The 142,908-nt window shown below is 40.3% G+C and overlaps 1 protein-coding gene across 6 annotated transcripts; it reads right to left on the minus strand.

Moving 5' to 3' along the window:
• Positions 1–76,583: 76,583 nt before the first annotated feature.
• LOC148821433 (SH2 domain-containing protein 4A-like) lies at positions 76,584–121,386 on the minus strand. 6 transcript variants are annotated; one of them, XM_088932794.1, is made up of 10 exons: positions 121,194–121,386; positions 119,926–120,290; positions 104,596–104,740; positions 102,001–102,121; positions 96,983–97,033; positions 93,118–93,165; positions 92,812–92,844; positions 92,105–92,164; positions 90,346–90,490; positions 76,584–79,485 (listed from the first exon to the last, which is right to left on the minus strand). In XM_088932794.1, the coding sequence occupies exons 2-10, from the start codon at positions 120,110–120,112 to the stop codon at positions 79,259–79,261; spliced, it is 1,017 nt and encodes a 338-aa protein (XP_088788920.1). In that variant the 5' UTR covers positions 120,113–120,290; positions 121,194–121,386; the 3' UTR covers positions 76,584–79,258. The 6 variants fall into 6 exon arrangements, with proteins under 6 accessions (XP_088788920.1, XP_088788921.1, XP_088788922.1 ...); XM_088932795.1 differs by having other exon boundaries at positions 96,983–97,030; positions 121,194–121,385; XM_088932796.1 differs by lacking the exon at positions 96,983–97,033.
• Positions 121,387–142,908: the final 21,522 nt, after the last annotated feature.

Consider the following 142,908-nt stretch of genomic DNA (forward strand, 5'->3'; position numbering starts at 1 on the left):
AAACTAGGGATTAGTCATGTTGCTCTGTCAGTGGATTAGGATTTAGTCTAGTTCCTCTCTTGTTTACTGCCTATAGAGCAGCATCATTACTCTTGCAGCATGATAGCCAAAACTGAAGAGTATTCCAAATTTGACTAGTGCACCTTGTGATTTGAACAGAGCTTCTGGTGATCTCCATTCTGCACTTATATCAATGTAGTCCAACATTTTGTTGTTCCATCACAAAATCAATGTTGTTACTCATGGAAAACAGAGGACTTTGGCTGTTCACCTAGAGGATAAGGCCTACCAGGGCCCTGGGGTTATTCTTGTATTATTCTGGTCCAGAACACTTCACTGCTGGTCCAGAGGTTTGGGAGCACAAGGTAAAAAAAATACCATATGAAGGCCAGATCAGGCAAGCAACACTGTCACGTCACTTGTGAAAGAGCTGGTACGCAGCTGTTCGTTTGAATTCTTAAAAATGAACTCCTGATGGCTTGAAATCTTTTGTAATGTTTGCTTAATTATGTTTACCTGTATATCCATGTAAGTATTTTTAGGGTGTTCAGTTCAGCCACTTTAATCCAGGAGTCCCAAAGAAACGCCTTTCATTCCCATACTCTGCTCTCCCCTTTGTGCAGGGTGACAGCGGATTAGGGAATTCCCCAGCCCCACAGTCCACTGCTGCAGCTGCTCATGTGAAGGTTTTCGTAATCTTCCAGGAGAATGGCTGCTCACAAATTCAGAACGTTAACAAACTATATCTAAATTGTCAAGTTGTATGACTGAACGTGGAAACAAACCAACATACAGTAGATCATAAAAGAAACCAAAGCATTTTGAGGTTTGTATATCAAATGAACAGAATTGTCCCTATTTGATTTTGTTGATCTTCGATAGTTTTACTTTTTATCTCCTTATGCTATGAGCGATTCTTTGCTGCGTAACAGAGATTATTGTGAAGTCATACCTGGAACTTTCCATTGATGGATTCCTGTAATCACCTGGGCTTAGCTGAGGAGTCCTCAGTTACCATCACAAATTGAAATAGTAGTGTATTCTGTACCTAACAAAAACAGATACTCATTTACTTGCTATACAGTCTATGTTTAAAAACATAATCAGGCCAGAATGGATGAATTATTGATTTTTTAACATTCCCATTACATTGCTACATATAAAATGCTTGTTTAAGAGTTAGAATTTACAGACAATGCAGAAATAGGCCTTGACTTTTTTAGGTTTTGTTGCTGGAAATTGCACATTCTCAATTTCTCTTCATTCAGATTGAATCATTTTCGGGATGCAGGTAACTCAGAATAGGATTGGAAGCCCCTACTGGCTGAGACACACAGGAGCCTCCTGCTTATTTTCTTAATACTTAATTAGCAGACCAGAACCAAAAATTTAGAAACAGCAATTTAGAAAGCGATGCACATTCATTACGCCTGAGAGCCCTATAGATATGAATTGGGCTGAAAAACCTTACTGATATGAAACATTTTGTCTGAACAAGCATTTTTACAAATACTTTGTAATTTGGCAGATTTGTTAAAAAATACAAATTGTAACCAGTCTGTTCTTTCAAAGTGCCAGAAACACGTTTTTTTTTTCAATATAAAAAATTAGGTTTACAGTATTTTGAATATGAACTTCAGACATGAACAACCAATTATTGCAAAAAAATAAAAAACTAGTCTGAACCACATTCAATAGGCAAAATGTGTGAATCTATCTTGCATTGTCTCACGCTGATGAACACAAACTGGAAGAACAGTGTATCTTATAGACTCTCAATTAAATGCCAACCATGCAATAAAGATATTTTTTCATAGTATCCAACAGTATCCCAATGTTTCTGCAGAATAAATGCCTTAATCCTGCCTTTCTGGCCTGATATGGATGGAGTCTAAAGATTTGTTCCCTGTACTGTAGATTTTGGACCTCATGGACTCCTGATGTTCAGTTGTTTTACGTTCTTCAGAGTCTTAAAGTCTTTTTTGCTGATGCTCACACGTCGGTCTCCTTAGCTGTCCGCTCATGGATTGTGTGTTGACTTGCAACCCGTGGCATCTGTTTTTAATTTCTTCAGTTTAAATAGTGTGGGTGTTTGGGTGTTTTTAAGAATTGTCTGTTTTTTTTTCACTTTGACTGTCTTTCTGTTGCATATATAATGTTGGTTTGGGGAGGTCAGTGTGCATTGGAGTTTGGAAGTCACAGAGTTAGAACTTTCAAACGTTTTTATGGTATTTTCACTTTACTAATATTTTCAGGGCTTTTTTTCACATTTAATTATATTTTTTGTAAATCGAAATGGTCCTTCACCAAAGTCAGAGACAAGATTGCCAGCTTGTGGCCTGATCCTGCCAGATCTCAGCAGCAGGGCTGGACCTGGCCAGTCCATGTCTGTCCTCTACAGAAAAGCAGGCTGCTGCAGTGGTGTAGGTGGATCAGTAGGTGGATGAGAGTTTCCAATCCAACGCCACTGTATGGTGACTGGAGACACTGTGCTGTAAGAGGTATTTTCTTTTGGATAAGATATTAAATGACTTGACTGCTTGGTCCTTAAAACTCTTGTAGGACTGTTTGTAAGAGAAGAGGTACTAATCTCAGTTCCCTGGCTAAGTTCTACATCTGTTTTATGCAACACGCCCCCCCTTCCCTCAAAGTTCCTCTTCAATTAAAGTGTTGAAGCAGCTTCTCTCTTTCCTGCCTGAACAACTTCCTGTGCAGTGGGGCTTCTGTCACAGAATGGCTGCTCTTCAGCTGTGCATGAGTGAGTCCCCTGCTATTAAAGCACTTCGGGATTGTTTAGGATGAATAGAGCTAAAGTTTTAGGGCAAAAGCTAAGTTTACTGCTGGAATATATTGTCACCCCATTCACTGCTAACATGATATGCAGCTCTGGAAAGACACCCCAAACATTTTTCATTGTGTTAAGGTCTCCACCCCCTTTTTGAAAGTGGATAACCAAAATGCCAATGCTACCAAGTCAAAGGGAAACACTTAAAACAATTTTAGTAATCCTTACAGTAGCATCCAAAAAGATTTTTCTGCCAATTCTTTAGTTTTTATGTTTCTGAGAAAAGAGCTTTTGTTGCCAGCCCAGAGTGGCACTGAATGGTTTAAGGTTGTAATCCTGGAATGGAAAGTCATTACTGAAATGCATCACATGCCCTGAACTATTAACTTTGCCCACATCAATCTCTCCTTCAAAGGAAGTAAACATGCTAAACAAAATTAACATAGCTAAAACATTTTGTTAATAATATTGCTTGTATTAAAGATGTTCTTTTTGTAATATCAACACTAAAAAAAATAATGCTTGCACTTGTATTCTAGAAAGAGCATTCTCATTCAAATAAGAGGATTATTAGTGGATTTTATTTCATTAGTCTTCACTTTGCTCAGCGACAGTGCGGAGGCACAGGTAGGGAGGTTCGGAGACTTGCTGCGGGAAGGATCTGCGTGCCTCACATCTCTGCACTGCTCCGACTCGACAGGCCCGATCAGAATTAATTGCATTTCAGAAACACAGACGCTTGTGTTGAGGCCAAGTTTAGGTCTTGCTGTGGGGAACCATTTAAAATTCTGCCTCCCATGTGGTTGCTGGTTTCAGCTTAATGACCCCCTTTTTCTGTCTGCAGCAGAGCACAGTCATTTCTGTTCAACAGAGAGTATCTTTTCCAACCCCTATTCACAAAGCCTTACCTCATGTGACACTTTTAATGGTGTTATGTTATAGCTTCTAAGAACAAACTTAATATTGCAAGACTTGGAAATGTGGAAGCCTGTGAATATACATTAGGAAATTGAATTTATAATTTGGTATAAAGGGGATTTGAAGGCTCTGGTTTCCAACATTATAAAATAACCCAGAACGCAGCATCAGATCAAGCTTATGTTATTTATGTAATTTATAAGGGAAACCAAAGCACATCATAATTGCATTAAGCTGTTGCAAGAGTTTGATGGGAAATAAAAAAGATTGTAACCACCATGAAAACACCCTGGGAGATGTTTATGAATGAATGGACAGCAATAGCAATCACTGCTAACAGTGTGTGGCAGAATGACCAGAGCATGTGCAGCTGCAATTGCTAACAAGGAGCCAACTGCCTTGAGAATTGTTTGCAGTTAGCAGAAGGTGGCATGGTCCAGCTTATCTTGAGAGACTTAGCCATTTTTATTGTGCTGAATCATCCTTTTTTATTTGCATTTCGGTAACATTGTCCAGGAGGCTCCACAGCAAGTGCTCAGACCTGGTCCTCTAACATTCCTTTGTTTCTTTACCATCTTCTTGCCAGCACACAGGGGCTTCATATCCTGATAAGACGGGAAGCATTTGTTCATCTGATCGCTATTACATTGTCGTCAATAGGCAGCAGGAGAACAAGGACTCCAGTAAAAAAAGTGCATTAGCCAACTAAGCATAAGCATTAGGTGAGTGATAAAGTAATATCGTTAAAATCTAATAAAGCTGGAACAAGTCAACACATAAAAAGGGATGGAATATTACTACTTAATACTTAGTACTCGCCGTCTGAAAAAAGACCAATTCTGGCCGAAGATCAACCCTGTCCTACCTCCCTTCACATACGTGGAATGAACCAGGGAGACAGCTGCCAGGGTGCAGTTGGGGTGGAGACAGGGAGGCTATAAAAGAGCAGTGGGTTGCCAGGGAGTATTTATACATAGGGTAAAGGAAGTGCGAGATTAGAATTTGACATCCTCCCAGACATTTGCTAAATAACACTGTTTAAAGAAGTATGTTCATTTAGCCATGGGATGGCCTGTAAAGTGGCTTGTGATATGAGCTGGGTTAAGCCAAACACACTGGTATCCATTCCTATGCTGTGACTCTGGAAGCTAGTTGGAAACCCTGCACAGAGGCTGTTCTAACCTTCAGTTTCCTGCAGCAGACAGAGGGCTGGAGTCTCAGAGTCAGTGACACAGCCTCGTTTCGCCCAGCTTCTGATCTCGTGCTCGTGCTACTGTCTCATGTGTTTATACATGTTCCCAAACTGAGGAGAATGAAAAAGTACAAAGGAGCACAGACTCATGTGTGCCAATAATACTCATATGACAGAAAATGTTTTTTTCAAGTTTCTTAAAACTTAAAAAGACCTTTAGAGTACAAATCCACATGAGCACATTAGCACAGCTTCCTAGGGCTTTCAGTTCCATGGTGAAACTGTTTTGTGGAACACAGCAATTTAACACTAATGTGACCTCCCTGGAGGAACGGCTGATGCAGCTGTGGCAAACCCTGGAGGAGGATAGAGTTCAGCAGCTGGACGGTTCAGCGCCTAATTGGGTTATTGCAGTTCATGCCTTTTGTAAAGGGAGAGCGGTCAATGGTATAGGTGATCTTGAATAGGAAGTGGGTGGGAGAATTTGGTTTTGCGAGCTTCTTTTGGGTTTATTTATATGGTAAAAATAACTTAATTTCTTGATCGCATGCAGTAGACTTTACCCAATAAGTTATTCTGGACAACAGGTGTTCAAGGTTTCATCCGTTATTCACTGTATTTACTGGTCCTAGTGCACTGCCTAACCTGCCTTGACAGACAAAGACACACCTTGATTAAACAAGTAAGACCTCGACATAAAAAGGCCTTGACACAATGCAGCCCACAGTGGTAAGTCTTTACAGGCGGGATTCAAGAACAGACAACTGACCCCAAATGGTGGCTTATGCTCCATAATGGAGTTGCAGGAAGAACTTCAGGTAAGGAATAAGTGCTTTCCTTTTGCTTCATTAAATGAAAAGATTTTAACCATGCTTTAGCCAACCCCATATCACCCCTTAGAAAAATGCAGTTTTCTGTATTCCTGCAAAAACAATACCTTCACAACATACAGATCAGGAGGATCTCTGTTTAATTCATCAAGTTTGCGCACTGGCTAAAATCTCCACAGTAGGTAAGTCTCATGGACCAGATCCTGTTGTGCCATCTTTTACTTTATGATGCACCACTTTCAATGTTAATTTATTCAATTAATAAATAAAAAACATTGCTAAACAGGCAAGACTTAGTTTAAAATAAAAGTACCTTTTGATCAAACTTTGCATTGCTGTCCTTTCATAATGTGCCTGAGCCTGATCTCAAACGCTGCTCACATAAAGGGCAGCACTGCCAGACCACAGGAAGCCTGCGCCTCCAGGCAGGGTTAGAGGTGGTGGTTCGCATGGAAATCTGGAGCAGAGGGGTGCAATGTCTAGGGCTGAGGTCAAACTACAGAGGTGGAGGTTGTGGCCCGAGTTTCTGTCCAGAGGAGGTGTCACCTGGGTCATTTCATTTAAAAAACACATTGTAGTTCCTGCACACTAGTGCACACATTTCAGTCATCCTGTAATATTGTTTTAGATTCCATAGTTTCTTGCTACATATGAAGATAGGTAGAGGGGCTGCTCCTTCATATCTTACCCCTGCCAACAGATGGAAACTTTCTCGAAGATCTTTTCGTATAGAAAAGAACTGGTTTTGGACAGAGCTGTAGTGTCCTAGTTGTTTGGTTTATGGTCCTAGCACTACACTTGAAGTATATAATCTTCTACACACCTTGACAGATACTTCTTATCAGAAGTACAGGACTGAATGTCAAGGCCAGTGTGAGGTGTGCAGAGTTCTCACAGTACTCCGTGAAACTTTGCCTGACATATGCACTCTTACAGCTTTGGTACATGTTAATAACGATACCCTAGAAGTTTTGAAAGTTTCTCCTGTTTTTCATTTTTATATAATAGTTTATCTGTTCAGATAACTAGGCATAATTGCAACGTGCAAGTATTTATGTGGTTCTGTTGTTTGTAACAGACTTTAATAGTTCTGTTTTACTGTATGTACCTGCTAGTCCCATGTAATTAAAAGATAGAAAGATACCTCGGGGATATTTACTTAATCTACAGAGAGACTGGGATATTAATGAATTTGAAAGTCCACAGATTGGAGACTAGTGTGTGACAGCTTCCTCAGTAAGACGAGGAAACACTGAACAAAGTGTGAGTCTGCTGGGCCTTCAAGAGGTTCTGTTGTCTTCCCCCAGGACATGTCTGTCATTTTAAGAAAATCAGCGTTTTTGGGGTTATTTTAAGTAAAATCATTTTAGCAAAAAAAAAAAACAATCCCAAAGCAACCATTTGCAAGTTACTCTCTCTGAGCTGTTTGCATTGAAGATATACTGTAAATCTGTTATTTGTCATGTTTTAAATCAGTCTTAGACAGCAAAGCTTTGTCATTTTTAAACAATTGAGTAAATATCGTCTCTTTGATATTGTCTCTTCCTTGTAAACTTACTGGGCAGCAGAGGCCCTGAGTAGAGAGGAGGGCAGTTGACTCAGGACAAGGTCAGTGCGAACTGCAGAGGTTTTCACTGGTTGATGTGGTTTGTAACTTTGTTGCTGTGCTACCTAGTCAATAACACATGGGCTAGCTGATCAATAGAGAGTCAATACCTTGCAGACTCTGGTTCTTTGTGCAGTTACTGATTTAGCTTCTTCAATGTGCCTGCATAGTACAGTATGCATTCTCAAGTATGTATCCTAGTCAAATCAGAGTCACAACAGTGAATGTGAGATCTTCAGAAACGTTTTAGACTATGGAACACAAAGACAGAGATTAGTGACTTTTTTTAGTTACTATTTACAATTGTTTCCTTCAAGCCTAGAAACTGGTTATTTCGATATGCGTGTCTTCTTCTCTTTACAGCTGTATTTAAATTCTAAGCTAAGGGGTCCCAAAGGTTCTATCCAGGTTCAGGCCCTGTTATCAAGTTACTGAACAATACTATGACAATCTCTTGCCTGGCTTTCCCTCACAAGCTGTATTCTGTCGAGCACCACGTTTCATTAAGGGTATCAAATTTAAAGTCCTGTAAATCCAAACAGAAATACAATACCAGCTCCTAACTAAAGTTAATAACACGACTCAAAGGTCATCTGCTCAGGATAACAGCTCCTTTATATATTCAGTCTAGACCTCTTTATTAAGAGAGAAACAGGTGATGCTGCAGAAGGGCTGATGGGACTGATGTTGGTCTTGCTGGTGAACTGCTTACCTAAATTACTGGGGATCCCTGGGCTGTGTCTGAACAGTAACTGTGGTCCTTAGACAGCTGTTGGCTAAATACTCTGTTCTCTCTTTATCTCTATTTTTGCTCTCATGTGTTTGGTGTGATCATGATCAAGAGACTGAGGACATTTGCAGTTCTGATTGGTTGAGTCCAGGTGTGCAATTCGGATTATTCGGGCAATTCATTATCCTATTGAAAAACAAACCCTTTCCTGAATCCTGAGAATGCTGTATGACTTTACAAGGTGGAACGATGCTCTTCTTCTGCGTAAGTTACTTCTGCATCTCTTAGTTTCGGCTGCACATTATCAAAACAACAGCCTGTACAAGTGCTTCCTCTTTGCTGTTTTGATCCCCAGTTTTTACACGTGACAGTGGTCGTGGGCAACAGGCCATTCTGGAACATTGTGCTGTTTCTTTGTCTCAGCATCAGCTTTCAGGCTGTAATGACTTTGTTCATGCCTGCCTCTCCAAGTTCTGGAACTGAAGTAAACTGCAAAAGGTATTTGAGTTTTGCTGTTTTTATCCCTCTGTCTCTCCCACTGTTGTCTTTACAAACACCTGCACAATTTCTTTATTTGTTGAATGTGATCGGCGTGAGGCCCTTATGTATCCAGTAGTGTTATGTTTTTCAATTTGAATACAGAACCTCACACTGCCTACAGTAGTGCAGCATCTTGCTTGAATTGTTGGAGTGAGAATAAACGTTTTATCATTTTTAACAAAGCGTTTTGTGGTATTATGTCTGTAACCAAGACGTTCTGTGGTATTATATAATATAAAGTAAGATATTAAGTACATGAAATCCTAAATAAAACTGAGGCCAGAATGCTATTGCATACATATGCAAACTGTGATATCCAGCAGTGGGGACTAGGGGGAGCAGCTCATGAAGCTTCATGGTGGAATATAATAGTGTTACAGTCGTCTGCATTCACACAACGTCCCCAAGATGTCATTCGTGGTGGAGAGGAAAGGGTTCCCCCAGCAGCCGAGGTGCGAGTGAGGGCACGTCCCAGAACAAATTCTAGCTAACATTCTGAAAGGGTGTGTAGCAGAGTAGCATTAACCCTCTTGAAGAGATTAGGAAAAAGAGAAAATACAGACATGTGGCTCTTACAGCGACACGCACAGGTCTTTTTTCAGGCATCGCTGCTTTCCAGACCCTGAACTCCCCCCCAAAAACTCGATTCCTTTCCTGTTTCAGACCTCATTAGAATCCCATAAGCCCTTCGCTCTGAACCGCCGCCCCTCGGGCTCTCTGTCAGCGTTGGCCTGCAAAGTGATTCACACTGCAGTCCTGGCTGCCAAGCGGTCAGTGCGGCTCACGCAGGGGCCTTGCGGCAGCCAGGATTTTGTCATTGCTTGAAAGGTGAAAACAGCTCTTCAGGTAGAGGGGAGCTGATGCTGCTTATGTGTACTTGAAACCTACCTCCTGATTCTTGATGACATAAACAGCAGGATGGCAGCATTAACAAGCTTACCATTTTAACAAAAATTGCATTGTGAATTTCTTTATAGAAAATGCACAATTATTTACTAAAATATCTGTAATTTCCAATTTCTTTTATTTCTAAAAGAGATTATTCTGCGTGCAAAAGCATTTGAGAAAACTCCCCCTAATGCATTGCCTTGGAATTACTGTGCCCTGTTTCTGTATGGTCTCCAGATCTGATCTTTTATGAAGCATGTGTAACAAGTTAGTGACAGACCACTTCTGCAATATGCAGAAGGAGACCAGACACAGTGTCATATAGGTCTTGATTTAGTTAATTGCTGGGAGGAAAAAGGGCAGATCTAGGGTTCTATTTACATTCTTATTACTACTCCTGGCCTTCACTCCCTACTCCAGCTTCTGCTCAGAATGATCCGGGATTGAAGGCTTTCCTTTGAGATGAGCAACACAAACGCAATTGTCATTAAAGAGTGCAAAGAGAAAACGTGACAGGTGTCATTACGGAAAGCGCAATTACAGCATCATTTTTTGACCTTGCTGACTAAAAGAGGTCATGCCTTCTCATTAGAGCGCAGTGGAAAACAGCCCAGCGTCTCCTCTGTGCCAATCAATAAGTAATGCGCCTTCTCAATGCTCTAATCAGTGTTACTCTCCGCACTGTGTGTTACTGCCACTTTGAACAGCTCTCCTCAACCCTCCAAACGAGGCTCAAAAAGGACAACTCGAACTTCTTACTGAAATACAAGATGTGTCTTATTTCAATAAGACAATATTTAGAATCTGCTAAAACAAATCTTTCAGAACAGTCCCCAATAAAGCCTTTTGTGACGTGTCTTCCTCTCTACAATCATGGAGAAAGTTTGCACACACTGGCCGCACTGGTATTTGTTTTCTAGTGAATCATACATTGGTAAAACTGTTTAACTAGCTGAGCACGTCCACATTTTGAACATCCAAGCCAAGCCATTCTGTGCGTGTGTGTGCATCCATGTGTGCACGGAAATCTTCAAAGTGCAGCTCATGAATCTGCGCAGGGGCCAGCGGTCACCCACACGCACAGACGCGCAGGCCCAGATTATGTGGGGCATTTAATGCGCAGAGGCTGTCTGGAGAGGTATTTGAACCTAACCTCAAGGCAGGCAGGGAGGCTGAGTCTGACTCAGCTCTCCGCTGAGACTGGGGGGGAGGGTGAGCAGCAGGGCTCCGGTGGATTCTGCAGTGTTTTCAGTCCAGTAGTTCAGTCACCAACCATGCCTATTAAATCAAGGGCCCCTTTCGAACAAAGACAGCCAATTATGCCAAGCTGTGCCGTGATTTTCCGTCTCTCTTTGTTCTTTCGGGCTGTTGTCCAGCGAGCTAAACCTGATCCCATCTCCGTCAGCTCCCTTCCCGACTGGCTCCGTCTGCGCCGGCAGAAAAAAAGGGGATTTGTTTTGTCCGCTGAGTCGCCTGCTCTTTCTGCTACGCCTATTTCTCTCTCTGCAGCAGGTGCACCAGGTACGGGCAGAAGAGTTTAAAAGGCATAGCAGCCCAAGCCGTGCAGAGCTTGATTGGAACAACGTCTGCAGAAACACTAGTTGAGGTCAACCAAAGCATACTATGAAAATGAAGATGAATCTGATGAAAAAACAGGAATATTAAGTGCTTGGTAAATACAATTCAAAGTTTTGCATTTGATGCTAGGGATTGATAAACACCTTTTCCTGTTGTAGTGAAGAAATATTTTTATACATGTTGTGAAAGTCATAAATGCTGGCCAGAGGTTTATCAGTTAGAAGACCGCTGAAATGGGCTTTACTTTTCTCTAAGCCAACATTCACCCTGAATTTGCAGGGCAAAGAATCCAAACACTCTCACACACACTTGAACCTATCAGACCTTCGCCAGGTGGATACTGGGCACAGAACACCTGAAAAGTTGTGTACAAAGAGGCTGTTCGGGAAAGCTAACTCGTTCAGGTGCTAGTACCTACAGTAATTGATCCAAGAATCTCATCCAGGAATTTTTCAAAAGAATCAAGGCAATCAGCTTTGACATCATGCCTCTTTTGTAACCTTTCTCAAGCTCTTCTGTTCCTCTGTGTCAGGGTTGTCTAAGGTTTGACCATCACCTGAGCAAACACACTAGTTATTGCCCAAGATAAGGTCTTATGAACAGCTCATTAACAGTTCATGAACAGACTCATGCACAGCTTTGCACTTAGATAAGGGACTAGGATATAAGGGAATGTCATTAAAGCACAGCAGGAAAATAAAAGTTTCTACAAAACAGATGTGTGTTCTTCTCCTTGAGCCTTTCTTTGTCATTGAAATTCAAAGCCTTTGTAAAGAGGAAAAAAAAGTGTTAATCAACAACCTCCAGCTGAGGCGCAAGGATACTGCGGTCCTGTATTACAGTTCTGTGGCTTCAACTTATCAGTTTGCCATTTTACGTCAAGCAAAAGTTCATGTAGGAAAAACAAAGTATTTTAAGATGGTATATATTAGAGCTGCAACACATGTGGATAAAGTTTGAATCCAGAATTAAAGAAATAGCAGATGTGTGTGCATGGAATCATGGGAAATAAACAGCTGATGGGTGATGTTCTTTACTATGGAACTGAAATGGTATTCATGCAATCTGCACAACACACACCATCTCTGACAAGCTGAAGACGTGTGGCTATTGTCTACAGTTGAGGACAGTGATTTCAGATATAGGAAAGGTTATCTTTTTTCAGATTTACAATATTACACTTTTTCTGTGCGTAATCTTTTAAACCTAAATTTAATCTATTTTCAATGCATAATGTTTGTCGGAACTAGGTATGTGCTGTTTTCTTTAATGTACCTATAACGCACAAAGATTTTTAATTCATTTGATGTATTTGATTGCTAGTACCTAATTAATATGAGGATCTTATCCAGTCAGTTCTTGAAAGAAGGCAGGGTATTAGATTCAACAATGTAGCTGGGTAGCTTGTTCCAGACTCCCACGTTTAATGTGAAAAAAAAAAAAACTCCTCTTGTTCTCTGTTTTAAATGTTCTTCCATGTAGTTTCCGTTTGTCTCCTCTTGAGTGAGTGTCATTGTTGATTTGGAAGACGTTTATAGCCACTTCTGTTCTTCTTTTAAAATGAAAAAGAACAAGTCGTTAGCCTGTCAGAGTAAGACATGGAAGACCCGGATCAGGCAGCTCTTCTCTGGACTGAATTGAAATAATCTATATACTGTATTTTCTGGAACATGGAAATCAAGATTGTATGTTATATTTTTAAATAATTTCTTACTATTGCATGGGACACTAAGAAAATAAGAAAGGATACTAAAAAGCAGGCTATTTGTGTTAATTGCTAGAAGTTGATCCAAAGATCTCATCCAGTTGGTTCCATATTCCCAAATTTTAACATAACACCCTTCAATTTAAATTCTGCAATTTAACCTGGATATTTTTTCTTTTTTTTTTTAGTATTTCCCCACATTGTCAATAAAATGTGAATAATAACAGTGTCAATAAACACACACTGTAAAGGCCAATTCACACCGAAAGCGTTTCTGCAGCGTTTTTTAGCCGCCCGTCTCACGGAACAGATACGCGTCCATTTTAAGCAATGTTTCAATCCACACCGGCGGAGTCTCATGTCAGTCCTTCAAAACCTGTCCTTTTACGCGCCGAGTCTATTCTTTTCCACTTGCGCGCCTGACAGAAGCGTAAACCCCATAGAGATCCATCCAAATCACACAAAACTCACTTTAAATACCCTGCGAACTATATAAGCGCAATCTACAACAATATTATGATCATGGTGGCCCACTGATACAGTGCAACTTTTCACTGTCTTGTCACGAGCACAATGACCAGCTGATGACACCGACAGGGGTGAAGTATTGTGGGTGCTGAGCCACTATAAACAGAGGTCTGTTGTTTGTTCACCCGCTCGTGTCGGGTTTTAATGAACTACACTGTCTCGTAATTACAGGTAGTCGCACTTCGACCGCTTCTCCCCCTCCCTCTCGAATGCTCCGTTGACTTTCCCGTGTTTGAATACGGAACGCAACTGTCGGAGTCGGTCTGGACTGGACGGATGGTCGCTTACGTTAAGCTTGCGCTGCGCCGACGTGTCGCTTCCGGTGTGAATTTGGGGTAAGACTTTTTCGTGCACAGCTTCTTCAGCTGTGGTGGTTTCAGTGTTTTCTAGAGTTCAGTTGAGAGAGGAGTTGCCTCGTATCAAGTTCAAGAAATGTGCATTTTACCAAGCGCTGCCGGTGTCTCCTGTAAGGGGAGCTGTGTGTGTTCTGAGGAAGGGAGGGGTCTCCAGTTTTGTTGCACTTAAGGGTGCTTTAAAATTCCGCTATATAAATGGATCAGCTGGTCAGTTGTTAAAATAGGTGTAAGGTTACATTTATAGATGCAAAAAGCTACCTACTGTCAACAAGTAGGATTAGGGTTTATTTACTAATGTGCAGTTAATCTATAGCTCTACAGTACAGGCTGGTTATCATCACATTTATATCAGTCTATCAATACTTCATTAATAACTTCCTGGAGAACGTCTGTTATTGCAGGCTGTCATTCCAACTGAGGATTTAATGAGTTCAGTATCGGCTAATTGGACCAGTTTGACATCTCTTCCCAGCTCTTATGTTGCTGGTACTTCAAAGAGACCTAGAAAACCCACAGACATACTGGCCCTCCAGGACCACGATAACCAACCTCAGTCCTAGACCTTTTCCAAGTGAAAAGGCTGACGGACTTGAAATGAATTAAATACATTAATTCTCTTTTAGTTTCAAATTGTGGCCCTTTGTTCTAATATTAAGATCTTTAAGAGATACTTGAGTCTGGTCACTTCTCAAACTAGATTGTTCTAGACTAAAAAGGTTTATTTCTTTTACATTGTCCTTATTCCCCAGAAAAGAAAGAATTATTTAAGTTTTTATCCTTTGAATGATTTCTAAGGTTAAAATATCATTTTTGAGGAGTGTAAACAAAAAAAGAATATTCAAATCAATTTAAATTAAGCATTGTAACACTTAAGCATAACTTACCTGGACTGACATTTTGCACTCTTTCTGTACAGTCTGTTCACATTTTTATTGATTTCCCATCTTGCGTTGACAGGACATAAACCTGTGTTCATGAACACCCAGCTGTATGTAGCTTCCTGCACCTCAGAGTCACCCATGCGATATGCATAGTGTTTTCTTGCTACCAGTGACGATCACTTTGCACTGATGTTCATTTTAATTTGCCATGTATCTTCAGTGTGTCCTTGTGACTCTTTCTGTGTGCCATTCCCCCTGTTTTTCATGTAACCAATTTAACTAGTTTGCTATCTGTGCAGAAGCTCAATCTTTTATATACTCCAGATGAGGAAGTGCGCTGGGTCTAAAGCACAGTCCTGCCCACACCACTGCTTCCATAGGCCTGATTAGAGGTTGTGCCCATTAGGATGATGCTCTGTTTACTGTTCGTTAACTGGTTTTCGTCCCGTCTGTGTACATTTCCTTGGATGCCTATGGCTTTTCATTTGAGAGTCAGCCTCTTATGAAGGACCTTCTCTAAAGGGATATGAGCTATCTAAAGAGATATGTGTTCCTGGGACCCTGCTCTGGAAGTAGCACACGGGCAGCTCCAGCCGACAGCACCCGTCTGGAGCAGTACTGGGCAACCTGAATAGATCAGTTGGCTACTGACCACAAGTTAGAAGTAAGACAAATGGCAAAACCATGTATCCTTGATATACTGAAGTATATCCCATGGTCATACTTAATTACCTGCTTTAAAAAATGGGCACTTAATTTTATTTTGGAAGTGCTTAAGAGACCTTGGGTGGTCTCCAAAAGCTGCATACACTCCAGTAATGTAGACACATCCAGCAGAAATATTGATTAGCTGTGTAGTGAAAAGCTCATGTTTTTAAGCTACACAGACACTAAAATAAAAGCTGTTAACATAAAAAGAGGAAAATAATTTATCAAAGTGATTAAGTTTATTTCTATGGAACTTTGTTTGATCATTATATCTTTGTAGAACCTCATGTTAGGTTAGGAGGGAGCAACCAAAGACAGGGTTTGATTTAAACCTACAGGAATGTGGGAGTCACAAAGCAAAGGGAAGCTCTTAGACCAGAGTGGAGCAGAACTCATTTGCATAGCTGTGCAATTATAACCTGCATGCAAACTAAATTGAGCTATTGGCTAAATATTATCATAATCAATAATGACTACCTTTATGGTTTAAATGGTTTGCTGACAGCCTGGGGCCAGATTCTGCCAATTAGTCAGATTGGATGAGGCCCCAGCCGGGTGAAATCTGCACCCTGGAAAGTGTGTGCGATTGGACTCAGGATTCAATCTGTCATCTCTCAGGCTGCTTCCAGTGCCCAAACTGCACCTCCCACATCAGCAACAGACAAACTCACGGCACCAGAGTCAGATCTCTCAGTGGGCGACTCAAATGCAGCTAAGGACCCTGGGATGGGAAGTGAGGCCACAGTAAGAGGCTCATCTTCTGCTACTTCTGCTACTGCTGTACAGAGCAGCAGAGACCCAGGCCAAGCAGACGGGTGTCCTACAGAAGGATAAAAACCCTTTTTATAGTTTTTTGTGTGTTGCAGAGAAGGTATTATCAATGTGTGTATGTAATTTAAAAATTTCCTCGCAAAGATAAGTGCTGACAAACAGATGATCTGGGGATATGCCCACAATGTTTTTATCCACCACCGGCAGCATGCAGCTGTCATCCTCTGCCTATCCTGAAAGCATAGAGCTCAAGGAGGGATGGTGAGAAAGAGACAGCCAAACCCAGCCTGGACCCCTGTGGGATGAGGGGGAATCTGGAGTACATGGAGAAAACCGATGTAGACATGGGGAGAACCTGCACCCCAACCAGAACTGAACCCGGCACCTGAGAGCCACGAGACACAAGATCCTCAACAAGGGTTGCTTGGGGTCTGTTTTCTCCACGTGTGGAGTTTCCTTTGAGTGGAGTGGAACAGTAAATAAAAATAGAATTAGAGTCAACTAAACGTTCTCCGAAAATGGAGGAATACAAGTGTGCACATATGTGTCCTGGCTGTTGTACGGCTCCACCAACCTTAAAGGCACCTGTGTTCCCCATCGTGTGGCTTTATGTCAGGGATGTTCAGCCCTGGTCCCAGAGAGCTGGGGTGTCTGCAGGTGTCCATTCCAACAGGCTAAATCAGCTCATTGGCGGATTCACTTGGTAAGGTTCTCAGGTTCTAACAGCTCTTCATGTCCTGGAGACACCTAGACAAGCTGCAGACACCCTGGTCTCCTGTACCAGGACAGAACAGGCCTGTCAGTGTAGTGAACGACATGCAGCTGTAGATAGTGTAATAGGGCCCAAGCCTAGCCCACATACAGCGCTGGAACACATGTGAAAGAGACGACAGTTTTGAAGAACAAAGGGGGAAATAAAACTTGTGAAACAAGAACCCTATGCATTGTGACTCACTTCATTGCATTCATTTAGTTTTGGTTTTTGGTTTAGGAATACTGTGGTCATTCTTAACACTTACTGTCATGTTGTAAGTCAAATTCTGACAATATAATTCCGATATGTACCTTAACTGCAGGAAAAGGTTTAAAATGGTTACACAGAATTTTTGTTTCCATGGCCTGGAATTCAAAAAAGAAAAAGAAAATGAAAAGAAAAAAACAACCCTTTCTTTCAATTTTGAAAGTGGTCTTGAAATTGGTCTTAAAAGTCTTACTCACCCACTCACATTGTGGTCATCCTGAACATAGTTTTCACTTAGTCCTGCCTTCCAAATAGAATTTCTGAACAATCTCATGCACTACTGACCTTGGATAAACTGTTACACAACTCATTCCATGTACTAATTCACTTCAGATTTGACATCTAACTCTGTGACGTCTCAAAAGCTGACCGCTTTAGGTATTCTGGCTCCTAGACACGCCTGACAGCAGTAATTATAAGCCCACCTGCAAATCTTACCCAAAGATAGAAAGAAAGTAAAATAAACACAGTAGCCATAAACACTGCTCCTGCTGATATTTCAGTAGTTTGGTCAAGTTCTAGCTAATGGGATGAGATGAATATTAAGGGACAGAGGACTTATATTTAAGTGTTTGGTGACAGCTCGCCTGGCTGAGGAACTGACAGCCCTTGCCCTAAAGTCAGACCTGCTACCTCCATAAAGGATTGAAGAAAACCCCCCAATTACCAACACAGAGGTCTCCAATAACGAAGCTATCAAGCTTTGTTTGATCGCGTGGTTGGACGTGCAGGATTTCAAAGAAGCACCAATCGGAGACTGCACCGTAGCCTGGAGAGAATGAGATGCGCGAATGAAGCAGGTGCTGGAGCGGCAGTAGAGTCAACAAATCCTAGATCAGTAAGACTGGAAGTCTGTGGTGGGCAGTGGAACACGCTGCTCTGACCCGGAGAGAGAAGCTCGAGGTCATTTACACTGAATGTTCGCTTAGGCGGTCGAAGAGGAGGGGGGTGAAGGGGAAAGAAACACATTGTCATAGCAACCAGGACTATGACAGGAGCTCAGGCACCCGGGACGGCGAGGGCCGTGAAGGGGAAGGCCCTGACCCCATGCACAGTGACTCCATGTGCTCGCACCCGAGGGGGGGGGTGAGTGTAGGTGGCCGGGGGGGCTCCTATGAAGACAGTGGAAAGGGGGACTGGAGAGAGGGGAGACCCAAGAAAAACAAAGATCGGCTGGGACCATACGGGCCGTGGGTCGAAGGTCCGAGCAGAAACGGAGAGAAGGGGGCATGAGAGGAAGGGTGGAGTGTGTCAGGAGTCTGTGAAGGAGAGGAAGTGGCCGGGGGCTAATACTAATACTAATGGCTAATACTGGTTCTTAAAAAAAGATTGATGGAAACAGAACTAATTAGACCAGTCCTACTCTAAATCCTCTTGTTGGATGGTTTTACAGAACCTTCTAGTTATAATCATCATCTTGGATCTGTTAGGTACATCCATCTAGAACTACTGTCAGCTGGAGTCAGAAAGACCAAGTGTTTGCTTTGCCTTAGTCCTAACTTTATTTATCCTCTTCAGGTACCTTACTGCAGAGTTCTAATGCTCGTGTGGATGTGGAGTGCAAGAGAAGTCTGACTCTGAGAAGGCTGAATTGATAGAAAAGATGCATGCATAGAAAACTCAGCAGAACAATATAAAAAGATTAGAATATTAGGGAATAGAGTACTTAATATTTTAGTGTTTGGCGTTAACACGCCTAACTCGCTGACAGAGGAAATGACAGCACTGGCTGTAAAGTCCTTTAGCTACTAAACTATCATATGAGCAAGATATGGTAGCTTACCTGTTTGCATCCTCTCATGTTCATGGTAATGTTTCAGTTTCATTATAATAGTATTTATACCCTTTTCCAGAATTGGAAAGATTAATTGTTTGACAGGAATATTATGGTGATAAGATATGGGCACATAATAATAATAATAACGTCTCTGTCTGACAGATTATAGTATTGGTTTCTGCTCAGATATTATTTAAAAAGTACAAGACATTTAACACTACAGAAGCTCACTAAAACATTTCTTATTTGAGGTTCTGCAGTAAAGAAAAGCTTCCTATATTTAAACTGCTTGATCTCAAACTCAGTGAACCCAACAACTGTTTGAGAAGGTGAGAAATTCAACAGAGCCGGCAGCCAGCCACTCTCAGTGCCACTTAATATCTGGGCTGTTTGCACAGAACAGAAGCCATTTCGACTACCTTACTGGCACTATTGTGTGTATTTGGTGTTCATTCCCATGCTGTCAAAGAAAAAAATGCAAAACGTCCATAGACTTCTGCCTCCTTGAGTTTTTAAAAGTGTGGCTCATATTGACCTTTCTATCCATTTTAATGTCTGCTTTGGAGTTACAGAACGCCATTCCTCTTGGAACTCCAGGAATCCCTCACACCCACTTGGTGTTTTCAGGAAAGGGTGCTGTCAGGCAGTCGAATATTTCAGCTCAGCTGCACTGCAAGACTGCCGCAGGGGAGACCCTCACGGACTCCGCCCAGTCTTGCTGGCTCTGCAGCTGTCGCTTTCATGCAGGGATCCCTAGCCTGAAAGCTGGGAACAGCCTCATCCGATTTCATGGGAGAAACGGCTGGATCTGGGCAAAGCTTGGATTGAAAAAAATTAAGGAAAAGATGCTTTTTCATGGACCACAAGTTTGTCTGGGGGACAATGTGCTGTTGGAGACTCCCACATGCAGATTACAATATTGCAGAGGAGAACAGGCTACGTGGCCCATTTTGTGCATTACAAGTAAGATTAATGTACATTGTAACTGAGTAGTAATACTAGTAACGTTCTAGCTAGGAAGTGAAGGATCCAAAAATCCCATCAATGGGTTCCACAGTGTCAGTTTTTCAAACTTCCTCTACTCTTCCTTGACCACAAAATGGGAAGAGCCTTGATCCCTGTGTAAATTTGTCTCAGTTTTCCCAGCCGTGATGAGCTGGATCAGTGTTGATTCATCCCTTTAAGGATAATTAAGGTAATTCTCTGATTAGATCTTTATGGCGAAAGACAATGAAAGGATGCCTTAGCAGACTATACCCCTCTCACCCTTGACTATACTTCACCAGTGATGTTGCCCCTGCAGGAGCAAAGCATTGGCAGTCTGGATACAAACAAGTAACTCTGCTACCTTGTCATCCCAGGTCACGTCAATTGTGATGTATATTACAGTTTTACCCTTGGCTGGCTGCTATCTTTTAAAAATGAATGAACCTGCAATGAGTTAATTTAGGCACAGCCCACGTGTGGACTTAATGGCTGGAGGACTGGAGCTCTTCCCTTGTCTCTTCACTCGCTGAGCCTGAAACCCTGGATTCCCCTACAGGAAACATTTTGTTGAAGTAGGGCATTCATTTCATTCGAGTGAACAAATTTGCTTTGCTCAGACAATGAAGCTGAAAAAAGGATCTTTCTTTGAAAAATGCTAAAATCCAGAAGCCCCTTCAAATCTTATGCAGTATTCAAAAACGTCTTGGCTCAGGCTTTCTGCAGAGGATTTAATATGCTACTGCTCACCTCAGGTGTGTGTTTCAAATCAAACAGGTACTCAAAAAAGCATGTATGTGCAAGTGCACATATACACTGAAAATATAAATCATTAAGGCACTACATACATGTAGTCCATCATACATTGCATTAAACAAACTAATTCATGAGGTTATTTGTACAAGAACCTCAAGCCGAGCTTCAGTCACACCTGTTTTCAAATCTGAGTCTGCTGCTGGTTACAGCCTTTGACTGGAGAAGAAAAGGCAAATCCTGACTACACTGCAGTACCATCAGCACATCATCCTCAACTGTTTCACTTAAAGTCTCCCATGTCTAGAAGAAAAAGAGAAAAATATTTTAAAGATGTTAAATCTAGCAAAATAAAACATATGAATCAATACAATCAACACTTCTGTACAAAGTTATGACAAAGATACAGCCTGTTCCAGAATGGCAAACTTCAGACTTGACACTGGGTCAAGGCTACAGGCCTTCCTTCTAAGATCCTGTGATGAATTAAGGGCAAAAACTGCTGCCGCCTTCTCTCTACAAACACAAGAATGCAGTACAAGCCTGATGTGAATTAAGCAACGGAAATACAGTATGGCCAGCTTCTCCAAATCAAACCAAGATACAGTAGGTTCACAACATCAGTATCTAAGATCTGAATGTGGTGTAAAGCATGCAGCTTGCTTAGAGAAAAATGATGCTCGTTACTTATTGTAATACAATTCTTCAGGTTATTTATGTTCATCCTAAAGGACGTTTGTGCTTTAAGAACTTAATATTGACTGCATATGTAACTGACACATCAGGTCAGAGTCAAACATCAAGAAACACACTGTGCAAGATAACATTCAATCATAGGACTTAGTGCAGGCATGTAAGATTCTGGCAGAATCATACGCTTAATGGAAAACCTGTGTGTGTTGTACGTAAAGGATTAAATATGAGTAAGTTCTGTTTCTTGGACATGTTTTCTGATTTTTAGAGCACGGAAGGTGGAAGTGGGCAAGCCTATGAATATTGATTAGGATAATGGAGGCTGGGCGTCCTGACCCGCGGTGGAGACTGGAGCAACTTTGCCCCAGCAGGGATGTTAGAGCTCGCGAGAGAGAGGTGACCCTGAGCAGCCATTGTGATCTCTTTGCCCACGTGGTTCTGTAAAAGACAGATTTCCCCAGGAGACGTCTGCTGCAATCTGCGTTTTTAAAGGCTTGAGCAGAGACAATACCTCAGAAAAGCAGTGGTTGTTTTTGCTGCATTAATGGAACAGATTTTTTGCGGTGTTCATTGTTAATGGGATGAAAAAATACAGAAACCCACATTGCATTTGATTATAAGTTGTACCATCTGATGACAGTTTAATATCACTATACAGTACAAGATTTTTTGTGATGAGCAAAAATTAACATAAAGGTATGAAAGTCCACCTACTTCTGCTCTGAAGTCTGCATTTGGCCTAGTACAGTATACCCTGATGTACTGATCCCTTTGTGTTCAGGATAAAATTTGGAAAGTGTAGCCATGTTGACAAACAAGTCCATCTGAGATGCTGTACCTGTAAAGGTCTGGTTCTTGCCAGAAATCAAGACAGTTAAATGAAAATATCAATGACAATACCTACAGAAAGAAGTACTGGAAATCAACTTTAATACCAATTTTGCAAGAATGGAGGATTAAATTGTATTATTTAAGAATTGAAAAAAGCTGGGCACTGGAAAGGTGCAGAACTATACTATTTCAAGAATATGGGGAAACATACAGTAATGCCAGCTTTGGATGGAATTTGATTGTATAGATTGCAGTAGGTAGGTAGAGGAAGCCAATAACTGTTCTGTGGATATTGTTGCGAGTTATTGTGCTGTGTAATAAGCTGTCATTGTCATTAAGTCTTACGTGTTTTCCTTTTTTGTGTATTTTGTGATATGTTTAATGTTACTTGACTATTATTTTAAAACAATAAAAACGTTCTTATAAAAAAGATTTACAGGAAGCAATTAAACTACTATTACAAAGTTCTATCAAAGCACCTTTTTTCCTTTTCCTGAGCCAACTGTTTTCATTCCCCCTGAAGTGTGATGGGAAAGTAAACATTTCTGAGTGGTGATAAAATGACTGGTCACATGCTGAACCCCGCAGGAGAAAACACTAGACGTTCTGGCCTCGCTGGGAAAAATCCAAAATGCTCTCGTGCATAAGAGGATGCAGCAGAGCACGGTGTCAGACTTTGGAAGACGTAGATCTATCTTCCCACCTCCCGAGATCTTACTAACGATCCCCTGCTGCTGTGCCCCTGCTTTCTCCTTGGACACCGCTGCAGTGCCCGGTCAGGATGTGGCAGCTCCTGCTCCATCGGGAAAGGGACTGGCCCACGCAGGCCCACCAGAAACACTTCACTGCTGATCGGGGCCTGCGTCAGGAGGAGGCTGGGCCACGTAACCGGGGAAGCGGTTTGTTTGCTGGCCTCATTATGTCAGCCTCGTTCTGGGTGTAGCAGCCGGTCACAGCATGGCCCCCTGTCCTCACAGCGCAGGCCAGAGGCAGCCTGACGTTACTCTGAGATGACATGAGCAACTTGCGGCATGTGGACTGAGAGGATTCATTGTCTGAGGGCACTTTAGCTGAGCTCTGCGTTGCAGGCTGCGTGTAATTTAGCAATATCCAGCAGGTGGGTTGGAGGGAAAAAAAATCCTTCCCAGAGTGTTTTTTGTCCCAGACTGATCTCTGGATGCACATGTGCTTTAAGAGCTGCAGTTGAGTTTTGAAGACATCGACATCTTCAATGAGGAAGATTCTGTAACTGAAGAAACCATCAGTCTGAACAGATTGATTCAATGATTCGCTAACCAGCAACGGCAGTGGCCTGCCAGGAGCTCCTCTGAGAAAACAGAGGGTTTTAATGATTAATAGGTGAATTTTCAAACCAAATTCAGCTTTGATTTCATTGAGAGAACGGGCTGGACAACCTTATCGTGTGGATAATTGGTGGAAAACAATGCCATTATTTCAAATTCTTATATATTATCTTCTTATGCTCATATTCAGGAAAGACTTGAAAATGACACTGGTGGGATGAAGATTTTGTAAACTCTGGTTTCTATCTACCAGTGAATTTCTTGACTACCAAGTATCCAAAATGAGGCTGATGAGCTCATCATTCCAGTTTGCCATTTCACAGCTTAAGTTTCTTATGTTACTGCTGGTTTGGTCTTGTTTCAGATGTCATTGCAAATTTTTGATTCAGTGGAATAGAAACACATTATGAAGTGACTGATAATCACCAATATTTTTCCAATTACTTTGTTTGCAATGTGCAACATCCAATGCACACAAATGCAAACCAGTTTCGGAAGTTAAGAATTTTGTTTTTGAGTTGAATTAACTGCTTAACAGTTAAAACAAACAGCTGAAATTAAACATCATTAACTTGTGAGTCAAAGTGTTATATTTGGTTCTGTTACAAAATATGTTCCATGTACAATACTTCTTGAAACAAATCTATGTATGTTCTTTTATAAAGGAAAAAAACTGAAGTGATTTTACAATAACTGATCATATTTTTTCTACTAAATATTTTACCAATACAATGTCGATTAAATATTTTAAGTATATTTCTGTTCGAAAGCAGCCATGCAGTTTTTAAACACATAATCCCTTTTATCACAATGCTTGTCACCTGCACCATTGAGTGCTCCAAAAATCCCACTGAACTGCAGCAAACATTGGCTCAACGACACACCAACAGTAACAGAGGGAGCAGAAAAAGTGCCAGGAAAGAATGCCAACACAGTCAGTAGGCACTAATTGTCCGTGTGACCCTGAGAAGACCCCTAAATCACATTCACCCAGGAACCCTAACAACAATTCACTCCACAGAATGAATTTTAAAATGAACACCAACAAAATACGGCAGATAAGAGGAGCCCGGTTTTCACACAGGAGAGCACCCAATGAAATATTTCTGCTTCGAGATGCCATGGAGATCTTCCTGTTGCAGCAGATAGCGTTCAGAGAGGATTGAGGAACGAGTGTCAGAGCGATAACCTCACAAGACCTCCATTTTCACTTGGGTTTGCATTTGGTGACAGAACATTCAAGGCGTGGACCATTTTTTACTTACCTGTTTTACCAAGATATGATGGCTAGCCTGGTGGGGGGAAAACAGTTACAGATCCTGAGACTGTGATATTTGTGATATTTCTGGATGTTTAGTGAAATCGGTGTGTCATATCAGGGACACAGGAACAAAGTGATGTGAAGCAGAGCACAGTCAACACTACATAACCAGCAATATTTTAACACTATTTTAGAAATTAGCAGGAAGAAAAAACAGCAAGTGAAAGCAAAACAAATACAAACGTATTGCTTCCAAAAAGCATTCAATCAGTGCCTGATCACAAACTTGCCTATTTGCTGAAGTCCAAATGCACAGATGGTCTTCAAATCATTAACATTAATTGGCAATTAGAAATAATTACCATTTTTTTCACATTTGACAAGATATAAGCAATTCATTTCCACAATAATTATGCCTATCAACAGAAGTCTAGAAAGTTTGAAAATGATGCCATGTGTCCCGCAAGGACAAAGAGTTATTGCATTTACTTATTAGAATGCATTTTAGTTGTTCGATAGACTTTCGAACTGGACTTTCAATTTCATATTCAAAAGAGGTTCTTTGTTGATTTATAAAGGTTGAGAAAAGCGTAAAGTGGACAATCATGACTATTTTGGCCAGCAAATGCAGAAAGAAAAACTGCCCATTTGTCTTGTATAGAGCAGCCTTTGATCAGTGTGTACTGTCAGTACTGAACCCCCAACCTCCAATCAGAAAGATCACCAGCTCCACTGTTAAGTGTGGTATTAAAAGGTTCATGAGCTGGACACACAGTGAAGAGGCGGGACCCGGGTTCGAGAAGTGAGATGTGACCACACTAGAGGCGGAAAGATGAGGACAGAAGGTTTGCTGGATTTGTATCTTCAGGACCTTCATCTCACAGTGGATCCAGAAAGGCTTGGTGCTTATCAGACTGCATATGTGTTTTGCAACAAATGCCTTTCAGCGACTCACAGGTCTTGTGATTCCATCAATTCCATTTTGTGAGCCAAAAAACAGAACGCTGTTTAGGCCCAATAGTCATGTCAACAATAGCAAATGTTTGGCCTTGGAGACCATCTTTCAGGTGTCTGAACAGGTGAAAATTGGATGGGGTAAGTTTTGGACTCCGGAGAGGAGGTGGTAGAGGTTTAAAACACAGTCTGTTTCAGGTGTTGATGGATTCCCAGGGTCCCATTCTCATACAGCACAGAGCCACAGTCATCATTGAAACACCAGGATGTGAGCTAGATAGAGAAGCCCTTGAAGCAACTGCGCAACTGTGCCAGCTGGCACAAGCTGTGGATCTTTTAGAGTAAAACACTGAAACACTGAAATCGTACAGGGGGTGATTCCATTGTCATTGTTGCTACTGTCATAAATAAATGGGGGGTAATGTCATGAATAAATGGGGTTCCCATAGCAAGGTTGGACCTACTGGGATGGGAGACCTCTAGAGAAGACCTACTACTGCTCTGATGGTGATGTTGACAGACCACTAGGTGACGTTCCTCCCTCTGGATTACCATTTACAAACCAACGCTGCAGTATGGTGACCGGAGACACTGTGCTGTAGGAGGTGCTGTCCTTCTGGTAAGATGGTGAACTGGGCTCAGTAAACAGTTCCGTTTACAGGATCAGTAAAGATCTTGTGGTGCTTTTCAAAAGAGTGGTGGATTAGGGGTCATACCCCTAATGTATGGATACAAAAATGGGAGACACTGAGCTTGAAGAGGCTACTTACAGTATGAAAAGGACTGAGGTGCTTATGTTGACACATTATTTACAGACAATGTGATGAAGCTATTAAGAGAAAAACAAAATGCTAGGACATTAGGACAAGTATTAATAAAATGAAGTGTAAAGTTAAAAATGTATAATGCACTAGCAAGACATAGAATATTTTGGTCTATAAAAAAAGTCCTTCCTGTTGCTTTTTAATCAGTCCAGAGAAAACCACCCAATACATTTGTAGGCTTAAAGGAGAATGCTATGCTAAAAGCTAAAAGAAATAAATCTTTTTAGTCTTTAACAGCTAATGTGAGGGTCCAGGCATTTGAAATCGTCACAGGCACTGAAAATGTCGACCTAGTGGGTTTGTTCAGAAGTACCACTGAAGGACTCAAGTGGAAACTATATGAAAGCAGATTGACAGCTGAGAATGGGAGGCACCTTCTTGCACAGAGGCTTCTGGGGTTTGGAACAAGCTGCCCAGCAGCAGCATGTAGCTGAAGCCAATAACCTGGGTTCTTTCAAGACATGACTGGATGAGATAATCTGATCTATTTGGTGGTAACTACATGGGCAAGTTTGACTGAAGGGACCCCTATTATTTGTAACCTTTCTTGTGTCCTTATGTACTGTCTTAATTCCACCCTGAACTTGCACAATCTTGCTTCCATAAATTTGCTCCTTAATTCAATTGCTGAGACAATTTCTCACTTCCCCACTGATCTGCCATGCAGTGGGGCTGCTGGCTGGCGTGTCACCCAGGTGGAACTGCACTGCAGTGGTGCATGAATGGACTCCCTACTATGTGCAAAGTGCTTTGGGATGATAAGTGCTATAAAAAGGCAAGTATTTATATCAGTGTAGCGAGGCAGTGTCTTGACGAAGCTTCTGGTGTGGATCTGTCCTTCATTTCAGCTGGCAGCTCCTGTCATTGTTAAGGACACAGAAGCCCAAATATTTTTAATTGGCCATTAAACATACTGTAGTATAAATACATAACTATTGTTAAATGATGAGAGCGGCCTTAACAGAAGTGAAAACACCTGATATCATGAAAATATTACTTTACAATTCACCAATTGGCTTTTTTAAGTCATAATTACGATCACCAGTTGTACTGCGTTCCAGTCTTTGTTAATCATCTCAGGTGAAAGGATTAGTGAGAGAGGGTGGCATACTGACTGAGGTCCACTTCCCTGTCTGGTTTGACAGAAGCCCGCGTGTCTGTCTTAGACTGTTTGTGTACGGGTGTCAACACACCAGACAGGACTTTCTCAGTAATGGCTCACCTGCTGCCAGTGAGAACCCAGAGAGAAATCCTCTCATTTCCTGTGCTGTTCGTGTCAGTGGCACGGCTCAGCGCTGGTGATTACGCACTCTGGGCAACGCAGGCAGCTAAACTGATTGGTAAATGGGGAGAGGGCTACTGGCGGCCTGTCTCACACTGCGCCTGCAGTCAATCCCATTTGAATTTCAATGACAAGGACTGTGCCAGATGCCTGGGAGCTCTAAGCTCTTCTTTAAAAGAGTTTATTTTTGTGCTTTTGGGCTGTTAAGTATTGGAGTTCCTGGAGATAGTATACGTCTGTGGGATGTCAGGAGCCCTGGCAGGGACTATATTGACGTACTGTAATTTGCTCATTTAATTGTTCCCTTTTAAAATAATTAGCAATGGTTTAATATTAATAGTGATGTGTGCAGTGCTGTCATGATTTGTCTTTGACTTACTCAGCTCTTCATCCCAAACAGAAAGGGAATTTAGTATCTGCAGTATAGTGAAGGTTTCCTCTCTGCCTCCAGGTTTTGAATGTCAGCTTGCAAACAAAGGCAACACGGGATAAATGTGTTTATTTTTAATTGTTGCTTAACTTAACTATCTGAGAAGTCTGACATCAAGCAGAAGGGTAGAAATGAGATAAGTGGGCACTTCACATCAGAAGAGGCCGGTTTTCGAACAAACAGATTGTACTGTATGCCACTGTATTCTTTGGTATGGAGTGCTGAACTCAGCTGTTAGTGTGCTGCATGTTGCCTGCTTACTGGAGTCATTGCGAACAGGAATGATGTTCATGGGTGAAAATGCAAGTTGTGTTGAATAACAACATAATTTGGATAAGGAAAAAACAAAACAGCACTGCTTTGTTGTTTTTTAGGGGGTTAGTAAATTTTGGTCTTGACTGAAAATGACTAGATGACTGAGATTTTGAAGTAAAGCACTTTTTTCCAATGGAAAGCTACACAATACAATATTAAAACAGATCCCTAAATGAATCCTTGAGGTTTTTGTAATTCTTTGCATTGGCACGCAGTCCTCTTCAGCATCCTGATGTGCCCTGCTCTGTCCAGTGAGTACTGTGCTCTGTATCTTTACTGAATTACAGCATCTAACTCAATATTACTGCTATAGATTGTTCATTTGTATAGTGTCTAACTGACAGCAGAACTTCTGGACTTAATTAGCCCTGAGACATCTTCTTTAAAGCTGAATTTACAACAGAACCACAATGTGCTTCAGCAGGGTATTTGTGCCATGTTATCATTTAATACTCATGATAGGAACATTGAAATTGTACCTTTTTCCCATCTCTGCAACATTACTCAGGTACAGTCTGTGCTCTGTCTCTCTGATGCTGAATTATTGATCTGTGCTTTTATTTAATTAACATTAGAAGTACTGTAATGTCTTATTACTGGGATATCTAATAGGGTGCTAAATATGCTTCTGTATAGCCAGAATTCTGTGGCTTCCATGCTTTAAAAAAATGTGAGAAGTAGAGTGGATTTTAAATCTCTTTCTTCACGTTAACTGAAGGACTTGCTGTATAGTATAGTATAGTCCAATTCGTTTTGATCCAGGTCTTATTCTACCTGAGACGGTGCTCCACTCCATGGGTGAGAGAGCTTACTTCAGCGCAACTTCATAATTGTGGAACGCACCTCCTAGATCCATTAAAAACTCTATCGTTTTTAAAATTCACTTAAAGGCCTGTTCTTTTTCCAGCAGCTTTTAATTTATAATTTTGTTTTACACTTGGTTTTCCCCCAGATTCTCTCTAGACGACACTGAGTTTAGGATGGCAACTACTGCTCAGTCTCAGCTCCTGTTGTGTTTAGGGAGGGACGCTATTTCCTTTTCAACTCTGCTCCTTTAGTCATGATTGACTGGCACTTTGCCAAAAGCAATTCTTTGCCCGTCAGATCTTCAGCTGAAGCAAATTTGGGGAATAACACAAGTGCCCCCCAACAATGATTCTGTTACTTTTTTGACTTGAGCGATTGTGCTGGAATAAATTCAAAATGCTCTGTAATGCTGTGGTTTGTCTTGCCTCACTCCTTTATGTTTTGTATGAAGGGTGACCCCACATGCTCCTGTATGGCGCCCCTGGAGAAACAGATTGAACACAATCGTGTCAGAGCAGCCAGACCTCCCTGGTGCATGATCAGAAACAAATACCAACAGGTGCGTTGGAATCTGAAGAGTCCTGCTGTTCTGGTCATGAAGTGTTTGTGTATGATTGCATTTTGAACGCTTCCACATGCGTTCTTGTAAGTGGCATTTGCATTTATAAGGAGATTGTTTAATTATGTGTATATGCTTTTAATTAAGACTGAAGTGCTCTGCATAATTAGTTGTAAAAGAAAGTTGGGGGACAGCTGCCAAGAGAAAGTCTTCAGGAAAGGGGACCTAAAAGATGTGACAATCTGGAAAAGATATGTTTTTCTATCAAAAGGGGAATGTGCAGTAGTGCTCTTGAATGAACCCATTGGGAATGCTCCAGCCTTACCTTATCACCGTGTTAGAAACACTGGGATATAGTGTATACTGACCTGTGGTGGCGTGGTGGCGTAGTGGCGTAGTGGTTAACATTGCTGTCTTGCAGTGCTAAAGGTTTACTTCCAGACCTGGGGTGCTATTGGTGGAGTTCAAAGACATGCTGGTAGGTTCATTGGTTTCTGGGAAAATTGGCCCTGGTGTGAGTGTCTGCCTGTGCCTGGAAATGGACTGGTGTCCCATCCTGGGTGTATCCTGCCTTGCGCCTGTTGCTTGCTGGGATGGGTGGATGCAGCTGTCACGAAGCATTCTTTCAGGACCCTATGCAGACAGCACAATCCAGGGAGGAGTGAGGAAAACATGGGGGAAAAAGCATGCAAAGGGGCTGGAAGGAAAACAGGGGGCGTGTCCAAGGTGTGCTGTTGTTCAGGGGTGTGTGGCCAAGGCAAACAAGTCCAAGGGAGTCTGTAGCAAACAATAATCTAACATCCAAAACCAGGAGATCCATCCAGACACAGACGAACAGAGTTAAAAGCCGGAGCGGGTTCCGGCAAAGGGTGGGGGAATAAAAGGGGGGTAACGGGACCAGATGCTCAAGTCCCGGACCCAGAAGGTCAGGACACTATTGTGAAGCCTGTGCTGTCGAGTCGCTCCTAAACTCGCTGTTAGGCGGGCTTCCGGGCATCCATCTGCCAAAGCTGAGCCCTGATTGGCAGGAACGTCTGGCTTTTATAGGACGGGGGCAGGAACCGGAGGCAGGTGCAGGGGATCAGTACAAAACAAGGAAGGGCTGGAGTGTCCTTAAGAGGAGGGGTTTATGAGCGTGACAGCAGCAGCTTAAAAATGGATGGATATATTTACTAATCTAAAATCCATGGTATTTTGAAGTAAGAAAGGGCTTTATCAAATTTTTAAGACAAGAATTAGGACAGCTATGATGACAAATTTTGTGTGATGTTTTCCAGGTCCTTCAGACAAGCGATAAAACATAGACCATCATCAGGTTTTAATCAGAAATTCAATATTATTATAGCACTTTAGGATCATAGGTAGCTTTACATTTCTGACAAAAACAAATATATAAACACCATGGTCATAGACACCTAGTATTTAAAATACAGCCTTAAGTAAAACAGTACAGGCAGGTAACAATGCCCAGGGAAGTCCATCTAGTGGTCTTCAAGTGATAGGGAGGATAATTCCACTGACAATGAATGGATTTGGGGATTATTATCACACAGAACTGGGACTAAAATCAGAGCCTCCTTGACTAAAATGTGCATTAACGGGTGTTAACCCTGTCTTGTCTTGAATGGATCCCCGGTTTTTGGACTTTTTGGACTTCCCTGGACTAGTTGCCTTTGCCACGCCCTCCGAGCACCGAACCACCGCCGTCGCGCCCCCCTGTCTGTCAACCCCATCCAATCCTGCTGTACCTCCGCTGGATGTCCTTCTCCACTTACTTCCGGATTATACCATCCGCATAGGGTCCTGAACTATGCTTCATGGGAGCCTGGACCAGCTCCCGTTACATTTACAGAGTTTGAGAGGCAGTAAAGCAAGATATTCTCAGTATAACGTATAAATCCTTTTACTATTTTAGCAGATTTTGTACTTCTTTTGATATTGCAATTATTGATTTTATCATGAATAAATGAACTCTCTCTTCCTGAGGTTTTGTGTAATGTTGAATTGCATTAGTCTTTTGTTGTTTAGATCTGTTGTTGGTACTCTATACAGCAGCCCAGTGGATGCTCCCCGCACGGTGACCAGGGTGAGTTTTACAGTGCACGCAGGGGCTGTGCTTGGGCTTGTTTGTGGAGATGACTCAGAGCCCTGCCCACTGTTAAGAGAAAAATATTGACTGTGCATCCGTGGGCTCCCTGCTGCGCCACCCAGCCCCTCTTTTCCTGTGTTCTTTTAAAATGATCTCAGCAGCTCTGAGTGCTATATGGAGCGTAGCAGGGTGGTGACGACAATGTCAGAAGCACTGGGGCAGCCAGATATGACCTTGCAAATATTCCAGGTGTTCCATCTCAGGTGTAGCGAGTTTCTTCACAAGCCATGAGCAGATTTGCTAATGCCTGCCAGATGGGCCTGCAAGGCAGTTTCCGGAGACCACAGATAACACTGCTTCATCTCCGAACCCAGCTCTCTCTGTGTGGGATGGCAAACCTCAGTCACATGCAGCTTTATTGCGGGCACAAGAAAGACACGCTCATATTGCCAGCAATGTCATTTCACATTTCTGTAGATAGAGTAGTGTATAAACAATACAACCATACAATACTGGTAGGGTCCCCTGTTTTCAGGATTTTTGCTGTCTTCTATCCTTTCCTATCACAACAATCAAAATGAGTAGCAAGTGCTTTTGAGCCATAGCTCAGGTAATCTTTTACTCTTTCCCTACACACCTCCCGCTTAGGGAAATCACCTGTAAATGTGAGTAAGTTGTCTTAAAGCAATTCATAAATAAATTAAATAAAATCAGCAAAGCTTTGGGATTTGCAGTAATATGCAGGCCTGGAAACAGTCACCTTGCTCAAACCTGAATCAGCTGCTTCTGCAGTGTAATCAACTACAAAACACGGCAAATGTCAGCTCCAAAACATATGTTTCTGAGGCTGAGTTGTCATTTAATCTCATCTGCAAAAAGAACGGATAGACAAAAGAGAAATGTTAACTAAATCTCCTAAAAATAGAACAGCAAGTGGAACAATTACCAGAGATCTCATGTTTAGAAACTGCCATGCATAAGCATACCAGAATATAAAATAAATGATGGAAGAGACCAGAGCACAGAAAATCCCATTTGATGTGTTACAGTTTTCATACAAATAAAGATGTCCAGGTGACTGGTGCTACTGTTCTTTTCACCTTCTCCTGGGTTTTGGCTGCCCTTTTAACTCCAGTACTGTTAGCACAGCACAGACGTGTCCCAGGAGCCATTCATGTCCGACTGATTTAAGACATACAAATGACCTCTAGCACATTGCAGCCACTGGCCTCGAATTCACTGTCATTAACTCTCAGAATCAAGGAATCATAAATTGATTTTTTATAAAAAATAAAGAACACATATTAATAAAACAATAAAGTACTCTGGTATTGTTTTGTGAAAGAAGCCATCTTTAAAAATGACCATGTGTTACAATTCAGGTGAAGCCATGCATTTGAACTATTACAGCCACACCAATTCTTAAAATCCGGAACAGGAACAAGGAGTTAAAAGAAGGTAGCGAGGCCAGGCGCTCCGAGCCCCGGACTCAGACGGTCAGGACACCGTGAGGGAGCCCATGCCGTCAGGTCTCTCCTGGACCCGCTGGTAGGCAGGCTTCCGGGCGTCCATCTCCCAGTGCTGAGACAGGAATAGGTAGAGCGTCTGGCTTAAATAAGAAGGGGCAAAACAGGGGGCAGGTGCACATAATGAGCTAAAATACGAAAGGGTCGGAGCGCCCTTTAAGAGGAGGGATCCCGATCGTGACAGTAAACACTTTCTATGACAGCACTAAATAACTGTGTACATCTATTTCCTGGATAATAGCAGCAAAAAAAGTGAAAAAATGTAAGCAGCAAAGGTATTTTTTATTGTGTCATCATTTTAGAAAGTGTGACAAGTACAAAGTATATGTACCAATACGATCAGACCATTAATGGAGTTTTTAATGAAAGCACAATAAACGATTCTAATTTCTCCCAAGCTTTCGGCTGCCGTCATTCCTCGTGAAATGGAGTTTTTAATGAAAGTTCGGGAGGAATGAAGGCAGCCGCGCTCATTCGACACAGCTGCCGCAATTCTCACTAATCCTGACGTAAGCAACCGGTCTCCATAAATATCAAATGTCACTCTCTCCTCTTCCTCGTTCGTTTTCTGCATCCCTCCTCCACCCCCTCTCCACCTTTGCAGCTACCCCATTGGTCGCATGGGGGTCCTATCCTCCCCGTCCGACGGCCGGGAGGTTGGCCCTCAGCCAAGCGGGTTATGCCAAATCTCCACATCACAATAAACGATTCTAATTTCTCCCAAGCTTTCGGCTGCCGTCATTCCTCGTGAAAACTGGCTGTAGGGCAGGAAAGGACAATAGGGAAAATCTCTTTTTCTAATCTCTCATAATGTCCTTGCAGTTAACTATTTTTGTCTTACAGTAAACAACAATGATACTATGAGTATTTGTGTGTTTGCTGATACCTTGGGATCTAGGAAAAAAAATATGATTTTGTGTCGGAGTATAATTCATGCTATTTTTTAAAAAATGTTTTCAGACAGTTTTAACTGTCTTAAATCCTGTATATTTTATATAATATTTTACTTTGCTGTTTCTAATCACAATCTAAAAGGCTCACCTACACTCAACCAGTATGAGAATCATCCTGGAATATTTTATGGTAAATGTCAAAGTTTAAAATAACCAACACAAAATGTCAACAAAAAAAATAGAATTGTTGTTGGGACAATCAATGACTTGGGAATGTTGTCCCATTGTGTTACTTTATAATCAAGGATACAAAATCAGCCTTCTAATCAAATCACTATAGTGTTTCCAGGTGACCCGTGTTTATATACAGTATAAGATATACCTGTAACTGTCACATGCCAGACTTTTTTCCAGTTGACCTACAAAACAAGCTGTGGGCTCTTCCCAGCATGGGAAGTACATGAGATGACCTTGTATAATGACAGGTAGCAGATGTAGTAGCATTTTTATCTCAACTGACAGGCTTCACCAAACACAATTCACTATTCTTTATATCCAATATATATCAAATGTGGCGATTATTTTTTCATGAGGTTTACTTCCCCGGAGTGTGTTGAAATGATCCAGAAAGCTGTGTATTGAATGTGGTTCGTGAATGCGTTGCGTTGTCCCTGAGAGAAATCCGTTTCTGAGCTCCCATTCAGGCTTCCTGGGAACCAGGCTCTGTCTCCCAGGATGCGGCACTTTCTCCAGACTGGCTATGCGCAGCCGATTCCCCTGACTGCGGTCTGTTACAACACATCAAAGAGAGAAAAAGCCTTCAGGAAAATCTGTTTTAAGCTTGCATGTTCCTGCTTAAGTGTCTTTTCGCTAATATTTAAGCTGTAAGCAGTTACTGGAAGGTAGAAAAAAGTGTAAACAATGCTATTCAGTGATGCACACCCACGAAACCCTGCTCACCTCCGAGAATTTAAACTGAATTAATCTCCCTAATTGCAGTGAGTGCATTGCAAGTGTTCACATCCCTGACAGCAGCCATGTGCCAGCGTACATTGTCCTTATTCCACACACAACAGCCACGCAGAAGCATGGGGGTGGAACGTTATAACTGCAGGGCTGCATCTCACAGCACGCAAGTCTGTAATCATGCAATATGAAGCCTTTCAAATGTTTAATTTTCACATTTCTGCTGAAATCATAATTCAATTCCTTGCATTTACAGCATGTAGTGCCAGTCATCCCATGGTGCCTTACATGTGGTTCTCCATCCACCACTATGGTGCTGAAGCCACCTGTGGGTGTGCAGGAGCCTTTCTGTTCCAGCAGCACCAGTACACAGTGGATCAGGGGGAGATGTGCAGGGAAAAGAGAGCTTCAAGCTCAGAGTGGACTTTGTCTAGGACGTTGGATTTAAATACCCCTGTGTGGTCATAACATCTCATCTGAAGGATGGCACCTTCTACCACACTGTGCCCCTGGTCTGCAAACTGGGGCATTGATTTGGAAATTCTGGTTTGGAGGACAGAGCACAGCCATTAGGGTGCTCGTCCACCAACATTATTCACAAGAGAAGCCCATTTTTCTTGAGAGATCTGCTATTCCAGTCAAGACCAGACCTCACCTTGCTGACGCTTCATGAGGTACTGATTTTTTATTTTCTTTGATATAAGAGACTTATATATAACTATAATATATATTGTATATAATTAATTATATATAAGGTATAATAGATACTTTGAAATGAGACTTTCACATTGTTGTTAATATTATTTTTGGATTCTAAAGCAGTGATGATTACAGCAATGTCCCTGTACACAACACATACAAAGATATTACCAAGTTACATTTCTAAAACTTGCAAATTAACATTCCATGGTAGGCACCTAACTGTCTTTAAAATCTTAAAACTGGAATACAATATATCCTTTAATAGGTGATAAATTTAATACATGCAGAGATTCTTGAGCACTCTCTCGGATGGCTGATAATTTCTGGCCTGTGTTTGCCATCATAAGTGCACTATCATGGCCCTGACATTTTGTGCAGTATAGTCTGTCATCTGGCTAATACCTTGCAAACTACTGGAAACTCATAAACACTCTGTGTCAGTCTGTGCTCATAATCAGGCATCAAACACTTTAGCACTAACATTAGAACAGAACACAGTGATGTATTCAAAGAAGGGTCCATTATCTTTTAACCTTGAATAGAACTCGGGCAGGGTGAAGCCTAACCAAAGAAGAGCCGGAGAGAGACCAGATTCTCTGCACTCTACCAGCAAGGAGCTCTTTTCTAAAACTAATCAGCTAGTTACCACCTCACAAGCTGTCTTCAGAAATACGGAGAGAGAAGAAAAGCTGCCTAACCTCCTGAACCAGCTTGTGGCTAGGCAGGCTGGAGAAAAATTAAACTTCATAGAGATGGTGACAACAAGCTTGACCAGACATTGTGATTTCCTTTGTGAAATGTTTATGGAACAAGAAAAAAAAATATTTTGTGTGTGATGGTGGTATACAACTATACTTGAAACCTCACCAGCCTGGTTCTATTTCAAATGAAAATACAAAAGAAAAATCAGCTTTCGGACTGACTGACTTTTACCTTTAACACCTTGCATTGAAACTGCAAAATACTTGAAAAGCTATTTAGTGTGAGCCAGTACAGTGTGTGTCTGAATGTGCCTGAGGCTCACTGTCTGGTTATGTTTGGTTTAACTTAGAGCTTAATTCCAACTGCCTTGGTTTTCACAAGTATATTGTTGATCTAGTTATTTAATTTATATTACTAATAAAAATAATGAAGAATAGAATTAAACAAAAACTAACTAATAGTCCTAGAAATGAAGGAAAGAATGCAAACCACAGTACAATGCAAGACAGTACAGATACTTAATTAAGAGATTCTCTTGTATGTGCTTCACTTTGCTTTTAAACTCACGCAAGGAATGAATCCAGGTCTGTGCTGGCATTGACCTGGACGTTTGGATATTCACGCAGCATGCAGGTCTGTCTGTGGTCCAAGTTATGGAGAGTCCTGGAAAGAAAGAAATTGGCAGAATCTATGACTGTATATAAAAGTTCATAACCTTCTCAAAGAGTAACAAAAGAGTATCTATTGCTGGCAAGTTGCTGCAAATGTTTTTTCTTTGAATATCCTCTGTTGTGCCCAATCATGGCTGCACAGGAACAAATGCTTATAAAACATATCTGCTACCATATGTGAATAAGACACTTCTGGATAGGGCATACAGTAATTTTCCTTTTGTAGTATGAAATCTCTGAGATTTACAGGTGTTCCTATTCTCTCCATAGCAAACATATTTTAAAAGTCTGATTTAAAGGCTGTTTCACTCTAGGAGGACCATTAATGAGTTGTTAAGAAGAATTATGTTCCTGAATGCATTCAATTTACTACAGTAAATTTGTTATATCTTCAGGTAATCCAAAACGTACTGCAAACCTTTTCTTGCTTACTGTTGTAAATCTGCCCATGGTAAGGGAGAGAGCAGTCAGTCGTAGTCTGGGTGAGAATGAGAGTGGATCTCTGGGCCGTGCTCATTCTCACACAGCTGAGCCCTGTGTGGCGAGAGACGCCTGTGCAGTGGATCAGTGCTGAGGCGTATTGGGAGCTACACCCTGCACGGCGGTCCACTGGCACCCATTGTGAGGAAGGAGCATATGGAGCTGTCTGGCTACTGTGCGCTGTCTTGCCCTCGGCGTCCCTGCTGACCACAACAAGACATTCAAGGCAGTGCAGATTGTAGGCACACTGGCCCCTACTCAATCGCTCCTCACCATGACAACGCAAACACCACCCGGTGATTCTCGGCGATGAATCCCAGTCTTGCTTGTGTTGGAAGGATGACTGGGAACATGCAAGATGCCTAGAAAATGACACAAGCACTGCAGTCTGTCAGCCGGGTTTGAAACACACTTCAGCATTGCAACCATGGAGCCTCGAAATTTGTTTGAATATTTTTAATATGCCTGTCATTTGAATGACATCAAACTAGACTCATCACGTATTTGACATATTTATTTCCCACACACTTTTTTTTGTTCAGTCGGATTCTTTCACTTGCTGAAAATATATCGCATTTTACAGTGCTTATGATCCTTGATTGCTTTACGCTTGGACCAAAATTATATATGATCATGTACCTGTGTAAAAATTAAAACAAATATGACTAATCTTACTAACTGGAAAAATGTTTCTATTTTAATACATTGAACATTTTACATGCGACACAAAGAATAAAAATAATTGAGATGTTTGGATATTTCTATCTAGCAGTTCAGTGAGAAGTGAGGTATGGAGAATGAAATGCATCAGAGGTTTCCTAGCTGAAGGATCCTCCTCACTGTCACAAGGAATGAGTCAAGGAGCCGCTGCAGGGGTGCTGATGGGGTGGAGGGAGGGTGTAGGAGAGATGTGCAAAAGGAAACTCAAAAGGAGAGATATATACAGTATATTCAGTATATTCGTAGAAGAGAGGAAGTGAGTGAGTTCAAACATTCCTCCCAGAGTTATGTAACAAAATCATTTGGTAAGATGTTGGTGAGAATTTGAAAATGGTTTTAAATTCTTTGAGGTTTGACTGAGATTGAGAGAGAAAATCTGAAAACAGCTGCGGAGGACAATGGCTGCCTTGTCAGGATGTCCAGTCGGTCTGCAATGCAGTAACAGGGAGTCCTGGTTCGCGCTGAAGGAGGCTGAGGTGTGGGCAGTGAAACGCCCAGCAGGTGATTCATACCTCACCAAGTGGTGTGGTGACAAGCTAGCCTGAAATGCAATAGAGATGTGGGAACTGTGTGAAAGGATTAGACCCCAGTGAACATTTTAATAAGGAACAATGGATATGAGCTCCCACTTGGACTTCAGAATGAACCAGCCAGCTGGAGGTTCATGATTCAGATCCAGGGGATGCTACTGATCTATCCATGGCAGGAAACTCACAGAAACTGATGCAAAAACTCTCTGTGACCTGAAGTGACCATATGACATATTGTGTATTGATGACCCCCATTAATAAACTGACTCGTGAGTTAGCAGGTTTATCATGGGCTCTTGTCCGTTCTGTTCTCTCCCTGACCTGCAATCCCCACAGTTTGTGTTCCTGATTTCCAGGGCGATGTTCCTGATTTCCAGGGAATGATTTGAAGGACACCAATGTGTTATCCTTGTCTCCTCTAGGGCAACATAGGAAACTGCAGCATTGAGTCAGCTTCAACAGTAGTTTATAGTTACACTTTTGTTTTAAAACAAAAAAGATTAGTCAAGTTGTTGCTTCTTCTCTCTGCTTAACTGACCAAAGCACATCTCTTCCCTCCAATTACTTTGACAAAATCCATTAGTATAACATTTGCTTAGGAGACAAATCAGAAATAAAATATCAATATGCACATGAAGTGGGCTATTATTCAGAAGCGTATTCGTTTGGACTCTTACAGAACACAGAGTTTTTACTCTGTCTGAGGCAGTGAGCTGCAAGAATCATGACACTATTTCCCATGTCCGCCTTTCACACAAAGTGCAGGGCTCATAGAAAGCAGACCATTAGACCTGCGAGAGAACAGCTCTGTCAGGCAGCACTCTTTCTCCCTGGCTAAGTCCCCTCCTACACTTGTCTTGGGATTAAGAGTACCTTTCCTCAGAGCCTCCCTCATAAATATTCAGAGCTCGCTTCATGGGGGAGGCAGTTCCCAGTCTGCCAAAAACCGCACAGGCTGGAGCAAACCACAGAGCTGGAGAGGGGGTGGAAAAGGTGTGAGAGTTTTTGGGGGGTGATGTAGTATTTATATACTGTGTACACGTACTGTATATAAAAGAGATCCAAAACATGAAAGTGGAAAGCTGATACAACGGACAAAGATGCTTTCTGAAGCAGATTCAGCAGACACAAGTTGGAAGAAAAGAAGAGGACAAAGCTGAAAAGGGAAGGATGAGGAGTAATGTTTTGTCAGCGTACAAACAAGCGCTCCTACTGCTGCAGTGTGTCAGCCCAGCTCCCGCGTGTGTGGGTGAGTGAGCCTGGGGAGGGGCTGCCGTGTGAACAGACGCGCCCGCCCGACAGAGGAGAGAGACCTGTGGACGTCGCTCGGATCCCTCCAATTTAAACTGAAACCAGCTGACAGCAAAGACGAGCAGCACAGCATCGGTCAGAGGAGTAGGAAACCCACTTCCTGCCTGACAGCTGCAGCAGGGATGGGATGCGATCCTTGTCTTATTGGAACCTGTAAATCTGCAACATGCTGAAAGACAGCAGCCCTTGTTTGGGCTCGGAGCTGGGAATCGAAGAACAGAAGACCTGTTATAAATAAGAGGGGGCCATTTGGCCTAACCAGCTGATTTGGTCACCAGTAGCTTAAATGATCTGAGCATCTCTTCCTACCACTTATTGAAGTAGTGCTGTTTGACAAATTCATCAGCTTTATGACATTTATGATATTTAGGGTGCTTTTACTAGTATTAAATATTTGAATGCTACCATAGTTCAGTTTATTTTGTAATTCTTTGCCTTCTATACTTATTTTCCATTACTACAACCGAATATCAAAATATAAACAGGATGGCACCTTGGAAAAACATGCATACATACAGTACACGACGGTCTTCATGAATTGCCCCATGTTTTCCTAATAAGAAAAGCCATTAAAGAAAAAAACTGAAAGTGTGCCTTGTTTTCCACAGTTTCCCAGCCTTCTTTTATTTCCTCAGACATGGTTTCAGCGAGACCCTTAACAGAGCAGTTACCCCTTACCTTTATATATGAAGCATTTGTTTTTGATTACATCCTTGTTCGTGGCCTCATCAATCCTGAGTATCACCCACAGTAGAAGGGATGATGGTGGTCTATAATGAGCTCTGATACAGATTAACACTGTAACCCTGTGATGTGAAAACCAGTGGCCAGAGATCATGCTGGCAAATTTGACACTTGTACTCAATAGGAATACTGGGAGTGTGCATCCTGTTTAAGAAGACGCAGTGGCCCTTGGGAATTAAGACTGTTCTTGGTCAAAGCCTGATCTATCCAACATGAACCAGAATAATTGCTTTTCTCTTGGAAGGAGAAAATGTACAGTAATACAAATATTTTTGTGAAGTCAGAAATGTCACCTTAGACACAGAGGTTTAAGAAACTGGAGGCAGTAGATCATGCTGTGGGACGAAGAGCTCCCGATGCTGGGCCACTATTGATGAATTGAAGAATGAGACCATGAGACAGGGAATTACTTTGGGTTAGCTCCATTAAGGCCACATGTATCTGACTTAAGAAGTCCTCTCAAATGTAGTCTCCTTGTGCTTTAGTGAATTCTTTAGTCATTACAAATTAATTAAAGAGTCATAAAAATTTGGAGTAATCCAAATTTTAGAATTGTGTGCAGGTGAATAAACATTGACTTAAACTTCTATCCTACTATTTCCAAGGCAGGTGAGTACACAAAAAACAGGAGCAGAAAAGGTAGGGGCTCTGCATGTTGCATGGGAATATCCTGTTGTATAATGTTAATCAGCGTTAGAACAATAAAAATAAACAACACCCTTATCCATGTCCTTAACATCTCTAGACAAATCCCAGCTTCATTCTCCTCAGGATGCAGTTGGCCGTTAATTATTGGTATGTGGCCCTCACTTCAAACTGCGATTGTGTAGTGAAGTAGATGCCTGTTTCTTTAAAAGAGCAGGAAGCCACAAATTTCTAACAGAAGCAGGGAGAATGCAAGATTAGCACAAACTGCTGATGATGCTGGTTCCAGTGTTCTTATTTTCAGTTCATACGCTTAATTTAGCCATATAGTGTACATACTGTATACTTTTAACTTGAAATAAGCCTTAGTACAGCTCTGTAGAGGGGGTTAAATCTCCTGCATCATAAAATTCACTGACTTTAGCCCAGAAAGGCAAAGCTAAGATGCAATTTTCCACCTCTTAAAACGACTGTTTCTCCACTAGATCACAGTTCGGTCAATAGTCTCGGGAAGGGCTGAATGCGAATGATTTCTGTTTGATTTTCCTTTATTTCACTTAAGTGTTTCATCTGAGCTCAACATCGGCATTTTGTTTTTGTAAGAGCCTGTGCTGAAGCCCCCTGCTGAGCTTAATTCAGTGCATCTTTCCTGTGTATTTTCGTTCTTGGGTAGAAGCCGGAGCTCTTAAGTTGTGTGTCGTTGTCCAGTTAAGGTCACATGTTCCATGCGTTGTACAATGAGGTGTCCAGCAGAATTCAGTACTGTCCTGTAGAAGAACCCAAGGAAAATCGCCAATGTATGATGAAAACTGGGAGGGTGAGGATTTTCACACACAGGGACTACAATTTTACTTCCTCAGTTGCATGGGTACAGTCCCGAATTTTACTAAATGGAGAAAATAATCCTTAGTCATTTTCCTATTGTAGAAGTTTAAGTCCTCCCTTTAGCATAGAATCTTGCATGTACTGTAGCAGATTTCAATGTGAGTTCAGAGGGTAGCACACTTCGCTGTTTTACAGTATATCTGTCCAATAGGGAATCTGTTCCTCAGAGGACCACTAGTTGCAAAGAATGATAAAAAAGGTAACTTTCAGCAGATCCCAGGGCAGTGGTGTCAGATCTTTGTGCTGGGGATTCCCAGTCCTTGATATCTTAAATCTATCTTGAATCAGTGGCTAAAGATCAGTAAATACTAGTTAAGTCTCTAACTTGTTAGGAATTTGAGAATTATTTGGAAACAAAATAAATATCCTGGTAGACTAATGTCCATGTGGCATGGCTCTTCTTCAATGGCAGGATACTCTGACTTGCGGTGTTTTTTAAGCACTTTTTCAGCACCAGACCGGGATGGGTATCAGTGCTCGCTGATACCCATCCCATGTCAGGTGTCTTAATTTTAAAGAAATGCTGATGACGCAGACGTGGTTTTCAGGCAGAAAAGAAAAAAAAGAATTCTCACTACTGGGTTGGCATATTCACACTAATTTGTGAACTTTGTTGGTGTCTGTGAAATCAGAAACATCTCCTTTAGATTTCTTTATACTTTGGACAGCACAGTCCCAATTCAGAGAGTACTTTCAAATCAGCAAACTCTTTCAGGCAAATATCAGTACAACATTTACTCATCAGAATACAGCAATACTGTGCAACGAACACTGATAGTGTTCTCTTATTCTGATATTCTTATATTTTAAGCAGGCTTTGTGTCAAGGTGAAGCTGGTACAACAGCTGAGGCATTTGGATTTGGTCTGGGATAAATTTGTTTGTATATTATATCAGATATTTCTGCTTTCCAGCACCTGCCCTGGACACACTGTGGTGCACAAGTGTTATCTGGCCCAGACAGTACCATCACTCCTCTCAGTTGTGGTGAGGGGGCTGCATTGTAGATTTATATATGCCTATCCATGTTCTATACAGATCGATATTCCAGTGTGCTACATCACAGCAGCTCCTCCCTTGTCACCCACACAGCCAGTGCTTTCAAACAGTAGAATGCGTATGGAGCTGAACATGCAGTCTGTCCTCAGAATGCTTTATAAGTCATGTAGAGATGACTTAACGTGCTTCCCTTCAGGAGCCAAGGTGAGGCTCATTGTGGGTATAAAGTACTGTATGTGTTTTAGGTTGCCTCCATCTTTGCTTCTGCTTCTGCTGACTGACAGTGTGACTGTGCAATTCACCAGCTCCTTTCCCTGAAAGGTGCTTTTTGTCTGTCAAGGAGATTTGTAACTGGAATCTTTGACAAGATATTGTCACCAGATCAAGCGACAAAACACACTGCTGGTAGCACTGTGTTGAACTCTTAGCCAGCATAGCACTCCTAGTATGAGCGCAGACTTCTGGGAGCAGTACTTACCATGACATTTTCAAAATTCAAACCCCAGTAATTAGTAATGAAAAACTCTGACTACTTCACATACGTTTTTAAAAAGCTAATAACCTACAGCTCAGCAGTACCAAAGCGAGACGCTAGCCCAATACTTTAAGGTACAAAGACCAGAATCTAAGCAGTAAGCAAATGGATCTTGGGCTGCTCTAGTGGTGAGAGGCTCAACGCAGATACAGAGCTTTTTCAGCACCGGCCCAGGATGGGTATCAGTGCTCGCTGGCACTGTGACAGGTGTCTTACTTCCAAAGGAATGCTGATGACACAGAAGTGGTTTTCAGGCAAAAAAGAAAAAAAAAGAATTCTCACCACTGGTTGGCAGATGCAAACTAAATAAAGTAGAAATTCTCCCCTGGAAGCTCAGAGGCTAAAACATAGTGTTGTAGCTTTTTTATCTCGCTGAACTCCAGGGCTCGACAATCAAGGCCCCAAAGAGGCCCAGAGATAAACCCAAGCCTCCAAACAAACACGATTGTCCGCCAGTAATCAGTCGACTGTCACGGTGTGCAATCAGCCTGCCACACAAGCATGGCTCTCCCGTTACCATAATTTATGCAGTGCAATAACTTTTAAGATACCACAATCAGAGACGTGTGTGGGTTTGACTCAAGATCATGGTGGAAAAAATCACTCCGAAATAAAAGAGCCAGAGGCATTTCACTAATTCACGTCTTTCCTGTGGAAGGGATGCGGCGTGTTTTTCACACCTTCGGTAAGCTTTTTTCTGCTTTCCATCAGTGCTCTGTGTTTGAAGGACTTGGAACTCTCAAGCTTTTCTTTTCCTGACTGTTTATTCAGATTCTCTGTTTCAAGCTAAGGAAATATTCAGTTTAAAAAACTCATTTGCTATTGGGTTTTTAGTTTTAGTCTTGTCAGACTATGAAGGTTAAAATAACTTCATAGTAGCTTGAAAACTTTTTTTTTGAAAGTTCAGATCACTCGTGTTTTGCATATGTGCCAGAGATACTTTTTCAACTTTTTTTTTACTTTAGCAGATGACACTGAGATTTAAGTTTATGATAACTGCTAAACAAAAGGGATTCATTTTTTGTCCAGCACAATTCCAGTACTTATGCATGTTACATTTTGTAGTCATTTTCAGAAGATACAGTAAGTACTAGCTAAAACCTAATTAATTGCTTTGTTTTCCCTTTTGATAACATTGAAAAGCCATGTTGCTCTTTTTGTACTCTTCCTAATTTTTGAACCACCAGTTGTTAAAAAACTTGATTCAACACTATACTGTAGCTCTTGTAGAATAGTACAGGAGATTGAGGACCTCTTTTCCTCCGAAATGCTCACAGATCCATCTGGCTGAGAGTCCCAGAGTGCCAGCAGCACACGTGGTATCAGTTGGAGGGGTGGTGCAGCCCACACTGAAGATATGGGAAGCTTATCTGCAGCTGGCAAGTCACAGGGGCTGCTACTGATATGAAGTTCAGAACACCCTGCTGGGCTTAAGCCCTCCCAGCCCTGCTGGGGTTTAGTCAGTTGCCAGAGGACCATGGCCAGAGGTGACTCCAGACTTAGCCTGTATTGCAACAGCAGTGTCTGGACTGAGGACTCCAGGCAGGCTCCTTTCTGGTTGAGCAGCAAGCAAGCCTGACCTAAATAATTGTTAATGTGGGTAGTAGTATCTGAATGCTTTGTGCATATTATCTCCCTTTGCATCGTCAAAAGAGATAGTCCCAAGATAAAGCAGAATCTGGGCTTACTAACATCCTCAGTGCCTCGCTGTTTACAGAATCACAGCGCCTGTTAATACTCTGGGTAACAGTTTTTTTATCCACCTCAATTTAAATTATGACATTGAAAAAAGTGGTTGCCCTTTCAATAGAAAAAATCAGATTACAATTGTATGTGTGACATGTTCATCTCTATACTGTACATTAATCTCTGTAAATAAAAATCTGTAAATGGCATAGCTTAACTCTTAAAATGATAGATAGATACTGTATTGAAAATAAAAAACATGGGCAAATGGGTTAAAAACCTGCTGGATCAATTAGAAAAAAGTGTCTCCTCCATCTCATCCAGTTCTATTCCAAATCATGGTTCAGTTCGTGGATTTATATGGTGTTCAATATTTACAGAGAGGTAATGTTTTCAAAAGAGAAAAGATGGTTCTGCTCCGACCTTGAAAAGCATCAGAATAGGGTCCCTGTACTGAGTCCCCTCAGATCACAGACCCCAGTGTTTCTCAGACACTTGCCTGACAGCAATAGGTTCTCCCCTCTGCAGCTCAAGGGACATGATGACAGAGCCACTCTCCCCTTTATTTTTTCCACTGTGTTGAATGCAAAAGCTGTTAATATGTTCCTGATTACAAAACATGTGATAAAATATCTTGAAAGTAAGTCTCAGTTTTCCAAAGCACAGGTGAGAGCGTATGTTAAAAACACTTCCCTCTTTTGGCTTTCTTGCTTGAGACTTTCGTCTGTTTCCCCCAGGAGTTATTTAACCCTGGAGTCCTACAGTCACACATTTTAAAACTAGCATGTTTAGCCAGGCTGAGAAGCACGCTCCCTTTTTGATGGAGAGTTAAAATATATGCTCGTCCCTAAAAGCCGCTAAAGTGGGCTCCAGCAGCGGCAGTCCTGCCACTGAGCTGAGCCCCCGTGCTTCGCGGCAGGTTTTCCTGGGCTGTGGCTTGCCTGCTGCTGTCTCCCTGAGCTGCTGCTGCGAGACGGCCTGGCTCTGGCTGGCCAGCGCTGCCCTGCCTCGTGCACAAGAGGGGCTCCTCATTAAACACATTGCTGCCCACCGCCCTCCCCTGCTTCCTTCCTCTTCAGCCCCTGGTGCTTCCGCTGGGCCTGTGCGCGCGAGAGCCAGCTCCGCTCCCTCCCTGTGGGGGCCAGGCAGTGAGCATCTGTCAGGGCATCTGCCTGCTCCGCTATCTGCATCCTCACACCGCAGAGGCAGAACAACAACCCCGAACACTGTGCCATTTTCAGAAGGGGATCTGTGTGCATTTGACACTGTTAAAGCCAGAGCTGTCGCTTGCGATGCACATTGCTTTCTGACAGAAACACAGGCGCATCAGGACATATCAGATGCACGTGAACCTCCAGTGCACAAGACTCATGCGTCAATGAAATCGCGAAATCAATGTTAAGGTTTTGACTACCTGACTCCTTCCAGAATTTTGTCATTTGTTTTGCAAATCGGTTTCCAGAATTGTATACAATACTCTAAATGAGGTCACCAAGTAATAAATAGTATTTGTTTTAAAAATGGAAGCTGAAACAGGCCCTGTATCTTTCCTCCACTGCAGCAATATACGAGCAATAGTTACTAAAGTAGTTTCAGTAGATTTAAACCTGACTTCTAGAATAACATTAAACAATAGAAGAAATGAATTTACTGTACTCACGTACCTGTATTAATCAATATGATAGAATTACCGCAAGTGATATCCTTGACATACAGGAGAGGTTGGACAGGCAGCAATGTTAGAGAATGAAGAGGTTGAGAAACTGGGCAGATTTTAGGAAGTGATCTATCTAGGCACAGGACAGAACAATAGGTAGATGGTCTGCTGCAGTAAATATAGCAGCTTTAACAAACCCATAGAAAGTAACGACGGATAAGCTCCAAGCAAAAAGAAAGCATCAAAGAAAAGGAATGGGAATTACAGAATGACTGGTATGAAATACACAGTGACATTGAAATCACTCTTGCCTGGAACAAGAAAGGTGTTACGAGGTTTTATACAAATATTGAACATCATCAATGGAATTGGCACAGTTAAACCCAACAGTCATTTCAGGCTCAGCAAAGCAGACTGGATCAGAGGCCACAAATGGAAGCTAAAAGCAGCTGTAATGAGGACACAAGGTTATTTTTTATACAGAGAGATGTGGGTGTCGGGAACAAACAACAGGATGTTAGCATTTCGTGGCACCTCATTTCTCTACACAATAAAAAGATTTGATGAAGTGAAACCATGGAAAATAGACATGAAAAAAATCCTCCTCTCATCTGTAATTTTTGTCATGTTTAAAATAAAAAAATGGCTTTAATAGGACTGTGTAGTGCAGGAAGTGAATTTCCTTGAAAGGTCAAATTTTAGATATACAGTATCTTATGTCAGGCATAAAAACAGATTTTGGTCTAGTACACTTTAAAGGGTTCATTCCTGATACTGCCACAGACCACTCTGACTTTAAAAGGAGAGCCTGCAAAGCTGTTTACCCTCATTAATTGAATATACTGATACTGGGGAGCCTGTCTGAGGCTGTAATTTCCTGCAGCAGTCCCTCAAGTCGTTTGGAGATACTGTGCTAGCAGGTGGCCTGATGTCTCACAAGACAGAGTGGCAGGAGTTTGTTGATATTCTAGTAGTGTTCCGCTTGTTGGGAGCTTTAGATGTACGAGCACTTTTGGCAATAGCATGTCTTAGCCTGGCTGCACTAGAGACTCTGACACGTTTTTAATCCGGTTATATACATACTGTGTATGCGCCAAGCAACCGTTCTACCACATACAATCACTACGTTATACTGCCTGTCCTAAATTTGCTGCACTGCCTAGTAGCTGGTAAAGGAGGTAGACTAGCTGTTGACTACAAATGCAGTAAAAAAGCGACTTTCACCAGATTCACTAAACCCTGTGGATTATTCAGTGGAGCAGTATGGTATTTTAATGAACGTAGCCAGTGAAGAAGAACATCCCAGCATCTGTGTGTATTTGTTTGAGCCAGGATAAACCTACAGGATGGCCAAGCTGGGTTTTGGTAGAGGCCCATGTTTTTTTTGCTAAAGACTCAGTGCCAGATCTCCTTTGTCCCTGCGTCGTGCAGCCTCCGCTGGAAAAGAGGTCTCGTTTGATTTTCTAATCTGAAGCGCACTGCTGGGAGTGGGAGTGCTGTCTTGAGGAGAGGAAAACTGGATCAGAATAAATCATTTTGACTTTGGAATCCCTCCCCACATACTTTATCTGGATGTGCGTGCTGGTGGTGTTCCTGTTTTTCTGTCCTTTGTTGTATAAAATCTGCAACAAAAAAAGCAACAACCTTCCAGTTTATCGTGAAAGTTCCTCCCCAAGGTTCAATTCCCAAGGTCTGCCAGTGCTGGAGGCACATCATTTCCATTTTCTAGAGTGGGAAGTGGCAGGAATATGCTGACCTATATAGTATGAACCATATAAAATGCAATATTTTTCTATAAGAATTCTTTTAAAACCAGTGGAGATTGAGATTTTGCTCTCACAGGTGTGTGTGGCTGTTGAAAATACTACTGAGCACAAATGAGAAGTATTGTATTTGCAAAGGTTTCCAACAGCATATGAACGTTTACCTCCAGGACATACCATATACTGGCGTACAGAGGCAGACACTTATGGAACAGTTAAACTTTCATTACTAAAATTAAATTATGATAATCATGGGTTTACTACTTCAACAAACACCATATAGATTGTCCTAATTTGTCCTAATCTACTTGAACTAATACATGTGATTATTCACATGTGCTGACCAACATGCATAAAAGACTGAATATAAAAGGGTCCATATGTGTAATTTTCGTGCAATGTTATTCATTTGTTTTTTATATTCAAATGATAATTTATTAACTTCTGTACCTGCTGTCTTTGTACTTGACTTCAACTTCATTCTCTTTCTTTGAACCCTACAGTGTTTCCTAAGACTTATACCAATTTTGATTGGGTGATTGGGCCATCCTGAGTCTTCCAGTGTTCTGCAGCAGAGTCTCTCTCACTGTTCCTAACCTTGTCAGGTTACCACTTTATTCAATCACTCATTTGTGACCACAAAGCTTCTAACCCCATGGGATTAAAGTTTTTTGGAGGGGTGTCATGTTCCTTTTGTGAGTTACTCAACCCTTTACTGGACAGGACAGACGCATGAGCACAGCACATTTGCGTTCAACAGACCGAGAGTGCTAGCCCTTGGGTTTTGGAAAAGGGTGTGTCCTTGCCATACTTAGTTTGCTTGCTTTAAAAGCCATTCTGCCTATTTTGTCTAGGCGTTCTCCTAGCTATCAGAAAATGTCATTTGAAATTATTGAAAATAATTGGCCATATACAATTTCTTGCATTAGGAATTTTTCTTTTCTCAGACCCCAGCTTGCTCTCAATGAGACACACAGACAGGGAGAAAAGCTGGGGGTCAGAACGCAGGGTTGGCCATTTATACGGCTCTGTCACAAAGGGTTTTTCAGAACCCTATGCAGACGGCAGAATCCAGAGGGAAAGGAGACAAACAGGGGGACGTGTCCAAGGTGTGCTGGTGCTTGGGGGGCGTGGCCAAGGCAAACAAGTCCAAAGGGAGTACGTAAGAAAATCCAGAGAATGCAAAAGTCCAGAGCCGGGTGGTCCATCCTTGACAGACACGACAGAAGTTAAAAGCAGGTGTGCGATCCGACGAAGGGTCGGGGGAATAAAAAGGGGGTAACAGGGCCAGGTGCTCCAAGCCCCAGACCCAGATGGTCAGGATGCCGTTGTGAAGCCTACGCCGTCGGGTCACTCCTGGACTCGCTGGTAGGTGGGCTTCCGGGCGTCCATCTCCCAGTGCTGAGCCTGGAATGCTGGGAGCGTCTGGCTATTGTAGGGAAAGGGCTGAGACAGGAGGCAGGTGCAAAACAAGGAAGAACTGGAGCATTCTTAAGAGGAGGGACTTACAAGCGTGACAGGCACCCCTGGAGCAGTTGGGGTTAAGGGCCTTGCTCAGGGACCCAACGGAGTAGGATTCTTCTGCCAGCTGCAGGATTTGAACCAGCAACCTTCCAGCCACAGGAGCAGATCCTGACCCACAGAGCCACTGCCCCACCCTGAGAGTGGACCTGAGAACACCTTTATTGCATCCCTGGAGGCAGAGTCCTGTGGGCTTTTTTCACAGACTGCAGCGTAATCTAGGGAGGTGAGCAATACTACTATCACCATTTGTTTTTAATTACTATAGATGTGTTGTTTTGAAAGTCCAAAACTTCAACACGAATGACAAAAGGTTAACCAAGAAAACAAAAAAGTAAGCACCATCTGTACCAGTTTTCTGATCTACGAGAAATTTCCCTGGAGTGGAGTTTGCTGTGTTTCTCTCCCTAGACTCTGAACACACAACGGTAGGGGTTCATTCTTAGAGCGACACAACCAGGTGTCACATGCATTTTTACTGCTGTAAAAAAACAACCACAAATAGGATATTTAATGATACACAGCACCATGGCTCATCTCTGCATCTGCGTGTCTCTGATTATCTTTTTCTGTGCTTCTGCCTTTAATTTAACATTCAGAGGCGGAGCTGGCAAAGCGGGTATCAGGCTGGCTCTGCTGAAATGGCTGGAAAGGATGTTTATCCACAGTAAATGGCTTGCAGCTTTCTGGAAAGTGTCTGAAACCTTGCACCTGCTTCAGCGTAGCGAGGGACTTCAGATATTCCCTGCTTTCCAGGGCTTGAGCTAACAGTGTCTTTATGGATTTGTGTGCAGCATGGCAATGTTGAAATGAACACCCCAAAAGACAGCAAATTGCTTTTCACCCACAACAGGGCACCCCTAACCCTATGTCAATGTCAGCTTCGTGAACCAGCTTCTGTATTAGGTTCTTATGTACAGGGCTGAGCTGTGTTTTCACTGTATATATTAAGGTGTTTTTATATGTTTCTGTGCCAAAGCTGCTTGTTTTAATGTCTGTGTGATGACAGCAGAGTTGAGGGGGAAATTGTTATAGACCTCTACCACATGACAAGAATCAAATTAAAACACACGCAGGGGATCGAGGTCTTCTCTTAGTCTGAGCAATCATGAAGCTTAAGAGTTGAAATGAAGTCTGAGTATCTCCATCACCTGAAAAGGTCCTGAGGAGAAACATCAGCATATGGATATATCTATCAAAATTGAACCCTGAGTCCTGAAATAGTACGAACAGCCAGACCTGATTTGCTTTTTGGGGATGAAAAATAAGCATTTATTATATTTTAAAAAATCAAATTCAGGATTTTCTAGGTTGATAAGGACACTCTTTCATTTCTAAAATATTTCCCATTATTGTTTTCCCATACTTTAATAATAATGACACCACTGTCCTTAGAAACCACGGCCTGACTATCAGAGAGTCATGGTATCAATAACTACCTATGCTCCGTGACTGTGATGCATCATGAGGTTTTATTTAATTAACCTGTGGCATATTGTTATGGTACAGTCACCTCACATTCCTATGGTCCTGGGTTTGATTATGGGCTGGGTGGATTTTGAAGGTTCTCTCTGTGTTTGCATGGGTTTTCTCCCGCTATCTCAGATTCCATCTACCTCCTGAAGACAATACAGACTCCTTTGAATTGTCCGTCTAAATGAACCGCGTTGGGGGGAGCTGGGTGCCCATCTTCATTACCCCACCCTAGCAGGCATGACTCTGGCACCTCTCTGCACTTCATTCAGACGTGAATACAATCTGATAAACATGTTGTTTTGGATTCAATTGATCATGCGTGTGCATGATTTGGCATCAAATACTCCCATGCTCTAAGAGATCAAAACCTATTTGGTCCAGACAACATCAAGGCTCCCATCCACTGCCAGATCCAGCACTTGATCTTCTACCTGCTGGATACCCACCGTCAGATTTATTTATCTGTCCGTAGCTGATTTTCCCAGGCAGTTCGAAATTTGTGCCGTCCGTGTATTTTTAGACATTGATACGACTTGCAAAAATGAGCTCAAGCTGCCTCCCTCTCGTTTGACTGGAGGACAGTAATAGGTGACAACTGATCATAAACTCTTTGTAGTTTCAGTAAAAACAAAAAAAAACTGTGTATTTGCACTTCCAGTCACATAATATAGAAAGGAAGTCCTGTTCTGGGCTCATCCACGACCATAACTAATTCAGTGCCTGTGCTATGAAACCTCTGTGCTCATTATATGGCATTGCCTCTGGCTCATCTCATGCCTCTTTGGCAGAAGTTGCAGGCAGCTCACAGCTCACCTTTTCAAGATGCTCAACACAGCTACTACAGGCGCTGCTGCTGCTTCCTGGAACATGGATTTGCAGTGGAGTACAACACAACCAGCGCTTACATAGCCCTGTTCATTGCAAGGCACCCCAGGGCACTACACATTAAAAACAGTTACAGAAACCATTAGCTCAATATATAATCCATCTCAAGGACAGCTTCGAGCACAGAAATCTGTCTCGTGATTTGATTCAGAAGATTTACTGTAGCTGTACCAGTAGCAGCACTCCCAATGCAAATTCGAACAGGGTTCCAGTGGCAAGACAAATGCAAGACTCAAGCTCCTCCAGGTTTGAGGTTCGAGGCACAGTCTGTGCCATTTAGCATCTGTTTATCTCAGGTCGTGGGAGGGCATAAGCAGCACCAAAAGTTACTCTAGGTGTAAGGGCCCAGGACCATAAAGAGACGCCCAGGATGTGAGAAGAAATCAGAGCAAGCCCAGTATATTTCTGGAAGCCAACAGAATGAACGAAGAACAGGAGTGCTGGGCCTGGAGGGCTGTGGCCCAGTGATCTCCCTGAAGGCTGCTGAGAGGGACAGTACATGAGAAAAGAGAGTAACCAAATGGTAAAGACAGAAGTGCGAACACTCACAGTCATGCAGCACACACAGTACCATGGAGTTCAAGCACGTTCATAGCCTCAAGTGGGAGTGTGAATGTCCACCTAAGAGATAATGGGATGATCCCACTTGTAAGTGCACCAAATTTCACTGCTCTGCAGTGCAGTTTTCACAGTTAAGCAGTGCAATTCTTCTAACAGACTTACTTCATAACTAATCATGTACTCCCCATTAAACATTAACTAAATACTCACCTGATAAATAAGACATGTATCTTTATATAAGTCATCAAATGCTGTGTCAGAATGTGAATAGTGCTCAGAAACCATAAACCCTTATACCTGATGCATGAGTGATAATTTTATATTGTTTCACAGAAGTGGCCTTAGTACAGTATCTCCAGGGTTAACTTTATACAAAGTGTGTATTAATGTACAAATGGAAAAGAATTTACAGAAGTTTTGATTTTACACATTTCCATGTGATTCTTTTCAATAAGGCTGCAATGTCTTTGGAATATTTATGACAATCTGTTTGAAGTGTAACTATCTGTTTTGCAGTAAAGCTGCCAAAATGTTTTCATGAGAAAATTATAAAGGTCATAGATGATAGGCCATTTGGTTTATAGTTTGCTGATAGCCAGGTGAACAGTGGAACTCTGCAGTATCTTGAAAGCTTCCACCTGTGTCCTGTGGTTCATATTTCACTGGTGATACTGTAGTCAATTGGGTTGAATTACATCAGTGCGTTTGAGAATTTTGAATCTGGTTCCCTCATTTTCTATGTGCCAGACTCTCTGTCCAGGGCTCTGTCTTTTTCTGTGTGGAGTCTGGTGTTTTCCAAAATGAGAGGGCCCAAATTAACTGATCTCAGATTAAGAGCTGGACTAAATTAGACTGCAGCTATATTGTTTAGTGCCTTATACAAAAGCAGGAGAACCTTGAAATGTGTTCTAACTTTCACAAAGCCCGAACAGTTTACAGTTTTAGAACTGCAGATTTCAGGCCTGTTAAGTAGAATATACCCCCAAGAAGAAAACATTTTTAGTAGTCTAATCCTGATAAATGAAAGGAATGTATTAATATTGTAAGATCAGACAGACAGAGCAAGGGCTTTATCCAAACAATGTTACAGTACACAGATGTCCTTGTAACATTCTTAACATGAGTTTCAAATGAAAGTATATTGCCAAAAGTAAAACCATGTTGCTAACTTCTGTAAGGGTTTTATTTCAATTATTTTTTATTTTATTCAAAACCAACACTAAAGGTATGACCTTTGCAATGTTGATGTTGGGAACCTACAATATGAGTGTAACTTCAGACTTGTGGCAGTTTAGCTTAAGAAAGTTTTGTTGCCTCCATTTCTTAGATATCATCAGATAGACACCTACAATATAAAGCACAAATGTAGTAACATATTTGGTCTGTATTATTAGCAACTGGAGATTTTGCCTGTAACACTTCTACCTCATCTATAGAAAGTATTTTATATAGAACTATCTTCACCCTGAGGTATATTACTTTTTATTCATGGGTAAACACCTAAGATAATTATTTATATTTCTCCCATTTGTTTATCATTTCATTAAATGAAAGATTCCTCATAATTTTCGGCAAGCTATCTTGTCTCATCATTCACTGTTGTAATAATGAACAAAAGCACATTTTATCCTTCATTGCAATGTTCATATCTGTCTTTTTCTTGGCCTTTGTAACATCCTTTTTCACCCGTACTTGCAATTCATTGTACGCTTTCCTTGACTGGGTGTTGCTCTTTTTTAATCATTCTGTAAAGTGCTTTCTTTCTCCTTAGATTTTGTCTAAATAGATTTATGAAACCATGTGGGAAATGGCATGTGGGAAAGTTTACCATGGACATGGGCCTCTGAGGATTGGCATACAGGTATGTCAATTCTTTACTGACAGATATTACTTAAAGGAAATATACCTTACAGTGATGTGCTAATTTATAAACACAATTTTGTTTTACTATCAATGTATGTGGTGTTTTCAGTAAAATGTCTACATGCTAGCTGTCTACATTTATTTATCAAACCATGTGGGCTAATATTGTGTGATCTATGTAGTTCTATTAGATTGATAATGGAGGTTAATTTTATACTGTAGAGCTGTGAAATCAATAGATAATAACTAATCAACAGCTACGAGAAGAAAAGGCTGACAGCATTTATTGTGGTTAGGAAAAAGTGTATTTAAATTTACTTCACAATGAGCAATTTTTGAAATATATGATTTCACAGAGCATGCAAAGAAGCTGTTATCTTCAAATGCATTAAGTCTGCTTAAAGTTCACAAAGAACATCTATATTAGAGATTTTTAGAAAATGTATATGTCAAGATCAGCGATTAACCTTATTTTGGAAAGCAATGGATATGAGGGAAAATATGGTGTTTTGTGATTAATTAATACGTTACCTCTTTTTAAATGGTGCCATTTAAAAGGTGTTTAAAGGGTTGATGTGGCCCTTCTGATGTAGTGCTTTATATTTTGTTTAACTAATTCTTGGGATGAATCCATGTCTTTATTTCCAGCAGAATATTCCTCTACTGTAGCCCTTCATTCTCTACTGATTCATACAGTATCTGTCTTATCCATTTTCTTCTCTTAAACACTGTCCCATTCCTTCTTAGTTTACTTTTCAGAAATTGTAGACCTTTGCTTTGAATGTTACCTGTACAAATGTACTTCAAAACATACCATATTATAATCAAAATCCCCTAATGGTTCCTTAATAGTTTCTGATGGCTTCAACAATTATTGCTTCCAAGACATGTACTGTAATAAGAGATCTTTGTTTCTTTGGTGTCAAACCACAACCCAAAGGGAAAGCTGTCTGAATGTCTCTATCATGGTGAAAAAGACTGTGAACATTTTTATTTTTTAAAAGGGTTTAATCTAAAGCTACCTTCAAACAATGCTATTTTAATACATATCTAGAGAACTCCCTTAAAAAGCCTGACAAAATTAAACTGTCGTCTGTCAGTAAAAATGGTTCATGAAGAGTTACATTTTGCAATTTTGAAGTGACCACTTTTAAAAAGATAATACCAAACCCATATGCTGAGAACAAAAGCACATTGGATGTGATGGTGATTCCTTTGGACTGAAACAGGAGAAAAACAGAAAGCCTCAATCAGTTCTTTTTTTAATTTGTAACTGAAGGATGTGATGCAGTTTTAAGTTAAATGCCAGTAAAGTCTTTCCGAGGGTGTATACATTTATTAATCACTTTATTTGGTAGAGTACTATGAAATGGATCCCTATGACAGATAATGCAGTAAAAAGGTTTGAGCAATGATTTACATAATTTCTGTACTTGACAAGCTGTAGATAAACAGTCATTTTTTTAGAAACAAAAAAAGAAATTTGAAACCTGATTTTATGATTTTACAATGCATGAACCCTTTTTTACTTTTAATTTCCTTATAGTCTCTTCAGCTCCTGCTTCATGGGAGCTGGAATGTCATTCGCCCAGATTGTTACATTGTCTCATCATCTGGAAGGGGGCTTGCCAACTTTTGTTCATGACTTGGATACAAATTAATCTTTGACACAGCAGAACACGGCCCTGCACGGAGACAGAAAACACGAACAATACATTTCCCTTTGTTTCCGTCGAGCCGTTTGGTGGGTTTCTAATTGGTGAGTGACATGTCCTCCCCTGAATCCCCATTCCTGTGAACAGTGTAAAGGAGTGATGATGCTTCGTGAGCTATCAGTGCTTTCGGGCCCATCAATCAGGCTGCCTTGTGGCCTCTGTGGTGCCTGAGAGCAGCACTGGTCTCCATTAAAGTGACTAGGTGGGGCTGCCGGAATGGATACAGTTCCTCCCTGGTATCAGGAGACCATACTTGGAGTCCGTCCCAGAAAGAGGGGAGAAAAACATCTTTCCTCACTGGCAGCCGCAAGCAGAGAGAAAGGCATAGGCCTGGAAGCCACTGGGGCCCCATCCTTGCGGCCACAGTAGCCTCCTTGTTCTGCATGATAATGACAAGAAGGCGATCTGACTCACGCCAATAACCAGCTCGTCCTGAGGCAGCTCAGTCTCTTTACAGTTCATGTCAGTGGAGCATCTGCACCTACAGCACCTTCGCGTCGGCTGGGAGGAATTTCTGACAGAGTTTAAGAAATAGAGCAGCACAGAATTGTTTTACAAAAGTCGTTCTTTTAAAAATACTTTGATGCTATTTGATGTCTTAGTTTTCTTCTTCCAGGAACCTGAAAGAACGTTTCCACGGTGTGTCCAGAATTACCAAAAAACAAACTCCATATACCTCTGAGATTCTGCCTTCTGTAATGTAGTTTCTTATGAACAATATTTGTACAGCTGTCAGATTTATGACACGGTAAATAAAGATAATAATATTTTGTAATTCAATAACATAAGAACATTAGAGAGGTAACAAACCACCAGTTTGTAGTTAATTGATCTGAGAATTTTATCCAGCCATTTGATAAAAGGGTCAGCAACTTCAACAACATGGCAGGGCAACTTATTCCACACTCTCACAACTCTGTAACTTTACTTTACTGTGTAAAGAAATGCTTCCTGTTCTCAGTTTTAAATTCACTTCCACATACTTTTCATTTATGTCTTCCAGTTTTCTGTTTCGCTATAGTGTATCATATTCAATATGCAATGTGTTATTATTTAACCAATACGATATACTTTTCTCACACATCCTCACACACTTGACGAATGCGATATACATCACATGGCCCACAATCCCAGCTCAAAAGGTCAGGTTTGCCAGTTGCCTAACCTGCTAAGTATAGTTCTGCTGAGTCCCTGAGCCAGTTGTACTGTAGGCAAGACCATGTTAAATTTTCAGTCATGGTGTTTCCAAGGTGTTGTTGGTACTGTATATGGGTTTACTAGACACCTGACATTACCCTTGTGGTCCTGGCCTGTTGGGTGTAGTTTGATTCTCAAAGTAATCTGTGCCCACAACTGATTAATCAGCTGCTTCCAAAATAATAGAACTTAACTGCTTGTTTTTACTTAAACAACTTAATTGCATATCAGGGTTCCCATGTTTACAGTTGTAGTCATTGATTATAGCAATTGCAGGGTCCCTGGCAATTGTTTCTGTGGGTGTGTCATTGTCTTAGTAGTGTGACAAAACCACCTGAAAGCCCAGGGGTTGTCACAGAAGTAAGAAAAACAGTTCTGAGAACAACATGGTGCAAAATGAAGTACTTTTAAGCTGACAAAATAGTTACAAAAAAAAGAAAACATTCAATAAAGTACTAAACTAGTGTATTAAATGGATATTCCAAACAAGCTTATAAACACTGTTCTATGTTAGAGTCAAACAAACTAGGTTACTACACTCAGACAAGACTAACTTGCTACACCATGAGTACAGGGTTAAATACCCTAAGCTCCGCCCCTCAGCTCCTGTTGATGGACAGGGGAGCCTCCATTTAATCCAGGGTTGAGACAGGTTCTGTAACTTAACATAACATGGAGGAACAAACAGATAAGGTCAGACTGTGGATCTATAACAGGTAAGACCTATGCAAACAACTAATGCCAACATATAATGAACTAATTTACAATATGAACTTATTACAAAAATATGCACCATACAAAAGTACAAATAAAATGACTTTTTTCCAAGTTGGCAATGATAAAAGCAAATAAGATATTTATGATAGACCTTAAGAGAGATCATGTGATGATGGTGTTCCCAAGTCCTTTGTCACAGATTGTATCAACAAATTCACAATTTACAAGCATTTACAACAATAATAGTGATTAGGATGGCTTCTTTAATATAAATGTGGGATGATTTGACTGCTTTATTACATAGTTGTTTGTTTTACTTTATTAAGTTAAAGAGATTTGTGCTCTTTGATAATGTTTTGTTGGAGTGTGTGATCTTGTGTTATCATATTGCAGCCTGTTCAGGTTTTCTGACATTTTTATGCAGCTTGCAGATACTTACAATGTGGGTTTGAATCTGTCTGAATCCCAAGAAGACAGGCTCAGCCAATACGCCAGTAGTTTACACACATGGTGTTGAGAACTGTTAAAGCTGAGAACAGGAAACACTTTTTACAAAGACTGGGGGAAGCCAAGATGACCTTTTTCAGGAAAGGACTGGATGAGGCCTCCAAAACTTCATTATGAGAACTACAATAAATTAAACCATCAGGCGAAGTGCAATAGATCTCAAAATCTGCTACATGTTTTTCTTTGGGTAGCAGATGATCACAGCTCACAAATGGGCCTGTGACACTGCAGGTCATCGCACGTCACTCAGCAGATCTGTTGGAAAGTGCAGCCTGGCTCTTCTTTGAGCAGCAGGTTGTGCTATTGGGTGCCAATGATTTCAGGAGGGTCCATATATATTTTTGCAATTCAGTTGCCTGCAGCCGAGCAGCACGACTGACCTCTCTGCTGTTGGTTCAGCTGAGGTTTCATGAGGATGCTGAAATGCCTGATTCCTGTGGACAAAGACAGTTGTGCCTCTTTTTCAATACATTTACAGCAAGATTCTGTTTCCTTTTAATATGTACTACAGTGGCTAAACTTTTATTTTTAAATAACATTGCTTTCTAATTCATACACAGGTCACATTTACAGAATAAATACACCAGAGTTTCCCCTCCGCATCTGCAAGTATAAACTGAAAACAACCTTCTTCCAGCCCTTGGACTGTGCATCACCTTGGGAAGGGCAGCGTGCACGTTTCAAGGCATTGATCGAACATTGTCGATAAAAACCAGAGGCGTGCCGACAGAGCCTTCAAGGTATTCTGTGCTGGCCAGAGTGCACTGCAGTGAGCTGACTGTTTGCTTACATTGCACAGTGTACTCCAAGGCTTCCTTTATTGTTTGTGAAGAGCCTGTGGTGAAATAACCAATAGTAAAACTGCTTTTCTCAGCTGCTGTCCTATCATGAGTTACAAGGGATGTAAGCCTCAGCATGTCTTCTCCTTCTCCCATGAGGTCTGGGATATTCTTTAACAATAGGAAAGTCACATATACTTTTTTTCTTGCAACTATACAATCACTAGATCAGAAAGATTGGGCCTTTAGGGTCAGTGGCAGAAGGACTAAGGATTAGACGATCTCTCTTGATATTGTGGTACATTTACAAGAAAGATCTTTTTATTTTAGAATTCACGAAGAATTGCATTTAAGAAAAACAAAGAGAAAAGTCTTCATACTAGATTTGAATCAAATTTCATTGTAGTTGCAATTTTTTCCCCTTCCTGATGTTTTAATAATGCTTTGTAGTGTCAGAGTGCTCACAGCCATCACAGCTTGGACTCTGCAGACCTTGCAAATTCAGGCTTGGGCTACGTCCACAGACAGGTGTGACTCAGATGGGCCTAATGGCAGCACACAGCTGGGTCAGTGCCAGCAGGGGTCACTTCCTGGGTGTGTGCAGTCTCGTGGGCTTGCACCTCTACCCAATTGGACCCTAAGGGTCCTGGGAATTGCTGCAGAGCTTGTGGTCTGTCTACAGAATAGAAGGTCTGTCACATGACGAGCTTGAAGGACAGGCAGGTTGGTGGGGCCTGTCTTTACCTCTTCATTCTCCTTGTGTGGGTATATCAGTTGTCATCGTGAGTCAAGATGCTTTAAATAAGTAGACATAAGAACATGAGAGAGGAGGAGGCCAGTGGCTCGTTTGGTAATTAGTAGTAAATTGATCCAAAGATCTCATCCAGCTGTTTCTTGAATGAAACAGGATATTGGCCTCAATAACATGACTGGGTAGCTTGTTTCGTACTCCCTCAATTCTTTGAGTAAAGAGAGTTAAGTGTCTCCTGTTCTCAGATGCAAAAACACTTCCACCCAGTTTCCACTTGTGCCCTCCTGACTCGTGTTTCACTGCTCATTCTGAACTTATTCCTACTTTTGATGTTAATGCATTTAATATAGTTAATTCTTAACGGCACCTACTACTTTAACCCTATTGTCTGTAAGTTTCCAGATAATAAAGTTCTCATTGATGAAGGTTGAAATAATGGAAAATGTTAAAGATCAAATAGACTTCTGATTCAAAATCTAATTCATGAAGTGCTTAGATGCTCAATAATCACACTGTCCTTTGTCAACAATACACAGCCTTGCTCTCATTCTTACTCCCTATTAAAGAGTCAAAGCTTGACCTATAGCCAGAGATAAATTAGCCTGTTTTTATTGTGGACATTTTTTTCTGTGCTAAAAAGAGAGGAAATACTATGGCACTTAGCACTTTGATGTATAAAGGTTTTGGTGAAGCACTATAAATTCAAAGCATTTTAAGGAATCTTTTAAGAGGCCAAATGTCAGTATGTTGAAATGCCAGCAAACCTGTTATCTTATCAAATATGCATATCATGGTAATGGAGTGGATTTACAGAAGGCAAACATATCTGTCCAGTTTTTCCATCTTCCACCTCCAACCCCAAATCCCATGTCTTCCCTAAACACTTTACAACCATTAACCCTCACTCCCACTCTCAAACAGCTGGCCTTCATTTTGTGAGGAAATCATCCAGAAACACACTTAGTACATAATATGCATCATTTGCTAAGGATTTGGGTTAATTTAAGTTATTGTTTGTGACTGACATTGATTTTCAGTTAACTGGAGAGCAGTGGTTTTCCATCACCCCACAGCTTGTAAGAATATAAGATCTTAACACAACATTTGCAAATGAAAGGAGGACATTTGCACCATCTTGAATGTTTTTTTGATGAGACAATCCAGCCTTTCCCTGAGAGACACCAGGGTATTGGTTTGAACAACAGCGGGGCGGCTTATTCCCTACTCCAATACCACTTTGTGTAAAGAAGTGGCATATTTTTTTTAACCATTTTAAATATGCTTCCCCTTAGTTTCCCCTTGTCCTCTAGTTTGAGTTCTAGTCTTGACAAGGGATGTGTCCACAGGGCTGTCTTGGTCACTCTCTTTAATGGTTGGGAATACTTGAATGAGGTCCCTATATAGTCCCCTCTGTTCAAGACTAAAACATTCTCTTCTATTAGCCTGTTAGAGATGGACATTCCTCAAGCCAATAGCTTCACCACTTGTTCCATGAGGTTCATTACAAATTTTGATAAATAGGAAGAACGTCGGAGGACTTTCATGAACAGTGGGTGAGAGCAGCTTGTTCAAAACAACCTAATGTACAGCATGAGCTGGGCCTGAGTCCTGATGTCCTTATCTTATCCTGGTTATGATACCAGGTATCATTGCGTCTAGCAGCAGACCTACAAAATACTGATCTTGGGCAAATAGTTTTTTTTTAAAAATCCATGAATAGCTTTTGAATTTTCAAGACGTTTTTGGACATCTAATAAAGGAGTTTTGTACCTTCTAGTAGAATTTTGCTGCACAAAGGAGAAACTGCTCATACAGCCTCACTTTGCAGCTTGGCAGTGCTGACAGAGTTGGAAAGAAAGACATTGAAATAAGTATTATACTGTAGGTGTGTCTCCTGTCTCACTGCAGCCCTCTGAGCTGTTCTTCCTGTAATTAACCTACGGCCCCTGAATCACTCCGCTTGCCACATGGGGTGAGTGTAATATTGAACAGGGGTGGCAATGCATATTCATTACAAGGCCTTTCCAAAGACGCTCTAGGATACTGTAGGCCTTCTGTAGGTAAAACTGAACATCCGAGAAATGCCTAACCTCAGTCTCACACACCTGTTCATTATCACATCCCACTGGCACACGAAGAAGTGGCTATTAGTTCTAGTCTATATCACACTCTTCCCTTTCCCTCCAACCACATCTGTCTTAGGCAGTTATGGGACCAGTGCTTAATGTCATCTGTCTGTGGGCATCACCTGCACCATTCTGTGCAATTTCTGGGGTGGCACTCAACTGGTCTCTGCTGTCCTTGATACAGCTGAACAAAGCAGGACTGTTAACATATCTTCCAGCTGATGAACTGAAAGAGTGGTCATGCTGGATGAATGCATCCTCTGCACCCACTAAGGGGCAATATGTACCAAGATGTGGATCATTCGTGTATGCAGAAAAGGTTGTGTTGAGTTTGCAAGAAGGAGCACCATTCATTCAGACCAGGAAATGAAGCTGGTACTAATGGAATATACAGTAAATACAAAGTATGTTTGCATTTAGAAAGAATAAAGCAAATACAAAAGAACGCATTTTATCAATAAATTTATGGGCTATTTTAACTATATTTAACTTGGCTGTTCCAATCTAGTCCCATTTCATCTGAATGAGCTACAGTTTGTGGGTGGAATGAGCCTGCCTCCCTTGTGAGTGTCTGTCCTCTCGTCATGCACTCGAGTCGTGGCATCTCTGGGGAGGTAAAAACGGCAATACATTCAGATCAAAGTTATCGTGAAGCGTTAAAGAAACGTAATACAGTACAGATGATGTTATTGTGAAAAAAAACCCCAAAAGAAATTACTCATTTGCTTACAGGATCAACTCCTCAAAGTTTTTTTTTTTTAATCTGTCTGCTGGTTGTGTTTTTTAAACAAAATGATGATGTGAGTTGAAGTAGTGTCTCTGACGACTGCCCGAGGATTTTATTGCACAAGTCTGGGGGCCTGAGCTTGGTAGCGAGTTGCTAACCCACCTTCCTTGCACATCTGAAAACTACTGTGAAATCATAATCCCCTGAGCAGGGTGAAACAGAGGCCTAGCTACCATGACCTCTCCAGTTTCCATGGATACAGAGCACTATAAATAAAACAGAGATTTTTTTTTAAACCAGTTTGGCACAGCTAAAGGGGTTGGTGGTATTCGGGTTTTCTTCGCACACAGGCCTTTCTTTTACTCCCTTGTTATATATATTTTTGAGGGAAAACAAATCCCACGCTTGCTGTAGTTGTGGTTCTTTACTGACACAAAATCCTTCATACCCTGACCCTCTGAAGAGAAGCCTTATATCTCTCTGCTTTTTCAGAGAGTGTTAAAGTCCACCAAATGTAAGCAGACCAAAAGGTCCGAATGGATATAAAAAGCCTTTTGCTTCAAAAGACGTGGAGGAAAATGTGTTGCGAGGAAAGGATCGTGCAGCTGCGTGTTTTTGTAATGAATCAGGGTTGTGTTGCAGATTTTGTCTGGCAAGCCGACTCTCAGGAGGCTAGAAAATAATTTGGTCACGGCAGTGGGAGGTTGCTGGGGGTGGGGGTTGTTTGATGGGGGGGTTGAATTTCCAATGGCTTGCTGTGGTGAGAACAAGCTTGACACTTCATTCCTTTCCAGTTAATGCTGAACGGACTGGAAAAGATTAACCCTCTGTGTGCTCAATGTCTTCTTCTTTCACTGCAATCTAAAGCAAAAAGTTATTGTATGATTTATGGTTTGAAATGGCTTTTACAATGAGGGACCCACTTATTATCTCTATCACTGGTTGACTATGGGATATTTAGATGAAAAAAAAATCAGTTTTGTTATGCTGAAGTGCTGTAACAATCACTGTAGTGTAAAATCTTTTGATTGATCCCTTGGTACATATTTTATGGGCTATGAAATTCAGAATGACCTTTAAGCCATGCTTATGTTAATAATAACACCTTTTGAACATGTGCATGGGTGGCATGATTTGTTTTCCTTTTAACTATAACAATTTTTTCTAGTAACAAAACTTAAAATACAAGATATCGGTTATGTTTTGACATTAAAAGCAAAATGAAAGGAACTAAATATGAGTAAAAAAAACTTTTGTCTAGGAATTCTGTTTTTTTTCATTTTTATCTTAGTTTTGTTTTACAGTATTCATATAACAGCCACGTTAAAGTAAAGGAATTTGATTTTTAATCTGTGATTATCTCAACATAATGAATATTTGACCATATAAAGTAAGTCACAGAAAACGTGTACTTGAATGATTTGGAGCAAAGCAGGACTTACTAACCCCTGTAACCCAAAGTGTAGTGTTTTCAGTAGCGCTCTGAGAATGTTTTCATATAGTCATTGTCCTTTTAACAATTTCTCAGAATAAAAAGTGTAAAATAGTGAATATGTCTCTTCTAATTTTCTATGTTTTAACTTCCTTTTGGTGAATGTTGTACCTTAAGGCCAGATATAGCCTTCTGCATTCGTGTTCAGCATTGTCATGGCATTTTACCAGAGTGTTTCCCCTCTTCCTAAGAGCATTTCAGGGAGGTGAGCCTTAAGAAAGAGCTTAATAGCCTTTACAGAAGATCACAGATCCCCCTTGCACCAAAGGTTTATCCAGCAAAATTATTTGTAAAATGCCTGTTTACCATAAGTGGATATTTGCAATGCACCTGGTTCTCTGGTGGAGGTCCCAGATAGTTCCAACAGCCCAATGAGCAATGCAGATAAGCATGTCTTAAACCCACTGCTGTGAGCAGAGAGATCTGAAGACATGAATGAATGTTATCAGAAGAAGAAGACGACATTTACACATGAAGGGATTGAATACCACCTGTAAGCAGCTAGAACTTCATTTAATTGTATTTGGTTTTTTACATTTTCTGCAGGACACCGTCACTAAACTTTGCAGCAGGACCACAGAGTTCCATCTGTTTATCACACTTATACTATTACGGTGTGATGCACACAACATGATTTCATTGATGTTTTAGTTTGAGAAATATCTAAAATATTTGAACAGCGCTTTGACTTTATTTCTCATCTAATAATTAGTTTATGGTCAAGACTATGTCAGAAACAAAAGGCAAATCTGTTACTCAAACTATGATTGTGCCCTGATTTTAAAACGTCCAGGCATGTGTATCGCACATACTGTACATGAAGTTCAATTCCACACAAACCATTGATTTGCATTTACCTTCCCACTGTCAATCAAGACAGACGAGTACAATGCTTCTCGTGCACCCTCATGCAGAATTGTAGGTGCAGGTCTGAGCACCATAACAGGATGTTCTGACCCGGAACAAGTTCAAGAGCAAAGGCAAGATTTAAGAAGATACAGCAGTTCTTCAGATTCTGGCAAGGGAAGAGGACTAAATGACCTCTCTGGATCCAAGTACCCAACATGAACTAGTGGGTCAAACCAAATAGTTGGTCAAAGCTAAGTTCTTTAATCCACTACGAGAGGCAAATTAACAAAATTAAGTTCAAGCAGAAGTGGGACAGGAAACTGACAGAACCTCTTGCTCAGACAATAATTATAATAATTGCTTACACTTATATAGCGCTTTTCTGGACACTCCACTCAAAGCACTTTACAGGTAATGGGGATCCCCTCCACCACCACCAGTGTGCAGCCCCACCTGGATGATGTGACAGCAGCCATAGTGCGCCAGAACGCTCCCCACACACCAGCTATCAGTGGGGAGAGCAGAGAAATGAAGCCAATTCATAGAGGGGGATTATTAGGAGGCCATGATTGGTAAGGGCCAATGGGAAATTTGGCCAGGACGCCGGGGTTACACCCCTACAATACAATAGGTTACAATAGGGGTTGTATAGAACAAAGCTACCAAACCAGGAAATGAAGAGGTAAAGGTCAGTCATGGGTGAAGATGTTACTACCAACCAGACAAGGAAGGTGAACCAAATGCAATGTTCTCCTCCCTTTTATTTAACTGTGACTTCTACTCCTATTGTTTGCAATACCCCTACTAGCATGAAACTATATGATATGAAACTGACAACAGTCCAGTCACATTCAATTTTGGGGTTTCTGATTTTCAGTGTTTTTCAGTAACAACAAAGTGGTTTAATTGTGGAGTAATGACATTTCATTTAACCTGCAGGACTGCCTCAGAACAGCTAAAGTTGCTTTTATTTATCAACCTTACACTGTGTATACATGCTTTTATATTAATTAAATCTCATTATATCTTTCAGTGTACTGCAATTTTGTTGATGTGCATGATTACCCATAAGTTAGAATTTTGAACTTTATTCAAGCTACAGGCTTTTCTAAGATTAATTGTAACTGATTATGATAATAGAAACTGAACATTCTGATTGCTCAGGACGTTACTTTGAATTACTTCCAAAATTGTATGAATCTGAGGTGCGGGGCAGTAACGGTGCTACTATAAGCTAATACCTAAAAACTAGTGAAAAAATACACCTAAATAGATTCATTTAAAGCACAACCAGGCCTGATTAACGTGCTTCGAATCACAGCCTGTAGTGTTCTGACCAGAGAGATAAGGTCCCTGCCTCAGCTAACAGGTTGTATTTGTGGCTATGTACCCCATATTCTTACAACTATGTCCGAGTCTTCTCAAAGTCCATAGCAATATTATCTATATTCAAGATAAAAATGTAATTTCATTAACAAATTAATAATGTCTACAATACTCATATCATTTCTTCACAGTGCAATGGAGTACAGCCTAGTAAATCATTAAAAGGCTAATTTTGCTCCAAGAGGCTTGAGTTTACATGTTCTGTTCTGCTCCAGTGCTAGTGCTGTACTGAGTACTTATAAGCAATCCATTGAAGGACTCAACAGCTAAATTAAAGTAGCAATTTAAGTTAAGCATTGATTTCCAGCTTGAAACGCTGTTGTTGCCTAACATGAAAATGAAGTTGTTCGGTAGCACGCGTCTTATTTTTTGGTATTCAGGAGCACAGTTACAAGTGACAATTGCAATATTGCCGTGTTCATAGGAGTTGAATAAAATAACACATATTGCGCAAGGTTATACAGAGACATCCCTGTATCATAGATGTGTAATGGAGATGATCACAGAATTGCTGAGTGATGGAGTAATTTAGAACTACAGGTATAGCCTAGTTGTTTTTTTGTTGATGTGGATACTTCCTTGGGAAAAGTAAGAGCTTTCCCTGTCTGATCAGTTGCATCTTATACTTACTAGCCAAAAGTTTCAACTGCTTAACATTCAAGTACAACCCAATAGCATGTTGAGCCCCTGGAAATCTGGCCAAGGCTCTTTGCTGATTCACACTCACATCTGTACTGAACGCAAAACAGGAAAAAAAGTCAATGTGGTATAAAAATTCTCTAATGTGTAGGGTGTTCTTAGTATTTTATGAATAAATTGACTTTTACTTAAATGTTGTGATTGTTAAAATCACTTTCATATTTTTCATGTTTGGGCTTGAATGTGGGCTAGTTGTGAACCTTTGGATGTCTATATCTTGCAAGATACACATCTTAGGTTAGGTTAAGAGTGTGCAGTTGCTGTGAATTATGGAAATGAATATTAATAAGCTCTGACCATTTCACTCTGTTGGGGTTGGGGGGGTGCAGAGCTGCCTAAACAGATTTCTGGTTTCGTCTTTTGCATTGAAAGTCAAAGACAGCCACCATGGAGAGCTGGTTCGTTCTTGTCAGGATCTCTGATCAGTGAGACAGATGTACATCTATAGCTTCCAAGGAACTCCTCTCAGGTTTATGGTGCAAGTTAAGAGCAGTCGTTACGATTTGTAGAAATGAATATTAAACAGCTCTGGACATTTCACAAAATACTGAGGAGTTATGTATATCATATTTATATAACCTCAGTTGAGAAATTTGGGTCCTTGATCACTGCATATTTGTGCTTAAGATCCATGATGATTCTCAAAAATAAATGTTTTTTTAAACATACAGGGAAAATTATATGTGGAGCAAAGTGCTTTTTAAAGGCAAATTGTGCTCATTTACTGAGTTACAGTACATCTGAGAAAGAAAATAAACTCTGCAACTGTTGAGGAAGAACATGTGACCTTTTGTGCCCATCAGAATCTTTGCTATCAGAGAGACGTTTGATCATCAGTGTATTAATAGGGTGTTTTTAGATGTGATATCTTGCACTATGAGTTACAGAAGGAAATTGGATAAAATTAACAGAAATTGGACATTCACTGGAAGACTGCATTTCTGACTATCTTCTTGTGGTGACACTAGGCTGTAGCAAGACCCTGGGGTCAGTTAAGGAAATAACCGCAATGGTCTACATGTCACAACAGATCTTTTTAAAGGCCTTGTTGCCTTTGCATTGAACCAGCGCAGAGAGCTGCTTTCCATCAGCCCGAGTCCTGATGCCTCCTTCACTGTCTGGACACAGAAAGATAAAGGACTGTTGCCGATTTTGCTCTTACGTCTAGAGAATCTTAACCAGAAACAAATGGTAATGAAAAACTACTTTGTGCAGTTAACTTTGACGCGGAGTTGTGAGTGAATCATTGTCCTTTTCGAGACACGACATCTGATAAACTCTCTGCGGCTGCTTTGTCTTGGCAACATTTTTTAAAGGCTCCCTTGCTCGTGAAAGCAGCAGTAAATGCTTTGATGTTGGGGTCCCTTTGCCCGGCACTGTCTGATGGGCTCCCTCTGTGTGGAAAGTGTTAACAGTCTTCTCTCCTGCCGCAGTCTTCTCGCCTGCAGCTTTCTGCCCTGAGTCAAATTAATCATGTACGGAGACACACAGCAGGCATGTACTAGCCCTAGGCATTGTGTATCACGTCCTTACTGGAATCTGTCACATGGTGGGCTTTATGTTCTGGGCTCAATTGATCTTTTCTTGCTTTAATAGTGTCTTTAATTGTTGGATTGCCTGGCTGCTTTGCTTCAGTCAGACCAGTGTGTTGCCCCTTGCCAGACCAGTTTTCAGACATCCGCAAGAACAGAAACACTGGCGTCTCTCTCTCTCACACAGCACACAACAGACTCTTTTTTCTCCCACATCAGAGACTCTCCAGTGTCTCCAGTATCTTCAGCCCAAACAGAAGCTTGTCCCCCAAAATATGGAAGAGTCTTTCAATGTGTGGCTTTGAATTGCATCAGCCATTACTGGAGCTTTCTGTTCTGTATCTCTTATAGAAAATAACTAAAAATGACACCAAAACAAAAAATATCAGAATGAAGGATCAAGACATTTAATTTCAGAAGCAACTTCTGCTGTTTGTTTTGCTACTTTTCTTTTGTTACATCAAATTCAAATCAAGTGTCTCCCCTTCTTCTAAAATTCATGGGAATTCATTTATATACAATAAGAAACATCACCCGGTTCGAGATTATTGCTGTGGTGTGCTTTTAAACTGATCCAGAATACAAATATAAACAGAATGGACACAAAATATCTAGCCTTTATTCAGATATTCAGTTGCATCAGCAGAGAACGGTTTTCAGCTCAAAGGGCTTGATTCATAAAGCACATGACTGAAGCCATAATTTAATGCTTAATGGTCTTGGCATTTTGCTTGTCTACTTTAAGCAAAAATGTCTCTGAAGGGTAAAACTGTTATTCAAGATTCCAAAAATTCATGAGTGAAATGTTTAAGAAGTGACTTGTTGATGTTTCAATACTGCATGGAGTATTAACAGAACTGTTCTAGACTTTCAGAAATATAAGAAAGTATGAAAGGTGACAAATGAAAGGAGGCTACAGGCCCGTCCATTGTGTCTGGTAGCTGCACTCCATGAGACTCCATCCAGTTTTGCCAGAAGCCAGGGTATCGGCTTCAACGGCATTGCCGGGCAGCTTAAGACCCACACAACCTTTTGTGTAAAGAAGTGACTCCTGTTTCTATACACATTTATAAGCACATTGCTTAGAAGGTATTGTTTTAGCTGAAATGCAACAATCAGAAAGCAATTTAACAAGAAAGAAAATAATATACTTAACTATAATTATTCAATCCTTTAATCAGATCCAAGCTGTCAACGCAGAACAGATTCTCATTTTACAATGATAACCTGTCCAAGAAGTTCACACCACTGTTACACAGATGACAAACAGAAATAAAAGACAATAAAAATCAACAATAGTAACAGGACATGACAGTGTTAACAAGTACAGGTGCCAGACAGAAAAGATTTATTCACAACTGAAAACACTCAGATATGAAGGTGGACAGTTTCAGCTCACTCTGTAGAGTGCTCCTCTCGTTACTCATATGTCTCACTTTGCTTTTCACACACTTTAAATATTCTACAATCTGATTTCTCAGGAGTACTATAGATGTAAAACAACCTGAGAAAACCGTTACACAGGCAGATTTCTTCCTTATTCATCGTGTCTCATAAATCACCCTGTAAAACAACAATGTCAGTCATTATCCTAATTATAGTGTTTGTTTTTCCCCAGCTGTACTGAGAACTGGCTCCTTGCAGTTTTTATGTTTTACTTTTAATGACAAGCAGAGGGCAGCCAAGAGGAATAGAAGGCATTATAAGCTTTAAAGATCATTTTTGTTGTATAAATTGCTGACTTTCCAACCATGTATACAATAGTAACTAATCTTTGGCTGTTGTTCTCACTTTTCCTGAACATTTTTTTCTCGAGCTCATTGGCACTTTATGCATGTAATGTCACCTTCAGCCAGAGACTACTTCCAGAATGATTCCATGGTTCAGCTGAAGTTTTAAATGTGAACAAAATGTGTGCCTTCTTTAATTCTTTGAAAGTTAAATGTTTACATGCATTGAAAGTCTATGTTTCTTTCATTCAAGGAATAATGAAACAGCTTTATAAAGCTAACTTTTCACCTGGAAAGTAAAACTTAAAGACAGTTGGAAGGGAAAACCATTCCTTATAAGGATAATGTTTGCCACTTCAGTATTGTAGTTGGATCACAGAAGCAAAACTAAATGGTTTTTAGTTGCTTAAGCTTTGTCTACAGTTAGATACACAGTGTTGCATTTTTTTTAATATCATTATAAAAATAAACTAAAATACTTAAAAGACACTGTATCAAATAGATCAATCACACTCTTAAGGCTAGTGTGCTACTTTTACTTTATATGGAGATGACTTGTAGTTTATAAATCCTTTGTGAATGATCATAAAAGGACCATAATGGATATATAGGACTACTTTGAAACACTTTGTGTTATTCCCAGATCTCTTTTCTTGGAAATAACTTCAATTAAATTAATAAACCTTGTCAGACATGAGAATGAGAAGAAAATATTGCTCAGCATCCTTCTTGTCATTTTGCAAGTCCTGAATTCAACCTGCCTCTGGGACCAGACAGGAAGTGTTCTAAAACTGTCCACCTTTCCAGCAGCACTGGAGTCACATGAAAGCTGAATTGTAGCTCATGGGCGTGAAGATTTGAAGAAGGATGAGGAAGTCTCTGCAGCCCAGGGTGCAACCGATGGTGAGTCAAAAGCCTTTCCTTCTTTTTCCTCTGCTCTATGCTAAATGCAGTTATAGTACTTTTTTTTGCAAAACCTTAAGTAATTACTTCTAAGGAGCTGAATGTGACAGGTGTCAAATGCAATCTGTTGAACACATTAAAAATTTACCTCACTGACAGTAGTTTCCCAGAAAAGTGGAGTTGCTACAGTAATGAAATGACATACAGTACATTAGAGAAGAGCAAGAGTTTGGCCTTTCATAATACATTGCTTTTAAAGTATTGCATTGAATGTATTAATTTCTGAATGGAGTTCACTCTTAATGTATACCATTAACATGTTATGAATAATCAGCCTCTAAGGTCAAATTAAAACCAGAATTTCTTTAATATCTCAGTGACATTTTTTATTTTTTATGCCTGTCAGGACACAAAACCATTCATTTTTCATATTATGTTCAGAATATAAAACACTTATGACATATTGTAAGAAGTTAAAATGGGCTTAACTCACTATTTAATTATTTTGCGGTCTTTCATGTTGTACTGTTGTCCCTTCGGTACAGGATGTTGGTCCTTTACTCTACATTATTAATACAGTAATACTTTGTGAGCCGATGAGCCTTTGACTACTGCTTGAGTGGACTACTAGTCTTCTGTTCCCTTCGCTTGCAATAACCTGAGGGAAATGCATCAGATTAACATTCACCAGTCTTAAAGACTGGATTGATTTCTGTACCCATTTTGTGCTGTTTTCCTGCATGCCTACCTCAGGAATAAGCACAGAGTATATATGTGATACTATTAATCACATACTTCATCACAGGTAAGCAATGGGTCAGTTTCCAAGTAGTGTTTATTTCACATGGAGTGATGATACATCGTGTCACATGGTCCCAGACAGAGGGGGGTGGGGAGGGAATCCTGTCGAGGGACAGGACAAGCACTACATGAGTGTAACACGATTTTACAAATGTTCATGTAACATGTGTTGTTTCCTTAAAAACTGTGGAAAATGTTGCAAGTACACTAGGAATATGTTCTTCCCAGTTTGTCTATGACGATGACCAATCCTGGGGTTCACACGGTTTGGATATAATCATTTTTAAAGATGTTTTCTGCATCTCAGTGACACCTGATAGACTAAAATGAACAACTGGACATAGAAATAGCTTATACTGGTACAAATGCAGAATTTAAAAATACAGATTACACATGCCTTTGGACTATTTTCTGTGTATAAACAGAATAGGAACAGACTACATGTAATACCTCCCAGAGGTAAAGTAATTGGAGGTTAATGAATGACTTCTGTTTGCCACTGATCCTCAAGTTCTCAATAGTAGTACTATCAATCCTCTCGGATTGCGGAACTTCAGTCCCCTTGCTCTTAGGTGCATGTACATTGATTTTCTTAAACTTCTCTTCTGCCTGCCGAAATGGGAGAAAATCCTTGCCTTTTTGCAGCCCCCTGCTGAAGAAAGCTGGTGAGATTCTTCTACTGTATAAGCAGAGTGGGTCCCAGTCATTACTGATCCTTTCCGCTGGTTCTCTGGGGAGCTGGCCTCTGCCATTCGAACCAGAACTTCTGTACAGCAAACGTTCTCATAATGATCTGCCATTCAATACGAATACCAGGGTAATTATTCCAAATGCTCTTCCCATCACACTAAGCGGGTTGACAGGAGATAGCTTACTAGGAATGGCCTCCAGAGAAAAATCCAGACCAGGAGATAGTGACACCTATCTTTTTATATTACTTAATATAAAAATAACACTATTTTCCTGATTTCTAACTGCTTTCAATGTTGATTCAAATAAACAGAAGTCTGTGTTTTGTGGTGAGCTGTACATATCAATAGCCTGTATTTTAGTTTCATGTTTTCAGTAGGATTTCCATTTCTTTCTACATGCTATGCATTAAAGGCATATTTATGTAAATAGACATATTAGCTGTATAAAACATTGAAAGTCTCTGCAACTCATACTAAATGTTTTTGACACATAGAAATATGATCATCATCAAATAATTCTAGAGAATATATAATCTTCTGTACAGTATATTAAATATAGAATCAAATAAAAATGTGGGTTTTAGTTATATGCATATTTTTTCAAACAATATTTCCAATACTTAATTCTATAACTTTAAGTATTCTTAAAGTCAGAAGATAAGAATCAGATCCGCCAAGTGAGCAATCCATCAAATGACTTTACCTTCAGTACATCTTCACTGAAAGACTCTTTCAAGTGAAAATAATAGAATTAGTCTCAAACTAACATTAACTGATTGATGTAAAAAACAGCTGGAGACATTTAAAAGCATGACTGACTGCTCAAAGATTAAAGTGGATGGTTCTAACTACAGAACGTTATAAATCAGATAATTATTAATGGCTATGATGTACAATGTGGATTTGTTAAAACTGTGTGAAATGTTCACTGTCAGATAGGAAAAAGAATAACTCAACCATGACATGACTCAAGGAAGGCAAAAGGATCTGGTAACAAACATTAAAACTGTCCTAATGTGCCTTTTATGATGAATATTTAAAAATATTAGTCTGACTGAATGCTGCTTTTAAAGTGTAATTCATTGAGAAAGGGATATTGTAAAAAGACAGTTGAACTGCTGGATAATACTTGTCCTTATATTTAGGATACAGGGGACTGTGGTTATTAAGCTTGAGAAATAAAGTATCAAACATACAAAAGCTTATTCTTGTGTTTAAATGCTTCTTGTTAAAATTCTTCAGGAAAAATGTAAACACTAATTGTGTCAAATCAGTGTTCTAATTCCATAAGACACTTTGTTTAATGGTGTGATTTATTCTTATGTTATTTTGATACTAACAGAGCACAGGTACTGTACATAAGAGCCTAGTTAAGGTTACAAAGGAAAGGAAGACCATTAGTAATTAGTAGCAGGTTGATATGATGATCCTGTTTAAAAGTCAGGGTGTCTTGTTTAACAGCTTTGCTGTGCAGCTTGTTCCATTCTTCCACAACACCATGAAAGAAGTGCCTCCTATTCTCAGTTTTAAATGCACTTCCATGTACAGTAGTTTCCACTTGGGTCTCCTGGTTTGTGTTTTGCTGTTCTTCATTCTGAAGACATCCACTGAGATTTTGAGTACTTCAATCAGGTCCCCTCAGTCTTCTTTGAAATGTTCAGTTCCTTCAGCCTGTCAGTATAAGACATTCTCTCAAGCCCCAGAATCTATCTACTGTAGTTGCTCTTTTGTGAACTGATTACAGAACAACAGTATGTCGTGTGTAATTTGGTGACCAAAACTGTATATCATTTTGTAAATGAGGTCTTATTATTTCATAATAAAACTTTAACACATCTGTCAAATTTATTCAAAAAGATCAGATTTATGCCCATTCTTATATTTTATCTAAGTCTTTTTGAATTTCATTCCCTGCTTCTGCAGTGTTTGGTAATTCTTATTATCTAAATCTATCTTCTTATTATCTAATTCTTATACCAACATTTTGATATTGTCTGTGGACTTTTTTATTTTATTAACTACAGCAGAACCTAAATTGTTGACGTAAATTGGCCCTTGTACAGACCCCTGTAGTACTCCACTAATTATTGTACCACACCACATTTTGTGTACTCACCCCTTATTTGTTTTCTCTAATTTCTGTTTACAAATAATCAATCCAAAGACGCCTGCAATTTGAGATTTAATCTTTTATGAGGAACTTTACCTCAAGCCATCAGAAATCTGCATATACCATATCACATGCTCTGTGTGTGTCCATTATGGCTGTGCTCGTTGAAAAACATCCAAACACATGGTGGATTTAGTGCCAGCTGGTGGGACAGTGACTGGTAAGTGACAAGGATAAGCAACTCCAAATACTGTAGTTCAATGACAAATTTATTAAAGCTCGCCTCCAAATCCTGTTAACAATTAAGATATTTACAGATTTTAAAATCAGTGCAGAAAATCCCTAGTTTGTACATGATGAATTTATAACTTAAACAGTACAGTATTTTAAAGTCAAGGTGGTGTAAGGGGATATGAGTTCCTGCCATAGGATTTAACAACATCTAAATAAGGCACATTACCATGCTCCTCTTCAACAGTTTGCTCCACTGACACCAGACCCCAAGACTTTGGGATGAGAACATGTCAAAGTCATTCCTTTTAAATCAGTTTAACTTAACTGGAATAATTGCTGTATCATTTAAATATCATTTACAATATTGTACTGTATAGGAATAATAATATTTGGTAAAGCACCATATGGGTTTTGGTTTTATTTGTTAAAGCTGGTGCTGAGTGGGTACATGAAGCAGTAGAGCAATATCTGGGTACCGCATGTCCTAAGGTGACCATGAAGTAAACACAATAAAAGGAGTTCCAGATCTTTCAGAGGACAGAAGCACAGTCAACCCATTGGATCAGAGTTATGTTAAGCCCTGGTCTCCTAAAGATGTGAATCTGTTTAGCTAACAGCTAATAGAACAGGAGATTTGCTTTCCCAGATCCTGGAACAATCACAAGAAATTAACTCCATACAAATAGGAAAGCATAATTGTTTAACTCACAACACAAACTCAGATTTGGGTCAATACTTGCTGGTGTGTGAAGGAAAAAAGAGTTCCTGTCAGTGGATACTGGAACATGGTTAGAAAGGATCTGATCCCGAGGTCTATAAAGTTCAGCCAGAATTAACAGCCCAATGCATTTGTTCATGTTTCATAGCACTGAATACATTTTATCCCTTCAGAAAAATATTTACAAGAAAATACAGTGCAACAACCCCAGTACTGTTCTATTACAATTACAAAACATGTTCAAGAGCCCCAGATTTCCATACTGGCCCTATGGTTTCCCTGTGTGTCACTTCAAACTTAAAATGAAAAGGCCGTCAACATCTGAATTAAGGTGGTGTGCTTTAGGAACTGTGTGCCTTCCTTTCTTTGGTTTACGTGCATTTGATATCCAGTACTTCATTCGCTGTTTCCACATAGAAAAGATTACGCTTCTGTCTGGTCCATCTGATTTCCAGCTCCTAACACCCGTGTCGCATAATTAGTGGTTTGTGTTTCTCTGAGTGTGTTCTAGAAGTGCGTTCTTCATGGAAAGTAATCCGAAAATGCAGTTAAAGTATGTGGAAGACAGTTTGTACAATGATCATCATGTGACATGTACAGTATGACTGCATCTTAGATCATATAAAAATATCAAAGGTCTTTGTTTTGATTTGGAACTACACAGCAATTACACAGATGTCTTTTTTTTAAATGACACATTTTGATTACTTTCCATGGATTGTTTCCTTTATACAGTACATCTGTGTGTGTGAGTGCTATATGGGGCAGTAGCCCTGATTTGTAGAACCACAATGGACCAGACTTCAGCAGTTCAGTGTAGGTGTGCTGTTAGTAGTCTTGTTTGTGATGATAAACAGCTCAGTTTTACTGGACTACATGGTGAAAATCGCCTGCCATTTTCAAGATGTTCAGTGCTGCTAACATAAGTCCCCTGATTACGACATTGGACTAAAAAGCCTGGGCCGACTGTAATGGCTTCTTGCTGTGCAGGTGCTGCACAAGTGATATCCGTGTGCCAGAATAACAGAATACAGGCCCTCATGTTAAACAATGTCATAGGATTACTGTATATATAATTATTTGTAACTCACTGAAGGCCATATATTTGTATGTAAAAAACCTTTTTGATTTCTGACCTTTCATTTCCTGAAAAAGGAAAGGAAAGGAAAATGTATCTCAAAACAACACACTGCACAATACTTACAGAAATTCCTGTAATAACCATTTAATAAAAGATTTACTGTAGATATGGGAAAGCAGTCATGCTGAGGTCACTGTATCAAAACCGACAGTAAGACATACAGTATATCCTATCTGTTTTTTGTTCAAGGAATCAATTTGCACAAAATACCCATAGGGCAACAGCTGAAGCTACACAAATTAAATCTAACAAGTTATTAAACTAAGCAAATCTTTATGTGAATTGATCTTTTGTTTCTTTTTTGTGTCCTCAGTCTTAACTGACGTATCGTCTCTCCTGTTGCTGTAGAACTGAGCAGAACTGATCTTCACCTCACATACACTGTAATGATTTCTATATAGACAACTAAAGAAAGTACATATTGCACAACAAGACATTTTAAAAAGCAACAAGACTATTTTATAAGACTTTCTATAGAAAGAGTAAAACTCATGAACATTAAAATAAGCAGTAAGTAAAAAAAGAAAAACAAATAACATCATCTCTGAGACAGTGTGTGTAGTGTTCTGTTGTAGCTTGCTCTGATCTTCAAAGAAACAGAAAACAAGTCCTGCAGAGAACCTTCCGAAATTCTTGTGATGTTTTGGGAAAACAAATGCACGGTGCGATAATAATTTAACACCACCCAATTGATCCAAAAAGTTTCCGCCCATGATGGGTCTCTGTCATTGCACTGAGCAAGGCCTCTGGAACTGTAGGGTCTGTCTCCAGCATGCCCCTCCCAGTGACAGTCTCAAGACCACGGCGCTCCTGTGGGCGTCCGGCACGCAGATTACCTGAATGTGGAAGAAGACGCGATCTGCAGGTGAGCTGGCTTGGTGGGCACAGGAGGCTTGACACGGGCGCTTTTCCCACTGGACACCTGAAGCCCGTTGAAGCTCTTGGCGAGCTCGGCCACACGACCCCGAGCGAAGCTGCCTTTCGGAGGTGCTTGACCATCTTCCCTGCCGCTCTCCGGGACCGGCTTCCTGGCTGCCGGAACTACTTTGAAATCTTTGCCTGTCAAATCAAGGAAAGGAAAAGGAAATCAGACATTCAGCAGAGAAAACCACAGACCCCCACCCTGCTTTCAAGCCTCTGTAATAATGCAGACAGGAGGCAAGCAAATGCCAAATTCCCCTCTCAGTTCCTCATGTGGCCTTGAGAACAAACCTCATGCCTCCAGATGCCTGCAAGGCAACGCCCATTCCCCTCTCCTCTCACCACAGTCACAGCCACACCCACAGTGATGGCAGCCCAGGGTCCATTTTCTCCAGCTGACGCACCGCACTCATGGCTGAGATCAAAATGTTACCCTGGTTCGTTTCAAATCATTTCTTCTCAGCTCAGCTCCAACCCATGGCCTGATGAAGTACAGGCCTATTCCAGTGTGAATCTGTTCAGATCTGTCAGGCAGCAGTTTCATGCATATATATGGCCATAATACTCAATGCAGATGGAGCAAGTTGAGCTCTGCTAACTTGTCTTGTGACTTTGCTTGAGCAAGAGAGTGGTGGTAGTTTATCTGGCAGGATACTTGTTATGGATGAGTCTTGGGTAACACTATTACGCACATGAGAAACTGTGAAACTTCAAGAATCTTTTGATGATAAAACCAGTTGTAACCCCTTCAGACCATCTTGCCCACTTTGTCATTAGTAGTTAATTGATCCAAGGATCTCATTCTGTCCTTTCTTGAAAAAAACAGGGTATGTTGTTCCAGACTCCCACAACCTTTTGAACAGAGATGTGCTTCCCTGTTCTTGGTTTTCTGGGATGACTTTGTTAGTGCCTATGAGGATTTTGAATCCTTGTATCGGGTCCCATTATAGCCTTTTGTATTCAAGACTGTCAGTGCAGAACATTCCCGTTGTTGAATTGGACGATCTTAACTTTGTCATGGCTGGGCATTTGTCATTGTATTATTGACAGAGAAATTATTCTAAATAGCTAAGTCTTTTTCGTGGGATTCCTGAACCTCTTCATCCAAACAGAGTGTACTCACAGTGGCTCGTGAATAAGTATTTCATCGAATATTGTTGGATCACAAGAAGTCCTAAAATGAGTTTCAGCTGCTATATGGAATCACCAGGCCTCACCTAGCCTCACAAAAACTAAAACAGAATAGTCACCTCCCTATGCAACCTCCCGCCCTGCAGAATTAAAGTTGCTTGACCCCTTATTACAATGTTTCAGGTTAATTAGCTGTCCAAATCCAGATATTCCAGATGTGCTGAATGGCCTCCTCTTGTTCATAAGCTTCAGTTCATTTTTCAAGGATGGTGGAAGTGGAGCAGAGAAGAATGGCATTTGAATACACACATGCTTTTCCCTCTGGGCACTTGAAGAAAATAGATTGAGAGTCAGTAGAAAAGCCCCACAAATGTAGGAATACGAAACCTTTTTTTTTAACAAAATTATTTTAAAATTCAGAAACGTCCAAAACATTGGGCCCATTTTCAGAGTACTTGACTTTTTTCCTCTAAAACGCAGATTCTGGTAGCTATCTGTGACTTAAGAAACTAGAGCAGGGACACAGCTGTTCATTCTTGCACAGGGGAGATGTCTTTGTTGAGGAGACAGGGCTGCAGCCAAAACCTTCCACACAGACACTTCAGAGACACAAGAAAGCACAGTGAGCTGCACTTATTTTTAGCCCTTCCCAAGGGGACCACAGATGTGCACACACACCCTGCCACTCCCCGGGCCTGAATCTCAGATCTCTTTACATCAGGCACTTTCATTTACAGGCAGTGGGTGGAGCTCTGGCAGATTCACTCGCCTATCGGCTCTGGGTCAGAATTTAGCTCATGTCAGAAAATTAAGTCTTATATTTCAGAAGTACCCATTTGCTCCATCACAAGATAAAATAGGCTGCTCGTTTTTTTTTCTTTTTGTGGGTGTATAAGGAACATAACCCGAACAACTGAGGTTGTCAGCGCTAGAGGAGCTCACTGACAGTTCTAGAACAGTAAAACCAGTACAGCTGCTGCTCTCTTCCCGTGATAATTCACACAAACAGGGCGCTGCCTGGATTCGTCGGTGGTGTTTCTAATTTTTAACTCAGGTGGCACAAGAGGTGCCCTGTCATAAATGAGCTCATGAAACACACGGCGGTGGTGAAGCTGTACAGTACTCAAGCTCAATTTTTAGGGAAGCTCTTCAAAGAGCATATGAATAGTCAGTTAGCGTTTCCCAGCATTGGCAGTAATGCTAAGTAGTCCCATTATGTTACTACCATAAATGAATACTGAATATGCGATTTTAATTTTAAAGTCTGGTGTTATACATTTAAATGCAGGGGTTCATTACACCACTGGTGCATGTCAATTGCTGAAACAGTCTCACCAGACAACCCCGGGCAATGCTGAGTAAGTATCACGCACTGACTCCCCTTGTATCTCAAATTCCAAACCCAGGAAGTGATGGGCTTGTCCTAATACCCTACAGTACATGTTGGGTTAGATGGGAGGGGAGCGGCTGGAGGTATTCACTGTACCTGAGCTCTTAATTACCTAATTGATATAAGGATTGCCTCAAACGGACCACTTCTGCATTTTTCACCTGTTCCTGCAGATAAAAATAAACCCTTAATCTCTGCCAGATTGTGGACCCCCAGAAATTAGAGGCTGCCATGCCGGTTAAAGGTTTGAGTTAATCTGAGCTCTAATCTGATTCTGTAGCCTGATGGTGTGATGGTACATATCCACTATTCCATTGTACCCCCCGTTAGGAGCTGAGCGACCAAACAGTGCAGCCAGACTGGAACTGTCCCGGGGCTGGGATCCTGTGCAGTTGCTCCCTGTGTGCATTAAAGAGGAGGACTTCTCTTCCCACAAGGAGAAAACCACTGAGAAAATACATCCTGGCTGAAGAATGCAGAACGGGAATTACAAATGACTACATTTTCCCCCATTGTTTCTATTCTAGCAATTCTAGCTGAAGCCTGAACATGTATCTGCATCAACACCTGAAAATCTTTCAAATCGCAGCTTCTTGTGAGGAAGGGAAGAACAATGTGAACTTCTACAGCCTCAGCAACAAATTTGAGTAATTAATCTGCCTTCCCATTTAGATTTAGTATTCCTTTTGGTTACTGTTTGGGCAACAAACGCTTTAAAGCTTTTTTCAAAATACACACGTACTCGTCAGACACAGTGTAAATCGGTATTCACAAAGAAAATGGGGCTTTGTCTCAAACACAATAAGTGGCAACTTTGCCAGCAAAGACTTCCAGTTACTGTACATAAGAAGGCTATCATGGAAATCAAAGATCACATTCACAAAGTAACAAGGACAGATGCACAACGTTTTTAACCCTGCCTTGATTCTCAAAGAACACAGTCTAATTTTAGATGACATTTTTTAGAAGCTTTGTAACCAGGGAGGGAAGTTATAGGGTTAAGGATTTATTTTTCCTTTTCTTTTTTCCAGCCTCATGACCCCTGACCTGCAGTTCCTCTGCTAATATCCTACTGGTCCCGTGCGTGGGCCACTTTAACTCCACCGGCTCTGGTTCAGGCTGATTGTCTTGATATTGTGTGTGGTCGCCACGGAAACCTTGGAAGAACTCCAGCGAGCAGCGGACACGCAGGCTAGGGTAGGGTTTCGCACTCCTCAGAGTATCAGTGGACAAGACCTCTGTGCCGTGCATGAGCAGAATGCGAAATCCACTGTCGTTGAATGTGGAGCTTATTAAAGGGCCAGTGCTGCTTTTTTTTTCAAAAACAAAACATATTTCACGGCCCGTAACCATCACAGTTTATAGCAACTTAGGCCCAGCATTGACTTCTAGATTGTTTCCAGTTTTGCAAATCCTCTCACACACATCTTCTGTGCCCCCATGGACACTTGGCAGCTGACTAATGTACCCAAGCGCAATAAAGCTAAAAAAAGCGAGCCTGTCTGAGCACAGCGTGGCCTGGGCCACTGAGAAGCAATGGGGAAGCCGACAGTCCAATTTACTGCAGGAGTTTACTCACACACGTATCTGACTAGCCCTGTGCACTGCACAATGTTTTATTTATACCAGGTCCCTGGGGACAAACAGGAATTAGGAATTAGGGAACAGCCAAACTAAAAAAGATTAATTCCCATGAAGATTTCAAAGCACTTAGGAAAAAAAATGAATTATTGGATAACGTCTAAATCTATGAAGCAACTGTAACTTTTTTTTGCCTTTAGGCAAAGCATGACTGACATGTGCTAACTGCTAAGGGAACGTCTCGCTGGAGACAACTTGCAAGCTTTTGATTTACCAGTAGTGTGGAATCGTTTGTTTAATTTCTCCTGCCAAGGGCTCGTTCCAGTGACCTATTCATCAGGGGTGTCTTTCATCGTCATATCACGTAAGAGATGATACTTTCTATATTTAAGCAGGCATGGGACTTTCTGCTTTTCTCAGCCTCCACCGGAAAGTGCAGCAGTGCACGGGGGACATCTCTGAGAGGATGGTTTCGTTTGTCCCTTGTGTCACACCATACAGTAGACTAAACAGACTTACAGGTATGCATCTTGATACGGACATCGTCAATCACACGCATGTAACACAAGCACCAAACATTGCCAAAAATATCTCTTCTTTACCTAATTTTTCTCACTCTTGTGAATCTAGAATGTTTGATTCATGATCCATGCTTTTCGACTTCTCAAGAAATTAAAGTAGTGAATTATTTAGAGAGGTCTTTACTTCATGTGTGTTCTGTCAGGTGTAAAACTTGTGCTTGTAATTGAATTCCTTTGCTAGCCTGAGGTTTTCTGGGTGTATGTCAGGGTGCTTCATCGTCTAGGAAAAACATCTGAGTTTTGATCAAACTGTCCAGTTGTGAGCAACAGCAATATGTCTTTGGTTAAAACAGCTTAATGTTCTTTAGTGTGTAGCTGTTCTTAAGATTTACCTTTGCTTTTTGTGAGTAGCGGTCTTTTCATCACATGTTATTTTCATTTAGAAAGCGTCTGTAAGTTTTCTCCTTACACCTTATTTCACAAACACAATGGATTATACTACTGTATATATTAATTGTTACTGTCTTTTTTGCCTTTCAGAAACACTGTCTAGGTGCTAGACACCAGTCAGCTTTGAGTTTTTTCACAAGTATTTGTGTGGGCAGACAGCGAGATTGTTAGATAGAAGTAGCTGCTGTGAAATATGGCCTCTGTCTCTTTAAAACTCTCGAAGAGGAACACAGTCCTACACAAGAGCTCCGAATTCCAGAGCGCTGCAGCTGTGAGCTCAGTCAAGGCTGGTTGCAGAGGGGTCACAGGAAAGGTGTGTGTGGCTGGAGGCTATAACGTGCCTGGGAAGGCACTTACTGGCTCAGGAGCTAGCAGCTCTGGGCCCGAAAGGGCTTGGAATTGGAATGCGTGTCCTTTCTTGTTGAAGGTGAAGCACAGGATTGGGAAGTATATTTCCAAAGGGCTGTTGTTAGGCTGGCTGTCCAAGCACCGAGTAGAAATTGCCGATGTATATCAAACAGAAACTGTGGACCAATTTCTCAGTGGATCAGCTGCGATCAAATGTGAAAAATGTGCCCGGTGGTCTCTGTTTCAACTACTTTCAACAACATTATGATTCATTTTATATATTGTATATACAGTATGCTGTATGTGTTGTTTTATTATGTTCCCTTTTGTCAGATAAAATCCCTAGATAAACATTATAATGGTGTGCTCCCATAATTTACACAAGATGTTTAGGCCTATTTTAATCGTGGTGAGTATGTACTGTAAAAGTGGAAAAAATATAGACACTTAAATTAAAATTTAAAATTTAAAATTCAGATCATTGAGGACAATACTGCAGATCGTAATAATGCATAAATTGTGATTTATAAAAACATACAATAAGACAAGATAGAAACGAGCACACGCAGCCCAAGTAAATATTATTTGCAAAGTTACTTGGGGATTTTTAGATGGATCTTAGATACAGTAGATTGACATACTCTAATCATCCAAGTTTATCAAAGTAACACTTTACTGCTCCCGGAGTGAGTATATGCTTCCTAATTATTGCCGCTATATGTTTGTCTTTCGATAATCCTCCTATACCAGCCTGTGTCTAGGAGTTCTCAGAAACAGCAGGACAGTGTCCTCCTCAGTGCTACGCAGCAGACCTCCAAGCACACTTCTGTTAAACAGGACTAGGCGCAAGCACATTCTGATGAAAAGGCGGAATTCTGGTCACGAATTGAATAAAAGCGAACGGCATCTTAGGCAACAATGTCTTTCAGGTGGTGGGGGGAGTCTGGAGGGGGCACTGCAGGGCCCTCCTGCCCCAGCGGTGGCAGGGCGCTGTGAGGCGGAGCAGACGGGCTCGGCTCAGGTAACAGCCAGGACAGTGGAGACGCAGTGACAGATGCTAATGTGCCTGAGACAGTGAGACAGAGCGTATGGCGGGGCTGGGGGCTGCGGAGAGATGGAGGTGATCTGAAGGCTGGGGGGGGGGGGTGGCCATCTGGGACACAGGCTGCAGAGGCCCCTGACAAGATTCAGTACCTGCGCCACTGCGGAGACGTGACAGCTGACTGGCCACCAGGACAAAGACAGGCAAGGGGATGGGGGCTGGGGGGCAGCTTCTCCTGGACGGAAAGGCTCTCTGGAGCAGCAGACGCAGGTTTCTTTATTTCCTCCATTCGTGCACCTTCGGGGACAAGCAGGCGGTGCCCTCCCTGCTGTGTATCACCGCCACACAATCTCTTCCCGAATCGCCTTGGAGTTGCTTTGTCATGCGCTTGTACGCATCTTTTCTAAGTCGATCATTCGAGCGTCCGAAAGAATTTCTGTTTGGTGAGACAGTGCGAGGCAGTGACTTTCACTCCTGAGACATTCAGAAAATGTGAAAAAAAATTAAAGACCTAAGGGGAAAAATGCAACTCAGAGATATCAATTCAATGTTTGAAAATTAGCTAAAACATGCTATGGACTCAAACCATTATTCAGCTGAATATGCAGCACATAATACTGACACATGACTTGTTTATTCATATGTAATAGAAGATTTCTTAGCTTGAGCTGTGGTGAATGGTTAAAAAAACGTCACATTCTACATGCTTCATTAGCATTTAATATTAGCCGAGGATTGTGTGGTGGTGTGTGGGGGGGTAGGGCTGAGGTTAAAGCTAAGGTGAGTTAGCTGAGCTGTTGGGGTGCAGCCATGGTAGTGCTTGGTACTCCTGACTGCTTGGAGGAACAGCTACACCTTTTGTGAAGCAATACACTCTCAGTTTTAGATTTAGTAAATGGGCCATGGCAACGTTTAACACTGAAACAAAAATGAAATGAAATTAGATTGATTTTCTTCTATTGTTTGAAACATTAGAACGCAACCCCTGCCAGTTCTTGTTCTTTGCCTTAAGAGAAAGGTCTGAGTCCGTGCAGGGAGGGATGCCAGACCCCACCTGTATGTAGACAACACCGTGAAACCTGAGACCACTCCGGACCTCTGTGGTTTGTCTCCTGAAAGAGACGCCTTTCCCACAGAGATTATAGCTAGCTCGGAAACACTAGCTGCAGCCTATCTGCCTGCCCTGGTTAGTAAACACATACCTCGGGTTCTTCTACTGCTCTTCCTAAAATCTAATTGCAGACAGCATAGTGAAGAGGTCAAAATCTAATTGAAGACAAAGTGGTGAAGAGGTTTCTACTCATTTTCTCAACTGAGCTCCTTATTTGCAGAGTTCAGTACGTGAAACGCAGCTGTGATCGTAAACCAATACTGTTCCAGCAGGTGGGATATCAAGTCTATTGTTTCTCCCTCATAATCTCCTCAGATCTGCTTTTCACCTGAGGAGTGTAATCAGCAGTTTTATTGCAGCACACTAGTTAGCTGGTTTCTGCCTTTGCTCTGATCCCTACCTTTAAATGAACTCTCAAGACATCCTCTGGCCTGCTGAAACACAGAAAGTAAAAGAGTGTTCACAGGGTATTCTGTGTTTGCTTACAGCAGTGATAGGGCTGCTTAAATGACACACCATTACAAGCAATTTGTATGGTATAGTTTTAATCAGATAAATTTGAAATTCACAGTACCACATTAATTTCACAACTAACACACTAACTCTGCTGAGGAGGCTTTGGTAAGTCTCCTTGCAACAGCCTTGTCATGCACTTTTTTGGCAGGTGAAATCCACTAGGTGGAGCCATTTTTGTTTTGTTCATTTGATAGAGATGTTGCTGTACTTTTTTCCCTTAAGCTCTGCTTTTTCCCCACAGAGGTTTTAACACTGCCTTCATCAACACACGTGAGACCAATAAAATGAAGATAAAAAACTAAAACTGACACCAAGGTCTGTAACCAGACAATGGGGATACTATTTAAAATATATTTATTATATATAAAATAGACATTTCATAGTGAAGCACTGTAGTATCTAATGTGCAAAAGACACCACCATAATGGAGCAACTAAACAATATTTTCCCTCAATATTCTCTGCTGAATTCCCAAGCTTGCAGTTTTCAACCATTCTGTCCCTGTTTTAAAGCCTACCGTATAAACAATGTGGAGATTTGTTTAAGTGATGCTCTGACATTGCATGTCTTCTGTTTTATTGCTCTTCTTAATCACACTAACAAATCCCAGAAAAACATACATTGGTCTCAAAGTTTCTCTTTTACATGTTGAATCACTTTAATCACAGGGGGTACCTATCCTACGGTAAAAGCATAATGCTAACTAAAAACATCTTCCATACCCAATAAGTTACTTGTGTAACACGCGCATCTCTGCCCCGCTGGGTTTCAATCACTGTTGATCACAGGCTCAGAGAGGACACCGGGCCAGGAGCGCAATGTGCTTTGCAGAAGAGCTGGGTCTGACCCACAGGAGAGTCCTACACTGTCTAGGTCTCGGGGGAGTGATGTCACTTCTGTAACATGCACAGTGCGCTGAGCCCCGTTACACATGCAGAATGCAACTAGGGGAGAGTGCAGCTGGATTGTCACTTGAAAGGCATGTTGCAAGTGAGAGTGCTTCAGAGAGGAAGTGCTGCAATGGGTCAGGCTCCTCATCAGGTGGAATATTAAAGTTCTGTATAAATACGTTCCGGAGCTTACAACAAGAAATCTTTATGGCTTGTAGGTGGGTGTAGAGGATGAGAGGGACTGTGCAGCACTCAGACTCACCAGGATCTTATTAGAAAAATAATAAGACCTTGATTGCAGCAATTGTGTTTATATTTCGCTCCCAATATACCAAAGCTTGCAGTCAGAACTTATCTTCCCTTGTTTTTATAAGATTCCTGGCATTTGATCAGCTGATGGCTTCAGAAATTGCTAAAGGTTATTTTTAGATAACAAGTGGAAACAGTTTGTTGGAATACACAGAAAAGTGGAATTGTGTCTCAGAACAAAGAGGGAAACAGGCTCTCAGGCTACAGAGAGTAGAATGCAGTCTTCATGAAAATGTAAAATAAACTTACGTGTCAAAAGATAGTGTTTTTGATATATTTCTTTCAACATATTCACATCCAAGAATGCCGGAAGAAAAATATTTGCTCCATGCACATTTCAATACCAAAGTCTAAACATGTCCAGTTAATATTCTGTACTGTTTTAATCCTCTTCAAAAAACTGAGGTTCCAGATTTAACAGAATGTCCCATTTTACAAACATTATCAAATTGTTCTCTTAATTTCAAGGTCAAAGATTGTACTGAGCTGTGCAAAATTATTCTCTAAAAGTTTTAATTGAGATCTTTAGAAGTTTTGACAGAGAAAGATTTGTTTTTTCTAAAGATGCCAGTGAAATAAGATGCCATTCTAAAGATGCCAGTGAAATAAGATCAGTAAGATCAGTACCAGTTCCTTCATCTTAACTGTGACAAGACTGAAGTCATGCTTATTGGTACCCCCCATCAACTTCGTAAAGCCAGTCCTGTAACCCTGTCTGTAGATGGCTCTGTACTTGAGCTTCAATCAAAATTGAAAAACCTTGGGGTTATATTCGATTCTGGCTTAACAGTCGACCCACATGTACAGCATACTGTCAAAACATCTTTTTTTCACCTTAGAAATATCGCAAGACTACGCCCTATGCTATCATTAACTGTGGCTGAAAAGCTGATCAACATATTTGTATTCTCTCGAATTGACTACTGCAATGCTCTACTCCCTGGGGTATCTAAATCTACTCTGAACAAGCTGCAGTATGTCCAAAATTCAGCAGCCAGAATCCTGACCAGGTCTAGTGCAAGTGTTCACATTACTCCTATCCTGGAGTCCTTGCACTGGCTTCCGGTCAAATTCCGCGTAGACTTTAAAATCCTCATGCTCACCTATAAGGCTTTACATGGCTTGGCACCTCAATACCTGTCTGAACTTTTATCGCCCTACTCCCCACCTCGCAACCTCCGCTCTTCAAATTCTGCCCTCCTTACTGTCCCCCAAGCCCGTCTACATTGTATGGGCGACAGGGCCTTCTCCTGCTATGCCCCCAAGCTCTGGAACTCTTTGCCCAAGGATATTAGAGAGTCACCTTCTCTAAACTCCTTCAAATCCAGACTCAAAACCTTCTTCTTCAGAAAAGCCTTTACTTAACTGGTTCCATTCTTCACCCCTCTGCTCTTCTTAATACCACCTTCCACGGTCTCCTCTATTGTTATTGTTGTATTGTTGTAATTATAATTGTGTCCTATCTTGTGAAATCTTCTTATTTATTGTTGTAGTCTTTTTATTTATTGTTATTGTCATCCTGTAAAGCGCTTTGAGAAGCCACCTTTAAAGGCGCTATATAAAATAAAGTTTATTATTATTATTATTATTACCAGTGCCAGACAGGCGGAAGCTTCACATTCAGCAGCGCAACAATGCTGATGAGGAAACATTCAGTTAAATAAGAAGAGGTCTGTTTTCTTTCGTAAGTAAAATGACCATTTACTTACTTTTGTCGCTGTTGTTTGCCTGTGACTCTACATGTTCCGGCCTCAGTTTAACAGAGTATCTGGATATCGGGTGGGGCCGATAACACAGCTCAGGGTCTTGCGGATCAGCTGGTGAGGTGTCGCTGTCTTTTTCTTCTTCCAGCACCTGAAGACGTTGACAAACGTGTGTTAGGTTATGTTAGCATTCCACCTGGTTTCATACTGTGTGATATTCAGCTAAAAAGCTTAGAGATCTGTTAAGCATGGCCTTTACACCTTCTAATTTAATTTAATTATCATGGAATGTTTTAAAAATTGTACCTATTCCCTCCTTTCACAACTTTGTGATTAGCATGATCATATAATAATATAATATTGTTTAGTGTATTATGTAGAATGATGACTTAACGCCTGCCCTATACAGATAATGATACAGGCCAGAATTCGTTTCCATGTGAGAAGGAATTCAGATATATTTCTACAATTCTACTGTACTGTTTTTTTAAATGAAACGTGTAATATTGTACATTCAATGCATGATAAACCATCTGCAAGAGCTTCACACTGTTGCAATTAAACAATAACATATATTTTTCATACCTGAATCTATTTTTCAAGCATTGAAGGAGTCAATTTATGTTCTTAAAATAAGTCTCTTATACACGTAGTAAATACATGCAGTGGTTTTGAAATCGTACTGCTTATAACCATTCCTGAAAAAAAGTATTTTCTGCAGTGCATTAGAGGTAGCAGTTTCAACACATTTTAGCATGGCTGCACACCAGAGGAAAAGAGTGCTCCCTAGCCAAATCTCTGGAGACTTCACTAGAATTTCATCCATCTGTGATTGGCCCTCAGACCGTCATAGTCAATTTAATTCCAAGCTCAAGTTTTTCAGCCATCTGCTCAAGGGGAACAGCTACCAGCATTTACTCCCACTAGTGTTCCACTCAGTGGAGATATGAGTTGTTTTTTCCAGCAAGAACTGCTTCAGGTTCTATCCCATGGACGAGGCACTGCCTTAGAAAGCTTTTGAATGTTCTCCCATGAATCATTTTTTCTGAAGCCATAACACTATGACTTAACGCAACCTAAACTGCTTTGTCCTGTAACATTATCCAGTACTAATAATAAGGTTCACTTTTGTCACAGCAACACTGATTTGCTTTATGTCATTTTCTTTTAAATTGCAATCTGGCACAGGCACAATGGAATCATTCCCAAGGCGCTGTGTGAAAATGTGATAGGCATGTCTCTTGCTGTGTACATGCCTAGCTTATTGGACAAAACCCATGTGAGTGGATTTTGTATGTTAAGGGTTGTAGTTGTTTTCTTGTTTTTTCTTTGCCGGTATGTGCTTTCATCCCTGTGATATATAAATGCAGCGTGCTACTAATATGAAACCAAGAAATCCTTCGGTCTCCCCTGGGGGGCAGGACTGTTGTGTTCCACATGTGCTACTGGAAATGCCCCACATGCTTGCCGTATTTTCCCAGAACGTTCCTAATCCTGTTTTGAAAAGGTGCCTATTGAACACGATTGATTTTGAGAAAAGAATATTGTTTATTCTGGAATGTATAAAGAAGGTCAAAGGGACGTGTACACAGCTCACAGGTCTGGATATCCAGGTGCTGTGTTGGTGTTATGTTCTGTGCAGCTCCTCATTTCCAATAAAACATGCACAGCTTTAAATAAAGGTCACACACTCTCACAGGTTTTATCAGAGTGTTCTGCTTTTTATCTGCTGCTTCTTGTATATCCTTCCGTTCATTTTCAGTACCTGCTTCATCTGTAGGGATGCCAATTGTAGAAGGAGGACACCCTGGATTGGGAGCCAGTTCTGGGTGGTTTAAAAATGTAACAAAAATGTTTCATGTTCAATAACTGATATATGGGAAATCAACCTCTAGCAGTAAGAGGGGAAAATTATCATGATCGTAAACCAGAAATCAGGAGTCTGCTGGGTGCAGCAATAGGACCCCTTTTAACCTCATTGGTTAAAAGGACCCCTTTTAACCTCATTGAAAGACTACTACAAAGGTATATGCTTGATCCTAGACACTTATTTTAAAGTATTATGCCAGTTTTAAAGCAATTTTGTTCTGCACAGAAAATGTTTTTAAGAACTGGACTTGGGCTGCTCCAAAAGGACGCATCTGATAGACCAGGTACTCAGGGATTGTGATGCCTCAATCAGGTATCATTTGGGCATCAGATACTAAATATTGTAGTGCTCTCGCGTTCATGTGGGTATGTGCCCACGTGAACCCGAGAGCGCTACAATATTAACAGCTGATCTTTTGAGATGAGTTAATCTGCAAAATGTAATAGTTTATTACAATGGCTCAGTAAGATGAGATGTTCATACACAAGTGATGGAGTGATGACTCCAGAGCTAGTTAGACACATTGCAGAGAAATATCATCTCCATCACCTTGTCCTTGCAAAATCATCACCCTTGGACTTTTAAAACAAGTAAATACTCACTATAGAGGAAGAGTGTGGGTCCCGATTTGTTTCCTGTAAGACAGAGGAGGAAGAAACAAAAATGGAAGAACATTCAAAGTTGTCACATAATATTTGCACATAAATTAAGCACAATAGGAAAAACGTTAATCATAAGAATGGATAAGGCGTTCATACGTTTTTGCAAAGCACAGACTGAATGCGACCTGTCTTGTGTAATATACTGTAGGGTATCTTATATGGATACCTTTAATAAAACTAGATTCTTCCACAGATTAAATGAAGAAGCTCTGTGAACTCCTGGCTGTGTACAACATCAATACTTACGTGCTGAGAGAATGCCTGATGATAAGCCTTCGTGTCTTGAGGTATTTCCTGCAGAGCACAGAACAGAACATATAAGCTACAGAGTAATGAGAAGGAAAAAAACTTCAGCTGTTATAAAGAAACAGAGGATATTTTCTTCACCAGGATTCCTATCTCTTTTCATTTTAAAAGTACAGTGTTTGACTCAGTGTTTCAGAATCAAGGGAGATCTCTTTTTTAAAATATTTGTAATCAAAATCTTTTATGTGTGCATGTCTGTGTTGTGTTCGTGATGATGCAATGCATACAGTCACTGCTCCTAGACCTGGCACACATTTATACTGACGCCATTACACACAGTACAGTACCTCCAGTAGCAAGCTCAGTCCTCAGTGTTTAGAACGTTGGTTTATGAACAGCCACGCCTACTTAAGCTCTGGCCAGGGTTTTGGAAGTCCATAATGTTTGCACAATCATTTCTGAACACTGTCCAGTGCAAGATCTCCCTAGCTTTCTTATTTTCCTTTCCTATTTTAGTTCATTTTGGAAGGCCATGTAAGTTGAAAAAGGTTAGGGTGTTATACACTAATTAGAGAAGAAGGAGTGGTAGAGACATCAGTTTTTTTTTATCTTGAAAGCTGTTTTCAATTTATTTAATCTTTTTAAGTATTGAGAATTGAATTTCTAATTTCTTTGCATCCACATGTCACACAGGTGCATCACGCCTGCATGCCAGTATGTGACAGAGCTGCCCAAAACAGTTGTCTGTAAGCGCAGAGCAGACAGGCAGACAGCCAGATCAGATTGCAGTCGAAGGAACCTGTCTCAGTCCCACGCCTCCTTAACAGCCTCTCCATGGCAGCTTAAAGCACAGAGAAGCAGGACTGAAACAGGTCCTACAACTGACCTCAGCAGACTGTGGGCTCTGTTTTCTTTTCATTTGCTAATTGTTTTGTAGATTCTTGTAGGGAAACTAGACTTAAGGAAATTAAGAGAAATCATTGTGGTGAGACTCTACCTGGCTCCAGACTGTTGTTATTACTCAGATTTCTGGTGAATTTCATTCATTTAAAGTGAGAGCACATCCTGGTGGGCAGTACCCCTGACTCACATTTTCAGTTCCCTTTAGTTGTTTCTCAGAACTTTCTTTTAGCGGGAGGCTTGGTACTGTACAGTATGTAGACACAATATGCAAGAGCCTGTGCAAACAGATAGGAAGATGGAAGAAGCAGCCAAGATAAAGTGCCACCGGTGCAGTGCAGAAAAGCCCAGTCAGGAAAGCCTTGCATTAGTGGAGCCACGGTTACAGAGCTCATCAGTCTCAAAGGAGGTTCAGAGTGATCATGTAAGCAGTACAGGATACTGGAACCGCTGAAATTGTGCTGGTCAGTATAACAGAAATCTCCAGAATCCAGAAAACTGATAGAATCAGCTCTGCACGATATTAAATATCTCAGTTGTAAGGTAGGATGGACTATGGATATCAGGGAGATTGTTCCCAGATGTCCACAGATTAAGCTCTTTGGCATCATCTCTTACAGAAATGTTTGTGTGTAGTTCAAACATTGAGAGGTTAGCAGGGCCTAAAGCGAACAATAGAGGAGAACAGCATCTGAAAATCCTTGAGATTTTAGCCACTATGTAAATACTGATTGACAAATAAAAACTAAGATATTTAGTCCCACTTACAATGGGTGGGATTGTGTAGGACCATGTCTGGCCCATGAGAAGGTCAAAGACTTGAAGACTTTGATCTCAATCACAAGCAAAATGAGTACAAGCTGTCTTTGATACCTTGATGCCTTATTGAAGGAAAGAGATACGTGACCCTCTCACAGAGCTGTGGGAGATTAATTTGACAAAGAAAAAGTCCAGGAGTTAGTTTGGTTGAAGACACACAGTTTTCCTTTGCAAGACTACTTCTGGAAAGAATCCAGGCTAATTAAACATTTTATCTACAAGGAAACAGCAGGAGTTTTTCTTCAGCAGGGAGTTTAACCCAGAAGCAAGGGGTAGAAATGAAGAACAGTGAAAAAAGTGCCACTTTGCCAATGGGCAAAGAGTTTAAAAAGTACAACAGAGAATGAAAAACAGTGCTATTGCAACGTTCATTATTAGAAACATTTCACATTCACAGCCAGAAATCAGTATAAATATCCTCAAAATATATCTAATCCTGACCAGAGCCGAAATTACTCGATACGGTATATTTATATTTTCTATTGTTAAGTCCATGTGGCACCAAGCCAGAGTTTCATAACAACATTTTTGGTTAAATATCCAGCTAAACTACAGAAATGGTCTGTGCTTTAGTTCTGACCAGGACACCAGGGCCATCGGATGCAAAGCAATCCTAAACAGAACACATTCATATCTATTCTTCACAGAAGGGATGAAGTTCTTTCTGTGCTCATTACACTCCTGGCAAGGCTGTCCAGTAACTCAGTTTGTATTTTAGCCACATCATGGTCAACCTTGACTGTTAGTTGCTGTTTGGCAAATCTGTGTTTTTCATGTGGCCATGGACCTCTGCCCCAGTCCCAGACTGACTGGTGATCTTGGACACATGGTTTCCTGATGATGTCAGGGGTGTCTGAAGGTTCACAACTGTCCCACCTCCTCTGGGGTGTGAGTTCTTCTCCCAAACCACTTTCTTATCTCATATCTGATTACAAATGTTCTTATGTCCTGTTCCTGGTAGGGTAGAAACTATTCCTTAAACTTCTTAATGATGAGAGTCGGTGTTGAAATTGTTTTATAGCTTATAGTTTTATAACAGTGTTGTTGAAGCTGTTGTTGAAGTCTTTTACCTTATATCTTCAGACAATTATATCTTATATCTTCAGATCTTGGATTCATATAAAATGAGTCAGAAATACAGTATATGCCATTTTTACTATTTGATGTATATCCTTTCCTTGCACTTGTTTTACCTTTACATTGATAAATGTTGAAAAAACAGTTCTAACTAATTAAAACCGTATTTTTTTAGAAGGAAAGCTCACAAAATAAACTCTGAATGTATAGAGGTACAGTATATTCCATTATATATTGATATTTTATACAGAAGCTAGCCACGCTGTAAATGTATTAGGTTTATCAAAAGTGTTTTCCATTAAGAAAGAAAAAAAGGAGTAAGCGTGTGAGACATCTGGCTATTTAACTGCTTCCATCTGTAGCCACCACATAGGACACTTTGGAAGATTGGAGGGGACTAACTTTTATCACTGGCTAGCATCTAGACGCAACAAGCTGTTCAATTTTGCTGCTTCGGACCTCGGCCTGCTTACAATAACATTGGCTAGAGCTTTAAGAGCATTCAAAACCTCCAAGGTCTGGGTCAGATGTTTACAAGATTTTACAAGATGTTAACGGTGAACTCCCTCATGCCTCCAGTGGACTGGCACACACAAACACCAGAATCTCCAAGAGGAAATCAGGGAGGACTGTTTCTCTGCATCTGCAGATTTTCAGACAGGAAGAGAGGGATATTTATACACTTTTATTAAAAAAAGAGTCTTTACAAAATCCAGTCAGGAACATGTGATGCATCAAACATGATGTGGTCAATGACACAAAATATCAAGACACTAGATCTAAAGATCATGGAAACACAAGGAAAGAGGAAATTCACTACCAAGCAGTTTCCCTCACACTTGAGATGTTGTGAAACTGTTCTGTCAAGAATGTGGCAGATCTGATATTATGCTATTAATACCTTTCAAAACAGATGCATTAACCTTACATTTAAATTGAAACTCATCTTTCTCATACCTGAGGCATGTCCTTGTTTTATGTGTAAAAGTGGCAGCTCTTACACAGAGCACATTAGACAGAATCTGGCACAGAGGAAGATAGGAGATACTGAAGTCAGACTGCGACTTACTTGAGAGTGGAGTGATCCTGGGGCAGTGTTTGAATGTGCAGGGATCCCCTGCTTAAAAAAGAATTAACAATATTGATCCAAAACAACCAGAGAAACTTGCACTTTCTGAAAAAAATAAAAAATTTGTGATAATTTCTACTTTCTGCAACTGTGAGGTTGAATATTGTCAGCAGCAGTACTGAGGTGCCTTATTTCATATCAATGATTGAGAGATCTACAAAAAATGTTCTTATGCTGTACATTTTGTGTTAACTGACATTCAAATGAAAAGTGATTGACATTTAAAGCCAATTTATTAACAGCAACAACACTTGGTCCCTGATTTTGATAAGGTGGCACACTGTATTTATACAACACTTTTCACCCTAAAAGACTCTGAGAAGGATCCTCCACTGAAGCGCAGCCCCACCTGGGAGACACACAGCGACCATTCTGCACCAGCAGCCCCACTGCACAGCTGATGAGACAGAGAAGTAAGAAATTGCTTCACCAGGGGAATTAATGAGGGGTTTATTGGGAGCCAGACTGTACAAGCACAGAATGGAATTTAGCCAGGGCACCAGGGATGACACCTCTACTCTTTTAAATAGTGTCATGGGATTTAATGACCAAGTAGTCAGGACTCCTTTTTACCATCTTCATTAACATCTCAGTTACAATACTGTGGCTTTGGGATTGAAATTCTGGTTTAGGGGGGAAGGGCTCTGCTTACTGGTCCACCAGGATGGGAGCAGCACCCTGGTTTTTCTTTGAAATCTGACCAGGCTCAACCTTGCTGAGCTTCAAAGGTCTGATGTGATTGAGCCAGAAGGTGTTAATGCTGCTGTCAGTAATATAAATCAAGCAAGTTTGTTGCACCTGGTAATGTTATACAGATCCATCTCCTGTCCTTTAAAAATGGGCTTTAAGGGCTCAAGTTTGGACACAACCCCAAAGGTTCCGCAGCTGTTCAGGGGCAGAGCTTCAGGCTGCTGTCTTGCTGCCACTTCTGAGCTGAACTGACTTGCACATTCTGTAAAGAGGCTAATTAACAACCTGCTTCTTGAGAAATGACATGTGTATGTCTGAGTGATGAGCAAACAGCCAGGCACACCTCACACATTCCTGAACAAGGCTTGTGACCACAGCTCTCATTTGCCATGTTTTGTACTCTGCTATACAAGTGCCTTTTGTAAATTAATATAATGGAATGATTAAGAACTTGTTTTTTCTGCTGACTGCAATAGTCTAGTCTTTTTTATTTTAGAGTACACAATCTCATGCTTTTAGTACTAGATATTAAATTTGTAATATTTTTCATATCAAATATGATTTTTTTCAATTCTAAATTAATCTCCAGAACGTTAAATAGGAACCCAAGTGTGATGTGTTGGGAAAACAATTTAGGTATGGTACATTTTAGCCATTGTGATTAATAATTTTATTTTTATTGGGCAGTGGTGAGATTTCTAAATTAGCTTCTTATTCAGAACGTGATATTTTCCATTAAGGCAATCCGTGCAGTGGATTACTAGGAGTCAGGTATGGGATCCGTTTATGGATTGATCATTTCCAGTAAAAGGTGAAAGAGTATAAATGTACTGACAGATTGTAAATGACACAAGGGGCTTGCTTAGCCACAGATAAAAACCTTTATCAGGATAAAGGCTTTTTCACCAGAAAAGGCATTTGAAGATACGTTGTAAATATTGTATCAAATTCAACAAGCTGTTATGTTTTATCTGATCAAATCAAATATCTCCTAAGGATGACAAAATAAATGGATGCAAACTGACAGCACTGGTAAACACAGTTGTCTTATTTCTGAAGTCCAAGTTATTAATCCAGTATAGATTAATCCAAAAGAAACTGATGTGGTTTTGGAATCACAATGAGTGTCTTTATGGCCACATGCATGTGCTATTTGAGGGTGAACATTGTAGACTTCAGTGGTGCCGTGTAAAATTTTACAAAACAAGATCTACCAAGTCATTTTGAATGAGTCATGTAATTAATCCCTGCATTATCAAATGCTGTTACAATAGTCCACAAGCATTGAATTTAATATTGTGTCTATAAATTTGATGCATGTCAGATACTATATACAGTATAGGTACAGGCAACAAAAGTCATCAAAAAAATAAATGTTAATGCAATAGGTGTAGCTCTGCAGAAAATACACAGCCCTTTCTTCAAATGCATCCACATTGAATTGAAACAAATGTTCCAGTAACTTCCTTGATCTGGCTGTAGGTGACCTTCTCTAGACAGCTATTAATCACGCTACCAGTGGTTGGTCAACGTGTAGGACAGTATCCACTGGGAAAATAATAATTTTGGCACAGAATTAATCACACAATGACCTGTCTGTGTTATGACTTACTTTTAATTTTGAAAGGAAAAATGTTGGTTTTTTATACCTGATAGCTAGGTTTGTATACGGACATTTTTTTCTTCTAGTTGAAATCTTTTATAATGAATGTTGCTGAACAGTCACAAGGCCGTAATCACATACAGCTCACAGACACTACTGTACCTCATGACAACAGCATCTTCTGAAAACATACAATATTCTTTTCTTTTTTGTAATTGTACCAGTTCTGTTTTTATAGCCCAAGATTAATCATATAATCACAGTTCATGTTTTCCTGTTAATAGTTTAATGACTGTTAATAGTTTGCATACTTTGCTTCATTTTGGATTGGATTGATTGTACTACAGTTATTTTTTTCTGTTGACTGAATGTGGAGACAGTGGTGTTGAAATGCGTAGCAGTGGGTGAATCAGCCAGTGGAGTGGAAGACTGTCTACAGTGCAGGATGACTCCAGCAGTGGAGAGGACTGGGCTCCCCCACAGAACAAGCAGTCCTATGACTCAAAGCATGGTGACATTTATGGCCTACCAAGCCCCAAACCCATCATAGTCAATGGTATTCTGGAGTTGTGATTCACAAATTTCCCTGCTGTGTAAATTGCTCTCCAGACCATCACCGTGAAAGAGTTTTTGTTCAGTATTGACAGGGTAAATAAAGAACTTAATAAAAAGAAACGTGAAGGCTCATTCAGAAAGACAGCTTGGAAGTTTCCATTTTTACCTATTTGGTATTTGGGACATATAGTAATATTTATAACTCATGGCTGTGGTACTCCTGTATGACCTTATAAATGGTTCATGACAACAGGGTGCTGCCTGATAGCTGAGTCAAGAAACAGTTGGATCACATTCTCAGCACCTGGGCCTCTAAAAAATCTTGAAAAGATGTGAAAATGTGCTCTGGTGCCAACATCTTCAGTGACCATGATCTTGTCATGACCAAGGTTCAGATAAAACAAAGGCCTAACCAGCAGTTACCACCAAGGCCAGGTGATTTAACTGCAGAATCCAGAAATGTGTTGTCTGAGGTGTATTTCTCTTCTGGGAAAAGAATCACTCTAATCTAATACATTTAGGAATCAAAGGAAGATCCCTGGCACAACTTAAAGGAGACACTTAGATTGCTACCAGCCAGGGTGTCCTGCTGAAGCCTCAGGGAAGAAAAGAGCAATACTTCTGTTCAAATAAAAGTCCATGGGTCAACAAAACAAACACTGTGGCAAACCGAGGAAGCAGTCTGTGCAAGAAGAGAGAAGAGAGACGACAAGATAGTATGATGACAAAGCCACTCGAGGGGAAGCAGCAGCAGCAAGACGTGATCAGCAAGGCTCTGCACAGGTGCTAAGAATGCAAACTCCAGACCCACACATCATACGTGGATGACAGTCACCTGCCAGAAGAGCTGGTCTCATGCAGAAGGAGGAGACTTGCAGGAGATGGATTGAAGAGAGACTATAGTCAACTGTCAAGACAGAGACCACTGGGGCATCACTGTGGCCCTATGTGTCACACACCCACAGCTTGATGGTGAAGATGAACACTGAGAATAAGTCTAGTTGTATTTGGGTTCAGTATTTTTTGTTGCTGCTAATAGCTTTGAATTTAGCCATCAGCAGGGCTTTTAAAATGTGTTCTAGGCCATGCAAGACTGTGGCCCACTGCCAATTTCTCTTTTACACCTGGAAGGGAAATAATGAGAAAACTCAGTCCAGAGTCAGAGAAGTCAGGCTCAGTCCTTCCTGAAATAAGGTCTATACTGTGGCTTTATTATTATTTTTTTCACAGTTCAAGGTCTGTAGAGTAAAAAGCTCCATCCTTTGGTGCACCAGAGAAAAAGCAAATCCTCCTCACAAGCTTTAAAAAATCACTGTTGTTATGGCAACACAGCAAGACCTCTTGTCTGTAGCCTGGAATTTTGCAATTTTGCACAGAGAACAACTCGAAATAAACAACAGCAGGCCGGACGCTTCACAGTGTGGAAGCCAAAGGCCTGTCAGAGCAGCTGTAGCAGCCAACACCACATTCCAGATTCTGTACAAAATGGAAGCTGGTTCAGAAATATCAAATAAAGACACTGACCTAATAGCATCTCCTAAACTTATAGATTGTGCTAAAAAATGTTTCATGACAATAATATAAATATAAAGGTCATAATGATATAATGCTCGAAATACAAGGTTAGTAGGGAGAAATTACATTTGATACACAAATCTGCAATGCAAATATTGTATGAATCACATTATTAATGTGCCAAACTTGTTTTAGAAAATTGTATATTAATTAAGGGGCTATTCTACCTAAATGCTGTCAACATACTTTGTCAGCAGATGTAGAATATAGGCCGACCAGCAGACCACGGCTGCTGACCTTGACTTTAAATATACAAAGTGGAAACTACAAGTCTATTGAGATGATATGGCTTTAAGTTTCACATGTTCCACAGGTGGACCAAGCTGCGAACTAAGCTTCCTCACTGTGTAGACTTCTGTGATAAATGCAGGGAACATCTCTCATTTCTGCTCTGTGAGCCGGGCCGCTGAGCTGTCTCTTATCCCCCCATCATGCAAGTGACCCTGTGAAATCTGGGCGGGCTCACACACCACTTGTCAAAAACCAAGGTTTCCATTTGTGTTTTAAATATCAATCAGTTATCTTAATGCCTGACCTTGAAATGAAGCTGTATCCCATCATCCTGAGCAGCTGGGATGTTTTCCTTCGTCTTCAGAAAGGGTTCAGAGGACGGTGTTTTATTAAGCAGGTGGTTCTTCAGGTTGCCCGTTTCATGCCTGTAAAAATAAACAGATAAGTATGGTATGTAGCTCTGTCTGCAGGTACATTCATACCCCCTGGTTCAAGGTGGATTCATGTGTTACTATTTTAGAATCACCATTTTTTATAGAGGTGACACGGTGGCCTGGAAATCAGTTCCTGCAGCCTTAGAATTATTGGCTCCTGGGTTTGAGTCTGGACTGGGGCTGCTCCTTTGTGCAGTTTGCATGTCCTGCCCATGTTCACATAGGTTTTCTCTAGCAGCTGCTGTATAGTTGTCTTCCACCTCCTGGGTCAGGAACAGTCCAAATGTGTGGGTGTGCTCGCTCTACTGGGTTTGTCCCCGCATCCAGGTGTCAGTTCCTCCAGGACAGGCTCCGAGGTGCTGGGACACTTCACGCACGAGCAGCTTTTGGAATAATGGGCGGAACCTTGTTTGCTGCATGATATGGCATTACCAACTTTTATTTAACCTACCCATGTGATTAAGATGTTCATTCCCCCCCTTTTTTTCCAGATACATTCGTTTTTGTTTTCGGTACGTCTCCAGCACCATTAAGCCCATCTAAATGTCAGCAGACATAAGCAATAGAAAATGGAGACTTAAATGGAAGTAAAATAAAGGATTTTGATGCTTTGATACTCAATGGGAGATGTATACCTAATAGGCTCTTCTTTATTCCAAAAATAGTTTACTGAATACTTATTTAAAAAGAAAAAAAGAACGTACTCTATGTGAAAATATATAGGAATGTTTATGCTTTTCAAAAAATGTAATTAAGAATACATTCTCCTGGTATTTTTCCTCATTCATAGAAAGATATTACCCCTTGCAACAGAGAGTATGTTTTCCATCCATGTCTTTTCTAACAGCATTGTTCAATGCAGCGTGGTGGAGTGCTGAAGACTAACGTGCCAAGAACTGGGCAGAAGGCAGGGTTCATCCTGGCCAAGACAGTGTGCTGTCCTCTTGGTAAAAATGCTGGAGACAACTGTCATAATGTGAACAAACTAGATACCCATGTGAAATATGGAACAGACCAACAGCAGACCCCACAGTTGTTTTAAAATGACAACTTTAGAAAATCAATTGACAGAAAATAACTGAAATAAAGGAGTAGTGCATCTCAAAGGAAGATAAAAACTCAGTGACTGTGTGTTTGTAATAAGTCTTCCCAGGAAAGGGTTTGGTGTGAGGGGAAAATCCAGAATTAGTTTCTCATAATAGAGTACAGACCATGACCAAGAAAAAGAAACTGGTAGCTATGCAAACGAAATGGCCAAGACTAATAACTGGAAATGTAGAAGGCCAACATTTTCTAGTGAGAACAGAACTTCCCGCCGTTTCCAACTCTGAAGTAAATCACCACATACTGGTGTCAAAGACCCTTTCCCAGGTGTCTTGGGGACACTTATAGCAAAACAACTCGTTTAGATGGAGAAAACACCAAACACACCCAGCACTGGCACTGGACCAGGGTTGTGGGGGATGGCGAAGGGACTGACAAGGAAATGCATCACGCACAGCGGATAGAATGTTTGAACTCTCAACCTCAAAGATGAAACAACATAAAAGTGAAAACAAGAGATAGATTATCAGCGTGTTGTGCAGACCTTGCAATACACTATCCTCTTGTAACCAAAAAGGCCTGACATAGCTTTTATTAGTGCACAAACAAGAGATGTAGTGTAATTAAAAGTGTATCAGAGAGACAACTTGGGTCCGAAGGATTGTTTTTCAACCTAATGACCATAAAGATATAGACTAATTCAAAATTACATAATCCTAAAGAAGAAGTTTGAAACTAATGCACAGATCTTCTGTTACATGAAAGTGTCTTTAGAAATGTCCCAAATACATGCCAGTATGCTGCTAGAGTTGTGTTTCTTAAGAAATGTTTCGGTAAAATAATGTTGTTTCATCAAACTTAGTATAATTAACAGTAGATGATGACCTTTTCTTAATTTTATTTCAGTGATATAAATGGGTGTAATGTTTTTTTCCACTAGTACACATAGATGAATATAAAATTAGAAGGAGGTTCTATCTGTGAGAACACAAAATCACATGCTGCTGCTGAACACTGGACGAGTACTCCTGAACTGGAGGTACGAGTCAAGTGGAGTATGGTACTGTACCTGATTGTATATTTTCTAGGTTTTGTTTCGAATTGGTTGAAAGTCCTGTCCTTATTATTGGAAAACAATCTTTAGCTCTGAAGTAGCAGCAATTTATTTAAACTTACAGTCTGTTAAGTTATGTTTGAAAGTTAAAATTACTTTGGAACTGTAAGTAATTAAATACGTGTACAAATGTACTGTATGTCCTCCTCTGGATTTCCTAGGGAACATCTGCTGGTGTATTTATATCAATTGTAAAAGCAGTGACTTGGGCTGTAAATCTCCTGTGGCCAAAATGTTTCACACCCTTTACAATCACTATACAAAAACACAGGACTCGGCAATGATTGTTGGAAGACTATATGCATACCTTCTGATGAAAGATCCTGCCACTTTTCTTTCCCCCAGCTCTGAAAAGATCAGCTCAGAGGTTGTGCTTCCCGGAGATTCTCCGATGACACACACATGGACATCTCCATCCTTCCCCAGCAGCCAGCTCACATTCTTGGTAGAATCTGGAATACGAGCAAGCGCTTAGCAAATCACCACAGTGGTTTAGAGGTTAGTGTCTGTAGGTGGAGTTCACTGTGTGTGGGGGGGTTCTTATTAAGCCTCACAGGCCTCACTCCAGAGGCTGATGAGTAACATCCTTCATTTAGCAAAGAATGCAAGATTTTTCTCCGAAGAACATTTTACCATACAAGTAATGGACTACAGTAGTTAGGAATCTTAACTAAGATCCTTTATAAACATTAACAGGACAACTGTGAAATATAATAAAATTCACTCCTCTTTTTAATAGCATTATAACTTCAAATAGAGTGACAAAAATTATGAGATCAATATTTTGCTTTCTTAAAATTTTGAACTGGAGTGAAGGATTATTTAATGTTCGGTATTTTGACCGACATGTGTCTTGGTTAAGCCAGTCTCTACATGGAATATGTTAAGAATCACCATGCTATTCTCCTCGTCTCAGAACAGATGGAACATTATCCATCTCTGGAACAAAAACATAATTTAGTAGCAATATCAAAACATCTTCAATCATTTCAATGATTTATTTATATGCACACTGTATGTAGGTACAGGTTGTAGCAAACAGTCTACCCTAACCTATACTCTAATGTATATTTTTAAAGGGTAATTAAAAACATTTATTTTAAATGTTTCAAATAACATTGAATTGAGTGTTTAAATCAAAATTTATCAATAATGCCAATTAAGCTGACTCTGATATGAGTCACTTTATTTTTTTATTAAACATCCTAGTACTGAATTGTATTGGTATGATGCTATTGAAACATTTTTAAAATAAAACTGTGTAAACTCATTTTATGTGTGATATACTAAGCCATTTATTCTGCTGTTTTTTAAAACAGCTGAAATCCCACTGAGAAGTCCACCCTTGTTCTGTATCTTTTTAAATACTGTACATAAGTTAAACCCTAAGGGCTATAAACCTGTATCCATGTTTCCTTTCTTATATCGCATAGAAGTATACAATAGCTATCAAACTATTGATTTTTAGACAGCAATTATGTTTTAGGTATGTTATTCTTTTTTTCAATCTGGGCATAGGTGTTGAAGAAGCTTTAAAAAATATTAACTTTATATAACAAAAATCATTCTTGTGCAGCAATCTTTATAGATTTGTCTAAGGTTTAGGATAATGTGGATCAGTAAACTCCTTGTCTTTTTCAGAAGATATTTGTGGTATTATACAGCAAATGATGATACCTGGCTACAAAGTAACTTCCAAAACCTTATAAAATGAAGTAAATCAGTTTTCTTTCACAACCTTTCCAGATTAATAAGGGAGTCCAACAAAGTTCTATCTGGGGTCCAGCTCTTCTTTCAATCTATATTAACAGTATTGTTCAGGCAAAAGTCAGTTTTATATCCATCTCTATGCCAACAACACTGCCTCTTATACTCAGCACTGCGATGACTTTGTCAGCTGTAATGACAGATTTGCAGCTTAGTTACAATAAAATTAATCTTTCAGCTGTGTCTTATGCTACACATTGATAAAACTAGATTTGTGCTATTCATAAAAACAAATTGAGTTCCCTCACAATATAAAAATCCTTAACCTTTTTCTTCAAGTAAGATAGAATTTGAGCAAATAACAGTAAATATCCAGTCATATACAGTACAGCAAGTAGGATTTTAATTTCAAAATGCATATGAACAGATTATGAGATAAAGTCTACATTTGGTTTCCTAGCTTTTACCAGTTCCACTGTCTGTACTCCCCATCTTGGACTTAATGCATTGTACTACTCATCAGTGGCAGCCTAAATACTCTTCATCGTTTGCTATTGTTATTCTGTTAATGATTGGTTTTATTTGCATATGAGACAAATGCCTCACTGTTTTAAGTTCATTTACAGATCCATAATTAGGAAAAACACTTTACTGTCTTCGTATTTCACTACAGTTCTCTGTGCCATCTTACTATCCAACGTGATTTTTTAAAAATCAAATTAAAAATATTTGCAAGAAAACCTACCAACATAGTGTGGACATCATTTCAGTTCATGATTGCTCATAACTGAACTAGACTAACTGCAGAGTGAGCTGAAACTATTCTCCTTGAATTCTCGGGGCATTTTCAGTTGTGGTTTCATTGTGTCTTTCATTGCTTTGATTTATGTTGCCATTGTGACATGACCATATCATTTTCAATATTGTAAATTCACGACTTATCTGATCAAGTAATGGCTGATCATCAGCAGATGAACTTCACTTCCACAACAGGTAACAGTGGCCATTTACTGCTTTAGACTAATTGGTACAGAAAAGTCTTACTTATTGTCCCAGGAAATACAATAATATTCTATTTACATCTTGCACCCACAACTCATTGAATCAATATAACTGAGCGGATTTGATGAGCCATAATTGTTTTGTTTATTATGAACAAGGACAGATTCGTACATCTACCAAAATTCCCCTTTACGTGCTCCCCTTTACGTGCTCCTTGAGCAACTAAGAAGGATAAAGGTTTCTAAGACTTTAGAAATCATGTCTTTCCGCAAGAGCTGGTCAGTTTTAAACCACATCACGAGGCGCTGAAGTCCGCAGGCATTCAGACATGAGACAAGCTTTGCGATTGCCCAGACAGCCTGAAGGGCCTGGAGCAGGCAGCGGATGTTGAGCTGTAAAATGGTTGGGAAACAAAGACTCCTCAGTGTAAAATGGAGCTGGCAGGCGACATTAACTTCTTACAGCTCCTCTGACTCTGGTGGCAACATTGAGAAATTGCTCTCACTTTTCTGTGAAAATCAGTGGATAAGGCACATTCAGTAAAACACGCACCCTCGCTGTCTTTATAAGAATACCACCAGCCCTGGTGCCAGCATTTCTTGTGCCTGTCACATGTGCATTTGTATCTGTGCTCTGCTCTCTGTTGCCATTACGAACATGACTGCTGCTGTCTGTGCTCTTGAAAGCTGGAGTAACCGACCAGAAACAAATCAAATTATTTATTATAATTCTACAATAAATATAAAGTCACCTAAGAGTAGAGTAGCTAGTTTGCATTGTCCTGTGAACAAAGAAAGCTGCAATACTTTAATTGCTGCAATTGAGTACGCTGTCACAGTCTATTCCATGTTCATTTATAGTAAACACTCATCTATACAGAGTACCAGCAGTTAGTTCTCTCCAGAGTGGCCTACGATGAAGGTAGTAGGAACAGGATCAGTATGAGCTGCAGCTGCAGCTGGGCCTCATCTTCACAAGTCATCTTAAATAAAAAAACAGAGTGCAAGGATGCTGCACAGCAGACTCTGAGTGAGACACAGAGGCTACACGCTCTGCGCCACTAGGCCACATGACCTCTTCCCATTGCTTTAGATACACTGTGGCTCTTCATGGGTTTGAGGGCCAGAGGCACCTGATATCAGCCAATTATGTCATGCGATCTGACTCGAGGTGTTCCCTGTTAGACAGGTGTGTTTCTGCACAATCGCGGATCTTTTAGAGCTCAGTTTCAGAGTGTGAGAAGGTTAACAAAAAGCCCTAAAGCCAATGTGATTAGCAACACGTAAGAGAAAAAATGTATTCGTTTTGAAAAGTAGTCTTAAGGCAGTCTATGTACTGTACCTCTCAGAAATACATCTGTTTGATGTTAGCTGAACGCTACAGAATGCAGAATGTGTTGGAGAAGAACGACACAGCACAACCATCCTCCTGTGTGATCCTGAACATCTAGAACACAGCAGCAGAGGTCTAGAGCTTCAAGACGAAGCTCAGTCAAGCATGTGATCAGTCGACTGCAGTGATAATGAGATGTAGTGAATTGAAGGGTCCCTTAGCTGTCCTTCCCACTGTCACGATCGTAATCCCTCCTCTTAAGGGTGCTCCGGCTCTTTCGTATTTTACCTGATTTCATGCACCTGCCCCCAGTCCTGCCCCTCCTTATTTAAGCCAGACACTCTAACTATTCCTGTCTCAGCACTGGGAGATGGATGCCCGGAAGCCCGCCTACCCATGGGTCCAGGACAGACCTGACGGCATGGGCTTCCTCACGGCGTCCTGACCGTCTGAGTCCGGGGCTCAGAGCGCCTGGTCTCATCATCCTGTTTTTATTCCCCATCCCTGTACTGGATCCCATTCCAGTTTTTAACCTTGTCTTGTTTCGTCTCGGATGGATCACCTGGTTTTGGACCTTGGACTTCACCCCGGATTTCTCCCCTGGACTCCTTGGACTTGTTTGCCTTGGCCACACCCACCGAGCACCAGTTCACTGTCGTCACGTTTGTCAACCTGCCCTGATCCTCGTCGTCTTTTCCCCCGATGTCCTTCTTCACTTACTTCCGGATTATACTGTCTGCATAGGGTCCTGAACTACGCTTCACAGGAGCATGGACAGGCTCCCATTACACCCACTATATCAAAGGATATTCCAGCTCAGACTGTTAAATCTAGCAGCTATCAAACACAGAGCCTCCATTCAAACCTGCAGCTTTCTGTATATCTGACCACTCCGTAATTTTGTAGATTGGTGGAAGGAATCCCATTCATATACAGTATATGTACATCCTTTCTTTATAAGATAGGAAGAGAAAACAGAATAATACAAAAAACAGAATTCAGCAGATAACAGCAAGGCTGTTAAAGATGAACGTTTGTTATTTTGGGAGGCTACTGAAAGTCTTAATAACCATAATTAGAGTGATGTTTATATTGCGGTATATGAGGGATTCTGCGAAAAATTTCCATTTCCGTACTTTTCCAAGTTGGCATCTGGAGACAAACTATTTTAGACTAGAAGTGTGTGTTATGTCATGGTTGCTGTTACATTCTCTAATCCAATGGGCAAAATGCAAAAATACTTAAAAACATGTATCCTGCCAAGCTGGATTCCACAAACAAAACAAATTTGTTTTTTCTGTAACCGAATCAGTAGTATCACACTTTAGCAATGTTGTTTCAGGATGCCTGCTGGTATTAGTTATTGTTCAGGTGTGAAAATTAGCTCCTACTTGGCTCCGATCTTATTCTGCAGTAAAACAAAAATAGATTGCAGTGAAATTCAGAACTGAATTATTCCAGCAAGGGATGAAAATATGTGTGGCTTCAACCATGATAATGTGTGATTTTCAGAGGTTGTGCTGTAAAATATTTGTATGTTGGCATTCAAAGAAATTGTCACTTTACAATGAGCAATTCCTTTAAACCATAAAATTGCAGTGAAGTGAACATGACATCAGAAAAAGTTTTGTAACCAAATGTTTCTCCATAAGTATAGTGCTCCAGAATCCAGCCTTGCATGTTCCAGTAACTCCATAACATCTGCAGCTTTGTTTTTAATGACAACAGGCACTTTCCTGTGGAGGATGTCTTAATTAGAGAGCTGCTGAGTCTTTTGATCTGTGATTTAAACATGGAATAGAATGGCATCCGAAACACAAAATAGAACTGCCATCACTCTCAACTCCAGCAGTCCAGGAAAAACCCCCAAAGATCCTGTAAGACTCACATAAAAGCATCGACTATTAGACAAAGACATAAGAAAACAGAAAAAGTTAATTGATAGATACTGTAGATCCTAATAGATATTGGTTACTCATGAGACTAAGTAACAGACACATCTACCATGCTCTGCATTCTGTTACTATATGTTTTTTTTCCTGCTATTGAAGTATGTGCAGTTGCAACAATTTCATCAAGACATGACAAGGGCTCTGACATTAGAGATCTGCACCCTCTCGATAACCAAGGAGACTGACTATACCACTTGACTAAGTGTTGCTCTGCTCTGTCCTCCTAGGGTCCACAGCAGTCCCTGCCATTGATACACCAGCACTTACTTTGCTGCCTGTTCCAGTGTCCAAGCCAGGCACCTCCACTGTTGAACGTGTGTGGCTGGATCATATACAGTAACTTTCCCCTGGATAGTCCATTACAGTGTTACCCCCAGCAATACTGGTAGTCATACACCTGGGTGGGCTGGAGCAGTTTGGGTAAAGCCTGTCAAGGGTTAAACCACAGTGCCAGCTGTATACCCCGAACCCACAGCTGTCCAGGTATGAGCCTGTTTTCCGAACCATTACATAGCACCTCCCAGCTGTAGCCGGCAGCAAATCCTTTTGCCAACATATCCATTTTAAAATTGCAACAACCATTTAAACAACACTGATATTCAACCATATGCTGTAACATACAATTTCGAATACAATTTACCACTGTAGCAGTTACACAGGCTCACAAGGTGAGATGTACAGTACATACTGTACTTATATATATTTAAAAAACAAGGAAAAACTTAAATGAAAATAAAAGCAGAATGAAATTGAAAAAAAATCAAAAGGAGGCTGCTTGTTTATGCAGCGGGCAATATCTTATTCATTTCCTCCAGCAGATTCTTCGGGACACCCAAGATTATGTCTAAGGAAGTGCCTATTATTTTCAATGTACTGCCTCCTAACTGGTTTTAAAAGTTCCCAGTTAGGTGAATGTCATCAGTTTCTTTCAGAAGAAAGGTGAGGGAAATCAAAGCTTCACTGTGCATTTAATCAGCTTGTAACATCGCATTGCAAACACCCTGTTCAAAAGTGAAAAAGGTTACTACACTATGAAAGGTAAATAAATCCAAATGTTAGTTACCAGCATGTAGATTTTGTCAGGGAATGTACACTGTATAAATCCCCCAAGTTTTTATTCTCTGTAAAAGGAAGCTGCCAACATGAGCTACTGCAAACTCTAATCAATGTTGGTCAAACGCTGTTGATACCCTGGAAACAATCTTTTTAGCAAGGCTTTTTCATTGGCATAATGAACAGTTAAGACTGTGAAAATGAGTGAAAAAGATTTGTTTTCACATTAAAACTGTGCTCAGTATTGTGGGCTTCAGCTCAGGATGTGTCTGTGTAGCCAAGGAATCTCTCTATTTCAGTATTGTACAGAATTACCAAACATATTTACATTCTTTTTCATTTCTCAATACTAAGAGAAGGGGCAGCACCCAGGAGTCACATATTACTGCGAGTAATGAGGTAACAAACACAATTCATCCTGTTCTATAAAAGAACATGTAGTATATAACATTGTGGTACTAAAGTCTAATGTATTTTTAGCTTTGAATGTAGTTGTTAAACAGAAATTCAAATTTAAATCTTGCACCTCATTCTTACATGTAAATATTCACTTCTGCATCTGTGCGCATCTGTTTTCACTCTCCTCCTCACACCCCATCTTCACCCAGCTGCCTCCTTGGTTTATGCCTCGTAAGTGAGAGGGTTTGTTCTAAGTGAATAAATGCCAAACGCTAGAATACTGGGTATTCTCTCCTTTTAGATTAATCTTCTCATCTCATTGTAATTGGAATTTTACCAAACCTCTGAGTACAGAAAGACTGACAGAAGACTGGACATTGTGAAGAATTCAAATTCGTTTTAACGCTAGAAACCAGGACAGCACTTGATTGAGTGACTGATGAGCGAGTTAACAGTTAGGATTAGCATCAAGATTAAAAAAAGCAGTATTAAACAAATCCTGCATTGATTAAGGGTTCATTCAACAGAACACAGACACTGATTTGCTGATCCCACCACGTTCCTGCAGCTCAGACTCCTCTTTTACTCCTTTAAAACTGCAGCCCTGGAGAGATACTTCATCTGCCGCTATAGGTCTCGGTCTTGGACTCTCTGCCAGAGGCTTTGACAGAGGCCCCTGCCTTCCCCTGCTCCTGCTCTAGACCGAAGAGGCACATGCTCTGCTGTATCACAGTAACTGTGAGTGTAAGAACTGCACTGGTTCTCTCTGATCGCTTCTTCCACCTTCCTGTGGCATCAGGACAGTGTTTATGTTATGGAGATCTTTTTAAAGTAGGACAGCTGCTTGCCCTCACTTTGGAACACTTGGGAAAGGACCCTACTGAAAGAAATGAATGCGCAATTTGAAACTGCAAACCCTTTCTGAAATTGTACTGGGAACTAAATGCCAGCAGAGAAAATTGCAATACCATAGATTTATGGCAGTCAAACTATCCCAGGATGTTGTTAACAGTGGCCCTATTTAACAATCAAATTTTATCAAAAGTGTATCTTTCAGAAACAGACCTGATAAAAAGTTTGGAAAGGTCTTTTCTTTGTTCTTTCAAAACCCCTTCATTTGATTCAATATCTATGCGTTCTGCTTATTTAATGAACTTTTCACTAGGCATGGCAAAATACATAGTAATAATTGCTTGACCACATTTCCTGAAAATGTTTCTGTCCACTGAAAATTTAACTTTTTCTGATGTACTCTGCGATTAATGGAGTTTTGGACATTCAGCAGAATGACAGGTCCATCATATCTTTAATTTTCACACAGGAGGCTGACCTGCCTTGTTTACAGTATATGGCAGGTCACCTCCCCTCTAACCAAGCAGGTTAAAGTCAAGGTAAGCTCATAACATTCTTCTAATGTAAAAGACTATGGACTTGTCTGGAGTACCTGAAGGAAACCGAGTGTGTTTCTGTTAACTGCAAGTTTCTATTAACATTAAAAATAGAGAAAATGCTGTCGTGCCTAACACAAGCATGAATTACCTTTTTGTTCTGTGGGCATGTTTTTTTTATCTCAGTCACATGATTGTTGCTTTGGGCCTCAGTAAAATTGATCTGAGTCTTTAAGGTCTGAACATTTTGCACTCTGTGCTGTCATAGTTCATTGGCGATTTCTCAGCTTTCTCTGTGAAGAGGGGTATTTTACAAACTATTCAATACCGCCCACATAATACCCTTTAATGCATCATCATCATCATTTCCCTCTACTTGTAAGTTTCTTTGCAATACACTGTGAGAATTTCACAGGACTTTCTTCCTAAACTTTGAAACAACAGCTACAACAACAAATCATATCGCCAATAGCCAAGACAAGGGAGAGATGGAAAATAGGGATTTTTAATGTTTAAAATTCTAGCAATTTTAATGTGTAACGCTGAACCAATCTACCCTTCCAGAAAGCTCCCTCAGCTGAGGCAGGAGGGGGGCCTTGCCCAGACTTTGAGTGTCTCCTGGCAGCAGGTGCTCAGTCTGGGCAGGCCTGTCTGCCAGAATACCCTCTGCTTGGTATATATACCCACTTCTGTCTTCCTGCTCACACCTAAGTTTCCCTTTTTTCAGTCTCAGACTCACAAAAGGAGGCAGCCTGCCTGACAGCGGGCTACAGGACACAACTGAGCAGTGCTGTTTTTCTGCGATTATTCTAAGGGTGCGGCAGAAACCTGAGAAGGAAACAGGTGAAACTGGTGATCAGGAGCTACTTTTTTATTTCTGAAACCACATCTTATTTTTTAAAGCGATCTTGTCCTTTATGGAGCTCCAATTTTTTTTAGCATAAGTAGTGTTTGTTCTAGTTGCTCTACACTGTTCTAATGCTCCAATCCTTTTAGTACCAGTACAGTATAATGGCAGGTATTGTTCAATATACTTAAATGCCTGTCTTTCATTAAAATATTGCATGAAGGTGGTTAAAATGATAAAATCTTATAATTTGAATTTAGATTTATCCCAGTTCAGGTTTTCATTCTGAGCTTCTATAAAAACAAAAAATTACCAGTCTGTTTGGAAAACTAAAACCACCTTAATGCCATGGGGACTGGCATGTCTCCTTGCTCCTTGCCAGGCACAAAAGGAAAGAGATAATAGATAGATACAACTATCTACAGTATATGTATTGTCTTTTTAGGGTATCTGCTCATATCTGTTGTTTTTACTTCTGCATGCAATGTCTGTGTGCATAAGTATAGTAGGTGTAACACACACCTGGCTGTGTTATTACAAACTTTCACCTCCTTTCCCACCATGTGCCTGCTACACCTCTGTCTTCTGACCGGCCAGACCTGTGCCTGTCATTTCCAGTCATCTGAGAAGAACTGCAGCTTCCCCCTACAGTACGTCACTTCAAACCTGTGGGGAATCTACAGGACTACACACCTAATCCTGGCTGCTAAACTGATGTATTTGCTTCGCAAAGAAGAAGACACACCCAACTTGAGTGGTGTTTAGACATTTTAAGAAAGTTTAACAAGATGGTCCAATAGGCATGACTTTCTAAACCTTTACATTATAGTGTGCATGTGGTACTTCAAGTTAAAAACCAAGCTGGGTGTAGTAATGCACAGTTGTGTGGAAACCACAGTAACACCAAGTAATTGTACAGGTTTGGTAAAATCACAGGGAAACTGTGGCCATACAGTATGTGCTAAACTTTCATTTGGTTGGAAACAGATAATAAGCTGTTGTACCAGATTGTATACGGTGAACTGTTATCAAAGGGTTTGCATCTAAGCACTTCTCAGAGAATCAAACAACACAAGTTCTTCTTTAATACATTTTAAAGACTACAATTTAGTCACTGATAAATCATTTCTAGATTACTTAATGCCACCCAAAGAGAATGACAGCTTTGTTAAAACAAATGAGTGAAGTCCAGAGGCATCTGGACTCCAGAGTTTTGCTTCCCTAAACCACTTCTCACTATCCACTAAGGAGTGACTGAAAGTATTACACTGAATTAAACAACTGTCTATTACTTCTTCTTTAAATACACTAGTCAATTGTTCACTGTTGGCACTGAGAAATCTTTTATGTTTTGTAGTACTTCATTTAAAGTAAATCAGACTTCTGATAAAAATATTTTCTTGTTATATCTACTTTTCATAACTACACATACATTACAAAAAAAAATATATAGCAAGCTCCTTTAAAGCAATAACATTCCAGTTGCTCTCTAACTTTCATATTTGTGAAGTGTTTTTGTGGAAGCATTCTTTTTCAGGTGTGATTCAGCAGCACCATTTTCAAAAGGTTTTCTCAAAATATTCTTTGTGTGCTATTTTCCTAAAATCCAGCTACAGTTCTTCACAGTAAAGTTAACGTTTTCCAAAACTGACTAGCATCCGTACGTTATTAAAGAGAGGAGAAATTATTATTTCTTTCTTCAGAGTCTTCTCCATTATTCAGAGACAAAACCAAGTGTAAAGGATGTTGCAATAACTCGTGTCTTTTAGCAAGATGACACAACGTGCTCTTGATTCCCCAATGTGCTTCCATTACTGTCCTCACACTGTCTCTGTGCTGTCCTCACGCTGTCTCTGTGCTGCCATCATGCTGCTGTCAAGCTGTCATTCTGCTGTCTTCACACCAATTCTCTGTTTAAAATAGGGATGATGAACCAGGAAGAATTTAATTTGGGAAAAAGAAAACTTGGTTTTCAGATACAGAAAATAGTTCTGTTTCAGTTTATGGGTGCAAGTATAAATCACAGACCTGACAATATCAAAAGAGAAGGTGATAAGTGTCTCTAACTTTAAAACAAAAGGGAAATCATAGGCCTAATCATGGTGTAGTAGATCATTTTATGCACAGTATATATATATTTAACCCCTCTGCCAAAGTACCTTTTTGGCTACATATAACCCATACAGAATGAAGAGTACTGCCCTTGTTACTATGCTATAACATTCTGCAGGCTGGTACTAACTGAGGTATCTTCATGTGTCCCCTGCTGGTATTTTGTATAGATACTGTAGGTGTAAAAAAATCTTCCCAAGGTATTTTCAAGCGAAATTAGAGCACTTCGGGTATTTAACTTTGCCTCAGTCCATGATCCTTGCTTTCCATGGGAAGCAGTTAAAGGCTTAAATAAGGATAATTCTACTGTATTGGCCTCATGACTGTATAAATCTCTTAGTAAAAGTATTCAATTGTAATTCGAGTTCTTTCTAGGACAGACTCAGAAACGTTTTTTTCTGATACTACTGCGATGTAATGTAACCTTGCAGGAACAAAATTACTTTTCTTGCCTGGATATTGTACTGAATTTCTCAAAAGCAGATCAAGACAGAACTATTACTTTAATGGCAGTTGGCTGAGCCATTTACGAGCTTTGAGATTCTGCAGAAATGAACACTTTGCAGATGCTCCTGCTGTTTGATCAGCACAGGGGGTATTACTGTCAGATCCCATGCAGGTGAACTCCACATTTCACCTGTTTTGCACTGAATAATACAGCTCAGGCATTCTATTTCTGCAGGGAAAATGTACAGTAGGAGGTTTCTCCAGTTTTTTCATTCACCTGGTCTTTCTCCTGTAGAGTCATCTGTACTGGAGAAGCTGCATATATTCCTGTCTGAACTAAAGGAGTCAGTTCAGGACACAACAAAGAGTAAATCTCCAGGCATTGACGGTGTCTCTGTTGAATTTTATATAACAGTATGGCCCCAGTCAGGCCCCTTTCTGTGTGAAATTATACAAACTGTCATTCAGGTTGTTAACTGCTGTAACTATGCCAAGATGCACTCACCTTAATAACTAAATTGGTGCACAACCATCAGACAGGCCTTAATAAAAGGCATCTTGCCTCTGATAGCATTCGCTGCCTCCTCCATATTAGGCATGCAGCAGCAGACACTGCCACACTGTCTTTCCATTATTCCAGAAGGATTTTGACTCAGAGCTGGACATGCAGATGTGGTCAAATTGTTTCTCCTCACTGCATCTGTCCCAGCTGTCTGACCTCTGCTTATTGCTCCTTTGGTTTGAAACATGGAAAGTGGGACCACTGAGATGGGGGGCTGTAGTAGAGTGATGTTGTACACAGTTCACAGTTCACAGTTCACTTGTTGTTTTTCTGTTCTGAGACAAGGTAGTTCACAAAAAAATCTTTTGTAAAACGTCTGTCCCACCTGTATTAAAAAAAGGTTTCAACTGAGAGCCACTGGCTATTTCTGACCCGTTCAACACGACCCTTCAATACGACCCCTTCGTATTAATTGCTCATCCTTCTCTCCATCCAGGTTATTCTGAATTAGAAATGCCATTACATTTATTAATCCTTTCCAGTCAATCAAGTCTTTTCACTGTGGTGTCGATGTTTCTTTGATAACATTCTATTAAATCAGAGAATATTTGTGAATTTCATGAACAGTGAAGCTGGGGGAAAGAACAGCATTGTTCATTCTTCTTCATCTGCAGTAGTGACTAATTAGTTCATTCGTATCTTTGCATCCCTGAGCAGATAACTGTCTCCTCTTTCCTAATTTATTACATATAGACAGTTATTCCTCAGCTGTACAGCTCTCCAAAAGTGCAGCACACTTTAAATATGTTGTTTCCTCTTTATATTCTGGCTCTATTGTTTTGGACAGGGTATTGGAAAGCTGCAGAGAGGAACTGTACGCTCACAAACTCCAAACCTCTTCCTTCCACATTCCCAGGTGCAAGACTCAAAAAGGAAACTGCGCAGGGAATAGAAGAAAATGTCTTTAAAAGAAATCATGCCAGCCTGCCATCACACTTGTGCTGAAAGATTTTTTTTTAGGTGCCAGGCTTGTAAAATATGTAAAATGCATCATTGTGTTTTGCTTTTGTACGCATTCATTATCCAGTGACTCAATCAATACCTTGCAGCATTCAAATTAAATAACGAGATCTTTTCATTGAAATGAACAGCTGCTCCTTGGAGCCCTAAGACTTGCCAGGCTGTAGTCTAAGGAATCTCGTCCATGTGCACAGTGTTCCTATGGCTTTAACTTCACAGATAAAGAATATTCTGTTCTCCTCTCTTCCATCTCACTCTGGCGTTGGGTTCGTACAAGAACACTACTGCATTTTTGCAGAACTGTATTTAACTTTTTTTGCACATGGAAACCTTGAAATACCATATTACAAAAAGGTCTTTTTGCTAAAAGGAAGGATGTTTTTTCTTTTTCTGTAATTAAGGTTTAAACAGATAATGTGGAGAAAGGGTCATTTGTAGTTAAATTAACTGAGTGGATAATAAACAGTCAGTTGTGGATGAAAGAAGAAATATGATATCACAAACAGTTACTTTCATATATATTGTATATATTCGTAACTTAGTCCAGCAGTAATTTTTTGCCAGCCTACTGTACCAGTCCAACTTTGTGGCTTATGTCCAATGGGAGCCTGCAGTCTTCTTCCAGGAATGATACTGTATATATTTGTTGGAGGGAGTTTTTTTTCTAAGCCATAGTAAATTGTTAAAGATATCATATTCAATTTTCTGTGTTTATTTGTCAATTCTGTATAGCATTATTACTTCTGAATTTTATTCACACATTCACATGTTTTTTCATTTTAATATTTTTCCTCTCCTCTAAGCTATTTTTAATCCTGGAATTTGTGAAGAAACAAGTTGGGTATATACCATTGCATCCCCCTTCACAAAACAATGCTTTTTATTGCCAATTCAAACCATTTCTTCAATTTGTGCTTTTAGAGTATTTGAAACCTCTGACTTGAACAATGAAGAGAGTTAAAAACAACAGCTATCTGGATAGGCAGGATTCCACTTCTGCCAGAAATAGTTCAGGATAAACCAGTTACAAAACAATTTCTCCCAGGCTTGTGAAATAAGCGCTTGAAACACAAATGTTTGTTTCAGCCGATTGGCTAGTGAGTTAGCTTGTTTCTTAAAGAACAAATTTTCTCTTTCTGAAGGAAATCACAAGAAGTATCAGCCCTTCGGAGAGGGGGAGACCAGGCCTTCTTTCCCACTCATCTCAAACTTCAAAATTCCTGGTTTAAGCGGAGGCATTCCTTACATTCCTGTTGTCAGAACTCACCCCTGATCTACTTATCTCACCAGCTGCCATTCTGGCTGGGGGATGGATTCACTACTAAACAACACCAACGGAAGTAGGAAGTGGAGAGATGGCACAAATACAACATTTGGCTGTTAGTGTTCTTTTTTTCAGCTACTTGATCTTTATTTCCTTTTTTAAAATATTTTTTTCATTCTTATTTTAGTTGCCATTGTAGTGCAGTAACCTGATTACTGTACTCTAAACGTAAATCAGTTAAAATGAAGTGAAGTGTCTCCATGAAAATCTTCTGATGACATAAATGCATGTGTTTCCTCACAGTTACTGAATTGACCAAAACAGTTTTTGTTGAGGAGTACAGTCAGGTTTTTGAACAGGGAAAATCTTTATATAAAGAAAAAAAGCAGTTAAAAAACAAATGTTTCTTTTTATCCTGTGTATTTGGAAGAGCATTCATGACTGGATTTAAACTTTACAGCTTAAAAATGTTTTTAGAGGACAAGCAAGGTTAGTTTGAAGAAACCCACATTAACATGAGACAAATGGAGTGCAGCCTGCCTGGACTGAGGAAGGGAGTAACATACAGTCCGCAGCTCCACCAGGGTGCTGCAAGCATGCGCATGGCCTTACCTTTCCTCGGCTTCGGCTTGCCGAGGACAGAACTCGCCCCTTCCTTCTCCAGACTCTCCTCCCTTTCCTTCCAGCGCCTCACTTGTTCCTGCCTCATCTTCAAGAACAAAATCTTCTTCTGCTCCTCATTAAGAGCCTCCAAAACGTCCGGATCTATGTACATGTCTTTTAAGATCTGCTGCAACATGTTCTCTCAAAGGGTCGGGCCAAAAGCTGGACAAGGGAAGCTGCTTTTCTTTTACAGGCAGAATGCCGTACAGATAAGTGTGATTTCTTTAAACAAAAGATTCCTTTATCATCCAGGGAGTGCGGAGGTCTCTCATACCTTCTATTCTTTCTTCAGCAATCAGTTGTCAAATAGCCATCTACAATGCACAAAATTGAAAGCTTTAGTTAAAACATCTGGAGCTCAGCTGTTTCTCAAAGTTGGCAAGTTGAAGCACGTTGCAATAAAAGCATGCAATTACTGTTGATTTATTTGTTAATCATGTCATCATGGAAAATATGCTGAAATAATAGGATCACATTGACATTCAGTTTAAGCAATCCGAGTCAGAGCCCTGCTTTTCTGACAAATACCAGCATAACTGGCTAAAGGGACATTCCTTGTTTCTTTTCGCTAATAAGGGAGAGTTCAAGTCACTTTCTAAGTATTTTTTACCACACACACTTACACTTTCTTAACTTTCGCTAAACTTTCACCACACACACAGAGATTATTGCCGGAGTAGAGACACAAAGAGGCTAAGTGAAAATATGAAACTCTTCCTTTGGTCTCTACAATTTTTCCCAAAGGATACGTATCCCCTACATAAGAACAAAGACAGTTTTTCATGGCTGTAGGTCAGTCTAAAATCTTTCACTTTCTTTAGTATGACGGTACATTTAAGAAGCTGCATTAAACATGAAATGTCATTATTGCACTACACTTTTTTTTCTAAACTGTTTGGAATGTTTCCTTTAAAATAACAGACTCAGTGAAAATTAAAGTGCTTTTCAGATAATCAGTATTGGTAAGAAAATCAAACAGCAATAGTAACAGCTGCAGTAATGATAAACACACAAGCACTCTTTAAGAAAATAAAATAAAGCAGCTTAGTAATGTCATTCAGCATTCCCAGTCTGCAGTTTAGTTACTTTGTAGAGCTTCTTAATCTGTGTGTTTACTGCACTAAGAAAAGCTCTTCTGAGTGAGACTGAGACTTTCACACCAGACTGACAGGTCCCTATGAAAACAGTTCAGCACGCGAGCGTAGGATCTTACTTACAGAAATCCCGGCCATCCAGTCTGCACTGAACACATCAGCAGAGATTCCTGATCCGCTGAGGGAGTGCAGGCTGCAGTGTGTTTTCATGCTTTTGTAGCTGGCTGGGGTGGTGACGTCAAAGCATTCCATGTGCTCTCTGTAAGAGCCCTTCTCATTTAAATGTAAAGCAGAACAATAAATTGGTCAGGAAACAGAGCTCAGCTCAAATAGCTGAGGGATTAACTAACAGCTAGCATCCTGCTGAACAGAATAGTGGTGGCAGGGGGAATCACAGTGAAGTGCTGTTTGAAAAAAACATCAAAAAACAAAATTAAGAAATCAAAACTCTTCGGTCTGCCCAGAATGAGAATTCCTGACTAACTGGCTCTGCTGGCTCCTCCTGTTGTCTCATGTGCATTTTCTTTTTCCCCTCTCTCCTATTCCTGGAAGAATTCTGTTAAAGGGGTGATGATGATAATCCACTCCAGAGCCCAAAAAAGCTAAACAAGTCCATTAATTCTGTTAGGTAAAGCAGTTATCTGACAGAAATAAAAAAAATATTTAAACCATCACCTTGGTACTTGAAGTTCACATTGCAACTAATTTAATTAAAAACCTCTTTTCTATATTTTTTTTTCTGTGGGGCCATCCACCCTGGGTAGAACAGTATTACACAAACTACTGTACATGCATTCGGTTTCACTCTTGTTCGGCTTCAGTCAGCTGCTGATTTGCGTATTGATGGCTGAGGCACTGCAGGCAGCCCCTGCTTCTGTCTGATAGCAAGGCTGCAGCACATCGATGAGAGCACGAGCCGTGACTGAGCCATGGAGCCTGGAGACATTGCTTCTGTTTGTGGCTTGTTCCATTCTCTCCCAGTTGGATCAATATTCATGTTGTTTTATGTTGTTGGAGGACAATGCATTGGCTTATGTACAGTATCTGGTATATTCTTCACCATAGGCACCAGTTACTGTCAACACCTGGTCATATATTTTCAAGAGATTTTGTGATAGGGCTGATTTTTAAAGCCTTGAATATGAATGTTAAGTCTTATTTGCAAACCTGGTAAATGTTTTAGTAGGAGGAGTCTATTTTTTATAATTTTTAAATTATTAGGTTGCATCATGTAGACTTGCTTTCCATTTTCACAATTATTTTCTTGATGAATATTTAACTCATATGCATATACTTTCCTCCCTCGAGTAATTAGCATTGATCAGCAGTTCATTCAATAGATCAATGGAAGTCAGATCAATAGAATAAATCAATGATCAGTACTAGCTGGGCAAATTAGGTAGATACATTTATAGAAAACTAAAAGCAAATTCAGCGTAAGGGTAACTGACTAAGAAATACTGAAAATGAAAACCAGGCAAAATGAAATTAATTTCCTGACATTTATAAAAGCCTGTATTGGGGATCCAGAGTGTCTCAGCTAGTAAAATCTGAGTGTTCAGGTTGAGCCCCAGTCAGGTGTTGTCATTGTTTAGATATTGTCTTCCTGGTCATTGGTCACAGTGTACCTGGGGCTGGTGCTGCTGGGCTCCATTCTCCGTAAGCGCTCATCTTCATTTAGTTGTGAGCATGCTGGACAAGTGTGAGCGCGCTGGACAAGTGTGAGTGAACTGGACAAGTGTGAATGCATTGGACAAGTGTGAGTGCACATCTTAATTTCCCTGTGAGCACGCTGGACAAGTGTAAGTGCGCTGGATGAGTGTAAACACACATGCTCATTTCCCTGTTAGCAGGTTGGTTGAGCGCACACTTCCTCCTTTCCCTGGGCATTGCCTAATTAAGTGGGCATAGCAGTGGAATAATTATCGCTTACTACCTCTTAAATAATTCAATTACATTAATGGCTGCTTTCTACAGGATCAATTTCCATAATATCTATGAACTATACCCATGCTGTAGTTTCTAAATAAATCTTATGACAATAAAGTAGAAAAATAGCCTGTGCTAGCCTTCAATAAAAAGCCTTCATGGTATAAGTGATACCCCTACGGTATGTACTATTAGACTTCTGATACTGATTAGTTAATCATGGACAGCTGCTTAGCATATAGACACTTCTCATGTGCTGCTCAATAGTTCAATTTATTTTTTACACTTCATTAAAATTAGACTGAACAAATCTACTTTATCAAATAGCAATTGTGTCTGAAAATATAAAAAAAACTTATTAAGAAGTAAAAAGAAAAATAGTCTATTGGGAAGAAAACAACAGAGGTCGTGATCTTCATTAGGTTCTCTTGGACTGGACCTATCCAATGTGTAATTCCAAAATGCTTCATGACACTGCAATCATTTTTTTATATATCTCTACCAGGGATCTTAGTTTCTTCAATAGCGATAAATCTCAGCATTGATTCTACTTGTTTAGTCTCCTATATAATGTTATACAACTTGTGAGCACTCTTGTGTTTAGAGAAGTCTTTCACTGGGATTATCGTTTATTCAGCATTAATTAACCCACAAGGACACTTTATCAAGTGCATCACAGTCCAAATCACAGTTAAATACTCTTTGATGTAATTCTCATGTCTGGAGCATGAATAGCAGGAAAGCCAATTAGTCAGGACGATTTAACATCAGACAAGACACATCAAGAAAGAGGAGGTTTTTTGTAAAGTAGATTTGTAAAATTCTACTGGATGTTAATTAACTATGGGCAGTTTTAATTCTAACCTTTGAGTATCATGTGTCTATCAAGAAGTGTCTAATTTTTAATTAGGTGTCAAAACTAATAGTAACCAAATGAACTAAATGGGCCAAATGGCCTCTCATTTGTAACATTTTTGTGGTCTTAATTAATTAATCAAGAACAGCTGTCTTAGGGTGCATATAATTATAATCATTTCCACCTTAGTCAAGGTTACTGCCCGATTTAGACATTCATTTCTGTTAGTTTAGGGAAAACTTTAAAAACATGTCATGCTGCAAAGTATCCTGGGATTGCAGGGCCAGGTGGCAACCCTGGAGCTTTTCTTTGTTTATTTTTTCATTTATTTTTTGTTTCTTCTTGTGGTCCCTTTGACAGGAAAAGGCATTTCTCTGGAGCCATCATTGCTATGATAATCTGGCACCACTTCTGTGTAGAATATACTCCCCAAATAGAAGTAAGGCTAGCAGACAGCAGAGGTATACATTTCCTTTGAAGTTACACCTGCTCTTCTGTGCTTTTGGGGAAATGAATGTGTATATGTGTGTGTTTTATTCAACAGTTAGAATTTTCTAAGTTATAGTGTATGGGGAGGGTTAGTTGTGACAATACAAACAATGGATTCAGGAACAGTTCCAATTCCATGTTTTCTGCTGTTATGTTATTCAGTTATTTAATATCAGTGAATTTCCCCCCTTAATATACAAATACATACTATTTAAATGTGTATTTGTTGGCTTAGAACAAAGAAAAAAGATCAAAAGTTTCCCAGATGATTGTACTATTAAGGAAAACATTTAGTGAAAAGACTAAAATAGTCTAGAAATCAACAGTGTAATTACACTGATTATTCATTATGGATTTAGAAAAGGTAGTTTAACAAGCCTGTCATTGCAATGACAATAGGCAACAGTAGAATGTATCATATGATAATTTCAGTATCCAGAAAGCTTTTGAAACAATACCATTTTAATTAATGTTAATTCTCTGATGGAACAGAATAAGTGTTCTGCATAATATATGTATGTGGGGTGTGAAAAGGTAAATATTCAGAAAGAAAAGGGGAAAAAAAACATTTAACTAGGTTAAGTTAATTAATGGAGTTCCTCAGGTATCAGTTATAGGTTCACTCTTCTTTCTGTTTTATATAGTCCTTATATAGAAAATCTTCAATTGGGCAATTGCTAGAGTCATATAAATTTGAACAACAAAGTAGGGGAGCAGAAAACTGGTAGCTGAAAAGAAATCTGAATGTTTCTATTCAGAACTGGACAGGTGCCTGTAAATTGACCTCTTAACATACTGTATAAAGATTAGGAGATATAAACATCGCAAATATACAATCTTTTTTGTCTTTTTTTTAACCCACCTCCACCCCCCCAACTTTGGAGGACTTTTTTTTTTCACTCTCTCATTTTTGTTCTTACTAGACAATAACAAAAAAAATACATTCATAAAAAATATTTTGCAAATATACAATCTAATGGGTGGTATAGAGTTTGAAGAAAAAGTAAGGAATACTGTATGTTTGAGGTGTTTTGGATGATTTATCATAGCCTTTATGTACACAAATCTGGGAAGAAATAAAAATGAACAAATCACTCAATATATACTGGCAAAAATAAATTTTCATCAAGATAAGTAATTTTTAATTCTTTCTTTTTACATTGTTTGATTCTTGATCCACTGTTCTCCCTTTTACTTAAATAACACCAGATCACATTGGGCTTTAATTAAATGTCTTAAAACTATGAAAACAATAACCTAAAACATGGATATAAAATGGACAATACAATATTATCCATTTAAGATTTGGAAATGGATAAATACATTGCAAATAAAAGTTTATATAAATATAAAATATTTCACATAGTTCAATATTTTAGGGACACAGATACTTTAGCTGGCACAGAATTATAATAGGCATGACAGGAGAAAAGGTTTAGTTTTTATAATAAATGGGTCCCTCTACATTTCTAGGAAATGCACAAATAGTAAAGTCAAAATGGAACACATTGGCTCTGCACTGAAGCACAAAGAATGCAACTCAAGAGTCCTATTGCTGTTGTACAATCCCCTAACTACCCCAGATACAGGGAGGCTCTGTGTTTCACAAACTATAAAGAAGCCTTGGAGACAATTTAGAGGCAAACAAGAGACACAACAGATGAGTTAAGAATGGTGGAATTCAGCCTATTTAGAGTCAGTAAACAAAGTCTGAGTGAGATTGATGTCTTCATACTTCTACGGGTAATGAATAAACTTGACCCCAATTATTGATTTCAAATTCAGTTCAGAATTCATAGCACTAGGACATACGAAACCTCCTCCCTGATATCATCTCACAGAACGTTTTGAAAGAGAAATAGCATTGAATTTAAGGTTTTAGATTTCTTTTGACTATTCAAGTCCACCATCAGTAGCAGACATTATTCATATAAATGCCATTTACTGGACTTTTTCATATTTAGTAAATGTGAAACTCATCAGTCTACATTCTGCACCAAACCTTTAACGTGTCTTTTCCTAAACCCTACAATCTATGACGTCTCTAAAGCTCAGAGCATTATTAGAAGTTTGTGAATGTTACTAATGCACCATAAAACCCCACACTCCCGAGCAGACAGCCTGCCTAGGAGCAGCTGCTCTGGGAAACAGAGGGAGTGCCCCCCCACCCCCTCCCCAATGTCTCCTACTGCTTTGGGGAGATGGAGGTCCAGCAGTTGTCTGCAGAGCATCAGGTTTCACCAGAAAGTCCCATTAGTGCTCAGTGCCCAGTGAAACATTTTTTTTTTCAAACAGTGAGGGCTTTGTGCCAAGAAAGTTGTGCATTTACAGGCAACTCTGAGAAGGCAGACAAAGAGAAACTGACAAATGACCTCAGGGACATGGGGGACAGGAAACTCTTAAATGAATATAGAAACAGACGTCAGCAGTGTAAAGTCTGCATGTTTGGGGGGTTTTCATATACTTAGATTTTTAAAATCCGTTACAGCAAAAGTTGATCAACACCAGATCATCTTTATCGGAGTTTGCCACAGAAGCGCAGTGGATGGTTTACAGGATTTAGTGCTCTGATTCCTGCCAGTCACAAGAACTACCACCCTGTGCTGCCTCAATGACAGAGTGGGGGCCTTAGGTATCTTATAGTTATAGTTTGTCAAATGTTCTGTGGCAGCAAAGTTTGTCCCGGAGATCTTCTGAAAGGGTGGTTTTGAGTAACAGTCGGCTATTTCATGGTTCAACTAATAAGGCATATTTAGAAACAGTAACTGCAGTTCTATCTAGTAAAACAAGAGGTAAGTTGCTTTTTAACTCATCTCCATCCCAGTACACAGGATACTCCTATCCAGGTGAGCCTGATGAGAACTTTCTGTTTCCTCCTGAGCTTAGCAATCTGCACAGAGCTGTGGGTGATTGCAGCCTGCGACAGGAGTGATTGAGATGAAGCTGAAACGCCGGCTTTGGGAAACTATAATCTAAAACATTTATCTCGGTTACAGGACTTACAGTAACTGGTTGAAGCCATAGTTTTCTCCAGGGATTTAGTATATGGTGATTTGAATAGGTAAAACATTGTGGAGCTTACAAACACTCCTGGGATAGTGTTGTGCACCCTGCTACAGGAACAAAACCTCTCTACGTATACAGTACAATCATTTCTCATCACTCTGCAAATCAGGTAATTTACATGATACTTAATAATGTCCTGCTGCTTTCTTTGTTTCCACATTTGCAACTTGGCAATGGAGTTTCTAGATTCTATTACCTGTCGAGTCTTCTGAGCATCCAGAAAATGAATTTTATAGTAACTTTGGTGTGCTAAGAGGTGTACTGTACGTTGCTCTTAGAACTGAGCTGTGCTTGCAGATAGGAAGACCATAATGAGTCTGAGGCATGGTACTTCCCCATTGTGGTCTCTCACCTCGCATTTATTTATTGCACAAGAGTTAGCAGATAACATTAGCTCATCACATAGCCTTATAAATCTGCTTTCTTCTTGAAGCCCACAGTAGGGCTGTCAGAGCTGTGGCTGCTGTGTGAAGGCTTGTTTAACTGCGTCTGTACTGTCTCTAAGGGCCCTTGTGAAAATTCGAGTGCAGTGGTAGAAAATGCCGCTGGCCAGTCTGTGACAGACAGAGGACAATGGACCGTTAAACAAGCGTGATGCCTGATTTCCCCAACTGGGTTCATTAGATTCAGAGAATGCACATTCATTTAAGGTACATTTGTAAATATCTCAAATGGAGAAAAGGTCATAAAATGTCATGTTTATTTAGCGGCATACCTTTCCATTGTGAAGCAGTAGAAAAATCTCATTCTGTATATCAAATACGCAGGGCTTTGTTCTTCTCAAAACAAATCTAATCACAAGAGCATTTTAGTGTCCAGAGTATAACACAGAAACGGAAGAAAAATAAAAGTGAGACATCATATTGTACAGGTCCATTACGATTACGTGAAAACAGTAAAGTTAAGGCAAACAAGAATGGGCAAAAGATTTGCTTGGCCTGCAGGGTTTCTTATTACATAGAATGGTTGTATTTTTCCTTATGATTTGCACTTGTGCATCAGTTAATTTTATTATACTGTATGATTTATATTATTGTGTTGTTTAAAACCATCATCATTTAAAAAGTTTATAGCAAATTGTTAACTTGTCGCATTGTGTGCAGAGCTAAATTAATAGTGTAAATAAACGAAAAATGATTTTACAATGGCCTTCAGTAAACATTTAAAGAAATGCAATATTTACTCTACGGCTGTTTTACAGTATTATTAGCAGTAGTGTTACATATTTTGTATTATATATTTTAATAGATCATTAAATTTATTCTCCTGGAATAAAAGAAGCATTGGCACTCACTTAAAAGTTTAACCTGTGTAACCTGAAAGATTTGCCAGTCACTGCAGCAGGCAAAGCCCAGGGAAGGATGGCTGCTATGAATCAACATCAGCCACAGCTTTAACAACTAAAGCCAAATCACATTGAAATGCAAAAAGGTTCAATTTAACTGTAAGGTTTAAAATAACTGCATTATGGCTAATTGCAATATTGGAATTTTCATTAAAAATCCTCACAATCTTAGCAAAGAGAGCCCTAAGTGTTTGGGAACAATGTTCACAGACAAATATGAGTGTTATTGCAGCATCATGCATAGACTCTGTGAAGGTGCTATGCTGGCTACATACAGTAGGAACATCAATCATGACCTTGATCTGAAAGTGGTCTTCAGGCTGAGTGGGATATGTACCTTTAATTTCAAGGAAATTAATGAGAGCAAAAGAAGAACAATGCTGGTGAAAGGTAACGAATAAAAATATTTTTGCTTTTGTTTTCTTAGTTTCCTTAATTATTCTAAAACATCTTCCAGGTGGGGCTGCACACTGGTGGTGGAGGGGAGTTCCCATTACCTGTAAAGCGCTTTAAGTGGAGTGTCCAGAAAAGTGCTAGAAAAGTGTAAGGAATAATAATAACCGTGAAAGGAAAGAAATTTCTACTGCTGCTGTACTAGTGAATGAAAAAACAGGTCCAATGCACAGCCATCTAGAAGAGAGTGCAGAGCTGTGCTCCCTTTGCACAGAGTCACAGAGCGTGCTCCAGAGAGAGGCTGACTGTAATGGAGTGGTCTGACGCAGCAGCTTCTCTCCAGAGGTCTAGTGCACAGCAAACCCCATCTAATTCACACAGCCTGGTGGCCGAGGAGCAGATCCAGGTGAGATACAGGCTCTTTATTAACTCCAGAGCCACGAGAATGTTACAGTAAAAGCAGTGGACCTGCAGTGGACCTGCGGTAGTTTCACAACCCGTTCGTGCATGTTTGTGTGAGGACTGTGTACAGACTGAACTGTTACTAGCACCGTTGCCACTGAATGGGGCGCAGATGTGGTTTCTCCGGGCCTGTGGTGAATCCTGCCTTCGTTTTTATTTGGTACTTCCAGAGTCTTCGGAGGAAGAACATTTGAGCTACAAAAAATAAATTAGTCGAGTGATAAAAGGCTCCAAGTCCTTCAGAGCAGACACTATCTACGATATTAAAAAAACACATATAACATATTAGTAACATATTTCACAGCATTGTTTGTGTATGTGTTTTTTTAACAGGTTAAATTACTTTGGGTTCTTACAACAGAGTCTATCAATGCTGCGTATCAACCCCAATAATTATTCACAGGTGTACACATTCTCCTAATTCAAAATCTGACCTAGAGAAACATAAATGTAGAACCTAATTTTTACGGGTATTACAGTTAATCAATGTCAATAATCAACCTATCAAATCTACTCATCACATCTCATGACCATAATGAAACCTCCAGATGTTAAGGGCTCTAGTAAGAGAACAAAATTTACACCTTTTATTGCTCTCTGTCCCTAGTCCTGTCTTTGTAACTGGAGATGGTGGGAATAATATCGTAATATGAGCTCAAAGACCAAATGAATCCAAAGCTGTTAAGTCTGGTTCGTTAAAGATATTGGTTAACTGGTTAGACCAATTGGATGATTGGGTTATTTTTTAGACCATGGTTAGTGGATGGTCTGTTAATTGTGCTCAGACTATTTACCATTAATGTCTTGTTCTTGAAGATGTCATACTGTTCTTTTTAAACAAAGGAAAACCGTGCTGTTCTCAACAGGAGTGCACACCCAGCAGGAGCTAAGGCTGACCTGGTAAAAACAAAAACACACTGAAGTTGAAGACTAGCATGTCTCCTCGTTCCATCTATGCAGGAAAAAGAAAAACTGATATTAGAAAATCTTTTTTTTTAAAAACATGTTATTGTGTGTTTTTATGGTGTACTGTTAACAGCATAAATCAATATAAATCAGCACAAAAAGAGGCAGTTGTCTACCATGAACAACATTCTCGTATCAACTCACTTCTCAGTTTTAACTAATTGTGTGGCTGTGTTGTGCTGATGGTCGGTTAACTGATATTGTATACACAAAGCACAGTAAGATGTCTATTTAGATAGTGCTGCTTTTTAGCGCAGTGAAAGAGTCTCTGTCAATCTATCTTTCTGTCTATGTTTGGCATCACACTTGAGCTTTTCTAGACTGCTCATTCTCACCTAAAGGATCATTTGATTTCCTTCTCAAACTGGCTGTTGTTTATCACACCTGATTTGAATAGATAACTCACATTCCTAATTTGTTTTGTGATTCAAATTTTGAAGTAATTAGTTTATAAGTTAGCTATGAAATCAGAAAGTCAGCTGAAGTAATAACTGTAATAACTGTATTCTCACCGAAGGTGTTCAGGATTTGTGAATGTGCTCTTTCTTCTTAAACCTGGGAAGAGACATAATACATAATAATTACTGTACATAGGTGAGGAGTGGTGGCACTGGCTAAGAAGCTGTGCCTGTGGTTGGAAGGTTGCTGGTTCAAATCCTATGGCCGGCATAGGAATCCTGGGCCCCTGAGCAAGGCCCATAACCCCAGCTCCTCCAGGGGTGCTGTATAAATGGCTGCCCCTGCACTCTGACCCCAAGCTTCTCTCTCCCTGTCTGTGTCTCATGGAGAGCAAGCTGGGGTATGCAAAAAGACAAATTCCTAATGCAAGAAATTGTATATGGCAAATAAAGTGATCTTACAATTAAGAAACTGTGTGAACTGCCATCATTTGTTCTATATGGGTGTTTTTAAATATATTTAGACCTGTTAGCTGAGAAACTAATGTTTCTGAAATTTATTTTTTTTCCATTTTATTTTTATTATTGCTAGATAGAAATAGGTTAAACAGTGCTTCATCAAACTAAGCCACTAAACTAAGCCGGTCTCATTAACTTTATACCCTTGGTCTGCAGATGATATAGAACATTAGATAAGATTACCAGCAACAAATCAAGCCACTTGATTTATTTTTCTTTCTCCTGGTTCATTTACTTGGTACTTCTTCCCATCCTTTTGCGGAGGCAGGGCAATAGCTCTTCCAAATTTATTTTAAAACCCCTTTCAACATCCTTGCAGACAGCTTGAGTGATCGTGTTTGCTCAGTGGCTAAGATCTTCTGATAGTCACAGCCAAAAAGTGGTTTGGAAAGAAAATGTTCTCCGAGTTGACCCCATATGCTCACCCCCATGGATAGATCCTCGTTCCTGTGCTTGAAGTATGCAGGCGTTAGCAGATACTTGAAGAATTAAGAAAATACATTCTCCCTCACCTGAGACACCTACAGCTCCAGCCCCTGTGCAAAGAAGGATATTCTGCACTTGCATATGTGTCTATGTGTCCCATCACTGTTCTTATTCACCTGGCTTTTTCTGGGGTGATGTTACCATACTAACCTGCTTATGAATTAGAAGAGCAAAGTTTGCAGGCGTGACAGAATCCCTTCATTCCGAAAGTTAAAATAATGCATCTTAAATATTTTCCAGGCGTGAAACGTTTGCATCGGAATATTGTATTCCTAGTATTTTTTGTTTCTAGTTCACCTGTTTATATGAAGACAATTTTTATTTTAATTGCTTGAATGTATTAACATATACATTGTAGGAGGGGTCTTGTTTACAAAAATACAAATATGAACTCATATACATCTTTCTGAAAACATAGAAAGTATGTCCATAACAAATGTACCAAATTCCTTATATCTATTAATTATATATTAAAGTTAAAAAGTAATATAAAATGTAATAGAGAGAGTGTATTCACTGCAGCAGGAGAAAGGAGATCAGTTTCCCTGTTTCTTAATGTCAAAACATTTGCCAATCAGTATGAAAGCAAGTTTAGGCCCAGCCTGGAAACATCATACATATTCTTTCCACCAGAGAGAGCCAGAGTTCTGTAATCTGGATTTGTATATTTCATGCATGTTTAACATTTTTAAGCTGTGGATTTTAATTACTTTAAACTGTCCAATCATGTATTATAAATAATTATCCACAAATTAAAACATTAAAATGTCTCAACTTATTTATTTAGCAATTAAATAAGATTTTTCTTCTTTTGTGTGTATGTTATTTAATAATAATAATAATAATAATAATACATTATTTCTTTGTATATATATTATACATTGTATATATATTATATATTGTATATATATTTGTAGTATTAAACTGTAACTGCTTTCTGAACAGGTCCAGCAGTTTGGATTTGGTGGATAAGGTTATGTTTTATATCTGAATGCAAGGCCAGTCCACCTCCTGAAAGTAAATTGGGCTATTTTGTCCGTTATACTTGACAAGAAACACCCTCCAGGACTTGGAAGGCCCTAAAAGAAACAATTTCTGGAGAGCTAGGGGACAGAATTGTGTTTTCCATGCTGCTGAGGTTTTCAAAAGTAGGGCCGTTATCTTTCATGCCAAGGGTAGTGTGAAATTGAGTTGTGAAGCCCTGGCTGCAGCCAGGCCTTGTGTGTCATTTAGGCAGACAGAGAAAACCCAGAAATCATTGCTCCACTTCCACTGCAGATTCTTAGCATGAGGCGCCATCTACTGGTCATGATGCAATATGCGTCTCGGACTCTGCCTAGACACACGATTGGACTAAGTACAACTTTAAGATAAGATAAGATCACTTTATTGGCCATATACAATTTCTTGCATTAGGAATTCATCTTTTCACATACCCCAGATTGCTCTCCATGAGACACACATACAGGGAGAGAAGCTTGGTGTCAGAGCACAGGGTCAGCTATTTATATGGCGCCCCTGGAGCAGTTGGGGTTAAGCGCCTTGTTCAGGGGCCCAACAGAGTAGGATTCCTCTGCCGGCCGCGGGATTTGAATCAGCAACCTTCTAGCCACAGGTGCAGATCCTGAGCCACAGAGCCACCGTTCTGCCCCTCTTCCTCTAAAAGGAAGGTTTTATGTGACCATGTATAAAACAATATCATTCTCAGAGCCAAATGAGGGATATGCAACTGAGTGAAGGTTAAAATCAGAAATTTGGATAACCTATAGAAAACTATAATAAATCTATTGCGCTATATTTTGAATAATACATGGCCAAAATTGATTTGTACAAAGGCAAATATTCTTGCACATGGCTTAATCACTGCAATTTAAAGTAGTACCAAATCACAAACCATTAAATGTCAACTTAGATATCATGTCAAAGAGTTGATCTCCAGTCCAAGAGGCTCTGGCAGATTTCACTGCGAGCAAGACCTAAGAATGCCACCCAACTGTTCAGATTCCATAACGATGCGGTACAGTAAGAATAATAACTGGGGACAGAGAGGATCCCAGCCAGGAGACTAATGAAATGACCTTCAAGACCTGGAATGTTAATTGTTCAAGAGCTTCATAAAAGACCTTAACTATTTGCCAAGTGCAAACAGGTTTTTTGGTAGCATATGTCACATTAGATTGAAAGATGAGCATACAATGACACACACACATGCCACAGTGCACTTCTCCGAAGAAAATACAGCAAGCTGTACTGTATGTGAATACAGACGTACGATTAACAGGGCTGTATTGTCCAATGAGTCAGAAACTGAACAGTTTCCAGGGCAAGATTCCAGGCATGTGGAGAGGCAGAAAGAGGAGGACTACGATGAGAAGTCTTACTGTCAAAGCTGGTGGCAGTCTCACGGCAGGCCTGCTGTTGATAGGGCCAGCACGGTACCTAGTGGTTACAGGTTCATCAATTATTACAGAGTCATCAGATTCAGAAATTGTGCAGAACATCTGCAGCCCATTTCAGGATTCAGACTGCTTTCTGTGATGCGACTCCAGGTAATCACATTTGTAAATATACAGAAACGGTATCATCTTTCTATATTCTGAGTGGAAATAAAGTCTCTGGCACTTTCCAAATGCACAGATGTGAAGTGTCTAGTCCAGTGGGGTTCAGTATGACATTACATTCTACAGAAGATCCAAACACTTCAAAAACATAGTTCGTATCTCTGCTGCAAGGGAAGAGCTGAAACACCCAGTATCAGTAAGACAAGAACATGTGGGCACATCTGGGTTATCTGATACTCCATGTGTCATGTAAAATCCTGCTTCAGGATGTTACACATCTGTCCACACCTCACCTCATCCTCCAAAACTTTATGAAGATATCAGAGTGGATCCTACAGCTCTCATTGGTATAACTCACTGTTTCCCCTGGGCTGTGGAGCTGCCTCCAAGAGCAACAACACACACGCACAGGAAGTGCATGGATGGAAAGCTGGTCTGTGGTAAAAACATTCCTTTCCATTTATGTTCCTGGGGTAGGAAATCACCTGCCTTGTGCCTGCTAGAGTACTGGCATATAAAACTGAAATAACTTCACAATGGGATATGAGACGGTCTGAATTATTTGCTGAATACAGAAACAAGCGACATAAAGTCACTCAACAGGACACCACTGAAACTAGAAATATTTGAAAAAATGTGTACTGTATATTACAGTAAAGGCCCAACACTTTCAAGATCAAGGCTGCCTTTGCACAGCATTTCCCTGGCCAACTAATGATCAAGAAGACCACACTTACAGAGGGAGTGTCTAACAGCTATCCTCAGTAACATGCCCCTTTACTTTAAAGAAATTAAAGAATCTGTTTTATTTAAGTTCACTCTGGTAAATCCTTAGAGAAGGACTCTAATTAACTGTAGTCTAACCCCCTCACCATATCTCAAATATATTTAATGTGGATCATATTGGATAGCAATCTCAATTTTCCCCTGTTGTTCCTTTTTAAGCTGTTATTTGTTACAGCGGTATAATTAGGAGCATTCAAGGGCTTAATATGCCTTTTTCCCCAAACACAATAAACACAAATGCAGAAATAAGAAGAGGAGAAAAAGCAAACCTGAAAACAGGCGTTGCAATAAAAGTGCAGAGAATCTGAGAATGAATCATAAAGCAAAACAAATCCTTTCTCTAATTTTTTTGGTTTTTAATATTTATGTTAAAAAGTCAGTTTGTTCTGGAGCAATCTATGCCATTGACATGTCAGTAATAACAGCATCCTACTTAAAGCTAAGGAATCAAGCCATATCAAGTAGACAACATTTGCCTGACAACTGGGGCCACATTTAAAAAACAGCAGGCTGTGGTCTTGGCTTGGCAGGGCACCTCGTTCCGAGAGCGTTCCTCCTGCCAAATGAACAGCTTGCTCACTCTGCAGTGTTAACTGCTCTCTGCATTAAGGGCCACAGCCGAGTCCTTGAATGCTAATGGGACCCTGCTATCACACGCCGAACGACAAGGTCACTCGCAGGCCGTTTCGCTCTGTCTTTCACTTGCCGTGTATCAGAAGAAAATACACTCTCCTCCTCCCGTCGGAGAACAGCTGCTCAAAATGAACGTCCTTTCCGACCGTGTAGGGCTTATTCGGCATTGAACCATGACACAGATTTCCTTAAAAAGAAGGCAAAAATAAAACACACATGCAGTACTTCATATATTCTTGTATTTATATGCATTTAACAAATGGACAACACCCAACCACAAGATGGCAAGGTGGAAGCATTTGAGTTAGTGCACATGATCAGTCTAATTAAATCCTCACTTGTACCCTCTTCAGGTCTGAGTGTCAGCTCATTCATGCTGCTACAGTATATGGCTGAGCCCACAAGAGGGACACAGTATGTGTTTCTGTTCAGTGTCTGGCTCTGCCCATTCTCTAGGACATTGTAAACACTGTGATGGCTAGTGATTAGAATTTACTTTCACCATAGATGCTTTGTATCTCTTTTGTCCAGCGGATACTGCAGGAATTAAATCCAGCTGTTAATGCACAAGTTTAGTTTTTTTTTAAATTGCAGGTCTGCACAGATCATGCATGTGGTGATCCGCGATTATCCAGGAAACAGCAGATACAGTTCATGACACAACCCTGGGGAAGCTGTGAGTCTTGCTGGCACTTTCTGATTATAATGCCATTCTGTTAGATCAGAAGATTAGCATTAATACATTCTCAGTCTTCAATGGCATAATTCTGTGAAAATTTACATTCACATAAACAGAAGCAAAAGCTATTTTATCTGGTAACTTTCCAGTTAAATGCAATTTCTACATGGAAGGAATTTGGAGGTCCAGTGACTCTATGCAGTGAGCTGGTATCCCCATATCTCTTCCTGCATCACTTAGTGGAGGAAGCAGATGGCTAACAAGTACTGCAGAGCCTCCACTGGTCTCTAGTTGTTTTACATTGATTCTTACACACATACTGTTCAGTATTTGCTTAACATACCTGTACAAGATATGCTTTTTGGAAATGCAGAAAATTGGTACATAACCTTGGTTTACAACAAAATTGGTATTTTCTTGGCAGAGGGAGTCAGGTGAAAGAGTTTCTGGCTTATGGTGCCGTCATTTAAAGTGTCAGAACTGCCAGGTCCCCACTCAGATGAACAGTATGAATGAAGACATGGTGAAACCAACTTTAGATCAAGGACGACATTGTACAGTAATTGAAAATATCTGACAGTAAATGAATGCACTTTGGCAGCAGGGAGCCCCAGGGCGACTCCTGCAGGAAGCAGAGCACAGGAAGACCTGCTGTGGCTCTTTGTTGGCGTGGCTGTCACAGGCACAAGCAGGGCCTCTGCCCAGCTCTGCCACACTCCGTCAGCGGCGGGACTGCGGGAAACTGCTGGTCGCCATCTGTGTCCTGATGCTCTCCCAGCCCCTGAAGGCTCCTGCCGTTCACACGCAGCAGTGACAAAGGACAAGGCAGGGGGCGCAGGAAGCATGACTCTGGGATGCTCTTTTTATCCTGTGTGCCTGGTAACCCGTGATTCTAAACGGAGTTTGTAACAGATGTTCAGGGGGAAGGTTAGATCCTAATCTCGCTCACTTCTGCTCGCCTGTGTATATATCCATGACACTCTCTGGCCTTCCCTTCAGGTATCTCTCTCGTACCCCTCCCACCCCCTCATCTTCACCTCTGCAGCAGCTCCCTGGCTCATTCCTCGCAATGGGGGGTGGGGGTGGGGGGATTCAGGCTGCCTCACCCTCACACCTAGACACACATAGACGACCATTCCTGCCGCTAGCTGAGTCACTCCAGATACCCTCTACACACGTCCTCCCTCTGTCTCATTCATTAGTATCTCATGAAAATACTGAAACTGATAATAAATGATTGCAGCAATTTCTTACATTTACACAGTGTTTTTCATTCTGAAGGATTCCAATGCAATTTATATGCAGGTGGACCACTCCATCTACCACTGGAGTGCAGCCTCAACCTGGGTGACACACAGCAGCCATTCTGCACCTTCAGCCTCCCTGCACAGGACATTAGAATGATGATGCACTGTCCTCACCTCAAAGAAAAAATATTCCTACACATACAGTGTATTCCTTTCCCTTTCCCCTTCCCTCGGAGACAACGGCTTGAACTTAGAGTGACAGATGTACCTATAAAGTCATGCATGCAAAGTTTTATTTCCCACCATATATTGGATCTTACCTGAGCTTAACACCACAAAATGACAACTGGAATTGCTGTGTTTTTATTGCTATTGCTCTAGCTTTCTGTTAAACTGTAATGGAGTGCAGCAAAGATTCACAGCTAGCTTATCCTTTAGGGAGACGTGGCAGTTCATCATCAGCAGTGGGTAAGCTAGAGAAAGCATTTTGTACATGTACATACACTATATACAGCAACTTGCAAATCTGTTCATCCCATGCCAACAATATCACATTTTGATGAATAACAACTGATGTTCATTATTTTAAATGAACTTTTTTATTTAAAACTGTAATAATCAAAGTGAATCCTTTTATATTTGAAAGTGGTTGAATGTCAGCAAAACTTGCAAGAACCTGAGAGAAGTGAAATTTATTGATTGCACATTCTGTTCCCTAAGATGCTCCTTTGTCCACAGTTACTACTGTCAGTGATTTTGGATAGGTCGATATTGTTGATGTATGAACACTGACTCCCATTTCAAACGCACAGCTTTGTAAATCTTTCAAAGTCAGCGTTGGCTTCACAATGACATTCAGTAAAAGGATAAGTAAGCTTCACCTGATCTGTGCCTTTCTACCACTTTATCCTTGAATTGCTTCAAAAACTCTTTGGGCTTCACGGTCAATTTGTCGTATCTCTACCAGTTGTGGCAAGAAATTCAATATCTGAGGGATTGGTATTAGACAGACACATTTACTGTACTCTGAAGTCAAGTTAAAGTTGATCAGACACAGAGATAGATAATTACTTTTTAAACCTATTCTTTTACACCTGAACTGTTTTAGGGTTTTCTGTTGACTATATGGGCAAATGAGTATTTTCTAATTTTCTTTAACATCCAATTAATTTACATATTATCAGCATTTTTTAGCATTTGTTCAGAGACCATTTTGTAGATTCTAAATATAGATTCCTCTTTGAAAGTATGCTGAGTGCAAAGTCAGACAGCAATGAAAAGTGCAAACTTTGCAGGAAGTGAATACTTTGTCAAGACAAAGCGTACAAATGCACTAGTGTTTCACTGTTTTCTCATGGTCCAGTCAGGCTCAGCCCCCGAGGCTGTCCTGTGTGTGAAGTAGCTCTTACTGCAAACACCTGCACAAGACTCTAACAGTATTGTAGTCTGTCGTTCTACTCACATGCAGTTTGCTGTAGGAGCAGAATACTTTTCCAATACCTTTGAGGATTCTAGACTTGTTCCACGTTCTCCTCCTCTAAAAAGTGCCAGTCCTTATGTACTATTACAGCTTTGAAGACATGTTTTTATTAATTTCTTCACTATGGAGATATAGAAGTCATTCACAGCGACAACAACAATTCTAATTCTTAAAGCCGGTGTAAAGCTGACGTAAGCTGTGCTTTTCATCGAATGCTGAGCCTGACTGACAGAAGACGTCTTCGTCCTCCTGCAACAGTTCCAAGCAGGTGCATGTGTCTGTTGACACGTGACAGCCTGTCTTCTCTGCAACATGGTGAGAGCTTGATTGTCTCCAGGTCAGCATACAGCCAGTCGCTCTGAATGACAAGCCAGCGTCCGAGGCGCATCATGTCTCCCATAGCAACAGCTCCTCTGAAAGCTGGGTCCCAGAGGACTGCTCTAAAAACCTTTACTGACACTGAAATAATAGCGACTAAAATTATTTTCTACAAATGTGCCATTTTAAAAAATGACATTAACTGTTTCATGACATTAATTTCAGTTTTGTCTAAAACAACTGTCCGGTTCAAGTAGTTCAGCTAGGCAAATCTTTTCTTTGAGTATTATAAGTAGCAGTTTGGAGAAATATTTGAAGAATATTCCTCAGGAATTCAGGAACTCCATTTCCTAAGTTTGAATTGTTAAAATAGTGTCCACCGCTGTCTGGTGTCTGGTTGCTGAACTTTAATGGTGGGCAATGTGGCTCCCATGTTATGTGTGAAATGCTCTGTGACTCTGGGGGAAGAAAAATGTTCTACTGTTTATATGTCAGGAAGTTCCTGATGTATTTGTGCATGGAAAGTGTATTCAATTCACTACATAGGAGGGTGAGAAGGTTGTGGACACTAACGAAAGGATGCAAGATGTTTTGAGGGATGAGCACGTGGCTCAGTCAGTCCACGGTATTTATGAGTGGATAACAAATAAAGACGAACTTTAAAGACTGATGCCTTGGCATTCCTTGCGCATGTCTATATGAATCTCTGAAGGTGTAAATATTATTAGAACACGGCTTAAAACCTACTTTTGTGCTTCAACATTTAACCATTTTCTTCATCTATTTTTTCTGCTTTTTCTTGCATTAGAAAATGATTTATTTAAGGCAATCAGGTACAATGCTTTGAGATGCAAAGCTTGAAAGATGTGCTTTATAAGTCAAATGTGATCTAACCGATCTAACTTTAAATAATGGGATGTGATTAAGAATCAGGTCAGCTTCTGAAATGACTCCAGGCAATATTTGGTGGTCTGGTGAATATTTGTTGAATGAGGAGCGACAGTCCTTGCATCTATTTTTCAAAGAGGCTGTGAAATGGCATTTTATTTCCCTGACATTGCAGAGTATGACAGGAGGTCAGGCTGAAAATCTATTCTCACATGGTCTATTGTAAACACCCCCCTGCTGTCTGTGTTATATAAATTTAATCACATACCAATTCAAATTGAAAGGTGAATGTTGTATCAGGACCCCTACACATCATGTGATGAAATACCAATGCATTAGGCAATAATAATCTAAACTCTATAACAAACTTCAAGGACACCATCACTGCAGTGTGCAGAGGTTTGTTGTTTATATGTGTTGTTTATATTCTGGGTGTGAGCGATTAATTTTCAAGAAAGGTAAGAGGTCTCACCTTATTTCTAGGTCTCTAAAAAAGGTCAATTCCTTTTACGGAAAAAGAGCAAAAATTAAGCAATTTCTTACTTCTTCTGCATTTTCTTGGATTGCACCTTTTATTAACGTACTGAGACTTTTCAAGATTCAGATATGTCAGACAGGATACCACTTGTGTGTCAGATTCTCAGTTTATACCATCATTTCCCGGTTTTTGGGCCTAACTTTTCCCTCTTCCATCTCGTCTCTCGGATTTTGCCTTTTGGATTGTCTTCTCAGTTTGTCTCAGACCTATCTGGTTACCTGATCTATAGCTTCTCCTATTGACCTTGCTTCTGGATTACGATTTTGGATTGATTGCCTCTTCATCGTGCAGAATTCACAGCTACACACAGGATCCTCGGAAACAATAAGGCTACAAATAAGAGGGGTTGTCTGACCTAGTTTGAATAACAAATAATAATAAGAATTAATCATTCATTCTGGACACTCCACACAGGTAATGGGGATCCCCTCCACCACCACCAGTGTGCAGCCCCATCTGGATGATGCGCCAGTATGCTCTCCACACACCAGCTCTCAGTGGGGAGGAGAGCAGAGTGATGAAGCCAGGTCAGAGATTTTGATTATTAGGAGGCCATGACTGGTAAGGGCCAAAGGGAAATCTGGCCAGGATGCCAGGGAAACTCCCCTATTCTTTTCGAGAAACACCCTGGGATTTTTAATGACCACAGAGAGTCAGGACCTTGATTTTACATCTCATCCGTATCTCTTTCAATGCAATAAAAAATCTTAAATAAAAAAAACACAGTAAAAAGTATGTTCAATGACAAAACATATTCGGTCCCAAAATAGCTTCAATGTCATGTTCAGATCAATATAATGTTGCACAATTTAAAGACTGTGTATCTGTATATCCCTGTAAAAATCACTGATACATATTTTAACCTCATTCATAACCTCACCATCTGGATACACATGTTGCACAGGACCATTAAAAGAGATGGAAAACTACTGGTCAGTGTTGGAGCAGCCAATAGAAGTCAATATGCAAAAGCCATATAAGCCATATAAAACCATTGGCTTTTCATTAAATCTACCAGACGGCTCTGGAGAGAATATGGTCCTTTAGCTGTCCTCTGGAGCATCAAACATTCTTATGTGCCATTTTCCTCTTTTAAATTTGTAGTAAGAAAAATGAGAAGCTGCTACATGGATCATTTAATGAGAATCTATCAAAACTCAGTTTTGTAGTGAAAATGGCCTATTCCAACCCTCATTGATAACCCATCCATAATTACAGTACATTGCACCTCAGTCATTTAAGTGACCTTCACAATGCATAAAGAACACACAGGAAGCATTCTTGACCTTATGTTATGAAAGGTTTCTGGGTTACATGCCATGTTCAGCAATATGAAAGCATTCACTATTCATAATGGACAAGGCTACTGCTTTCCCAAGCTTTAGATAAGGTCAGGTTGTTGAAGATTGAGGCCTGTTCTTTACCAGCTAGGAAAGAGGCTTGGAAGTCAGTTTTTACCCACAATGATAACAGCAAATAATGAAGAAAAGCGATTGATGTGACTTCAGAAATATTAAAGTTTATCTTCTTGTATTTTATGATAGTAAAGGAAACATCACTGACTAACATGGCATACTGTATATGAAAGCTAAAGGGTTGATATCTTTTCACAGTACTGAGCTTCCATATGGATGTACAGTATCGGAAAGGTACAGTATTCTGTTTATCCAAAGAGAAAAGGTCTGTGATAATCCTGCGGGTGAGCTCCAGTCAGTACACCAGGCTGCAAGGGCACATGTGTAATGTGCTTTTTATAAGCTATTACCTCAAACACACCAAACCACAGGCCACCTCCTGTT

The sequence above is a fragment of the Atractosteus spatula genome, chromosome 14, assembly GCF_055471065.1.
Source record: "Atractosteus spatula isolate fAtrSpa1 chromosome 14, fAtrSpa1.hap1, whole genome shotgun sequence".
Lineage (NCBI taxonomy): Eukaryota > Metazoa > Chordata > Actinopteri > Semionotiformes > Lepisosteidae > Atractosteus > Atractosteus spatula.

What these genes read in the sequence shown, in the direction of transcription:
- LOC148821433 (XM_088932794.1), bottom strand. Translation starts at nt 120,112, where the DNA reads ATGTTGCAGCAGATCTTAAAAGACATGTACATAGATCCGGACGTTTTG. An exon ending in CAAGCCGAAGCCGAGGAAAG is followed by an intron (nt 104,741 to 119,925) that starts GTAAGGCCATGC and finishes CTCGTATTCCAG; the next exon opens with ATTCTACCAAGAATGTGAGC. An exon ending in CAGGATCACTCCACTCTCAA is followed by an intron (nt 93,166 to 96,982) that starts GTAAGTCGCAGT and finishes TGTGCTCTGCAG; the next exon opens with GAAATACCTCAAGACACGAA.